At 39.6% G+C, this 144,179-nt stretch overlaps 4 protein-coding genes and 1 pseudogene across 8 annotated transcripts in view; 2 read left to right on the forward strand and 3 right to left on the reverse strand.

Annotated features, from left to right (window-relative positions):
• The first annotated feature begins 10,406 nt into the window (after positions 1-10,406).
• SNRPF (small nuclear ribonucleoprotein polypeptide F) lies at positions 10,407-16,296 on the forward strand. The gene is made up of 4 exons (XM_072655630.1): positions 10,407-10,626; positions 12,100-12,225; positions 14,637-14,701; positions 15,363-16,296. Exons 1-4 carry the CDS (start codon positions 10,624-10,626, stop codon positions 15,427-15,429), a joined length of 261 nt encoding a protein of 86 aa, XP_072511731.1. The 5' UTR covers positions 10,407-10,623; the 3' UTR covers positions 15,430-16,296.
• On the reverse strand, positions 14,389-70,345 carry CCDC38 (coiled-coil domain containing 38). 5 transcript variants are annotated; one of them, XM_072655625.1, is made up of 18 exons: positions 70,257-70,345; positions 69,234-69,333; positions 63,613-63,693; positions 61,139-61,239; positions 59,215-59,371; positions 54,871-54,938; positions 51,260-51,423; positions 51,066-51,146; positions 48,113-48,270; positions 44,432-44,509; positions 37,452-37,601; positions 34,275-34,329; positions 32,475-32,538; positions 28,839-28,990; positions 27,291-27,426; positions 23,330-23,535; positions 16,938-17,031; positions 14,389-16,433 (listed from the first exon to the last, which is right to left on the reverse strand). In XM_072655625.1, the coding sequence occupies exons 3-18, from the start codon at positions 63,677-63,679 to the stop codon at positions 16,320-16,322; spliced, it is 1,845 nt and encodes a 614-aa protein (XP_072511726.1). In that variant the 5' UTR covers positions 63,680-63,693; positions 69,234-69,333; positions 70,257-70,345; the 3' UTR covers positions 14,389-16,319. The 5 variants fall into 5 exon arrangements, with proteins under 5 accessions (XP_072511726.1, XP_072511725.1, XP_072511729.1 ...); XM_072655624.1 differs by having other exon boundaries at positions 70,242-70,337; XM_072655628.1 differs by lacking the exon at positions 44,432-44,509 and having other exon boundaries at positions 70,242-70,337.
• LOC140497884 (U6 spliceosomal RNA) lies at positions 16,673-16,768 on the reverse strand (annotated as a pseudogene).
• Positions 70,346-72,604: 2,259 nt separating the features above from the next.
• Positions 72,605-97,202, forward strand: AMDHD1 (amidohydrolase domain containing 1). Its single transcript, XM_072655636.1, has 9 exons — positions 72,605-72,854; positions 77,516-77,622; positions 81,205-81,269; positions 82,346-82,623; positions 84,080-84,305; positions 87,898-88,022; positions 92,381-92,474; positions 94,564-94,724; positions 96,244-97,202. The coding sequence occupies exons 1-9, from the start codon at positions 72,640-72,642 to the stop codon at positions 96,365-96,367; spliced, it is 1,395 nt and encodes a 464-aa protein (XP_072511737.1). The 5' UTR covers positions 72,605-72,639; the 3' UTR covers positions 96,368-97,202.
• A 16,417-nt stretch (positions 97,203-113,619) lies between these two features.
• The window catches only part of HAL (histidine ammonia-lyase), a 39,223-nt gene continuing 8,663 nt past the window's right edge, over positions 113,620-144,179 (reverse strand). The window contains exons 9-20 of the mRNA XM_072655631.1: positions 144,030-144,169; positions 141,695-141,742; positions 140,645-140,792; positions 136,514-136,609; positions 136,341-136,399; positions 133,061-133,141; positions 126,490-126,555; positions 126,244-126,409; positions 120,533-120,667; positions 117,564-117,672; positions 117,275-117,344; positions 113,620-114,406 (exon numbers count right to left, since the gene is read on the reverse strand). Coding sequence (XP_072511732.1) covers positions 114,245-114,406; positions 117,275-117,344; positions 117,564-117,672; positions 120,533-120,667; positions 126,244-126,409; positions 126,490-126,555; positions 133,061-133,141; positions 136,341-136,399; positions 136,514-136,609; positions 140,645-140,792; positions 141,695-141,742; positions 144,030-144,169 — 1,280 coding nt within the window. The 3' untranslated portion in view covers positions 113,620-114,244. The remainder of the gene's footprint in view (positions 114,407-117,274; positions 117,345-117,563; positions 117,673-120,532; positions 120,668-126,243; positions 126,410-126,489; positions 126,556-133,060; positions 133,142-136,340; positions 136,400-136,513; positions 136,610-140,644; positions 140,793-141,694; positions 141,743-144,029; positions 144,170-144,179) is intronic.

Raw genomic sequence — 144,179 nt, forward strand, 5'->3', positions numbered from 1 at the left:
CTTACAAAGAGCTACATGCAGAAAAGTATATTTTCAACCTGCTCTAGCAAAAGATTACAGCTTTTGGTGGTCACAAGTACATAACTCCCTATTTCTCATAGATTCAATGTATCAACATTTGCATTTTTTGGCTTTCAGATCGTTTTCTAGGAATGTTATCCTTGCAAAAATAGAGGATTACCATTGCTTTGAAACGCCAATGTTTTACCGTATTCCAGAGGTGACCCTGACCTCTCAAAGGTTATCCAAGTATCTGACAAGTTCTGCCAAGCTAGAAAGGCTTCAATTACAGGCCCAGTGATTGGCACCCAAAAACCTCACTCAGTTGGTAGAGGGACCTTGCCAGAAAGCTGCATGTCAAGTGATGATTCTTTTTTTCTACCAAAGCATTTGATAAAAACCAACTATTATCTTTATCTGTACACAGTGATGAAAAATAGATCTTTTCACAAACAACTTTGAAATTCTGATCAAGACAATGACTAACCATGATTCCAGAGCAACCATGAGGAAGCAAACCTCCTGACAAAGAAGTAAAGCATTCAAGACGCAGAAAACGATATTCATTGTTCAGCCAATCAGTGTGAGGATTTGTTTTGCTTAACTATGTATATGTTACAGGAGTTTTTTCTTTTTTTGCTTTTTTTCAAGGATCACAGAAGAGGGAGAAAAGAAAATCAGTGTTAATTAAAAAATGAAACCATAGTTTTTAAAAATAGATTGGGGGGTAGTGAAATATTACAATATGTTATGCCATATCCTTATTAACTTACGTCACATTATACATCCTTACCATTAGCAGCACCTTCCCTAAAATTCCTTAAAACTTTAAAAGAAACCTTTTACTACATGACTTTCCTTACCCTTCATATAGAGGACATACCTGCTTTTTCAGTTTTTCTTCCTTTCCTGTCTCAGTACACATATAATCAATGATGTGGAATGGAAATGTTTGTTGAATTCAGTCTTTTTAGCTGGTCTTGGTCCCCCTTCAGTCCACTTGAAAAGAAAAAAAAACTTTCAATAAACTGAGTAACCGATCCAATCCACACAGCTGACTGTCCATTGTGCAGGTAAAAGAATGAAGCCCAGGTAGACTTTTAGCTCGGGCTGTTTGGCTGTTGCTTGGGGTAGTATTTACTATTAAGAACATCTTGTAAACACAGATGCTAAAAATGCGGAGTTTAACTTGTACTCAGAGCAGTGGAAAAGGCATTTGAATTACAGGCTGGGAATAGCTTTTGCTATCACAATTGGCTTTCCAAAACTTTGCAAGCACTTGGGTTGTGCTAGTTCAAAATACATTTGTACTCATCTAGTGGAACTCTCTTTGAGAATTCCAAAGTATTTTTCAAATTCAAACTCTCACCATTTTTGAGAAAGGGATTGTAATTCAGCATTATTATCCATTTCATAGGACAGAGATTTCAGTGTGACAAATGAACTCAAATCAACTCAATAAATACATGTTAAGCATCTTCTATGTGCGAAGGATTGTGTTAGATGCTGGAAATATAAGGGAGAAATTTTACTTACATATGTATATACACAATTATCAATAACGTAACATTAATTAAATACAAGAGATATTTTTAAGAGAGTGTGAAGGAAGCACAGAGAGGTAATAATGGTATAATATTTGACAGAGTTCAAGGCAATGCTAGATCATGGGATTTCAGAGATGCAAAGGACCTTAGATGGCCTATGGTCCAACCATACTTGAATAGAAATCCCCTAAGGAATGATTATTTGGCCCTCACTTAAAGAGTTCCAGTGAATGAAAATTCACTATTTCCCGAGGCAGTCAATTCCATTTTGAAAGCTATAATTTTCAGAGTTTTTTTCCTTGTCTTGAGCTGAAACCTGCCTCGTTGCAGTTTCCATCCGTTGCATCTGGTTCTGGACGAAGGCCAAGCAAAAGTCTAATCTTTTTTCCGTATGATAACTTTTCAGTATTTTTTTTGCTTTTGATCATCATCCACCTTCTGTCCCCTAAGCATAGGAGTCACCGAAGGCTCTGCACTGGGTCTTCTCCTCTCTCTCTACACTTTATCCCTAGGTAATCTTCTTAGCTCTCAAGAGTTCAATTATCAAGCCTATGCTGGTGATTCCCATAGCTATACATTCTGTTCTAATTTCTAGTCTTAGCTTAAGTCCCATATCACCAAATTCCTACTAGACCCCTTCACTGCAATGTCCCTTCGGCATCTCAACTCTAGCATGTCCAAGATGGAACTGAAAACACTGCTCTCCACAAATCTAGGATTTTTATGAACCTTCTATTTCTATGAAGGGTACCACCATCCTGTTATTCCCCTAAATTTATATGTTCAGGACCATCCTTGATGTTTCCCTCTCCTTTACCTTTTATATCCAGTGGCAATGGAGGAAATGACAGTTTTTCATAGGAGATAAAGAGCCAGCTTCAGAGCCAGGAACACTTGGGATCAATTCTGATATGTACAGGTTATGTGCCCCTGGGTAACCAACCAACCTCTTAGTTCTCTAGGCAACTAAGACTATAAGTGGCCAACCTAGGTTGGCAAAGGAATTTCCTTATGCAAAGACCCCATATACCAATGAAATCTAGGTCCCTATCTAATTAACGAGTTATCAAGTCTTGTCAATTCTCTCTACAACACATTTCCTCTTTACTCACATGATCACTACTCTAGTTCAAGCCATCACCAATTCTCTATGGGGCTATTTTAACAGCCTTATTGCTTCCCTGATTTTAGTTTCCCCCCTCTCTAATCTATCCAACCACACAGCTGACATAATAATCTTCTTAAGCTACTCATCAGGCCATGAATGAATGAATGAATTATTGAATTTCTTACTATGTGCACTGTGCTAAACACTCAGGAATCAAAAAAGAGAGACAATCTTTGTCCTTAAGGAGCTTACATCCAATGTGTATAGGAGGAAGATAACACATGTGGTGATCAGGGCAGGGTATTTTGGTTGGTGAGATCACAGAGATGATGAGTAGGGCAGTGCAGCAGTCAAGTGACACATTCTTTCTAGAAGCAATGGAAAGTTGATTTGATGACCATTCCCAGTGGAAAACTGGAAGGAGCAGGGGTGGTAAAGACACTCAGCGAGGAACATAGCTAGTGTAAAGCCTGGTTGGGGGTGGGAGGTGTGTCTGAGGCCTACTAGATGTCATTAGGACAACTCAGCCCCAGGACAGGAGTTTCGAAGCTGAGAGGCTTAGCTTCTCCAGGGCAGGAACTCTGGAGGTCCTCTTCAGAGGGTGTAGCACTAGCAGGGCAGCAGGGCAGGAAGACAGTTGGGGTGATGCATGGTTAGAGGTCTGAAACTAGCTAGATGTAGTGGCTTCTCACCAGTCAGGACAGGATGGCCCCTGCCAGAAAATATCTGCTCTCCTTGCCAAACAGATACAGCAGCCAAGGGCAATGAATAGTCGATTAGAATAGAAATTCATGTGCAACATTCCTGAAGAATATTATGGAAGACTGTGAGTAGTATTGCCTCGTGAAATCTCCAGAAGTGTGGAAAGAAACATGAGCTTTCAGAAGGTTTAGTGTAACACCTAAATAAGTCAGATTATCATCCCCAAAGCCTTTAAAGATGAAATTAAAAGAATTTGTTAAGATTTCTACTAAAAAAAAAAAAAAGAAACAAAACCCCTTTTCTCCATGGATCACCACAGGATTATACCATTTGTCCATAAAACATCCCATGAGGAAGTAGAAAAAGCACTAAAGAAAATATGAGGGTGAAGCTGGGCCAGTTCAAGTATATGCAGAGGATGCACATGCTAGTGGTCACAGAATTTTACCAGTAAAATCTGAGGGATCACTTCACATTATTTGAAGAAAGCAAACTAAAACATGGGGAAAAACTGAGGAGATCATTCTTTTAAAAAGGAGGGGAGAATTGAGAGAACAATAAATACTGATGTCCCTACTTTTTCACCTCTCTGAGGCAACATAGCTTGGCAAACAAGAATTTTCAACATGCACTCAGGAAATCTAATTTGAAACAGCAAGTCAATTAACCTTTCTTGCTCATTCTTCTGTAAAATGGGAACAATATGTAAGAAAAATTACTAAACAGTTCATATTCTTTGAGACTTTTCTAAAGAGATTATATTTCAAGATATACTGTTAGCAAGAAAAGACCCACATATACAAAAAAATTTATTTCTTAAGATAAATTTTATTGATGCCTTTTAACATTGTGATTTTCAGATACACCCACCTCTCTCCAGTGATCTCTCCTGATCTCTCCTTTATAATAAAAAGTTAAAATCAAGTAATACAGGAACCATATCTGAGGACAGAGAGTATGCAACATTCTTTGTCCATAATCCCCACTGTAGGGAGAGAGGTGATTTTTCATCTCTTCTAGGACAAAAATTAGTCACTACAACTACTCAATCTGACATCATTGACTGTTTTTTCATGCCCCAATCAATGCAGATCTACTTTGTTTCTTTCAAAACAAGTCAAGTGTCATTTGAATACATGTGTAGGGCTTTTCCTAATCCCTCCAGACGCTAGCACTCCCCACTCCAAAAAAATTTAACTTCTGTTTTGTTATATATGTGTTTATATTCAGGCTGTCTCTATCGAGAGAATGAAAACTTCTCAACGGAAGGGACTTTCATTTTTGTCGTATCCTCAGTACCAACAACAATCCCGGCATGTAAGACGTACTTAATAAATGCTTCACGGGTACTGTGGAAGAGATCCTACTAGGGAGGAATCCTGTCCCTGATGAGTCTTCTCTTCCCAGGCTAAAACTTCATCTTCATTCAACTGAAATGTCATTGCTTCTAGCTCCCTATGTTGGTTGTCTTCCTTTGGACAAGTTCCAGCTTGTCAATGTCTTATATAAAACGTGGCACAATGCTCCAGAAGTGTTTTGACGAAGGGAGAGTATATAAAGAAATGTCACTTCTGTCCCTTCTGGGCAGGTTTCGTCTCAAACATTGCCTGACCAATCCTAAATGACAGATACCAGGTTAAATACATATCAAGGCACTGGAGATACCTTTAGTCAGAAAACCTGGGTTTGAATCCCAGCTCTCCACTTACTACCTTCATAGACTCTCCTGTCACTTCACTGATCTCAAGTTCCCTCTCTGTAAAGTAATGAATTCCAGGTTCCCCCCAAGTTCTGGGGCTCTTGAATGGATCAGGCTGAGCAAGTCTCAGGACCATGTTCCTAGCTCCTTCAAGACTTGGCCCAGGCTGGACTTGAGAAAAACCTGGAAAGACTTATATGAATGAATGTTGAGAGGAGCAGAACCAGAACATTGTACACAGTTACAGCCACATTGTTGGATAACTTTGATCTCAGCAATGCAAGGTTCTGAGACAACTCCAAAAGGCTCATGATGGAAAATACTATCCAAATCCAGAGAATCAGGAATCTGAATGCAGACAGAAGCATACTATTTGCTCTCTTTTTTGTGATTCATTCCATTGGTTATAATTCTTTACAATATGACTGTGAAAATGTTTCATATGAATGTACGTGTAGAACCTATATCAGATTGCACACTGTCATGGGGAGAGGAAATGGGAGAGGAGGGAGAAAAAATTTAAAACTCAAAAGTTGTGGAATTGAATGTTTAAAAATAAAAATAAAAAAAGATTTATGTCAATATAAAAAAATCAGCCAGCCTTTCCTAATTCCCCTAGGTGTTAGTATTCTCTCTCCCTAATCAAACTGTTGTACATTCAACAGTCAGCTTCTGAGTTTTATTTTGTCTTTGTATGCTCAAGGTCTAGCAATCCCTAACAAAGAGGAGGCACTTGATAATTGTTGACCTGAATTAACTGAATATGGAGTAGTGAAGATTCTTGGATTTGTAGTCATAATATCTAAGTGCAAATCTTGGCTTTCCCATTTATTACCTGTATGAACCTGGGCAAGACAATTCCTTTCCCTGGGCCTGTTTCCTCAACTGTAAAATCAATTGATAAGAATTCTAGTGTTAACTGTGTCAAGCACTGGGGGTACAAACTAAGGTGGAAAAAAAAATCTCTGTATATTTTGAATGGTGGGGGAGGAACAACATCCATATAAAACATGTATATATATATATATATATATATATAAGTTATAGAGTAAATGAAGGGTAATCTTAGATGGGTAAGGGGGAGATGGTAAAATCCCCTAGGGATTTTAAGAGATGGAATTAGAGACAGAAAGCATTCAAGGCATGAAGGATAGTTAGTGGATCACACTGAAAACCTTGTTTTGCTTTGCCCCATTCCTACCTTTCCAGTCTTCTTACACCTTACTCCTTTCTACAAATTAGATCCCCATGACACTCCACCTGTCTCAAGCAATTCCACTGTTTGCTCCCACCTGCTCCCCCCCTCCCCATGCCTGGAATTCATCCTACCTTCTTCTCCAACTCTTGGCTTCCCCAACTTCCTTCAATTCCCTGCTAAAATCCCACCTATTTTCAAGAAACCTTTCCCTATCCTCCTTAATACTAGTGTCTTCTCTCTGTTGATGATATCCAACGTATTCCACATCCATCTTTGTACAGTTGTTTTTATGTTGTCTGCCCTACTAGGCTGTCAGATCCTTGATAAGAGGAACTGCTTTTTGCCTAGCCCAAGCACCTGCCACATAGCATGTGCTTAAGGAATGCCTGCTCTGCTGACTCCATCTATCAAGTATCATTGTACAGCATACGGACTGAAGTAAAAGAGTTAGGGGCGGTCAGACTACTAAGAGCCTAAAACGCCACAGATTATACAGAATATTCCAAATGTCTGTTTTGCAGTTTTAAGCTATCAAAGCTTAAGTTTTAATTTCAAGGAGATCCGCTCCTGGATGTAATAGGGAGCTTAAGGAAGGGTTAAGTGGTGAGGTAGGATGACAAGCTAGGCCTCACCCAGCCTCAGACGCTTACTACGCAAGTCACTTAACCTGTTTGCCTCAATTTTCTCCTCTGTAAAACGGGGAAAATAATGTTTTGGAGGGTTGTTGTGAGAATTCACTAATTTGGGTTTACAATTCAATAAATTATATTTCAACATAATCAAGCCAAATAATATTCCCAACATACTATCCGACATAGATATACTGCAATTACGTATTTGGAAACATGACAGCGAAGGGCAGGCTGGTCTAGATTCTCCTCCAAGCTATGCTTCTCCAATCACCGACGAAGGGGCAGCAGGATGGGAGCCTCGATTTACATTCGGCCGTGTCCTCCGGGCCCCAACCTCCCATGTATATACGTGTATATACACACATATACACATGTATACACACATATACACGCATATATACACATATACATACATGTATACACATGTATACACACATACATATATACACATATACACACGTGCATACACATATACATACATATATACACATGTACATACATGTATACACATTGTATACACATATACATACATATATACACATATACACACATGTATACACATATACATACATATACACATGTACATACATGTATACACATTGTATACACATATACATACACATATACACATGTACACACATATACATACATATATACACATGTACATACATGTATACACATTGTATACACACATACATACATATATACACATGTACACATACGCATACACATACATATATACACATGTACATACATATATACACATGTACATACATGTATACACATTGTATACACATATACATACATATATACACATGTACACATACACATACATATACACACATGTACATACATGTATACACAGAGTATACACATATACATACATATATACACATGTACACACATGTATACACATATACATACATATATACACATGTACATACATGTATACACAGTGTATACACATATACATACATATATACACATGTACATACATGTATACGCATTGTATACACATATACATACATATATACGCATGTACACACATGTATACACATATACATACACATATACACATGTACACACATATACATACATATATACACATGTACATACATGTACACACAGTGTATACATATATACATACATATATACGCATGTACACACATATACATACATATATACACATGTACATACATGTACACACAGTGTGCACACATATACATGCATATACACGCATGTACACGCATGTATACACATATACATACATATATACACATGTACATACATGTACACACAGTGTATACACATATACATACATATATACGCATGTACATACATGTACACACAGTGTGCACACATATACATGCATATACACGCATGTACACGCATGTATGCACATATACATACATATATACACATGTACATACATGTACACACAGTGTATACACATATACATACATATATACGCATGTACATACATGTACACACAGTGTATACACATATACATACATATATACGCATGTACATACATGTACACACAGTGTATACACATATACACATATATACGCATGTACACACATGTATACACATATACATACATATATACACATGTACATACATGTACACACAGTGTACACACATATATACGCATGTACACACATGTATACACATATACATATATACACATGTACATACATGTACACACAGTGTATACACATACACATACATATATACGCATGTACACACATGTATACACATATACATACATTATATACACATGTACATACATGTACACACAGTGTGTACACATATACATACATATATATGCATGTACACACATGTATACACATATACATACATGTATACGCATGTACATACATGTACACACAGTGTACACACATATATACGCATGTACGCACATGTATACACATATACATACATATATACACATGTACATACATGTACACACAGTGTATACACATATACATACATATATACGCATGTACACACATGTATACACATATACATACATACACATGTACATACATGTACACACAGTGTGCACACATATACATGCATATACACGCATGTACACGCATGTATACACATATACATACATATATACACATGTACATACATGTACACACAGTGTATACACATATACATACATATATACGCATGTACATACATGTACACACAGTGTATACACATATACATACATATATACGCATGTACACACATATACATACATATATACACATGTACATACATGTACACACAGTGTACACATATATACGCATGTATACACATATACATACATATATACACATGTGCACACATGTATACACATATACATACATATATACACATGTACATACATGTACACACAGTGTATACACATATACACGCATGTACACACATGTATACACATATACATACATATACACACATGTACATACATGTACACACAGTGTACACACATATATACGCATGTACACACATGTATACACATATACATACATATATACACATGTACATACATGTACACACAGTGTACACACATATATACGCATGTACACACATGTATACACATATACATACATTATATACACATGTACATACATGTACACACAGTGTGTACACATATACATACATATATACGCATGTACACACATGTATACACATATACATACATGTATACGCATGTACATACATGTACACACAGTGTACACACATATATACGCATGTACGCACATGTATACACATATACATACATATATACACATGTACATACATGTACACACAGTGTATACACATATACATACATATATACGCATGTACACACATGTATACACATATACATACATACACATGTACATACATGTACACACAGTGTATACACATATACATACATATACACGCATGTACACACATGTATACACATATACATACATGTATACACATGTACATACTTGTATACACATTGTATACACATATACATACATATATACACATATACACACATGTATACACATGTGTAGATATACGTATATATATATATTTGAGATTAGGAAATGAGGCTCCGGGACCCGAGGCGACTTGCCCCGGCCGAGCAGGGCCTTCCCGGCCACGCGTCCCGTGCTCCCGAGGGGCACCCTACAACCTCGCGGAGACGGAAGGAGCGAAGCCAGGCCCCCGGGGGAGGCGAACGAGGCCCCGGGGTCGCGATACCTACAGCCGCCACCCCCCTCCTCCGGGGAGGCCGCTTCTGGCGCACTGTCCCGTCAGCAGAGGCAGCGTCCGGTCAGGATTAGGGAACAAGAACACGCTCAAGGGCAAAGAAATAACTGAGGCACTTTGGGGAAAAAGGTTTTTTAAAATCTCCGACTGTTGGACGCGTGCGGCGCAGGCGCGGGAGGAGTCCGCATGCGCACTGAGCAACCCCGGCACGAGCCTCTCCTGCTCGGCTCCGCCCCGCCCCGCCTCCAAGCCCCACCCACCTGCTTCCGTCCAATCCGAGAGGCCCGGGAGGAGGAGAGCGGGGGAGGAGAGCTATGACAAGGAAGCCGGGGTGAGGGGTGAAAGTTCACCTTCCCGGCTGGCGGCCATTTCCCTGCCTTCCGTACGCTTGCCGGCTAGAGGGAGGCGGAGGTAGGGGCGGCGGTGGCTCGCTTCACGTGGGCGCAGGAGAACCGGCGGCGGCGGACGGCCCGTGGCGCTCTTCGGTGGTGACGATGGTAAGGGGGCGGCGGCAGCGGCGGCGGCAGCGGCGGGAGCCGTGGCGGCCTGGTAGCGGCGTGAAGAGCGTCCGCACGGGTTCTCGCTTCCCGCCTTGCCCATTCATTTGCTGTGGGGGGCGGGAGCGGCCTGGCTCGTCCCTTTCTTCCCTGTCCCCCCCCACCTCCGGTCTCGCGAGAGGAGCGGCTCGCGAGCCTGCTATTTTTCCCTCCTACATTCCCCCTCGACCCCAGTTGGTTTCGCCCGAGTCCTGCGCTTTAAAGCCTCCTGGAAGGGGCCATTTAAAGGGGGGCGGGGGGAAAGGAGGCGGGGCCAGAAGGGAACTTTCCGTGGACTCCTAGAACTTAAGCCAGGGGGAGAGAGCTTGGAGCCGCGGGGCTGCGGCCGTCTGGGCCCACCTCCTCACTTTACAGCCCGGGAAACTGAGGCCTTGGGCAAACTTCCCTGGTCGGATGGGCCAACCCCTTTACAGCCGGGGAAACTGAGGCCCCAGAAACACAGCCCTAGGCACAGGTTGGGATCCAGAAGGGGCCTCAGAGGCCGTCTGTGATACAGGTTCACTGCTGTTATATTTAATAATAATAATCGAAGATCAGGGAATCACTCTGGTCAGCTCCTGGCTCCAATTTGTGCCCCCTTTAAACTCCGAGTTATCCTCTTATAGCTCCTGAGCCTCAGTTTCCCTCACCTGCCAAAAAAAGGCACCTTTTTCCTCTTTTTTCTGTAGTTTGGCCATCTTATTATATTTTATTATAATTATCGTATTTTATATACATAATTATTTTATATACGTATAATGATTATTATATTTTATTATTTCCCTTCCCCCAAAAAAAGTAAACGTATCTGAGTTTTCCTTCACCAGTGGCTTCCAGCAGTGCCTTGTGGTGGGGAGGTGACTGTTGGTTATCATAGTGTAGGAGAAATAGCTTTGGCCTTAGAGATGCAGGGTTCAAGTCCCTGCTCCGTCCCAGTGTTAGCTGGGGGCACTTGGGCCAGCGTTTAAGTGCCAGCTCCAGACCAGGTGCCGGTGCCAAGCACTGGGGATACAAAGAGGCCAAAGACAGTGCTTCCCCTCAAACGTGCCACCTGGGCTTTGATTTCCTCCTTTTAGAAGGAGGAGGGGTGGACTTTACTCTTTCTAAAGCTTCTAACTCCCATTCTGGGGGCTTGGTAGAGAAGGAGGAATCTGGAACTGTTGAATAAACGAATGTGAATTTATCTATTTCATCCCATCTCTGTGAATCAAAAATGAAAGAGGTTAACCATAGCAGGACTCAATAGTTTGGGTACTAGGAAAGGCTGAATGTAATATAGGGTGATTTAGGAAAGTACGAGGAGTGGGCTCTGGGCTTCTCTGTCAAGTAAGAATATTGGACTAAATGAACCCTCATGTTCCTTCCCTTACTTGAGATCCTGTGAAAGCTCCATCTTGACTAATGTCTTGCCTTTATCACCTCATCTCTGTACAGAGTTTACCCCTCAACCCCAAACCATTCCTGAATGGACTGACAGGGAAGCCAGTGATGGTGAAGCTTAAGTGGGGAATGGAGTATAAAGGTTACCTGGTGTCTGTGGATGGCTACATGAACATGCAGGTAAGCTAAACTCGAGTGGGGTGGGCCTCACTTTACTTGCTTTCTGAGACTTGGAGCCTTGTCCAGGATTTCAGTGAAAAGTCATGTCCTTTTAATAATTGATACCTTAATTCCTCTCCTAAGCTTCAGGCTTCGGAGTCTTAATTTACTTGAAGTAAAGAGGGCAACTAGGTGGTGCAGTGGAGTGAAGCCAGGAGCCAGGAAGACCCAAGTTCAAATTCAGTCTCAGACACTTACTAGTTGTGTGACCCTGGGAAAGTCATTTAACCCTATTTGCCTCAAGTTTCCTCATCTGCAAAATGAAGTGGAGGAGGAAATGGCAAACCACTCCAGTATCTTTGCTAAGAAAACCCCAAATGGGGTCATGGAAGAGTCAGACACAACTGAAAGGAATGAACAACCACAATTGAGAGGAGCCAGCTTGTGGTATAACATTTGCCAGGTATGTTGGTAGTAAAGTCACTCTATATGCCCTCTCACTGCCCTTTGGATTGATTACTTAATACTTAGGATTTTCGGTGATCTAAATGGTCCTTGATTCACAATCATTTAGCATTTGTTTTTAAATAGACAAGCAACTAATAATGTTAAAAGACTTTACTTCTTAAGAGGAAAATAAAAGATTATTGTCAGGAAAACTGGAATTCAGAATTTGAATGTATTGTAGAGAATTTAACCGTGCTTTGTGTGCTTTGCAGTTTAAATAAATGTGTTGATGTAATACTGAAGAATGTAACTGGAGATGGACTTATAACCATTTCTTCAGAGTATTATTTTAGTAAAACAATTGAAATTAGCTTTTTAAGAAAGTATGTTTTTCTTAAATGAGATAGAATAAATCTATCTTTGATTAAATTTTCTTTGAGGAAAAATTTATTTTCTGCATTTAAAAATATTTTTTCTGAGAAAAGCCCCATCCATAGGCTTCATCATAAGCTCCCTACCCCCTCCTCGATATCTACATTACATAGTTATCACTTGGTCTCCATCCTTCAGAAGATGAGCCTCTTTGAATTAGGTGAGGCTTGTGCTCCAGCTGCTGTCACAAAGGTCACTTCCACCTCGGTAGGACCTGCCAGCATGTGCATTCTACTCATAACTTTGTAGAGCCATGTCATGAGACATCAGAGTAGGATTTTACTGGTGGGTTTAGAAATAATAAAAAAGCAAATGTTAGGCTGTTTTTCTTGCCTCTGTCATGAACCAGTACAGGCTGTATGAAAGATACCTCTGAAAAGCATTGAAGGTGGTGACTGCCAACATTCAGTATTTCCACTCCATTATTCTGCCATGAAGAATGTGACTGAAACCAGGTACTCCCATACCTGGGATGCTGGGAGCAAAGTTTTCTCCAGCAGGGTAATCTTTGCTCAAGCTAGATAATGCCAGAAAAAAAGAATGTTGCCTTTGTCAAGTAACTGTTGCATCCATTGGACGGGACAGATTGTTCTGGTTTATCCCATTTATAAAATACTGATAATTTAGAAAACTGACTTTATGGTATTATGTGATGAAAATAACAATAACCACCTCTAAAGTAGGTTATGAAAAGTAGACTTATGCAGTGTGGCTCTTGAAGTTTGGATATAGTCCAAAGGCCTCATTTGAGCACCTAGAGGACCACATGTGGCCTCTAGGCTGAAGGTTTCCCACCCCTGGGGAGGGTCTGTAAACAGGAGGCCCATAAAAGCCTGGCCTTTATCCTCAAGGAGCTTGCATTCTCTTTTCCCTTCTCTGAGCTTTTTTCCATTTGACATTTTTCTTTTTCCATTTGTTCTTTGTTCCATTCTTGAGCCAAAGAACAATAATAGGAATCATGGCCAGTGAGCAGGAGAGTAATGGGAGTGATGCATGTGAATTCAAGAAAAGGAAAGCTAAGCACTGTTTGAAATTACATTAGACCTCTTAAGAGCCAGGGTCGTCAACTTCCAAAGCACTTGTCTTCAAGTCCTCTTAGTATCTCCATAAAAATCTCACTCTTAACTGCTTTGTCTCTGTGGAATTATAAACTATTATCTTTACAGCAAATGATTTCCAAAAGACTTTTGGATCACAACCTTTTGTAAGCTGATTGTTTTCTGTGCTGAATTGGCAAGTCTAACAGGAAGGGAAATTATGTAAAATCCCTCTAGGGAAATTAAAAAGAAGTCATATTAAAACAAATATTTTGAAGCAAACTTTTATTATGTAACAGTTTTACATATCAGTCAGTTGCTTGGCTGAGCAGATGTAATAATAATAACTCAGGATGGTTTTTAATATTAAACTGTTGTTAATCATTTGCAGATAAATAGATTTGTGTTATTACTATAGAATGGCCTCAGTATGTTAGTTAACCCTCCAGATTTAGTTGGTTTATACAATTTCCCCCTTATTCAGTTTTACTGATTTATTTTCTTTTTATTTAAAAGCTTGCAAATACAGAAGAATACATAGATGGGGCATTGTCTGGACACCTTGGTGAAGTTTTAATAAGGTAATTCTCTCAGAGCAACAGTGTGTTTAGATTACCACAAACATAAATATCTATTGATACAAACTAATTGATGCTTCGGTTTCCAAATTTCCCCTTTTTTTGCTTTTAACATCACTATTTAACAGTGTTCTACAAATAGAAAATTCTGACAATTGTTAGATTAATGGTAAAAAAAAAAGGATTTAAATATTTTAAAACAGATATTCATTTTCAAGATTTTCCTATTGTTGAAATTAAACAATTTGGGCCTTAGCTGTATACCTGTTTCAACGTTCATAAATTACAGGAGCTTTGGCTAGCATATAGAAGTTGAGAAAATTAAGTTGCACCAGATAATTTGTTTTCAATAGGATTTGGCTTCTATTTTCTCCAACTTCTACTCTGCTACTTTTCTTTTGAATATTTAGCAAGTGTGTCTGCTTCCTGAACAACATAGTAGGCTTGCTTTACTAATTATACAATGAAAATGAGTGCCACATTTCCTATAACTAATAGCCTCAACTTGAAAATAGTTTAGCAATAGTAAAAAAAGAATTCCATACTTAACATTCTGAATTGTATATCTAAAAATACAGTACAAAATTAATTTATAGCTACCACAGTAAATGCTGTGACTTTTTCCTACTTGGAACAACACAATTAATTCTAGTTCTCTTTACAGGTGCAATAATGTCCTTTACATCCGAGGTGTTGAAGAAGAGGAAGAAGACGGGGAAATGAGAGAATAGCATCTTTTCAGGGGGGTGGGGAGGGAGGGATTTCTTTTGTATATTTCTAGAAATAAAGATTTGTTTGTTTTTCAGTTTATGTTGGTCTTTAGGTCCATAAATTGTTCTCCATGAACTTTTGTAAGTTGAAGGTAATTTTCACTTGTTCAAATTCAGAACAGAAATTCAAAACTTAGGAAATAGGTAGTTTGTGGAGTTAATAGCAAAAGACAAACTGCCTTTTCTTCAAAATGTATCTATATATTTTCCATGTTCTGAGGGGAAAAAAAGATTGACATTCCCATATGGGGGAATTTTCCTAAAGGTAAAGTAGTCTTTGTGATTTCAGGAAGGAAGGTTGTAATTAAGCAGCTGCTATTTCTTTTGGTTTCATATTTAAAAGTACCCATTTCTCAATATTTTTGCTTCTAAAATTGCTTAATTGTGAATTCAACTTAACTTAAAATATATGCATATATTTTAATAGCTCATGACCAGGGTATATTCAGAAAACAGGATGCTGCTTTTTAGACTTCTGTTCTCAAGGACTTTAATTTACTTAGCTGAGAGAATTAAATGTATCCTGAGGCTTGTTGTTCAAAACCAAGCACTTTTGTCCACTTTACGTTTGTGGTTATAATCAGGATAAAAGACCTCAGTAAGCAAACCTTTTAGACATACTTTTTCTGGTGATTTTTTTTTAATCCTTCTAATGAAAATATTATAAAAATAATTAAAAGGTTCTGGAAAGATTTGGTTCACTGGAATTTGGAGATGTAAATCTGAATGACATTCATTCATTAAAACAAAAATTCTGTTACTCTAAAAAAACAAAACTTAAAACCTGACAAAAAATAAATAATTTTCAGGCTTTTACCTGAAAATGAAGATATGTGTCTGACTGATTTTGTTCAACTAAAAAAATACTGTTCCTCCAGTAATTTTGACTTTGAGTCATCTACAAAGAGTGTTTCTTGTTTGATGTCCGATAGAGGTTGTGAACGATATACAAGTTTCCTTCCCATCTGTAGCAAAGAAAAAAATGTTAATGTCTCAGTCCTTCATTCTCTTCTGTTTAATAATATAAAATGACTTTGGTAACATCTGCCATTCCAAAAACAGACAAAATATTAATTACCGAAATTATAAAATGTATTTATTTGACCATAACCTATATGGTTATAAGCATTTTTTCAACATTAATTTTTTTCTAATTATGAAATGAATTATGAATTGTTTCAAATTATGAAATGAAGCACTTCCCAAAAATATGAAATGCTTCTAGAATTTTCAGGTCGTCCTTGCAAAGGGACCATGCTAATCTTCTCTGTATGAGCATATGTGCTGCCAAAGTGAGCACAGTTATGTAAGTATTGTATCTATTTTGCAGATATCTCTAAACTTCAGTTACCCTCTATTTGCCGAACGTCGCAACGCTAGTAAATAGCAAAGCTAAGACAAATCCTCAAAACGCTTGACATTTTCCTTCTTATCAGTAGGAAAAAAATTAGTCTCGACAAAACACAGACCTTTTTCTTTGGTTTTGACACAGCTCTTTCTAGGGCAATTCTTATTTTTTCTTCCTGGGATCTCTGTTTTTCTCTCATTTTCTCTTCACGCATTCTGTTATAAGAGGGAAAAAAGTTCTTATAACTAAATTGCTGTAAGCACACTCAGGGGACTGCCAAGAATAAGTTCTGTTTTTATTACATAGGGAGATGTTGCTTTTCGTCGTTTGGAAAAGCATCAGATTTACCTTTGAGCCAGGCTATAAAAGTATTCCCAGAGAATGGGAGCAGAAACTAGAAACCCATGTATTTCTAGGGGTGTGGCTAAGCAAGTTGTGGCATGTGTCTAATGAGATCTTGTACAATAAGAAATGGCAAAGATAATCCACACACCTCCACTCCCCCTGCCAAAAAAAAAAACCAGGGAGGACCTGAATATTGAAGAAATAACTAGAACATAAAATACTGGCTATAACTAGTTACTAAAGGCAATAATTTTCCCGAATCAATCAACAACCATTTTATTTTACCGAAGTGTTGAGAATACAAAGGACAGCCACATCCTTCCCCCAGGGAGCCTGTATGCAAGATTATGACCTGTCTGGTATAACATTCACATATATAACGTGTGTGTGTGCATATTTCTTGGCAGCTAGATAAGAGGTGTTTCAAAGGAAAAATTTCAGGAGTTCAGTCTTTTTCAGTTGCATCTGATTCTTCATGACCTCTTTTTAGGGTTTTCCTGGCAAAGGTTTGCCATTTCCTTCTCCAGATCATCTTACAGATGAGGAAACTGAGCCAAACAGGCTTAAGTGCCTTACCCAGGGTGACACAGTAAGTATCCAAGGCTGGATTTGAATTCGGGTCTTCCTGACTCCAGGTTTGACACTCTACCATGCCACCTAGTTGTCCCCTTCGAAAGGAGTTAGCATAGATGACAGCACATTTTTGTCATCTTGTTAATAGATGTTTTTTTAAACCAGCTGGGAAAACCAAGTGCCACTTTGTGGTTACTTTTATCATGTTTGCCTTGCTTTATCAGGTTTGTTGGGATTGATGCTAAGACTCCTGTGACACCACCTCTCAGTGATAGGTTTAAGTTATCTGCTGTCTAATGGGGTGTGAGTTGGGAGTACAGGCAGAGGTTGAGCCATCACTGTGAGGAATAAGATAGTAAAGAACCCGTGTGGATGATAGATGGATGTGGTCAAACAGGAGATAAAAAGATTAAACATCAACATGATGGCTGTCGGTAAAGTTAAATGGACAGGAATGGGTGAATTTAATTCAGGAGGTCATTACATATACTACTATGGAACAGAATGCCTTAGAAGAAATGGAGCAGCCCTCATAGTCAATAAAATGGTGAGACAAGCAATACTGGGGTATAACCTCAAAAATGACCAAATGACATCTGTTCAAACCCAAGGCAAACTGGTCAACATCACAGTTGTGCAACACCAGGTCTATGAACCAAGAATGTTGCCAAAGAGACCAAAGATGATTAGTTTTATGAAGACTTACAACATCTAGAAATAATACCCCAAAAAACCCAAATGTCACAAAGGGAGTTGGAATGCTGAAGTAGGAAATCAAAAGATGATTGGAAAAAGCGTTTGGCCTTGGAATACAAAATGAAGCAGGGCAGAGACTAATGGACTTTTGTCAAGATAACTCATTGATATAGGAAACACTTTTTCTTATATTTTGTTTTTCAGTTACATGTAAACAATTTTTGACATTTTGTTTTTAATTTTTTAAGGTCCAAATTCTCTCTCTTCCTGTCCTCTTCTCCCTTCTCCTTGAGATGACAAGCAATTTGGTATGGGTTATACATTTGTAGTTATGCAAAACATTTTCATTTAGTCATGTTGTAAAAGAAAACATAAACCAAAAAAAAAAAAAAAAACATGAAAAAAAGAATGTAAAAAGTAGTATGCTTTGATCTGCATTCATTTCCAGTTCTTTCTCTGGAGGTGGATAGCATTTTTCATCATAAGTCCTTCAGAGTTATCTTGGATCTTTGTGTTGCTGGAAATAGCTAAATCATTCACCATTGATCATTGTTATAATATTGTTACTATGTACAATTTCTCCTAGTTCTGCTTACTTCACTTTTCATCAGTTACGTAAGTTCAAGTTTTTCTGAAAGCAACCTACTCATCATTTCTTACAGCAAAACTGTATTCTGTCATAATCATGCCACAACAGGTTTAGCCATTCCCCAAGAGAGGGAATACCCTCAATTTCCAATTCTTTGCCATCATAAAAAGAGTTGCTATAAATATTTTTGTACAGAGGTTTGATTTTTCCTAAATCTCTTCAGGATACAGACCTAGTCATGAAATTGCTGGGTCAAAGGGTATGCACAGTTTTATAGCCCTCAGGGCATAATTCCAAATTGCTCTCCAGAATGATTGGATCAGTTCACAACTCCACCAACAATACATTAGTATCCCAATTTTTTCCACATTCCCTCCAACATTTGTCATTTTTCTTTTCTGCCATGTTAGCCAATCTGGCAGGTGGGACCTCAGAGCTGTTTTAATTTTTATTTCTCTAAGCAATAGTGATTTAGAACATTTTTCATCTGATTATACATAGTTTTGATTTCTTCATCAGAAAACTACCTGGTCATGTCTTTTAACCATTTATCCACTGAGGAATGACTTGTATTCTTATAAATTTGATTCAGTTGTCAATAAATTTGAGAAATGAGGCCTTTATCAGAGAACATTGCTATAAAAAAAAATTTCCCCCCGTTTTCTGCTTTCCTTCTACTCTTGGCTGCATTGGTTTTGTTTGTAACCTTTTTAATTTCATGTAATCAAAATTATCCATTTTACATCCTGTTAGTGCTCTCTGTTTCTTGTTTGGTCACAAATTCTTCCCTTATCCATAGATCTGACAGGTAAATTATTCTGTGCTCCCCTAATGTACTCATGATATCATCCTTTCTGTTTAAATCATGTACCCATTTTGACCTTATCTTGGCATATAGTGTGAGATGTTCATCTATACCTAGTTTCAGCCAATTGCTTTCTAGTTTTCTCAGCAGTTTTTGTCAAACAGTGAATTCCGTTCCCAAAAGCTGGAATCTTTGCAACAAATATTCTTTTTCAACAACCCAAAAGGCAACTCTACACATGAACATCACCAGATGGCCAGTATCAAAATCAGATTGATTATATACTTTGCAGCTAAAGGGGGAAAAGATCTATACGAATAGTTGAAACAAGACTTAGGAGCTGACTGTGACTCAGATCATAAGCTTCTTATTGCAAAATTTAGACTTAAATTGTAAAAAACAGGGAGAGCCACCAGACCATATAAGTATGACTCATGATTCAAATAATATCCCTCATGAATATGAAGCAGAGATGACAAATAGATTTAAGAGCTAGAGCACTTGAAGAACTATGGACAGAGGTTTGTATAGGAGTCAACAACAACAAAAATTCCAAAGAAAAAAGATCAAGAAAGCAAAATAGCTGTCTGATGAGGCTTTACAAATAGCTGAGGAAAGGACAACTGAAAGGTAAAGGAGAAAGGGAAAGACATACCCAATGGAATGTGGATTTCCAGAAGATAGCATGGAGAGATAAAAAGGTTTTCTTAAATGAGCCACGCAAAGAAATAGAAGAAAACAATAGAATGGGAAAGCCAAGATCTCTTCAAGAAAATTAGAGATATCAAGGGAATATTTCATGAAAAAAATGAGTATGATAAAAGACAAAAATGGTGGGAACTTAACAGGAATAGAAGATATTTAGAGGTGGCAAGAATACACAGAAGAACTATACAACAAAAACCTTAACATCACTGATAGCCACAATGGTCTGTCTGATCAAGAGCCAGACATTTTGGAGAATAAACTTAGGGCCTTAGGAGGCATTGCTAACAACAATAAGGCTAATAGAGACGATGAAAATCCAGCTGAGCTATTTAAAATCTTAAAAGATGGTGCTGTTTAAGTGTTGCACTCAGTATGCCAGAAAAATTGGAAAACTCAGCAGTGGCCACTAGATTGGAAAAGATCAGTTTACATTCCAATCCTAAAGAAGGGCAATGCCAAGGAATGTTCAAATTACTCAACAATTGTGCTAAAAAGATTTTGCTTAAGATTCTGCAAGTTAGACTTTGGCAAAACGTGAACCAAGAATTACCAGAATAGGTTTGTTTTCAAAAAGGCAGAGGAACTAGAGACCAAATTGGCAACATTTGCTGGATTATGGAGAAAATAAGGGAATTCCAGAAAAACATCTACTTCTGCTTCATTGACTACACTGAAACTTTTGACTGTGTGGATCATAACAAAACATGGCAAATACTCAAAGTGATGGGAGTGCCAGATCATCTTACTTCTCTCCCGAGGAACCTATGCCAAGAAGCAACAGTTAGAACCAAACACAGAACAACTGATTGTTTTAAGATTGGGAAAGGAATACAACAAGACTGTTAACTTATTTATTGTTGCCTAAGTTTATTTTATTTACATGCAGAATACATCATGTGAAATGCCAGGCTGGATGATTCAAAACCCAGAATTAAGGTTGTCCATAGAGATAGCAACAACCTCAGATATGTAGATGATACCACTCTGATCTCAGAAAGTAAAGAAGAATTAGGAAGCCTCTTGATCATGATGAAAGAGGAGAGTATAAGAGCTGATCTGAAGCTTAATATCAAAAAAACTAAAATTTTGGCAACTGGTCCCATAACTTCCTGGCAAATAGAGGGAGAAGAAATGGAAGAAGTGCCAGATTTTCATATTCTTGGGCTCAAAGATCACTGCAGATGGCAACTGCACCATGAAATTAAAAGATGCTTGCTCCTTGGAAGGAAGACTGTGACAAATCTGGACACAATACTAAAAAAGCAGAGATATCACCTTGACAACAAAGGTCTATGTAGTCAAAGCTAGGGTTTTTTCAGTAGCAATGTATGACTGTGAGCGTTGGACTATAAGAAAAACTGAGCACCACAGAATTAACACTTACACATTGTGGTACTGGAGAAGACTTTTGAGAGTGCATTGGACAGCAAGGAGATTTTATATCAGGCAATACTTAAATTAATTCAGGCTATTCATTGAAAGGTCAAATACTGAAACTGAAACAAATATTTTGGCTATGTAATGAGATGATACTCATTGGAAAAGGTCCTGATGTTGGGAAAGATTGAAGGCAAAAAGAAAAGGGGACATCAGAGGATGCAATGAACATGAACTTGGATAGATTTCAGGAAGTAGTGGAGGATACAAGGTCTGGTTGTGCTACGATCTGTGGGTCACAGAGTCAGACTCGACAACAACCATGACATTCTGGAAGTCAGATGCAACAACCAGGTGAAATTGTTTCTGCTGCCCCTAAAGTCAGTTTCAACACTACACCATGCTAGTTAAATATGGTGGTCAGGGAAGGCTGTTAATTACATAGGAAGTAAAGACTTTTGTTACCCACCTATCCAGATCAGAATTTGGAGGAAAAAAAATGTTGAGTGCAAAGAACCATACTCAAATACTGATCCTTTCCAATGGTTAGAGCTGGACAAGACATGACTTTCTTACATCTCCTTAAAAACCCAATACCATGCAAGAGGTGCTTGACATAGTATGCATTTTTCACTCCCACCTTAGATTTTTATAGTTCATAGGATCATCGATTTAGACTCATAAGGGTCATCTAGAAGTCATCTAGGTCAACCTCTTCATTTTACAGATGAGAAAACTGAGGCCCAGAGAGATCAAGTGTCTTCCCCATGGTCAAACAGCTAGTAAATATCAGAGAGCAGGGTGGACCCAGGTTTTTCTGCCTTCGAGGCCAGCATCCTATCCACCCTTCCAGTTATGATTTTGGAAATTCTGCCCAAAGAATATTTTACCAATAAGTCCTTAGATGTGTCAGTATTTGAGGATCTATTGTTTCATCACTGTATTCCCTTCATTGATACAATCTGCAATCCCTTAATGATTTAAGAGTTGATTTTGGGAGTTGCTGTGGCCCTCACTTAGTGGCAACTTGTGAAGAGTATCTCTAAGCTTATCTAGGTCAGTCTTTGGGCAGTAGTCTATGGTTTGTATTGAAGTCAAACTCTAAAACTTTCCAGCTCAGCAGACCAGTGCCTGGCAAATAGTAAATGCTTAGTAAATAACAATTAATTAATTAGAATCTACCAGAGCTTTCACTGTCCAAAACAAAGAGTCACCTCTAAGTAATAGTAAGACAAGAACAAATCTTTGGTGGAAGAGTAAATTCATTAGCAATGGATGGACATATATATTCTCTCTCATTTGGAATTCCAACCTGGTGACTCTATGCATCTCTGTGTCTAAATCCTTCCCCCCAAAAAAATGCATACTTGAAAACAATAATAAAGCTACTTGTTTTGAACGCAAAACACATAGACTGTACTTTTGTCTTCTTTCCCTCTGTTTCGCCTTTTCAATGGCTTCTATGTTTTCTTTAGGAACAGACTCAATCAGGTCACTTAGCTCCACCAGCCGAGACTCTACTTTGACCAACTTTTGGACTGGGTTGAGGTTGGCCACATCCACTTCTCCGATGCAGACCTTGTACACTTGGTTGACTTTTCTACTTAGGGAATCTATCAGTCTTTCCTAAGTTTGAAAAGAAAGGGGTGACAGAAAGCATAAAGATCAATGAAACGTCATGTTATTAATTAGTAAATACATATCAAATTGCTTGAGCATTTGACAAATGGCAGAAACCTTCCAAGTTGTATTCCCCATTAGAATATAAACGCATTGAGGGTAGGGAATCTGTCAGTCTTTCCTAAGTTTGAAAAGAAAGGGGTGACAGAAAGCATAAAGATCAATGAAACGTCATGTTATTAATTAGTAAATACATATCAAATTGCTTGAGCATTTGACAAATGGCAGAAACCTTCCAAGTTGTATTCCCCATTAGAATATAAACGCATTGAGGGTAGGCTGTGTCATTTTGTCTTTGTATCCTTAAGGTCTTAGCATAGTACCTGGCACATAGCAGGTATAATCAACACTTGTGGAATTCAGTTGAATCTGATCCAATGAAATTTCAGCACAAACAAAATCTGAATTACCTCCTTAACTCTTGTAGAAATGGAGTTTAATCAGTTTCATAATTAAAGATGTGTGATTTCTATGGTAACAAGTTGGGTTATTCTCAATCATGGCTTGAAAAGTAAAAAAGAGATGACAACAATTGAAGGATATTTTCCACAAAAATATTGAACCAAGATGCTCTGATTCCAGAGTTTGAACTTTACTTGATAAAGTTGTTGGGGTAAAATGGAAAATTTTACTCAGATTTTGGAAAATCTCTGATTCCAAAACAAGTTCTCTTTCCAATACATCATAAGAGCCTCCAAGTGAAAAAATCTGGAACCATAAAGATTTTTTTTAAAAATAGGGCTTTGAAAGGAAGTTTGGAGAGTAGGAAATTTTAGGTTTATAACCAGAACTATAAGGATTTTTAAAAAGAAATTTTCAGCTCCATCCTACCCTATATGGTTGGAAATCCTGGCTCTCTTCTCTTTCTTCTCTCTTTATCCTCTCCCTTGGTGACCTCCTTCTATGGGTTCATTTCAATTATCTCTATGCAAGTGACTCCCAAACCCATCTAACTAACTTCGATTTCTCCTTTGAACTCCACTTTCGCACCTCCAACTACTTGCTGGACAAGTACTTGCCCAACAACACTCAAATCAAACATGGCCAAAATTAAACTAATCATCCTCTCTAAAAAGGACTTTTTGTCCTACCTCTGTATTTCTATTGATGGCACTAAGATCCTCCTAGTTATTCAGGTTTGAAGCCTTGAAATCATCTTTGACTTTTCCCTCTCTCTATCTAATCAGTTGCCAATCCTGTCTCTCCAATCAAACTGTGCCTATCTGTAGCTTCTGCCTGCACTGTCGTAATAGGTTTCCAATTCACATCCCTGCCTCCAATCCTTCCTTTCACAGATGTGGAATTTTCTTAATGGGTTAGATCTAACTAGGCCATTTCTCTGCTGGTGTCCTATTGCTAAATATGTAAAGTTCGGTCTTTAGTCCAGCTTTTAATTTAATTGTGGTCTTCCACAAATTAGCACCTTCCTAGCCTTATTTCAGTTTATTTCCCTTTATACACTCTCTACTCTGATCCAACTGAACCTTGACATGTTATCTCCCATCTCTATGTTTTTGCACAGACCATCCTCCATGGCGGAATACATACTCTTTTCATCTTCACTTCTCAAAATCACTATTGCCTTCCTTCAAAGCTCAGCTCAGGAAGCACCATTTTTATAATGCCTCCTCTGACCTCCCTAGCAGAATGTAAGCTCCTTGGCATCAGGGAATATGTCATTTTTGCTTTAATCTTTGTATTGTCAGTAGGGAGGACAGTACCCTACACATAGTAGGCACTTAATATGTGTTTGTTAAAATTAATGAAGGCAATGAGAATTTCTTCCAATTCTACTCTGATCCTCCTTGAACCAGACTAACTAATGGGTCAAAGAAAGACTCAATTATTGTCTAATTCTATTTAAAATGCAACACACTCCTGGAATTATGTCTAGTTAGCCTTATCTGTGGCTGTCATCTACCTTCCCTAACCTAGTCCACACTTCCAACAGGTGAATGATAGTCTTGTGGTATCCTTCTTGGATGGTGGGGTCAATCATTTTCCTTCCACGCTATGTAAAACCTCATAAATATTCTCATAAAAAGATTCTCATCAACTCTCATAAAAATTCAGCTATTTTACAAATATTTTCCTCCAACCGCCCCCATAAGATTGTAAGTGAGCAGGGCCTGTATCAGTCAGTTAGAATTTATTAAAAAGTCTTCTATGTGTCAGGCACTGTGCTAAGTACTATGTCCTCTTTAACTTTGTAGACCCAGCATCTAACAGAGATCCTGCAAAGGATCAGAGGATTTTAGAATTGCAAGGAACCTTAGAATTCATCTAGCAGATGAGGAAATAGTCCCAGAAAAGTGATATGATTTGTCCAAGGTCACATAAGGAGTGAATGGGTGAGTCAGAGTAAGAGCCCCAGATCCTCTGCTTCCAAATCCAGCTTGGCCACTGTGCTACAGGTACCTCCTTTTTATGTGTATGTTTTAAATATTTACTGATTTGAACTGGATGAAAAACAAATCTATCTGTTCAAAGGCAGGCTTGTTGAGTTGTGATTAGCTCTAGGAGGGATGAAAATTACTTTCCTTTTGATGAATTTAGCAGGGAAAGTAACATTGCCTATAATTAGAGGTCTGAAAACCAAAGCTATCAGATACCACCTGATTAAATGCAGAGCTTCTGACCTTTTTCAGGCAGTCTGGTGAAGTCTATGGAAACCTTCTCACAATAATGTTTTTAAATACATAAAGTAAAATATATAGGAATACAAAGGAAACTCAATTATATTAAAATATAATTATAAAAAATTTTTTAAAAAAGAATAAGTTCATGGGCCTCATCTTAAGAAGTCCTGGATTAAAGAGAAATTCAATTTCTTAGAAAAAAATTCAATGGAAGATAGTCTTCTAATTACTGTTAGATATTTGAAGAACACCAATCCATAGGCTTGCATATTTCACACCCATGTAAGAGGACTCTCAAACATGTTACCACCATATATATATATATATAATTATAATCAACTTCTTGTGACTGTCTAGATTATCTATGGAAAACTTAAAAATCAAGATAATTTTCTTTCTCTTTTGTCAAAGGTAGAACTGGGGGTTCATTAAACCCCACATCATCATAGGATCATAAACCTATGCTTTAATTCCCATAGAGAAAATATAGAAGCCATTTCAAAGGCCATTTGGTCCAACCCCCTCATTTTACAGCTGAGGAAACTGAGACCCAGGAGAAGTGAAATAAATTGCCCATGATAACACAGGTAGTAAGTGGCAAGAGCTAGGATTTGAAACCAAATCTTTTGATTCCAAGCTATTGTACCAAGCTCTCTCTAGATTGTGTATACAGTTATCCCTTTCATATCTCCGGTTTTGATATATCACAGGTCAGCATAAGAAATGAAATGGGAATTTGGGGGTAGTTCTGTGAAAGCTTGCAGATGACACTTGAAGGCCAGCAGACAACACAAAGTCTATGATCAAATACTTAACTCGAATTTTACAACAAAGATTTGTAAACACCCCATAAAAGAAAAAGGAAAAATTCAGACTTCTCTGGTATGAAGGGAGGGTCAAACAATTCTACCAGGATTTTCCAAAATGTTGGGGTTGGTGTGGGGAGGCAGTGCCACACCCTAGCACTCTTCCCTCCACCATCCACCCTTGCCCCAGCGATATGGAAGGGATGGCTGTATACAGGAATTAGAAGATAGGCTATCCATTAGCTTAAGCCATTACCTGAACTTCTGAATTAAACTCGCCAAAATTAAATAGCCGTGACCTTAATTCCAATTCTGCTGCTTTTTCTTCCTCTCGAGCACAGTTATTCTTAAGCATTTCTTTTTGATTCAGTAGAGTCTCTATGTTACTATTCCTGTTATAAAAGAAGAAAAAAACATGGTATAGTCAGTGAATACAGAGTGTAAATAGAATGAATTCCCAGAGCTGGGAGTCAAGATGAAAAACTCTTACATTCTACTTAAGAAAATCAAAGGAAATAGCTAGATAGAATTAGCAAGATTAACTAGATATAAAAATTGCTTTACCCTAACATATAGTTTATGAATGGATTATCGAGTTGAGTAAGGTCTCCCAAACTCAGTTTATGAGAGGAGAGCTTTCTGTATTTCTGAAGCTGTAGTCCATAAAAACACATCTTGTTGAATGCCATCTACATTGCTATACATTCAATTTACATGGTGAGGTCCCAATCTTTAATAGGAAAAAATGTTAAAAATGTCTCCACTTGGACTTTACCTTCCTGCTTAGGACTTTCAGTCACCTCATTTTTTTCCCCACACAAATCAGAAGAGGTTGTTAGCAATTGGTGGGTTTGTTTTAAATATTAGCATGTTCAGTTTCTCCCATTTATTATAATTCTTCTATGCAACATGATTAATGTGAAAATGTATGAATAGGAATGTATGTGTAGAGCCCATATCAGATTGCATGTCGTCTCAGGGAAGGAGGGAAAGAAAATTTAAAACTTATGGAAGTGAATGTTGAAAACTAAAAATAAATAAATTAATAGATTGGAGGAAAAAAAGGAGTGCTAGCATGCTGTCACCACACTCCTGGAAGAAGACATACCTTGCAAGAGGTTATATACAGTGTCTTTTACCCTGTATTAGGAAAACCCTGACTACTTTCTTCCTGCTAGGACCTTCACCAACCACTAGATATTTTTTTCCTTTGTCTTTCCCCTAAAAATATATTTTTATTGATATCTTTAGTTTTTATATCACCTAGATTTCCCCCCTGTATCCATCCCTCTCTGCCAGCTACAGATACATCTTTTATAAGAAAGAATTTTATTTTTTAAAAAAAGAAAAACATTCAGCAATATCTATTAACATGTTGAAAAAAGTGACATTATATACAATGTTCCACATCGGTGGACAGTCCTCCATCCCCAATCTCTGCAAATAACCATTATAATTATTATATGCAGCTTAGGCAAAATGCATAGAGATGTGGTGACTGGAAGCTGGTTTCATAGCCAAAAGGATGAAGTCTTCTGTCCCTGGCTAGTTCCCCTCTTAAGCTGGAGACAAGGTGCCAACAACCTGCTTTGGTAGAGAAAGCTTTCTCTTCTGGTAGTTCCCTATTGGAATGAAAACATAGATCCAGCTTCTATCCCTATTAGATTTTTACAAACCACACACACACACACACATACACATACACACACCAAAAAACAAAACAAAACAAAAAATCTAACCCCGGATAGATAAAAGAAATTTAGGACCAAACTTAGAAAACCCTTCCCTGTTTTGGATGGCTTACACTTTATCTTGTACAGCTTTTTCTCTTTTTGATACATCTTCCAGAGCTTCATCAACATCTTGGGAATATTGTACCAAAGTAAGATTCTGCTCTTCTAGTTCGGTGAGGACATGAAGTAACTCTTCCGGTTCTTTGAAGTAAAGCTCTGGTTCCTAATCAATTTTTAAAAGATATGGTGTTAAATTTCCTAGAGGAAGGTAACCTCGGGTAAAATTTGGCACTGATGGAAAAGTCAAGGTTTTAATGGTAAATTTGATTTTATGATTGCCATTTAATCAGGAACTAGAACACGTATAGAAAGGCATGTAAGCCACATAAGACTTGCCTCAAAACATGTTCCTCAGCCAAAGTGAAACTATAATCATATTTGAAACATGATTATTGGAACTTGCCATTTTTGGATGCTGTGGGAATATTAAGTGACTGTTCTTCTGAGTCTAACTCCAGGTATGGGTAGACTCTAATCCATGATGCCAGTAAGCTGATGAGATGCTGGTATGAACTGCATAAGGTGATCTCAAGGGAAGGGTGGGAGAGCGGCTGTTCAGCATGGGCTGAGGTGGGGTTCTCCTGACTCAATTTCCCCACTGACACCTGGCAGACTTTAAGCCGGACTGAATGCAAGTGGACAATCTAATCCTGCCTGGAACTGACATGAAGTTGGGGAGATATTGTATCCCTGCAATGTCCCTACTCTTGGTGGCAATTTCCTATAGTCAAAAGATTTGTAAGCTTAATACCAGATCTATTCAATCATACATTATTGGTAGGGGAGCATCCAAGGTTGTCTAAAATTAAGCTATTAGGCATAGGACTTTAGACCAACAACAATAAGTTAGGGTCCTTTAATTCTTAGTAATACTGTGGAGACAATTAGGTCAAGAGCTTGTGAAGTTAAGCAACATAAATATTATTTGTGTCTCAGCTGGTTAATGTTTAAAAAAAAATTCTTTTGTGGTCCATATTGTAAATGCTTTAAAAAGAAGTATCACCTGACCAAAAGTCAGAATTGCTTTATGTGTTATAAACTGTGTTAAAAATAAATTAAAAAAAAGACATGGTATTGTGCTCTTCTTTAAAGACTGACCCCATAAAACACACACAACTTCAGGTTGATTTTTTTAAAAAGGTTTAAAACGATGTCACAGGGTGAACCTCATAATGGATGATAAAGAACATGGAGGAAGAAACCAGGGTGAAGGAGTGATCCTAGACAGGTACAGGGGAGATGTATTGGGCAGGGATGGGGAGTCATGTTAAAAAGAGGTTGGATTCTGAAAGGGTAGTCAACTATTGTGTGGTCAGGCAAGAAACTTTCCCAAAAGTGAGGGAGTGGCATAGGGTGAGGAAAGGCAGAGAGAACAACAGGGAGAAGGAAAAAAGAAGGCAAATGTGGACAGCATCAGTTAATCCATAAGCACTGATTTTGTTGTTAGTTATTTTTCAGTTGTATCTGACTCTTTGTGACTCCTTTTGGAGTTTTCTTGGCAAAGATACTGGAGTGGTTTGACATTTCCTTTTCTAACTCATTTTCTAAGTCATTTCTAACTCATGAGGAATCTGAGACAAACAGGGTCACACAGCTACTAAGTGTCTGAGGCCAGAATTGACTCCAGGCCCAGCAATCTCTCCACTGTGTCACCTACCTGCCCCTAAGCACTGATTAAGAACACACTACTATGTGCCAGATACTGTGCTAGACCCTGAGAATACAGAAATAAAAATGAAACAATCTCTAACCTCAATTAATAATAAAAAATAGATAGCATTTAAGCTCTTCACATATCTTATCTCATTTAATCCTCACAGCAGTTCTGAAGGGTACATGCTCATTATTATCTCCATTTAAAAAATGATGAAAATTGAACCCGAGAGTTGTACAGCTTTTAAGTATCTAAGACAGGATTAGAATTCATGTCTCCCTTACTCTAGGTCCAAAGTTCTGTCTGCTGCATCACCTAGTTGCTCCAGTTTATGTTTTTTGGGATTATATATACATATAAAATATACATGTAATACATAGAAGGGAAAAAGGAGAGGGGAGAAATAGAAGTGGAGTAAAAAAAGGGCAAAAAGTGAATACAGAAAGGGATGGAGGAGAAACGGGTGAAGGAGGAATCTAAGTTTCTCGAGGGCAGGGACTGTTTGGGGTTTTGTCCTTGTATTTCAAGTGTAACCACAGTCCCAAAGCCCATTGGTCTGGGACTCTCTCCTTATTGGTGGAGAACAATGCCCTACACTTATGTCTGGGAGTGGGATGGAGTTGGTAAGAATGAGAGAGAGAGAGAGACAGACAGACAGACAGACAGAGACAGAGAGAGGAGATCTTCAGTCTCTTCAGGTGCTTCTGGCCTTCCAGAGAGAAAATAGATGATGCCACCCCAACTTTAGGTTGCTGAAGACTCTTGGCAAGAAGTTGGCATGGGAGGGGTTGGCAGTCTACATCATATTCTTGACCTCATCTTATTATACTATCAGGGAATTTCCCTTTAGGTGAAATCTAGGATTCTCTCTCCTGGTTGAGCTGAATCACTCAGCTCCCAATGGGAGAGCTCCTTCTGTCTGTATTGTCTGGCATATATTCTACTATGCATAATTTCTCCAATTTCTGTTTTGATATAATTTGAATAAACAAGTTTCTTTGATAATTGCCATGTGTGTTCATTATATAATTGGTATTTGGTGGGAAAAGAGCCAACTCTTGAATATAAAGTTAGGGGTCTTCCTTCCCCTGATAATGAAAAACAGTCATCAGAAGTTAGATTGAACCTGAAAATCACATCCCCTAGACTAATTATATTTAAAGAAGATATAATTCTAGCTCAGTACTCTCTCTCTCTCTCTGTCTCTCTGTCTCTCTCTCTTTCTGTTTCTCTCTCTCTGAGGTGAATTGAGTGGCCACCTACTGCTTTTCCTCCTGGCAGAAATTAAAGTCTCCCTTGGAGAAGGATGGGGAGAGAAGAGGTTAAAGATGTCTATTTTATGACCCTTTAAGGCACACAACATGTGAGGACAGCCTTTAAAATACCAGTATGCACACTGCCTTGCACATAGTGGCTACTCAGTAGATATCTGTTAATCAAATAATGGGGCCGAATAAAAGAGAAAGTAACAAAGAAAAGGGAAAAAAGGAATCCTGGGTTTGAATTCTAGTGGTACCACTTCATATGTGTATGACCTTGAGAAAGTCAATTTATTTTTTCTGGGCCTCAGTTTACCCATCTATAAAATGAAGGGATTAGACTAGCTGACATCTATGGTTCTTTCAAGCCCCAAATCTTTTAATCCACTGAGTTTAAGACATAAAGAAAAGAGAGAGAGATAAGAGGACTGGTGAAAAGTAGGGAAATAGGAGAGTAAAGGAGAAGAGGAGGCTGGGAAGTAGGTTTCCTAGGCCCTCATATTTTATGGAAAGATTGTTCTTCTGTAATCTGTGGTCCTCCTAAAAAATGCATTTCATCTAGGTGTGTCCTGACAATGTTGTAATTATAGGTAAATAGAGTGTCTATGTAACCTTAAGGAAAGTTTGAAAAGTGTTTAAAATTCCCAAAAGGCAAGATTTTAAAAGAAAATACGTGCCCATGATTTTTCCACTGAACAAGTATTGAAATAAATCAAGAAATATCATTTGGTTACCAAATCACAGTCTGCTTCATCAATGCCAAAATCCAAGCTGTCTTCTGAACTAACACTTGCAGCCCTGTTCAGAAAAAGAAAAGTTCAGTTCCTGCCTCTTTTCATTTCATTATTTCCATTTATCTTGTGTTATTCTTTTTACCCAACAGGTTTTTTTTTGGTGGGAAAAAACCCCATGGAATAGAATTTGATTTAGGAATCAGATTCTAAGAAGCAACATCGTTTCAGTAGCTTGCGCAGTCTTTTACGAACACAATGACTCAAAACTTACTGGCATCCTTAGATGCATATTTATCTTTCTCTGGGTTCATTATTTTTGTTTACCAAACCTGAACAATGTGGAACAGAGGTTAGGGCTCTGGGCTTTGGAGTCAGTGGACCTGGGGTCAAAATGAACAGTACTGATGCTTACTACCTGTGTGACTTTGAGGAAGTCTCTTGAACTCTCTGGTCCTCAGTTTCCTCATCTATAAAATGAAGAACTTGGACTAGAGGGCTTCTGAGGTCCCCTCCAACTCTAGATCCATGAACCTGAAATTTGTCACGGGAACATTCACAGCCCCCACCTGCTTTGATTAAGTCCTTGGGTGATTAAAGGAGGATGGAAACATTGGAACCCTCAGCAAGAAGGTGTTGCTCATCTGGACATGCAGAACCCAGAGTTGAAGCAGGCAGGAGGACAAGGAATACATTCTCCAAGATGAGAAGACCTTCATATAGTTAAAAAGAAACATTGTATTGAATGACAACAGATGGTTACATTGTTCCTCAATGGGGAGCAATGCCCAGGACTCTCCACTAGGAAGCAGTAGAGAGTAGCAGAGAGCAGTACCTGGAGCCATCCATGGGGAACAGATAGCTTCAAACTGGGTAAACCTTAAAGTGGCTTGATGCCATCTCTACATTACCACCCCTCTCTCCCCCGTTGCCCCCATTTTCCCTTTCCCCTAGAGGCAGCTAGGTGGTACAGATGAATCCTGGACCTGGAGTCAGGAAGACCTGAATTCAAATCCAGCTTCAGACCCTATACAACTCACTTCACCTCTGTCTCAGTTTCCTCATCTGAAAAATGGGGATGATAGCACCTATCTCCCAAGGTTGTGGTGAATATGAGATGAAATAATACTTGGAAAGTGCTTAGCACAGTACTTGGGATATGGCAGGTACTTAATAAATGCTTGTTATCTTTCTATCTCAGCATGAAAAATGAAAAAAACAAAAAATTCTGATGAGCCATACCAGACTGAATCTGATATCATGGGATCATAGGATCACAGATCAAGAGCTGGAAATGTACTTATTAGAGGTCATCTGCACCAGTCCTATTATTTTACAGATAAGGGACCTGACGTGACTTGCCCAAAGTCACACAGGTAGTAAGTAGGACAGTTGGTATTTAAGCCTAGGATTCCTCACTCTCCATGCAGGACACATTCTGCTGCATGATCTTGTCTCTTTCTGTAGTAGCACTATTCCAAAGCTTCTTCCCTCCCCATCTTGGCCCTTCAGACTCGGCATATGACTTTGCCTCCCAATGACAGAGCCCAGGGCAATGTAGCCCGAATTCCTTGAATTTCACCCTGTTCCACACCAGAGCTGTCTTCACCCATTCCTTCCTTCCAATATTGCCTCATCATGGCAGGGAGATGACCATGAGCTCCCTAAGGCTTTGCTAGGGGTCTACAAGCCCTGGTAGATTTGCCAAGCTGGATTTTTATACGTGCCCACATGCCTCATAGTCTTTTGATATGGGTAACAGCTTTGACTATTTCAAGAGAGGTAATTAATTTCATACTTTACTTTGGTGATGTGGGTTTCTTTTTTTCAAATGGGCTTTTTTTGTGCTTTCTTCCTTCTTCACGGAGGTTGGTTCATGAGGTTTTTTTAAAGGAAAAAAAATAATGCAATTAAATTTTTTTTTATATTCACTAGACCCCTGATATGCATTCTCTGTGTGGATATATTCATGGTATTTTGTTACTGCACAGAACATAAGTTAAAGATTAATTTCCTCATAAGCTAAAAGCTAACTTCCTCATAGGATCAGAGGCTGGTTTAATGCTAGAAGGATCCTTGGAGGTCATGGGGGCTGGCTCTCATTTTACATATGAGGAAACTGAGACCCAGGAGGTCTTAACCTAGAGTACCATAGGTCTTGATGAGAGCTAGTATGCAAGGATTTGATTCTACCTCTCCCTGTCATCTCTCCTCTCCAACTAATTGCCATCTTGTCAGTTTTGCCTTCTTGACCCCTTCTTTCTCTCCCTGTTTTCACCCCCATCTCAAGCACTTACCCCCAGTTCAGACTTTCATTATTGCTCACCTGGACTACCGCAAGAGTTCTTAACTGTTCTCTTTGCTTCTATATTCTCTTTTCCTAATATATAGGTCTGACTGTGGCATCCCTCCCCTCTGCTACCCCTATCCAACTGAAAAACCTTCCATGTCTCCCTATCACCTACCAAACCAACCCCAAACTCATAGTATTCATGCTCCTGCTACATCCTTTCCCAATCTTCTTTCACACTGTTCCTCTCCATTTCAGAAAGGTACACCTTTCACACCATCATAGCTTTACATATGGAAGGGACCTTAGAGGTCAGAAGATCAGAGACCTAGAACTGGGACAGTCCTACTCTTTTCAGACCCAGAGATGAACAAAGACTTGTCCAAGGTCATACAGGTACTAAATTTGACATCCAGCATTCTATCCACCATTCCACTTTCTATTATACCAGTTTTCCTATGAACTTATAGTTTAAGTAAATTATAGTTTTGTGTAACTATTTTACCACCTCCACCTGAATTGTATGCTCCTCAATTAAGGGCAGAAAGTGTGTGCCAGTCCTGATGCCAACACAAACATATTTTTATTAAATGCCTACTATGTACAAGCTGCTGGAAGTACCAGTACAAAAAATGAGACACTTCCTATCCTCAAGGAATTTACATTCTTCTATAAGACTGCTAGGTGGCACAGTGACCTGGAGTCAGGAAGACAAGTTCAAATCCAGCCTTAGACACTTATTAGCTGTGTGACCCTGGGCAAGTCAATTCACCCTGTTTGCCTCAGTTTCCTTATCTGTCAAATGAGTTGGAGAAGGAAATGGCAAACCACTTCAGTATCTTTGCCAAGAAAACCCCAAACGGGGATCACAAAGAGCTGGACATAACTTAAAATTAAACAATAAAATTAGACCAAATATTTTTTATGGGGAGTGGGGTTACATATGTTTTACTGAAACAGACTCATCTCTAGTAGATTGGCCACAGTCTACTGAAACGGTGAACCTTTGGTCTCAGGGTCCCAGGCAAAATTATGAAATAGTTTGAGTTTTGAACAGCGTCCCACATCTCTTTTCCATTACACCCCTCCTCTATTCCTAAGATGCCTTGTGACCTCATACATGCCCCTAGTTACCCTTTGAGCACCAAATTTTTTATATTTTCTGCCCTGCTATCTCCAACAGAGTTTATTTGCTATTAGATCGAAGGTTTAAAGATTCCAAGTGAAAAATATAAGGTAGGGACTGGAGCTGTGACTAGTACAGGGAGTTCTCTGGATTAGGAAGTTTTCTTTACCAAAGTGCTAACTTTGTAATTTATAATCCTAGAGAATTATCTGGAGAATGGAGAAGCTCAATGAATTTCCCAGGGTGGTGCAACCAACATGGATCAAAGGCAGGACTTGACCTGGTTCTATACTATGTTGCTTCTCTTAAACTATAGATGATGAAAATTTTAAATGACTAAGTTCCATTAAACCTTGATTGTATGACATGGAGGACACAGAAGCATGTTATTGTCATAAAATTAGCATCTAATTATCTTGCATCTTTAAAAAAAAATACTGATTCCTGAGTATGATTTATCCACACCACACAGAGAAAATATACAGTTTCTATAATGGGTGCGCCTTGTCAATGAGCTGGTTGTATGTTTATAACTGATCTTTAGGACTCAAGACCTGTTGATCCAAGGTCAGGGATGCAGAAAGGAAGATCTTGTGGATCTACACTCCTCCCCTTCACCCTCCTCCCAAGCAATTATTGGGGGGGAAATCAAGGTGAAAGAGAAAGGAAGTCCATAAAGAATGTTTGGAAAGAGGGGGAGAAAGTGGAACAAGGGGCTGAATGAATGTATCTGAAATTTAGGTTTCTTTTTTCTAGTCTTGTGGATAGTAACCAGTTCATAAATGCTTCCTGAATTGTAGTAGAAATAATACGAACTAACATTTATTAGGCACCTAATACATGCCAGGCACTGTGTTAGCACTTTACAAACACTGTCTCTTTTGAGGTATGCTATTATTATCCTCATTTTACACATGAGGAAACCAAGGCAGACAGACGTTAAATGATTTGTCCAGGGTTGCACCACTAGTAAATATCTGAAGCTAGCTAGATTTGAAGTCAAGTCTTCCTGCCTCCAGGCCTGGCACTCTATTCGCTGGGTCACCTAGTTTCAGAATGAATACATGATAACAGATGTAGCAGGCCATTTAACTTTTCACCCACCAACTGCCAATCTGAGTCAAGGCCCAACTATTTATCAAAGCTCTCTCTCTCTCTCTCTCTCTTTTTCCTCCCCTCTCAACAAAAACAACAACAAAAGATCAGGTGTTGGGACCTTGCTTACCAAGGGACATCTTTACCTACAATTAAATTCAGGTCAGAAACTGGGAAGTGAGAAACTGTACGTATTGTTGGTCTTAGAAGACCTGGCAGACACCCTTGCCCCCTTTTCTTCTCCCTTCACCATCCTATGGTACTGTTGGAGACCTTTGGGCACTGAGTGGCCCCCATGATTCAAGATTCGAAAGTTTCCTTCCCCCCTCTTTATTCCCTCACCCCCTTTCACGTATAAGCAGTGCATTTCATCTGGCTAGTGTAGATATGATCCATATGCTGACAATATTATTGATCTTGATCCTCTGATGAAAGTACAGGTCCCTTTCCCAGGCTTTGAGATGACCACCTTCTATGTTTCTCTTTTTTCGGGAGGAAAAAAGCCCTTCAGGTCCTCCAGACTCATGTTGAAAATTTTTTACATAGCCAGGGTCTTCCGTATTTGACATCTTCTTGATCATGTCGAAATTTTCCCTGGATGATCGACCCTTTGATGACACTAAAAGAAGGAGGGTGGGAAGAGAGAGAGAGAGAGAGATAGCGAAAGAGAGAGACAGAGACAGAGAGAGAGACAGAGACAGAGATAGAGACAGAGACAGAGACAGAGAGAGCAGTGTTATAACTTTTAGTTACAGATTGTAGGATGTAGATAGCAAGCCTTCTCTTATCTCTACTTGCTCCTTACTGGTCCCCCTTGATGTGGGTATTCCCTATGGGTGTTTCCTTAGGATTTTCCCTTCTCTTTTTAACTGCCTCTGCTATGGCAGGCTCATACACTCCCATGCCTTCAACCACCTCTGTACTTTTAACTCCCAAATCTATACCTCCAAGACTGACCTCTCTTCTTAGCTCTACACTTGCAACTCCAACTGCCCATACATAGGACCATCTCCACTTGGATGTCCCATTAGCAGCTCAGAATCCACTTACAATCCACCTTACCATCCCTCCCTAGTTATCTTGTATTTAATCACCTTGTATTGTTTGATTAATCTAGTCAGTCTGTCTGTCTGTCTATATCTATCTATCTATCTATCTATCTATCTATCTATCTATCTATCTACTATCTATCTATCTATCTATCTACTATCTATCTATCTATCTATCTATCTATCTATCTATCTATCTATCTATCTATCTATCTATCTATCTATCTACCTACCTACCTATCTATCTATCTATCTATCTATCTATCTATCTATCTATCTATCTATCTATCTATCTATCTGTTTTCTTTACATATGTTCTGTCTACCAAGGCAATGAAGCAGCTAGGTGCCACCATAGTGCATAGAGTGCAAGGCCTAGAGTCCAGAAAACCTATCTTCCTGAGTTCAAATCCAGCCTCAGACATTTACTAGCTGTGTGACCATGGGTAAGTCATTTCACCCTGTTTGCCTCAGTTTCCTTATCTGTGAAATGAGCTGGAGAAGGAATTGACAAACCACTCCAGTATCTTTGCCAAGAAAACCCTAAATGGGGTCATAAAGAGTCAGACATGACTTAAAATGATTAAACAACAGTAACATGAAACTTAGCAAAGGACTGAACAAACTACAACAACATGACTTGCTAGTCAAGTCAAACTCCTTTTCCTGGTTTTCAAAGAACTTGACATTCAGGAGCTGAGGCCCCTTTCCAAGTTTCATGTAATGCTACCCACCCACCACATATACAGTAGCAAAACCAGGCTATTCACCACTCCTGTTGTCTTTCCTCCGTATGTCTCCCATTCAGTGGCCTCCCATTCAGCAAATGCTCCCTTTCTTTATAAAGCTCTCCCTAGTCACTCAGGTTCCTAATTCATACAACTCTTTGTTTTAGGCCTCATGAACATACTTACCCTGTAGGAGGCTTTCAGAGGTGGGGAATCTATGACCTTAAGGCCACATATGGCCTTCTAGGTCCTTGGGTGTGGCCTTCTGACTGAGTCCAAGTTTTACAGAACAAATCCTTTCATTAAGGGGATTTGTTCTATGAAGTTTGGATTCAGTCAGAGGGCCCCACTTGAGGACCTAGAAGGCCATGTGTGGCCACAAGGCTGCAGTAACTATTTCTTTTTTACCCAGGATCCCTGAGGGTCTTCCCCTCCCACTTTGTTTTTTTTTTTGTTATTTTTTCTTTTCTTAAAGAGGCCTATTCATTGAATGGGTGTATCTCATTTAAAGTGAGAGTCTGATAATACCTTAGCCTAAAATGGCCAAGTTCCCACAATGGCCATCTCCAGTCGATTTGATGAATATTAGGCCACTGGACCCAAATGGCTCTGAGAAGAAAGTGAAGGTGGTGACCTTGCACAGCCCTCCTTCATTCATATCAAAGTCAAGTGCAAGTCATGTCATCATTTTGATGTCATAGTCCTCTTCGAGAACAAAGGACAAACACAACACAATCCCCACCCCTAGGCCCTGGCCCAATCTCTCCAGGTGCTAGTGCCCTCCTCAATCAATCAACAAGCATTTATTAAGATCCTACTATGTGTTTTATTAAAAACCAATAAAAAAGACAAACTCTTGGCTAATTTGAATAAAAAAAGAAAGAAGAAAACTGAATTACCAGGATAAAAAAATGAAAGGGTGAATGCACCTCCAATGAAAATGAAAAAAAGCAATGATCAGGAGCAATTTGGCCCAATTACATGTCTGTGAAACTGACAATCTAAGGAAAATGGATGAATATTTACAAAAATATAAATTGCCCAGATTAGCAGAAAAGGAAATAGAATAATTAAATAACTCAATCTTAGAAAAGGAAACTGAACAAAACAGAAATGAGCTACCTGAAAAAAACAATCCTTGGGACCAGATGATTTGCAAGTGAATTCTACCAAACATATAATAGCAATCAATCCCAATAACTATATAAGCTATTTTTAAAAAGAGGTAAAGAAGGAGTCCTACCAAATTCCTTCTATGTCACAAATACGTTCTTAACACCTAAACCAGAGAAAACAAAAACAGAGAAAGAAAACTATAGACAATTTCCCTAATGACAATCAATGCAAAAATTTTAAATAAAATACTAGCAAGGAGATTACAGCAATAAATCACCAAGATCATATACTGTGACTAGAAGGGATTGTACTAGGAATGTAGGACTGGTTCAATATTAGGAAAACTATCAATGTAATTGACAATTATCAATAACAAAAACAACAAAAATCATATTATTATATCAATAGATGTAGAAAATTTTTTTGACAAAATATAATACTCATTCCTATTTGGAAAAAATAATTAGAAAGAATAGAAATAAATGGAGTCTTTCTTAAAATGAAAAAATAATATTTATCTAAAACTGGGAGCAAGCATTATCTATTACAGGGATATGCTAGAAACCTTCAATAAAAACAGGAGTGAAGTAAGAATGTCCATTATCACCACAATTATTCAATAATGTGTTCAAAATGCTAACTGTAGCAATAAGACAAAAGAAGTTGAAAGAATAAAGACAGGCAATGAAGAAACAAAACTTTGCAGATGACATGATGGTATACTTAGAAAACCCTAAAGAATCAATTAAGAAACTAGTTTAAACAATGAACAACTTTAATAAAGTTGCAGGATATAAAGTAAACCCACATAAATCATCAGCATTTCTATATACAGTATTATCAACTAAATCCAACGAGAAGAGATAGAGATGAAAAAATATTAATTGCTCATAGGTAGGCTAAGCAAATATAACAAAAATGGAAATTCTTATGAAATTTATTTATCTATTTAGTGCCACACCAATAAAATGACTAAAGAATTATTTTATAGATCTGGGGGGGGGGGCGGGATTCATTTGGAAAACCAAAAAGTCAAGAATATCAAGAATCTCTATGGAAAAGCATGTGAAGGATGCTGATTTAGCAGTACTAGATTTCAAACTACATTACAAAGTGATAATCATCAAAACAATCTGCTACTGGCTAAGAAAGAGAGTGATGGATTAGTGGAATACATTAGGTATAAAATGACCATCATAATCTAGAGTTTGATAAACCCAAAGATCTAAGCTTTTGGGGCAAAATCTCACCATTTGACTTACACTGCTGGGAAAGCTGCAAAGCTGTTTGACAGAAACTAGGAATGTACCAGTATCTCAACTGTATACATCAAGTCAAAATGGGTAAATAATTTAGACATAAAGGGGTGATACCATAACTAAATTGGGAGAGCATGGAAAAATTTACCTGTCAGAGCTATGGGAAAGGATAAGACCAGATAAGAGATAGAGAGGATCTCAGAGAGCAAAATGGATCATTTTGATTATATGAAATTAAAAAGATTTTGCACAAACAAAACCAATGCAGCCAAGATTAGATGGAAACCAGGAAATTGAAGGGAAAATTTACAAGTTTCTCTGACAAAGGCCTTATTTCTCAAATATGTAAGGAATTAAGTCAAATTTATAAAAAATAAGAGCTATTTTCCAGTTTTTAAATGGCCAAAAGATGTGAACAGGTAGTTTTCAGAAGAAGACATCAAAGCTATCATTAATCACATGAAAAATAAGAAATGCAAATTAAAACAACTCTGAGGCACCATCTCAAACCTATTATAGTGGCTAACATGACAGAAAAGGAAAATGATAAGGGCTGGAGGGGATAGAAAAAAAAAGGATGCTAATACACTGTTCGTATAGTTGTGAACTTATCCAGCCATTATGAAGAACAAGTTGGAACTATGCCAAGAGGGTCATAAAACTGTATATTCCCTTTTATCCAGGAACACAGCTACCAGGTCTGTATCCCAAAGAGATCAAAGAAAAGGGGAAAAGACCAATATGTACAAAAATAAGTATAGCAGCTCTTTTTGGCAAAGAATTGGAAAATTGAAGAGATGCCCATCAATTAAGGAATGACTGAACAAGTTGTGGTATATGATTATGATGGAATAGTATTGTACTGTAAGAAATGATGAGGGAGATACTTTCAGAAAAAACTGGGAAAGCCTTACATGAATTGATGCAAAGTGAAATGAGCAGGACCAGGAAAACACTGTACACAGTAATAGCAATACAACAATATTGTTACAATCATCAACTGTGGAAGATGTAGATGTGCTAATCAAGGCAACGATCCAAGGGACCTATATTATCCATCTCCAGATAGTGAACTGATGAACTTTGAATGAAGACTGAAGCACATTTTTTCACTTTCTTAATATTTCTTGTGTTTTTTTTATTATTGTTGTTTTTGGAATATGGCTAATACAGGAATATGATTTGTATGACTTTTAAAAAATCCTGCTACATGCCAAGAATGGTGCTAGATTCTGGTATTACAAAAACAAAGTAATCCCTGCCCTCAAGAGGCTTACATTTTAGTGGAGAGAATCAGTAGTGCACATAGATAAATATATGCAAACCCATTTCCTAACCACCTGATAGATGTAAGCTACAGGGCAGCACTTCCACATTGATTTGCCTGTCTCTGGCTCATCTACTTCTGTCAAAATCTGAGAAGAGCTCTCTGAGAGACTAAGAGAAAGATAGGCTTTTCCTTCCCATACTAAAGAATAGGAAGTAAAAGATCAAACATATACATGTCTTTTGTTACCAAAAAAGTTCTTCATTTTTACACCCTAAAGATATGTCCAGCTCTGAGATGGACACATTGGCTTCCATACGAAGATACATGGTCAGCCATTTCTGAGTGTTCAGATTTCTTAGACATATTTATCCCAATAACCATGTTAATCCTCTGCTAACATTCCAATATCCAGTCACATTCTTTAGGCTAACCATCCCTATTTCAATCAACTGTTCCTTAGTAGAGCATAATCTTGAGACTCAACCCTATCCTTGTGGCACTCCTCTGGCTCCTCTCTAGGTTATCTATGTCCTTGTTCAAATATGACACCCAGAAATGAACATAATATGCCAAATGGATCTGACCAAGGCAGAGTACAGTGGGACTAACATCTCCCTAGTTCAGGGCACTATACCTCTCTTCAAACAGACTGAGATGACACTAGTTTATTGGCTACCATATTGTGTAAAGTTTACAATTTAACTAAAAACTTCGTATCCTTTTCAGTAGATGTGATGTCTAACTATATGTACCCCATCTCATATTGGTAAAGATTGGTTTTTTAAAAAATTCAAGTGAAATACTTTATTTGTAACTCTATTATATAATATTTTATTAGATCTGGTACAATATTCTAATCTGTCAAAATGCCTTTAGGTTAGAACTTTGTCTTCTAGCATGTTAACTATTTTTCCCAGCTTTTTTGCCCCTGAAAATCTGAGATGCATGCCATCTATGCTTTTATTTAAATCACTCAAAAAAATGTGCCATTTGGGGCAAAGCACAAAAGCACTTATTGAACCATTAATGACTACAACTTTTTTTATCCATTCATTTAATCAGTTTCAAATTCATCCATCTATACTATCACCTACTCCATATCCTGCCATCTTTCCTTCAATAAAAGCACCAAATGCTGGGATACCATCTTGGTAGACCCTACAAGGGTTATTCTGGAGCCAGTCCATATTGTTTTGCTTTGATTATTAAATTTTCAGTGTAAACATTTACAACTGAGAAATTGGCAAACACTACAAATCTGGGCTTAATTTATTGTTTTCTTGATTGTCTAGACTAAGGAAAGTGATGGAGAAAATGTTAATAATGCAATTTAAACATAAAGGTGCAGACTAACAATTTTCTCTCTCTGTAACAAATTTTGTAATCAGAGAGAAGTATATTTCGGTTACTCCCAGAAATTTACAAAAAGACCAGAATCAAATTTAGCAGTGTTGATACATTTTTAGAGAATTGGTTAGTTATTTACTAGCATACCAGTGATCAGCTCTATAGTATTCCCCTAATCCATCAGTCTAATAACACTGTCAAAACAGGAAATAAGGTTAACCTTGCATGACCTGCTCTTGATGTTGATTTTCTATGATGACTGCTTCCTTTTCTAAAGGTTCACTAACCATCCTTTTAAGAACATGTTCTAGAATTATGCCAGAGATTGAAGTGAAACTCATTGACCTATAGTTCAAAAGACTCCACTCTCATTTTGAAAATCAGAAACTTTCCTCTTACCAGTACTCTACTACATAATAATGGATAAATCTTAAATGGAAATAGCAGATTGAAGAATATAAAGGGAGGGCACTTTAGGAGTTGGAGAAGGAAAGAAAGGTAGCATCCAAAGCAAATATCCATGTTTTCCTTTCTTCTAATCTCTGACCAATCATGCCAAGACAAATTAATGTAGATGATGGGTTAAACCACTCAGTCAGAAACTTGTAGGCAGCCAGTATATTATAGGTTACCATCTACTGACATGGCGGTCTTCAAGGTCATTTAGATTTGAAGAGTTACCGTCTTCTGTAGAGGATAATACTGAACTTTTTCTTGAACTGTCTTTGTCTAACTTTGACTTCTTCCCGGACACCAGTTCTGGCATTGAAAACAAACAAACAAAAAAACCTTAAATTTTTCAGCTTTCAACAATGGCTAAGCTACTGGTATGATATAATGAAGTAATTCAAATGATAGATATGACATAAAAACACGGCAAAAGATTTGATAACATAGTGAGAAAAATCTGAGGGAGGCAAGCAATCGAACCAATTTCTCCAGATATTCACAATTGTCTCAAAGATTATAGGCAACTAAGTTCTGTGGGAAAAGGGCTAGTTTTGGAATTAGGAGAACTTGAATTCAAATCCAGCTTTAGATATTTACTACCTGTGTGACCCTGGGCAAGTCACTTAATTTCACTCATCTTAGTTTTCTTATACAATGAGGGGGGTTGTACCTGATGACTTCTGAGGTCCCTTCCAACTCTAAATTTATGATGCCAAGTGGGAAAAAATACCATCATAAGTAAAATGGAAATCTGAGGCAGGCAGTGTATTCATATATAATGCCTTGCTCATAATCCATACTTAACAAATAAACTTTGAATCAGTTGAACATATGAGCAGTTTGCTAGCGCTCATGGGTCTTGTGGGCTTCCTAGGAATTAATGAGACGATCAGTCTTAATATGATGTGACAATCTTGAGGCTCTTTAGCACCCTGGTTGCCCTCCTGATACTTTCTAGATTATAATAGTTCATAACAATAGAAATAATAATAATAATGATAATACCAAAAATTTGTGCACTATGCTTTGAGATTTGCCAAACACTACATACATTATTACATTTGACCTTCACAACAACCCTATGAAGTAGGTGCTATTATTATTAATTCCATTTTATAGATGAGAAAACTAAGGCTCAAGAGAGGTTAAGTGAATTGTCCAGGGTGACACAGCTAATAAGTATCTAAGTATGTGGGGTTTCAAACTCATTTCTTCCTGACTACAAGTCTACCCTCTATTATTTACTATGGGACCTTACTGTCCATTTTTAAAATATTAAGAAAGAATTTTGAAAGCATCATAGTCTACCAGGTATGGTGGTATACCTATAAGCCCACCCCACCTAGGAAGTCAAGGCTGCCAGGTCCCTTGAGTTCAGGAATTCTGTGTAACAGTACCTCTCTGCCAATCAGGGGTCCATAGTAAATCTGGAAGTGGAAGACCACCAGATTGGTGACCCATTTGGGAGTAGAAAAGCACCAGATAGGTGAGCCAGTTCAGACTGAAAATGAAAGTTCAAAGCATTCACACTGATAACTAGTGAAATTGGGTCTGTGAGTAGCCCCTGCACTACCAGCCTGGGGGGAGATGGGAATTCCCAATCTTTCAAAAAATAAAAATAAAAAAAGCATCCTACTCTGAAACTTGAGAACTAATCTGAAACGGAAACTCTTGTTTGTCTTTTTCCAACAACTGTGAAACAATGTCCTGCTCCCCTCTCTCAGATCAGCCCAAGAAGGACTGCTTCCCTCAGGTAATTGTTGTTTAAGAGCAGTAGAAGGGATTTGAATTATTATGACTCACCTAAAAGTGATACCCTCTTTCCCCATTTTTTTTTTTGGAAGGGATTAGGATTTTGATCAGAGGGAAGAAGTCTCTGAATACTCTGGGTCACCTGTCTGTCATGGACCCCCCTGACTGTCTGATGAAGGCTGTGGGCCCCTTCTTGGAAAAATGTTTTTAAATGGAGAAAATAAAATACATAGGATGACAAAGGAAGTCAATTATACTGAAATGCAGTTATCTAAATACTTTTAAGAACACATTTAAAGATTTCAAGTTAAACCCTATTAGAGGGATTAATGAGTTTTAGGAAAAGGAATCTCCAAGGATTAAAATAACTATTGTTTGATGAAGCAAAATGTTGACTTTTATTTTACCCTGAGCTGTTTTGTGTTTTGTCATATTGTGAAACTCCCTTGTTCAAGACTCTTACATCTGTAACTTCAAATGTATCTTATGTTAGCTAACCAAGGAAGGAGGGGACTCTACCATTTTTGTTTTAAGCAGAACAATGTTTGAATTTATAATAATGATAAACTAATAAAATACTAACCAGAAGATTTGTGCCTGCTATACAGTAGACCATTAATATTTTTCTTCAACAATATGTATATGTACATTTACATGAATATTCTCACATGTATTCATCATTTGATCAACAAGAATTGATTGGCTACCATGTACCAGACACTGTACTGGGCACTAGAGATAGCAAGATAGAAATGAAACTTCCTGCCTTCAAGGAGATTAACAGGCATGACAACATGTACATACAGAAGTATATATGAAATCAACACAGGGTAATTTGTTGGGACTAAGAAAACTAATTTGGCTGGCATGGAGAGTGGGTGAAGGGGAGTATAGAAAAGCTGGAAAGATAGTTGAAAGCCAGGTGACTAAGGGTTTTGAATGACAGAGGAGTTTGCATTTTACTCCAGAGATGATAGGTAGCCACTAGTGTTTACTGAGCAGGGGAGTGGCCTGGGAAAATTTTGTTGGCAGCTACAGCAGTGTAGAGGATGGAATGGAGAGAAAAGAGAATTTGAGGCAGGGTGACCAATAGGAATGCCTTAAAATAGTCCAGGCAAGAGGTGATGAGAGATCCAGCTAAGCTTGTGGAAAGAAGGAGAAGGACATGAGAGATGCTGTGGAGACTGAATCCCCAAGACTTTGGTATGTTGGGGAAAGGAGTGTGAGGAATCAGGGATAACTCTAAGGATGGGGGATTTGAAATATGGTAATAGTGCCCTTGGCAGAGATAGGGGAGTTGAGACGATATGTGGCTTTGAGGGGAAAATTGAGTTGTTTTGGATATGCTGTGTTTGAGAAGCTGACAGACAGGGGGTGTTTAAGAAGAGGTTCAAATGTATGTATGTATGTATGTATGTAACATATATATGTATTTAATCTGTATATAAGTTTAATCTGTATTGCTAACATTTTCTTCATCATTTTCTTAATTCCAGACAATCACAACACAATAACTCAAGCCCTAATTTTTAAGTTTTGCTATTTTTTGAGGAGTAAATGCTCACATCAAACATTTAACAATTGACTCTCAGTGGTTTTAAGGTGGTCCCAACACACATCTGACTAGAGAACATCCAAATGGAAATATCCAATAGACAGTAATGTGGGGGCAGCTAAAGGGTGCCATAGTGCACAGAGTGCTGGTGCTGGAGTCAGGAAGACTCATCTTCCTGAGTTCAAATCTGGCCTCAGACACTTACTAGTTATGTGACCCTGGGCAAGTCACTTAACCCTGCCTGCTTCGGTTTCCTCATCTGTCAAATGAGCTGAAGGAGGAAATGGCAAACCACTTCAATATCTTTGCCAAGAAAACCCCAAATGGTATCAGGAAAAGTCGAACACAACAGCAAATGGACTGGTGCTCCTGAAAGAGACTAGAGCTACATATAAAGATCTTGGGGTCATTTGCATAGAGATAATAATTAAATCCATGGGAACTGATGAGGTTTAAAGAGAGAACATTTTTCCAAATGTGTGCATATACATAAGGCAGTTAAAATAATTAATATTATATGCAATACTGAAGTAGTTCTAATATTTATAGAATATCAGAATTTTCAATATATTTATTGGCTATATTGAAGAATCAATATAACTCACTTGACACCAGTTTGGGAAGGCTAAGGACTGAAGAAGTATCTTTAGATTTCATTTTCTTTAATGCTTGTTGAACTTGCCAAGTCTTGGGAGATAATTTCAGTAAAAAACATCCATATCTTATGTACTCCTTAAGAAGGAATTCAGTTTTCATAATTTCACTAATTAAAAGAAACATAGTAAAGATTACATTAAGCATGAGATAGTATATTAACACAGTAAGTTAAAGAGAATCTTGCTTCACAAAGTTACATTTTCTTAGCCATATGTTGACATAGACAGATTATATGAGCCTACTCACTTAACCAAACTCATTAATTCATTTAAATACAACCCAGGTATTACTTGCCTGCTGTGTGTAAGGTGAGAAGCTATTGGCTCAGAGGAGAAAGAGCTGGCCTTCAAGTCAGGAAGACCTGAGTTCAAGTCTTAACCCTGAAGTACTCTTTATGTAATCTAGGGCAAATGGCTTAATTTCTCACTGCCCCAGGCAACTCTGAGAATATAAACTGAAGAGAAGAGGCCAACTTGCATTGGTAAAGGAGGTACCTACAGAGGTATCCCTGTATTGATCAAATCAAAAGATCTTTTAAAAAACAAAATAAAACAAACATTTGTGTAAGGGGCCATGTTAGGCGTTGGGTTTTATGTAGAAACAAACAAAAACAATCGCTACACCAAGTAGTTTAGGGCAGGTTGGTGGCTGCAGTGGATAGAACGCTAGTCCTGGAATAAGGAAGACCTGGTCTCAAAGCTGGCTTCAGACATCTACCTGCCAGTTGTGTGACCCTGGACAAGTCACTTAATCTGTTTGCCTCGGTTTCCTTTTTTGTAAGAAGGGGATAATAATAGCACCTGCTACCCTTTATGAAAGTCTGAAGCTTTTTCCTCTGGCCATGGTACAGGTAGGAGGAGAAAGTTTATTTACCACTCTTTCCTTTTAATGTTTGTGTTTATAAAGGATGATAAACACCAGCCTTCATTTGTTGCTGCGTACTTGTTAGAAATACAGTTGGAGGAAGCAACTGGGAGGAGAAATATTCCAAGGGATAAGAAAGAAATAGATCTAACACTGAGGTATTTTGCCAAAAGTGCTACCCCTGACTGGGGGCTCAGAGTTAGCCAAAATGTAAAGAGAATTACAGATCCTTGGATGTTATTTTCAGAGTGAAGGAGTGTTTAGACCTGAAAAATACAACTGGGTGGTGAGTTAGTAGTAGGGTGAAGAGAAAAATAAAAATGATTGAACAATCTGATCACATCATCCCTTTAACAGTGCTACAAATGGCCACACATCTAAGCACAGCTATTTTGCTGCTTTAATTTTTTCTTAAAATATATTTTTATTTCATTAAACTTTCCTAATTACATTATTTAAAAAATTAACATTCATTTTTAATATTTTATTTTGCCCTAACTTCATGTAAAAACAATTTTTAACATTCATTTTAAAAAATTTTGAGTTCCTAATTTTCTCCTTCCCTTTTTTCTCACCCCTCTCCCAAAGACAGTAAGTAATCTGATACAAGAAATGCATGTGCAATTTTTAGAAAAAAGTTTTGCAATTCTGTCCCTCTCCCACCCCTTGACAAAGCAAGCGATATATTGATTATGCATGTAAAGTCATAAGCATAGCTTTTTAAGAGCTTTTTTAAGGAGTTTGAAGATGCTTATAAAATGTTAATATTTCTGTTTCTTTTTACATCATGTCCATTCTTAGATTCCTTCGATTCCTTAAAAGTAAAGCGAAGATATCACTTCCTTCATCCTTTCCTGATGCCCACCCCCACTTACCCCAGTTATTAGTGTTTTCTCCTTTCCAAAATTACTTTGGACAACTTTGTACATACTTTGTATTTACTTATATGTGTACATATGGCATCGCCCAGGAGAATATGAGTTCTTTGGGGGCAAAAGACTGTTTCGCCACATGAAAAAAGAAAAAACTTGCTTTTAGCAACAATATTGCATTATAAAAGCATTTTCCATCTCAATTTGCTTTTTAAACATGTTATTGACATGTAGATTAACACTAGTCCTAAAACCCTGGGTGATGAACCCTTCCACTTATCATAATCCAGGTGCTTAGGGTATATTTCCTGGTGACAAAATGAGTCAGAGGAGGAAAGGAAGGAAAGTCTCACTGTTCTACCAAGCCTATTTGTTCTTGATTTCTTGCCATACATTCTTTAACATGGCAGACCCAGAAGATCTTGGGGGCTGAGAGAGAAGCCTTGATTTTTCAGATTCACACAGTTATTTGGAGTTTGTTTGGAATGTGGCAAACTAATATGATTTGAAAGGAAAGGGGATACAGGTTGTTGATGAGGAATTAGCTGGAGTTAAAAGGGAATTTCTACTCAAGTCATAAAGAGGCTTGGGACAAACACTTGATCTTGCTAGCAAGAGGAAATGGAATTTAAAAAAATGTTTATATCTGAAACATGCTACATTCAATTTGGGGGATAAAGAAAAATTCTTCCTCTTCAAGAAAACACTGCTTTTTGCAAAAATAAAAAAAAAAGATTTGGTGTAATATTGTAGGGAAAAACATCTCAATTGTGATAGAGGTGGGAGTAAACTGTGACACTAATGGTTAAGCCCAACTATTCTTCCCCCAATTTTGTCATAGTAGAAGCCTAGATACATTTTCAGACATTCCCAGAAGTTAAATCACTTTTAGATGATTGACTATGATATGAAAGTCACAGAAAGCAGCCTAGATTCAAGGATAAACATCCTACCATGTGCAGATGTAGTTCAAAGCACTGGATGTTAGGAGAGATGAAACATTTGGAAAAGACAAGGTCTCTCCCTCACATTGGGTCCTCTTATGTACAGGAGAGTGAGCGAGGCACTGGGGATATAAAAGTAGAATGGAAAACTGTCCCTGTCCTCATGGATCTTATATCTGACTGGAACTAGAAGAGGATCAGAGGCTCCAGGACACCCTCACCTTTTCACAACCTGGATTTCCAAGTTGGCCTTCTTTAGCTCTGATGCCATTTGGAGTTTGCCAATGGTTTCTTGTGCTGCTCTAAAAGGCAATTAAAAAGTAGTTTTGCTTTGGTGTTCAAACAAACAATATACCAAATCATGCTTTGCAAAACAACTTTGTAAAAAATAGGTAATGATAGAAAGGATGCTAACATTTTCAAAGCATCTACCGATTTCTGGTCATTTTCTCGGAGAAATTCTTCAAAAGCAAGGGCATCTTCTTGAAGTTTTTTTTCTGCACTAAGGAATTGCTGCTCTTTTCTCTCCATACATTTCTGGAGCTTCATTATTGTTTGCCTTTTGGTTGCTAATGTGTACTAGGAAGACAAAATACAAGAAATATTGATGACGCTTTTCAAGGTAAATGTCAAACAAATTTATTTTATCCTTCCAATGCTAGCCACTAAAATAAAAAACAGAGAAATAAGCAAACAAATGAAAAAGAGTTTCCAGAAACTCAGAACAAAGGGAAGTGTGATCTTTGGGCAAATCCCTTAATTTCTTTGAGTCTTAATATCTTTATCTGTAAAGGGCAAGAAGAAGATTTGATGTTCTCTTAGGTAGCATCCAGTTGTAATAATAATAATGGTGATAATTATTATTATAAAACACAATTATATAGCACTTTAAGGTTTACTTTCTTCAAGACAAACATGTGACTTTAGGATTCTGTGAAATAAATGAATTTCAACCATTTCAATTTTGCTCTGTTTTCACATCTGAATCTATTGCAGCTTTCCAAATGTACAGAAAAATAGGATGCTTAAACAGAAGCTAATTAAACTTTTTTTCTTAAAGCCATTTACAGAGCAAAGGGTCATTACACCAGCCAGGGAAGTGAGACAATTTCCTTTTCTCTCACAAGATGTGTTGCCAAACAATAAAGTGCCATGTTGTTATTTAGTCATTTTAGTGTGTCTCACTCTTTTGTGACCCCATTTGGGGTTTTCTTGGCAGAGATACTGAAGTGGTTCTCCATTTCCTTCTCCAGATCATTTCTTCAGATAAGGAAACTGAAGCAAATACAGTTAAGTGACTTGCCCAGGGTCACACAGCTAATAAGTCTCTGAGGCCAGATTTGAACTCAGGCAGATGAGTTCAAACACCACATTATATATTGTCAGTTCTGTGTTTTCTAAAGTTCATACTCTTGCATATTTTGATAGTTCAGTTATTACCAGGGTCTCTGGCACTAACATTTTCTTTTTCTGGTATTAAAAGAAAACTACCTTACTTGTGGCTATGAAAGCTACCAGCTCCAGAGGAACATACACTAAAATAGAAAACAAAGAAATAGGCAAACAAATGAAAAAGAGCTTCCAGAAACTCAGAACAATGGGAAGTGTGATCTCTAATTTGCTTTAGTTCTGTGATAATACTAATAATACATCTTTAAAGTCTGCAATGTATGCAAATATGTAAAGTCTTTACATATATTCCTCACAACACCTCTATCGGATAGATGTTATTATCATTCCCATTTCACAGATGAAGAGACTGAGCCTGGAAGTAGTTTAGTGATTTGCCTGGAGTTGAACAGCTGATAAGTATCCAAGGTAGCATTTGAACATAGGCTTTCTTGTATACCAGAAGCATTTTGGGTTGTCAGTGGCCTCAGAAAATCTAAGATATTTCACTCCACTTTACCTTTAGTAGAGATGTCTTCCAACACATCAACACTTATACAGTGTCATTGCCAAAGGTGAAGGAAATTGATAATACAAGGGGGCAGACGTAGACAAGTATACAGGTAGGCAGGATAAAGACCATTCACCAACACAAGGAATACCTTTTACTAAATTTAAGGTCCTGTTTACATTTCCCTTATGAAGGTTTATTTTATGTAAAATCTTATATGTTGATTGTAGTAGGCATGAAAGTGTTGACTGAATCTGGGTCCCTGTTGTGAAACGTGTTATATGAAATTTAAACATATTTGTGAAAATCAAGCATATTTTCATTTTCTCCTGAACACTAATGGCTCTCATCAAGACAGAACATCTTACTTAAACCCAACAAATGGTTATAAATAAGATCATATTATAAATAAAATCATAAGAAATGTATACAGGATATACTTGCTGATCTTACTAATTATTCCACCCTATTGCCGTATTAGCCACTATTTGTTCTCTTATGTCTATAATTATATAATGCAAGAGGGATCACACAAAATATATTTAATACATATACACATATGCAAAATATATACACATAGGTAGATATGAAATAAGCATGCTTTTTCTTTGTATGGTTTTGCTCCAAATACAAGTTCTAGGTCCAGGATAAAAACTTCAGCTATTACTAGTAATGATCTAAAGTGTAATAGTTGTAGGATGTACAATTATAGGGTGACTAGGTGGTACAGTGGGTAGAGCACGAGGCTTGGAATCAGGAAGATCCGAGTTCAAATCCAGCCTCAGACACTTACTAGCTGTGTGACCCTGGGCAAGTCACTTAACCCTGTTTGCTTCAGTTTCTTCATCTATAAAATGAGCTGGAGAAGGAAAGGGCAAGCCACTCCAGTATCTTTGCCAAGAAAGCTCCAAATGGGGTCATGAAGAGTGAGACATGACTGAAACAACTGAACAACAATAAAAATACAATTACAGACCATGTAGTGGTTTCTCTGGACTATCAGATAGGAGTCCCCTGTGAGAAAATTAATATGGAATGAGAACTCAAAACCAATTATACTCTAGATGGCTTTCCATTCTAGGGGCAACCTAATATTACAAAGCTATACACTACGGTACCTCTCAGGCCTGCTGGGTCCCCCAAATAGTTGTAAATATTTTCCAGTATGGAGACTCTTTTAAAATTATTTTCAGTGTTCTACAACACTACCATATAACTTAGATTTTTTTCCCTCCCTCCTCTTGCTTTCCCCCTCCCTCCCCTCTCCCTCCCCCAGACAATATACAATTTTATATAAGTTCTACACATACATTCCTATTAAATACATTTTCACCATAGTCATGTTGCATAGAAGAATTAAAATGAATGAGAGAAATCATATAACAAACCAAAACGTAATACAAAAGAAGATGATCTGCTAAATCTGCGATTGAATTCCATAGTTCTTTCTCTGGATGTGGAAGGCATCTTCTTCATAATTCTACATGCTACACAATAGTACTTGTATGGCTAGCATATATTGATTAAAAAATACATTATGATTAAAAGCTATAAATTCAGTGAACTTTTAAGTGAGTTTGTATTAGATAACAGCACCATTTACATGCATTCAAGTCTATATAAGTTAGATTTGCTTATCTATTTTCTACTGTCATTTAACAAAATGACTGGTGCTTTTTTGCAGCTAAGCTTTCACAGATTCCTTGCAATAACTGTATGGATCAGTATAGTCCAGGATAGACTGGGAGTTATGGTCAGTAGCTCATAGATTGGGAAGGGTCATATTAAAATATGAATTATAAAATTAAAATAAATATAATATAAAATACGAACTAATAGAAGTTAGTTATGGAATACATTGCCTGACACATAGCAAACATGTAAAGGTTAGTTGTTATTGTTATTACTTATTTTGAGCAAAATAGCAAACCAGTCCAGTATCTTTGCCCAGAAAACGTATGGTCCACAAGGTCATAAAGAGATGGACACAACTGAATGACTGACCAACAATTTTGAGCAAGTTAATTACAAATTCATTAAATGTAAAATGTTTTGAAGATACCCATTGGCAATGCTGTAAATCGTTCTACCCTAAGCTTATAGGAAAAATACATTTCATTTATTACCTCCAGCATAAACCTTTCTCTTTGATCACTAATGAATTCTTGTATGGTCTTTTTCGCATCTGCACTTCCTGTTAAGAGAATTGAAATATATTTAGCTTGAAGTCAGTATCAGTTCAAGTTAACCAGCACTAATTTTAGATTAAGTGGCAGCATGACTGTTATTAATATATACTCAGTACACCTAGTATGTCCTACCTGTGTATATCCAAGTGTTAGCTAAATGTATTGCCTTCTTTAAAGGCATTTACTCCGCTCTTGGACTCTTGAAAACTTGGTAATAATGAACAGGATTTTAGCAAAGTTACAAACGAATAAGATTGATTTTTAAAGTTGGACTGTTTTGTTAAGAAATATTAATCATATTAATTATAGATTTAGAGCTGGGAGGAACTTGAGAAGCCACCTAGTCCAACGCCTCCATTTCAGATAACCCAAGATCTCCAAAATGGTAAGTATCCTAAGTATTAGTGTCTGGAATCAAAACCCAGTTCCTCTGACTGTAGAGCTAAGGCTCTTTTCATTGTGGCATGCCGAAGCTGCTGGTCCTCTTCAAGAATGAAGGACAGACAACAGCTGATGTCTGACTTTATAATTCACTGATTAGAAGCAACCACAAAAACTTCATTTCTTGGCCATGAATATGGTGAATAGATTGCCAGACTTGGAGTTGAGAAGACCTGAGTTCAAATCCTGCCTCAGATACTTATTAACTACTTGGACAAGGTACTCTGTGCCTCAGTTTCCCCATATGTAAAATGAGGATAACAGTAGAACCTCCACTTCCAGGTGGTTGTGAGGATCAATTAAGACATATAGAATATTTTACACACCTTAAGCACTATATAAATGCTAGCTGTGACTAAACACCTGTGAGGTAGATACTATCATGTTCCCCATTTTATAGCAGAATAAATTGGTATTCAAAAAAGTGAAGTGATTTTGTCCCAAGTTGCAAAGCTACTAAATGTCTAAGGCAGGATCTGAATCCAGGTCTGTCAACACCCAGTACATGATCCATGATGCCATATACAGCTTCTCTGGCAAAGGATTAGATTTCTTCTGCTTGACCCCACAGGATAAAACTAGGAACAACAGTGGAAGTTGTAGGCAGGAAGATTTAGGTTCTTTTTGTATAAGGAAAAACTTCCTAATAAGGAAAGCAATCAAAAGAGGAAGCCATGTTTGGCAGCTGTCAGGGAGAGCCCAGCACTGGTAGGTTTCAAGCAGATACTGGAGGGATTCAAACGACCATCCCCACTCCCCAATCTCAACTAATCCACAACTTTAGTAGATGGTCTTGGAGAGCAGCTATGTGTAAGAAGACCCTGTGATCCATCTGCAGTATTCTTTCTCTGTCTTTCTGCCTCTGTCTTCTCTGTCCATCTCTATTTCTGTCTCTCTAGGATCCAGACCAACCTGCTCTTCTGTTCTCTTTCTTGCACAACTTCTGCCTCCGCTCGTCCCCTGACTTTGGAATGTCCTTCCTCCTCCCTTAGCGTCCCTGAAGACTCAGCTCACCAACTAATACATGAAGCCTGTCCATGCCTCCCCCTCCAGCTGCTGGCAGCTCCCCTTTGAAATTACTTTGTGTTTATTTTGTACACCCCCCCCACACACACACATACACCCACACCCACACACACACATACACGCACACATAATATACACAGATACATATAAATAGAGATTAAATGTCGTGCTACTGCATTAAATACATTTTATATTTGCAGCAGTATGTACGTGCTGCTACAAGGAGCATGGTCTATGGACTGGCCTGGGGCTTGGTCCAAGTCTCACTTCTTACACTTTCAAGTTCTGTATCCATGATCTTGGTATCCTATGATCTGTTAAATGAGGACACTAATGTCATCTACTTAATGGGATTATTATGGAGCTCAACTGAGATTATTTATTGATATGACATACATGTCCCTATGGCTGTCATTTAAATAGTGCTTTAAAGTTCATAAAGCACTGCATATGTATATGTGTGTATGGGGAAGGGGGTGGGGGAGATGAAGGGAGAGAGACTCATCTTCCTGATTACAAATCCAGCCTCAGATACTTACTAGCTGTGTGGCCTTGGGTAAGTCACTTCACCCTGTTTGCCTCAGTTTCCTCATCTGTCAAATGAGCTAGAGAAGGAAATGGCAAACTACTCCAAGATTTCTGCCAAGAAAACCCCAAATGAGGTCACAAAGAGTCGGATGCAACTGAAAACAACTAAACAATAACAATGTTGTAGTTCTAGCTATTTTGTTGAACATTTTTCAATCACATTTTTAATCCGGCTGTTGGAGCATTATGGTGTGCCATGAGTTTGCCTTCTCTGACTTAAGGTCCCAAGAGGATAAGGGACTTGCCTAAGGTCATGCAGCCAGTATGTGTCAGGGGCAGGACTGGAACCCAGGACTTCCTCACTCTAAGATTAGTTCTCTAACCACTTTGACAGGTGTTCACTCATATCATATAAATAACATAATACTACTATTATTCATACACACAACAGACCAGATCAGCACCCTTCAACTGACATAGTACATGCGTCTCTGAATAACATTAATCTCTTTGTAACTGACCATATCTGCTATCTAATTTTATTTCTAACTTTCTTCTCCTTTTATTTATTCTTATTTTTTTGAGGCAATAGGGGTTAAGTGACTGGCCCAGGGTCACACATTTAGTAAGAGTCTGAGGTCACATTTGAACTCAGGTCCTTCTGACTTGAGGGCTGGAGCTCTATCCACTGTGTTAGAGCATCTTCTACTGTGATGGTCTAAACCTGGACTTGGCCCTATGCTGGATCTTGGAACTTGGTTTTTTTAACCCAGACCAGCTTCCTTTCTTGCTTCAGCTCTCAGAAAGTCAGGGTACAGGATGGGGTTTAGCTGTATTGCCTTCTGAGGGGCTATCACTGGAAGTAGTCCTTCTATATAAGGGCCACCATCTCCATCTCTGCCCATCTGTATATTCTTTCTTACCAAAATACTTTTAGTTCTTTTATGTTTTGGCAGAATCTAACACTCTTATGTCAGCATTAGCTATCAAAGGGTCTTTCATAAAGGACTAGAAAGAACCTTAGAAGTCACTGAGTGCAATCTCCTTTTACAGACAAGGAAACTGAGGTTTGGAGGTGAGGAATTGATCTGTCCAAGGTGAGACAAGAAGGTTAGGGCAAAGCTGAGATTTGAACCAGCCGCAGGGGAAGTCTGGTGGAATGGGCAGAGAGCTGATCTTGGGTTCAGGAATACACAAGTTCAAATATGTCACAAATTCTTGCCAATTGTGGTAAAGTCACCTCTCAGGTCAGATTCCTCCCCTCTAAGAGAAGGCATTTGAACTCAATGACCTCTAAGGTCTTTCTTAGCTCTCAGTCTAGGAACCCCGATCCAGAGGGGGCTTCACACTCCTCTTCACTGACTTCAAGCTGCTGCCTCTCATGGACCAACATTTTTTCTCTGCAAAGTAGGAAATGTCTATTGTATTTTGATTGCTTCTTATGCCACCAAAGTTCCATTTCCTTATCCATAAAATTGGGCAGTGGACTCAGTTACCTCTAAGGTCCCCTTGTAGTGGCTCTTTAAGTAAATCAGGTTGAGTTTTTGTACCCATCATCATGTAAATAGTAAACAGGGAAGATGAAATGTAATTTAAACTTTTCTAGGTGGCTCACAGTTGTCACTATGAGAATTTATTAGACTGGGCTGCAGATAACAAGTAATCATATGACTCTCTATTACAATTCAATGAATCTGGTCCAAAAAAATTATTAAGCACCTTCTCTGTTCCAAGCCTTGGGCAGCTGAGTGGCATAGACAATACCTTGGCAGGAAGACTCATCTTCCTGAGTTCAAATCTGGCCTCAGGCACTTATTTTATGACTGGGCAAGTCATTTAACTCTGTTTGCCTCAGTTCCCTCATCTGTAAAATCAGCTGGAGATAGAAATGGTAAGCCATTCCAGTATCTTTGCCAATAAAACCCCAAATGAGGTCATGATGAAGAGTTGGACACAACTGAAAAACTGACTAAAAATTCACACCTCACAAATAATCAGTAGGTTTGATTTATTGTTCGGCTGGTCATCCAGACCAGAGGTCAGCAAACCATTGCCAGCAGCCAAAGGCAGTTGTTTGTTGATCCCTGGTCTAGACTTAAGAAAGCGATGGGGGAAATGTTAATAATATAACTTAAACTTAAAAGTGTGTCATGTATTCATTAATCCCCCTCCCTCCCAAACTTATTCGCATAATAAACAAACATTTAGCAGCCTACAGGTGGCCATAACTAAATTACTGCTTTAATTAAAGACATATCACATAAAGAATGGGTGATTTGTACTCACTTTCTACAAAGCTGAGGATGATGGCAGAATCCAGACCAAGTTCACAAGATGCTGATTCAGCAGAAATATTTATTTCTCCCAGATGTGATCGATTCTTCATTCTGGATGAAAAAGTAGTTTTTTCATGCACTTTCCTACTACGGTTCAGAATTTTTTCCTGCACATATAGAAGGTTAAATTAGATTTTCTAGCACGGCACATTATTGTTTGGTCCAACAGTGATGGGACATACATCTCTGGAATGAATTGTTTGCTGTTAGCTCATGAAACACACAAAGCAAATTTTTTTGGCAAATGAAACAAATCCTACAGAATGGTGCCAGGGAAAGAATTGGACTTGGAGTCAGAGAATCTGGCTATGACACTTACAAAGCTGTGTAGTCTTGGGCAAGTCACTGGCTTCAGTTTCCTTTTCTGTATTGTGGAGGGTTTGGGAGTAAATTAATTCTAAAGTGCCTTCCAGCTCTAAGATTCTATTATCTTCCTTTGATATCTTCATAATTGGCATTATGGCCTTTGTTTCCAATTAAGAGCTGAGTAAAACTGTAGATGAAAACCTTAAATTTTATAAAGACTGGATGTAAGATGAGACAGAGAGGGAAGGAGATGACAGAGAGAAGAAGGAAGAGAATGAGAGGAGAGAGGTGAAGATAGAAAGAAAGGGGAGGAGAGAGAAGGGAGGGAAGGATACCCGAGCTGCTATTATGATTGTATTCTCCAAAGTCTTATGCTGCCCAGGAAGCTGTATTAGGACGCTTTGGGTGAAAGAATAAAAGGAAATGTACCTCCAAGTTACAGGATTTAGAGTAGAAGGGAACTTTAGTGTCCAGCCTCCTCATACCCTGAGACTCATGCTCCATACCCCAGTAAAATCATAGATCTGATGCCAAAAAAGGGCAACTTTTTATATCCAAGTATTTAAAAAAATACACAAATTATCATAAAATTTCAATGGATTGAGTGGAAAAGCATTTATCAAGTGCCTACTGCATGCCAGAGAAGCTAGGTGGCTCTGGGCTCTGTTCCTGGATTCAGGAGGACCTGAATTCAGATCCAGTCTCAGACCCTTACAAGCTTTGTGACCCTGGGCAAGTCACTTATCCTTGTTTGCCTCAGTTTCCTCATCTGCCAAATGAGCTGGAGAAGGAACTGGCAAAGCACTCTAGTATTTTTGCCAAGAAAACTCCCAAATGGAGTCACGAAGAATTAGATATGACTGAAACAATTCAACATTGACAGCAAATTAAGGACTAGGGGTACAAGGATAAAAAATAAAAACCATCTCTGAAGGAGCATACATTCTATTTGGGGAAAATTACTTTATATTAATTCATCTGTTACATCCTGTAGTAGAATTTTAGAATGAGGGGACCTGTAGAATGCTGTTGCTTTTTGGGAGATCCCTAGGTAAGGTTAGGGAACACCTTCTTGAAGTAATAGAAAATGTCCTGTGAGCATCTAGCACAGTAGATGTGTGGCTGGCACACAGTAGGTGAGGAATGAATGTTTGCTATCATCTTGGCTTGCTCCAGAGGGGGCCTGGCCGATATACCACATGCCTTCTTCTGGGTCTCTTAGGGACCTGAGGGTTCCACTGCACTATCACAGCTCCTCAGCCCACCCTCACCTGATCATACAGAACAAAATTCAGATGATACCCTAATACATACAAAATAGAGAAACTTTAATATTGGATAACACTCCCCTATTAGAACTGGAGGACAGGGACTCTTTGCTTTTTGAATTTATTTCCAACACTTACCCCAGTGTTTGGCCCATGTAAGCCCTTAATAAATGCTTTTTTTCAATTCCTTCATTCATAATACAATGCATAAGAAATAATAAACACGTAAACACCTTAACACCTTGACATGAGATAATCTTTGGGTGTTGATTTGATTAACCGTGGCCGGATAACACTTACCCTTTCCTTTTCTTCTAGTTCTTTTTGTTTGAAAAGAAACATATCTTCGAAATAGTATGTATATGGCATGGTTTTTTCACACCCGGCTCTACGTGCATTTTCTGTTACACAAAAGAAAAGTTTTTTGGGGGTCATTTTTATAAAAATATGAAGCATCATTTACTAGTTTTTCAATCTGGAAGTCATAAGCAGGACAATGCTACTCAGAATGGAAAGTCTATGAAGTTTCTCTTCCATGCCTGATCCCCTCCCTGCTGTCCCTGGCTCCTTAGTGGAACAGAATGGAATAAGTATTTATTAAGAACCTACTATGTGCCAGATACTGTGCTAAGTACTTTGCAGATATTATCTCATTTGCTTCTCACAACAACCCTGGGAGATAGGTGCTATTATTGTATTTTATAGTTGAAGAAACTGAGGCAGATAGAAGTTAAGTGACTTGCCCAGGGTCACATGGCTAGTGAGTGTCTGAGACTGGATTTGATTTCATTTCTTCCTGACTCCAAACCCAGGACTCTATCCACTGTACCATTAGCTGCTTTTGCAGCTGCCTGTGGTCTGGTTATGTTCTTCTCCTGCTCAGCATGGATGTTTTAGCACTTTCCCAACTTCTCTTCCTCCAACCCAAACTTAAGTCCATCCACTAACCAGAGGGCAGTATGGCCTAGCAGAAAGAGCAGAAGGCCAGAGGTCAGAAGACCGGTGGGACAGTCTTCATACATTTCCACCAGAGGTCGCTGCTTTCCTGATAAAATATGGAGGAAAAAAATTGTTTTAAATGGTTCTTCAGTTTTAACCCAAGAAAAAAAGGTTACAATTATGATAGAATGATAAGATAGTAGCTTTGGAGATGGAGAATCATCATCCCAATTCCTTTTTCAGATGAGGAAACTGAGGCCAGGAGAAACAATGTGTCTTGTGGATGGCTAGATGTCATTTTCTTCCCCACTTAAACATTTAGAGGAGACAAATATCCTTAAAATATAAGAGTTTTGGCTACTGAGTCACTACTAAGGCGGAAACAGTTTCAGGGCATTAATGATCATAGGGTTAGAAATTCTGGGCTGGAAGGGACTTCAAAGTCCAGTCCCAACATTTTACCGATAAGAAAACTGACGCTGATCAGGATGATTAGACTTGCATCAAGGTCACACGCCTAGGTGTTCCTGATTTCAAGTTCAGTGCCCTTTCTACCATACCATGCTGTCCCTTGAAAACACAAAATGGTTGATTTTCCCAGCATTTCTCTAAGGTAACAATTGCTGAAAAACCACTGATGCTCTATCCACTGTAACACTGAGTTGCCCTATTCCTAGCATTTTAAACATCACATTATTAATCTATAGCGCCTTCACCCCTATAAGAGGCAACTCAATGGCCCTCCCCTTTTCCTAAGCACTCTCATTACCACACACCTGATGGTCTCTTCTACTACACTAGAAGCAGCACTCTCTGTAAAATAAGTATCTCTACTGGGGATAATTCTAGCCCTTAGGTTGCTCTCTCTCCATTGTAGAGGGAGCACAGTAAATTCTCAGACTTCAGTTTACCTCCCCATTGAGGAGGGTAGAGAAAGAATTCTCAACCCCTTGATTATGACAGTGATCAGATAAGGACAGGACCTCTGATTTCCTTGAGAAAGGGAACTCTCAGATGGGGAAATCCCTCTACCCATGCAGGTTGGCACCTTGTCTGCAATTTAAAGTCTTAAGAGAATTGCCTAGAATACCAAAAGCTTTGGCAGCTCACCCAGAGTCTTAAAACAAGATGCATCCAAAACAAGTTTCTTCTTTAGGCAGAGACAGTTAGGTGCCTGAATGGATACAGAGTCAAGAAGACAAGTTCAAATCTGGCCTCAAACTCTTACTAGCTGTGTGACCCTGGGCAAGTCACTTCACCAATCCCTACCTCAGTTTCCTCAACTGTAAAAAATAATAGCAACAATCATGAGCAGCAAATGAGATGATATTTATAAAGCTCTTAGTACAGTGCCTGGCACATAGTAGGTGTTTAATAAGTGTTTATTTCTTACCTTCTTTACTCCAAGGCAAACCCTAGGCTAAGCTAACTCTCAGTTTTCTCATTATCATGAATCACTAAATTCCCTGAGTTCGAGAAGAGAAAGAATATGAAATTCATTTTGCCTCCTGATTTTCAGATTGGCTTGCTTATTTTTAATGGAGGTCAGATATCTTCTACATAACTATCTAAATTCTAAATTTGTGTTGGTAAAAACCAGGTCTTATATTAGGGCAGAGCTAAGAACATAGAATGAACTTAGTTTTTCTAAACCCGATCACCTAATGCAATGTGTGACACAGCATAAGTACTTAATGTCTTTTCATTAACCAAATAATTCATTAACTCATTCATTTGCGGCTTTTCCTCCCTGGCACCTAGCACTATGCCTAGCATGGAGTAGACAGTCCTTCCAGAAAAGCTTTCTTGGGATGAACGTAGAATGAATAAAATACCTCCTGGTTTGTCTTCTCTGTCTCTAGTAGAGGTGGTCGATCTTATGGGTAGTAAGTGTGTTGACATGATGACTTCTCCCCCTGTCAAGAAAATAATGATAATTAATAATAATTAATAATAATAATAGCTATAGTAACATTTGTATTGCTGGGGCATTGCACTAAATGCTTTACAACGACGATCTCATTGAATATCTCATTTATATAGTAACTTTTATGTGTGTTGGGGCATTGTGAGAAGAGCTTTCCAATAATTATCTCATTGGATCCTCACAACAATCATTTGAGATAGGTGCTGTTATTATTTGACAGATGAGGAAACTGAGGCAAAGAGAGGTTTAGTGACTTGCCCAGGGTCACCCAGAGAACAGAAGACACTGACATTAATCACTGAAACATAAAGAAGCTCAAGAGATAGTCTGATATCATAGAGAGTCAATCTCAGAATATTCAAGTTCAAATGTCACTCTGACACCTCCTGGCTGGGTGATCGTGGGCAATTTATTGAATTTCTCTGGACTTTAGCCACCTCAGAGTCTGTAAGCTGTCAAGAGGGTGCCAACTTGCACTGGTAGAATTATTGCATTGGGGAGTTTCCTATGTTGGTGAAATAACAGGATTGGCCTCTATCCCTAAAGAAACCCCATTTCAAGCATTAGCCTGTTGTGGTTTTGAAGGACCCACAAGAAGCCGGAGTGATCAAAGAGGTCCAACAGGAGATGTGCAGATAGGCAACATTCTGGAACCTTCCATTCTAACTGTCTCAATTCCCAGGATGCCTGATCTGGGGTGGTAACTCCCTCTGTCAGTGCAGAATGCAACCCTCTCTACTTCTTAATGTTCAATGAATTGTGGAGCCAAAGAAACACATCAGTTCATAGCTAACTCTTGAGTGACCTGTAGTATAATGCACACATCTACACACACATATTTACATATACATACACATATGTATATGTATGTATATGTATACATACCTATTATTGCATACATGTATGCATATGTATATATACATATGTGCATGTGTATATGTGATATATATATACATCTGTGTGTGTAATATAAGTATAAAAATCTCCCAGTGAGGAAACTTCCTTTAACAGAGGAATATCTCTGCTAGATTATAAGCTCCTCAAGGATAGGGACTGTTTTTTGCCTTTCTTTGTAGCACCAGCACTTAGCATAAAGTCTGGCACATAGTAGGCATTTAATAAATGCTTATCGATTGACTCAGTCAATACAGATTGGCATCTCTCCTTGTGCTTGGAATCTTTACAGAACTATCTGGGAGCATTGAGAGGTTAAGGATCCCACAGCCAGAATTTGTCAAAGATAAAACTTGAACCCAGGTCTTTGACTCAGGAGCCAGCTCTCCATATACTACTAGGCACTGCTTCTTAAGCAAATGTATGGAGTCTACAGACCCAGAACCTCTGTTAGAGGTAGGTAAGAAGTTTAGTTGCAACCCATAGCCTGATTTGAAATCAATTCATTTCAAGTTAGGGCACCCTAAGGAGCTTGTGTTTAGTCCTATATGCAAAGGAAAGCCAGTAAAAATTGGTGGACATAATCAGAACTGTACATTAGGAAGACCATTTGGGCACTTGTGTAATAGACTATATAAATGAGAAAATGGAGACAGAACAGCAAATTAGGAAACCAGCTCTGAACTAAGATGATGGCTGCGTGAATACAGTGCAATCTGATCCATCCAGCATTTCATCCAGCATTAGACAATCAAATACAAAGAAGACCTACCCTCAGGGACCTTACCTTCTACTGGGGATACAATACATTCATAGATAAGTAAATGCAATAATTCAGGAGCACGTTGAGAGCACTAAACAAAATGAGTCAGGAAAGACTTCCTGTAGGAGGCAGTGCCTGAGCCAAGTCATTTTTTTAAAATTTATTTATTTAACTTTTAACATTCATTTTCACAAAATTTTGGGTTCCAAATTTTCTCCCCTCCCCCCACCCCAAAACACCAAGCATTCTAATTGCCCCTACCACCAATCTGCCCTCTCTTTTAACATCCCTCCCTTCTCTTGTTCCCATCTTCTCTTTTGACCTGTAGGGCCAGATAACTTTCTATACCCCATTACTTGTATTTCTTATTTCCTAGTAGTAAGAACAATACTTGACAGTTGTTCCTAAAACTTTGACTTCCAACTTCTCTTCACCTCTTCCTCCCCACCCATTGCCTTTGGGAAGCAAGCAATTCAATATAAGCCATATCTGTGTAGTTTTGCAAATGACTTCCATAATAGTCGTGTTGTGTAAGACTAACTATATTTCCCTCCATCCTATCCTGCCCCCCATTGCTTCTGTTCTCTCTTTGGATCCTGTCCCTCCCCAAGAGTGTTGACTTCAAATTGCTCTCTTCTCCCATTGCCCTCCCTTCCATCATCCCCCTCCCCCACCCTGCTTAGCCCCTTCTCCCCCACTTTCCTGTATTGTAAGATAGGTTTTCATACGAAAATGAGTGTGCATTTTATTCCTTCCTTTAGTTGAATTGATGAGAGTAAGTTTCATGTTTTTCTCTCACCTCCCCTCTTTTTCCCTCCACTGAAAAGTCTTTTGCTTACCTCTTTTATGAGAGATAATTTGCCCCATTCCATTTCTCCCTTTCTCCTCCCAATATATTTCTCTCTCACTGCTTAATTTCATTTTTTTAAAGATGTGATCCCCTATTCAATTCACTCTGTGCTCTGTGTGTGTGTGTGTGTGTGTGTGTGTGTGCGTGTGTGTAATCCCATCAACTACCCAGATACTGAAAAGTTTCAAGGGTTACAAATATTGTTTTTCCATGTAGGAATGTAAACAGTTCAACTTTAGTAAGTCCCTTATGACTTCTCTTTGCTGTTTACCTTTTCATGCTTCTCTTCATTCTTGTGTTTGAAAGTCAAATTTCCTTTTCAGCTCTGGTCTTTTCATCAAGAATGCTTGAAAGTCCTTGATTTCATTGAAAGACCAATTTTTCCCCTGAAGCATTATACTCAGTTTTTCTGGGTAGATGATTCTTGGTTTTAGTCCTAATTCCTTTGACTTCTGGAATATCCTATTCCACGCCCTTCAGTCCTTTAATGTAGAAGCTGCTAGCTCTTGTGTTATCCTGATTGTATTTCCACAATACTTGAATTGTTTCTTTCTAGCTGCTTGCAATATTTTCTCCTTGACCTGGGGACTCCGAAATTTGGCCACAATGTTCCTAGGAGTTTCTCTTTTTGGATCTCATTCAGGAGGGGATCTGTGGATTCTTTCAATATTTATTTTATCCTCTGGTTCTAGAATATCAGGGCAGTTTTCCTTGATAATTTCATGAAAGATGATGTCTAGGTTCTTTTTTTTTTTTTTTGATCATGGCTTTCAGGTAATCCCATAATTTTTAAATTGTCTCTCCTAGATCTATTTTCCAGGTCAGTTGTTTTTCCAATGAGATATTTCACATTATCTTCCATTTTTTCCTTCTTTTGGTTTTGTTTTGTGATTTCTTGGTTTCTCATAAAGTCATTAGCCTCCATCTGTTCCATTCTAATTTTGAAAGAACTATTTTCTTCAGTGAGCTTTGGGACCTCCTTTTCCATTTGGCTAATTCTGCTTTTGAAAGCATTCTTCTCCTCATTGGCTTTTTGACCCTCTTTTGCCAACTGAGTTAGCCTATTTTTCAAAGTGTTATTTTCTTCAGCATTTTTTTTGGGTCTCCTTTAGCAAGGTGTTGACCTGCTTTTCATGCTTTTCTTGCATCTTTCTCATTTCTCTTCCCAGCTTTTCCTCCATCTCTCTAACTTGATTTTCAAAATCCTTTTTGAGCTCTTCCATGGCCTGAGCCCATTGAATATTTATTTTGGATGTTTGGGATACAGAAGCCTTGACTTTTATGTCTTTCCCTGATGGTAAGTCTTGTTCTTCCTCATCAGAAAGGATGGGAGGAGATATCTGTTCACCAAGAAAGTAACCTTCCATGGTCTTATTTTTTTTCCCTTTTTTGGGCATTTTCCCAACCAGTTACTTGACTTTCAGGTCCTTTGTCAAGAGTAGGGTATACTCTGGGAATCTGTGAGATCTCAGTTCCTCCAAGGTAGCACAATCAAGCGTGTACTGATCTGGATGCAGAAAGGGATTTTTATGCCCAGAATCTTAGCAGATACCTCTCCACAGCCACTTGGCCTCTAATTCCCAAGTCAGCACTGGGGGCTGATTTTCAGATAAGCTGGATGGGCAGGGTCGCCATTCAGTGTGAGACAAAGACCAGCTTGCCCAAGGCCTCCACCCAGGGTGGAGGCAAGACTCAGCTCTTCAATGCCCCCAGGGGTTTTTACGCTCCAACAATGGAGGTTCTGTATGGGCCGCTGTGCAGGCTCTGTGGCCACTGCCTGCTGCTGGAGAGATGGGAAAACCCTTCTCCCTTCTTGGACTGCTAATTAAACCCCATCACTGACCTTTGGTGCCTGTGGGCCGAGGGATCTGAGGCCCTGCTACTGTGACTGGAGATTCCACTCCCGAGGTATCCTCCTCCCAGAGTCTCCTCACACCACATGGCCAAGGCTGGTCTGGGCTCTGCACTCGGCTCTGTCTCTGGCACAACTGACATTTCCATGGACCTTTCAGGGCACCGTGGGCTGGAAATCTCCTCCACTCTGTTGTTCTCAACTTCTGCTACTCCAGAATTTGTTGAGAGTCCCTCTCTACAGGTATTTTATAGGCTGTGGGGAGGACCCTGCATAAGTGTGTCTTTCTAGTCTGCCATCTTGGCTCCGCCCCCTGAGCCAAGTCTTGAAGGGAGCTGAATATGCCAAGAGGTGAAGGAGAGGAGGGAGTACATTCTACGTAAAGGACAGAGGTGGATGGAATGCTGTGCCTAGGGAACATTAAGTTGATCCATTTGTTTGGAACACTGCTCAGTGCGTAAGAGGAAATAAAATAAAAAATAACTCTGGAAAGACAGGCTGAAGCTAGATTAGGAAGGGCTTTAAAGACCGAGCAAATAACTGTTTTTCTCTATTACAAGGGAAGACTCCTTCCCTGAGTGTTGGGATAGAACTGGAAAGCATCTTGGAGGCCTTTATTTTAGAGAGGAGGAAACAGGAATGTTAAGTGATTTGCCCAAGGTCCGAGGTGGAATTTGAACCAAGGACCTCTTGAATTAAAATGAATCGCCATCAGACATATTTTGGACATGATGCAGCTACAGGTGGACAAGAATGGTTGGTGACCATTTGTCAGGCCAGTGAAACTCTAGGATTTGCCTTTCCTTGACTTAGGTTTTAAAGATGAAGCTTCTCAAAATTGTATAACTTTCTCCTCCTGTAGTGATCTTGTTTTTCTCTCTCATTGGGTCTTAACCATTTCCTACTTCTATTCTCTCTTTTTTGAAAAACCCTCTTGTCTTAAGCATCTGTACAATTTCTGCCTATTTCCTGACACCTCTGAAAGACTAAAATTGCAGTCTTTTTAACTCAGTTGGAATCCAAAGCAGAGACTTGTTTTCCCACTAATTCTCCAATATTCTCTAAGACTTGACAATGGAATTTGTGAGACAAATGATCCCCTGAACTAACTGTTCACTGGGGAAGAAGATGAAGACAGGAAGAAAAAAGGTTGCAGTTAGCAGGGACTACCTGGGCAGGGCCAATTCGATGTACCACACTGGAGAAGGGTAAATCCAGGAAGTGCTTTTGGTGAGTGGAATACAAATCAGGTGCCGTTTACACACTGCCTCTGTAATAAGAATTTTAAAAAAGGGAAACAGATCACTGTCAGGTGGGAATTTCAACCATTCCTAGTTAATAATACCATTTGGTTGACCCAGGCTCTTTGGAGCTTAGATTTAGGGTGGGAAGGAACCTTGGAGGTTAGACTGTCCAAATCATTCATTTTACTTAGACAAGTAAACTGAGGCCTAGAGGGGTCCAGTGACAACTACAGCTAGTTTGTAGCAGAACTAGGATTTGAACATAGAAACAAGACATCCCCTCCTTCCCAGTTTAAGAATTCTAGTAACTTTTTTTGAGCCTTTGATAACAGAGTGAGGAGGCTTTTCAGTGTCCTGTATCATTTCATCAAATAGCGATCAAAGTGATGAGAAATATATTGTCTAGGATAAGTACTACACTCTGTAAATTGTTGAGCGTTCTATTAATAGCAGATATTATAAAGCATTACTAAATTGGGTCTTTTAAGGCATTTATGAGGTAGTCTCAGTCTGCATGGACTTTTGTCATTTTAGTGAGTTAGTCTCAAATAAAAAAGACCAAAAACTCCAAGGTCAAGAGAAGGAGGGGAGGAGAGGGGTGTCCCCAAGATCTCTGGGCATTGGACAAGCTTAGATTTCACCACGGGAGGGAAAGGTTGGCTTCAGAAGGGATGGAGCAAGGCCAGGCAGGGTGATCATTTCCTGAACAGACTTTTCTCCAGCTTCCACCTCCAGCTGGGTCTACTCTGAAGGGGATCAACGCAGGGGGATGGGTGTCTGCGATCCGTAACAGCAGAAGCGTGGCTGGACAAGGAAAGCTGGGGGCCAACGGTTTCCCACTGCACAAAGGCATGGGGAGCAGTCGAGGGGCACGTTCCTGGAGGAGTCCCTGACACCCGGACCAGTTTCAGCCCAAAGCACCCGAGAGGCTCACTTTTCTCCTCCGCACCTGCACCTGCACCTGCCCTGGGAGTCCTGGGTGACTGCTGAACACCGGGCCGCTCAACAGCTGGATACGTTGTGCGGCCCCTCCCTTCCTCGCGAGCTCGCGAGGCCCCCCGACACGCGCCGATCCCTTACCTCCCCGACGGATCTCAGCATTTAGCGCCCTAAGCATCGTCAGGGATCAGCTAGGTGATGCAGCGGATAGAGCAGCCGACATGAAATCAGCAAGATCTGAGTTCAAATTCGACCCCAAACGCTTAATGTCTGTGTTACCTTGGGCAAGTCACTTAACCCCTACTTGCTTTTCATCTGTAAAATGGGACACAGCGTAGAAGAAAATGGCAAACCACTCTAGGATCTCTGCCAAGAAAACCCCATGGACTTTACTGCGAGTAGGATAGTACTGAAAAAGGGCACTAAGTGACAAGTAGGATTTAAACCCAAGTCCTGTAAGTTCAAAACTTTGTCGCGTTTTAGCAAGCTGCCCAAATCTTCCAGCCGCTTCATTCCACCCGCCCCGCCCCGCCCCACTCCACTCCCCTCACCCTCCACGCCATCCCCACTCTGTAGAAAGAGAATCTGAGACACTGCGTGACCCGCCCTTTGCAGAGTCAGGATTGGAATCCACCACTGGTTCGAATCCCACTTCCCATAGGCATTACCCGTGTGCCTTTGGACATATCATTTAACCCTTCCAGGGCCTCGACCCTCTCACCTTTCAAAGAAGGGGATGGGATTAAAAGGCTTCCGAGGTCCCCTTAGCACCCTCGAGGCAGCAAAGGGTCTCAGTGGCTAGAGTGCTGGGCTTGAAATCGGGAAAACCAGAGTTCAAAGACTTTATGTAACCCCAGCAGGTTCCATAATGGCTGCCTGCCTCAGTTTCTCATTTGTAAACTGAGGATAAGCATCTACTTCCCCAGGGCTGTTGTAAGGATAAAATGAGATAATGTTTGTGAAGTGCTTTATAAAACCTAAGCTTAAACTATATGATACATACATATAGGATATAGTTTAAATATATAGTTGTAAACTATATAAATACTAGCTATTGTTGTTATTGTTGTCCTATGAAAGTGCCCTCCACATGTAAGAGGAGTCGGCCTCTAAGGTCTCTTCCCATTCTCCATCTCAGATTCTATGACTTCAAGTCCAGGGGACCTCTGCTGAAGCACAATGTCTTTTCTCATCAGTTCCTACACCATCCTTTACTAGGATCTGGTCCTTTCCTCTAGGTGAGACTCCCTCAGGGATTAAACACCTACTTTCTGCACATCTAGGTGGTTAGATGTGCAGTGGATAGAGCAGACCTAAGTTCAAATTCAACCTCAGACACTTACTAGCTGTGTGACCCTGAGCAAGTCACTTAACCCGTTTGCCTCAGTTTCCTTATCTGTAAAATGGGGATAATGATAGCGCCTACCTCCCAGGGTTGTGAGGATCAAAAGAGGTAACTGTAAAGTGCCTGGCACATAATAAATGTTATATACATATTAGCTATTATTAATATTTCTGGAATCTTTTTTTCCAGTCTCTTCCTCCCCTGTTACCAGAACCCTCAGTTTCTCCTAGTTACTCTGGGTCCCCCCTGCCCACTCTCTGTCCCTTCTGTCTAGACTTGCCTAGACCCTCCCAGATCCTCACACTGTTTCCCTTATTTCTCTTTCCTCCCTTCCTCTGTCTATAATGGTATCTGTTCACCAACTCTTTTTAAAACTTCTTACTGGTTTTTCCCCTGGGTTTTCAATTAAATAAATGCCCCCCAGGAAAACTCCATGCTCTGCTCAGCAGAGGATAGGAATTCTGGGTGACAGAAAGCAAAAACTGGAGTCAGTAAGAGTTCAACCCAGGTTCTGACCCTTAGGAGGGGTAAGACCCTGGGCAAGTCATTTTATTTTTTTGAGCTTCAGGCAATTTTAATACTAAAAGTCAGAATGTCGTTTTATTCAAATATTAGGCAGCTGCTAAGTGAATAGAGTGCTGGATCTCGCGTCTGGAAGACCTAAGTTCAAATCCAACCTTCAACACTACCTGGTCACTTAAGGACTGTTGGCCTTAGTCCGTTGGAGAAGAAAATGGCAAACCACGCCAGTATATTTGCCAAGAAAACCCCATGGAAGAATTGGATACAACTGAACAACAAAAACTCCGTTGCGTGAGACTTTTGGGTGCCTTAAACGAGTATTTATCTTATTCAGTATTTTAGTTTCCCCCAGTTATATGCAAAATCAATTTTTAACATTCATTTTTAAAACATTGCAAATTGGCTTTTAAAAGGTAAATTGAAAGCTCTTTCCGATGCAACACAGTGAAAACTGACCCCTTGGACTCTGGAACGGACACTCCCCCCTCACTGTCCCCAGAGCTGTTGGTCCAGGCAACCTTGGCTCATGCTCCTCCACTGCCCTTCCTCCTCGCTGTCCCCAGCTCCCACTTCCCCGGGCCCGAGCCTTTGCAGCCACGGGAAAATGAGCGAGAGCCAGAGACTCCTGTTGGAGAACGCGCAGCAAGTGGTGTTAGTCTGCGCCCAGGGCGAGCCCTATCTGGTGGGGGAAGCGATGCGGAGCCTGGCCATCCTGGAGAACGCCAGCCTGGTGGTGGGCAGGTAGGTCGGCCTTTCCGGGCAGCCCCGCCGTAAGAATGGCAGGAGATGGGCTAGGGGGGAAACCCTGGAGAGGCGGCTGGACTTGGGAGGCAGAGGACCTGGGTTCAAATTCTACCCGTGTAATATTGGATAAGTTATTTAATCTTTAGGACTCTGATCTTATAGAATGAGGCGCTTGGACCAGGAAACTATTAAGATTCCCAAATGCTTTTTGACTGACGGACTGAGTGACTTCTTGTCCTGTCACTGATGCCCTTTGGGCTCCAAATCATATGAGGGATGACGCATGCCGTAGGAACTGGGAACTGGGAGCGCATAACCTCCCCGTGGGTATTTGCCAGTTTTTACTTTTTCTTTCTCTAGCTGTTCAAAGGACCTGGGGAGGGAAGGGGGAACTCCTGATCTTATTCCCCTAGAGGATGCCAAAGCAATTAGCCCTTTACACTTCACCAATGTGATCTCATTTGATGCTTACAACCCTGGAGGGTAGATATCACTATTAACCTCATTTTACAGATGGGGTGGATGTTATTGTTATTATTATTAATTACAGGATGAGGTAGATGCTATTACTATGATCCTCATTTTACAGATGAGGAAACTGAGGCAGACAGCTTAAGTGACAGTTAGCCAGCCAGGAAGTGTCTGAGGCAGGATTTGAACTCTGGTTTTGATCCAGCACTCTAGGCGTTAGTTAAGGCAGTTTCATAGCACTAGAGCTGGAAGGGACCTTAGAGATCATCTAATCTAACTCTCTTATTTTACAGATGAGGAAACTGAGGCACAGAAGTTCAGTGACCCAAGGTCATACATAATCTCCCCAGCTGGAATTCAACTTTAACTCCAGGACCAGTTATTTCCATGACTACTCTTCCAAATAGGAACAGTCTAGTTAAAATGAATGCCTTCTGTTGAATTCTTTGAACCAATAGTTGATTAGGAAGTCAGGATGGTACAGTGGAGAGCGTCCTGACTGTGAAGTCAAAGAATCTGGGTTCAAATTCTACCAACAGTGCTCTGTGGGTATAGCTAAAATGGCCTGCCACAAATACTTGATGGCCATGTAAGTGACATAACCTCCCCAGGCGTCAGTTTACTCATTCTGGGAAAATGAGAAGGTAGGACTGGGTTGCTGATGTCACTTCCAGCTGTAGACCTGTGATTTAATAGAAATTGTTTCCTGATCTAGATGAGCCAGTGGGTATTATTAAAATAACTAATACAGCTAATGCTTTATCAAAACATGGATGGGAAATGATTATTGGGACTCCCCAAGGTAGTATACTAATTCTCATCTCTACTTAAAGATTTACAGAATGCTCACTGAAGAAGTGAGCCTTAAGAAGTAGGCATGGTAAATATCATTACTCTCATTTAACAGATGAAGAGGAACAGAGTGATTTGCTTGGAATTACATAACTAGTACATGTCTGAGGCAAGGCTCTTACAAGAGGTAGCTAGGTGGTATGGTGGATAAAACCCTGGGCTTAGAGTCAGGATGGACCTGAGTTCAAATCCAGACTCACTTATTATCTCTGTGACCCTGGGCAAATCGTTTAACTTTTCAGCCTCAGTTTCCTCAACTGTAAAACCACAACTCCCATTCGTATGGCCTTTTAATGGTTTTCAAAGCATTTTCTTCACCACAGGCCTGGGTGGTAAGCGATGCCAGTATTATCCTCATTTTACGGACTAAGGTAAAGAGACTCAGAGGAGTCAAGTGACTTCCTCATGGTCACATAGTTTATTTAAGTATAATATTATTAGCCTATGTTACATTTACTAATAGCTTAAGATATATTAAACTCAATAATAACATTAAAAGTCAGTTCTCAAAGAGTTTAAGTTACTAAGGAGTTCTCATATTTGTGTCAATGTTTCTGCATATGAAATCCCAGATCTGGACCACCCCTCCCCTTCTACATGCCTCAAATAATACTTGCATTAGCTGTATGGTTAAATAGCCATTTGAAAGTTAAAGCCTCACCTCTCTGATCCTCAGTTTCCTCCTCTGTAAAATGGACCTAGTAATAACTAGAAGCAATAACTGCTTCTGGATTGAGGTAATAAAGCTTACAGCTTCACGAAGACTTTTGAGGCACTCTGAGTTAGTAGTAACGAGCCTCTGAGGAGTGACAGACAGGGAAAAGGGAAGCTGTCCCATCAGAAGAGAAAGTATATTATTCCGCTAAGATGGGTAAGAGACCAAGGCACATTTCTGGTCTTTCCTGCAGCAAACTTCAAGAATGAAGAGTTTTGGGGGAGCTCTATTTCTCATGAAGTGTATTTGTCTCTGGAACTGAGAAGCAGGTTCCAAATTTGGCGGTTAAAGACTGGGAAGCTGGGTAGTGCTGGGGTGAGAGTGCCAGACTTGTAATTCTGGAAACCTGAGGTCAAATATAACCTCAGGCATTAGGAGATACCAGGGAAATCACTTCTTCTCAGCCTGCCTCTGTTTCCTCATATATAAAATGGAGATTATAATAGTACCTATCTCCCAGGGTTGTTGCGGGGATAAAAATGAGATCACATTTGTAAAGTGCTACAAAAATACCATCCTTTAAAAAAAACACATGCAAAATGAGTGGATTGGACCAGATGTCTCCTAAGGGCTCCAGATCTACAGTTCCATGAGCCTATGACTGGAAGATGAGACAATAACTGGAATAAAAGAAATTTAATAGTAGCTGACATTTCTGTAGCACTTTATAAACATGACAGTTGGCATTTATAGGATACTTCAGGGTTTGCAAAATACTTTCATAGTAATCATAACTGGCATTACATTGAAGCAGCCTGTTTTCACTTTTTGGGTTTTTTTTCATAGTTTTCCCTTTTGTTCTGTTTCTTCTCTCACAACATGACTAATGTGGAAATCTGTTCTACATGATTGCACATGTATAACATATTTCAGATTGCTTATCTTCTTGGGGAAGGGGGAGGGGAAAGAAGGAAGGAGAAAAATTTGGACTCAAAATCTTAATTAATGTTGAAAATTGTCTTTACGTGTAATTGGAAAAAATAAAATACTATTGAATAAAAAGTTAAAAAAAAGAAAATAGTAACTGGCATTTATACAGAACTTTCAAGTTTTCAAAGTCCTTTACATACACAGACTTATTAGATTGCCTCCATAATTCTGGGAGGTAGGTGCTATTATTATTCCCATTTTACAGATGAGGAAACTGAGGCATCTTGTCCCATAGTCCCACAGCTAGTAGGTGTTGGGGACAGGATTTAAATCCAGGTGTGTCTCCTGACTCCACGTTCAATGCCTTCTGTAGTATACTTTGCTGCCTCTATTATTATACATCTAAGCATAGATTATGATTGATGTGAAGACCCACATTCAGAAAAGCTGAGGTCTAAAGCAGAGCTCTTAACCCATTTTTGTGTCACAGAGTCCTTTGGCAATCTGATGAAGCCTAGTGACCCCATCTCAGATGATGGTTTTATATGCATAAACAAAACAGATAGGATTACAAGGGAAATCAATTATACTGAAATACAAATACAAATACAAATTTGATAACAATACAGTTATCAAAATAGTTTTTGAATTTCCAGATTTCAGGTTAAGACCTCTGGACTTAGGAGTCAGCATGTAGTGGTAAGAGGCAATTTCCATACTGGGAAGTCCCGACACTGAAGAAATCACAGGAATGGATGAAAAAAAAATCTAATGAATTTTTACCTTATGAATGTCAAGTGCAGAAGCTGGGTTATTCTAACATTACTTACTATTATTTCTTTGTCAATAAACTTAAACTCAAGAAGAGAATTGAGATCATAGTCTGAATACTTAAAGTTTAAAAACAAAGTCAAAATATTTTTCTTTCAGTTCTTGGGAATTTTGAGGCAAAAGTGTGAGGTTTTTTTCTTAAATTATTTGGGTAACTGACTAAAGTCTCCATTTCACTTTCTTTTTTTAAAATAGTATTTTATTTTTTTCCAATTACATATAAAGACAATTTTTAACATTCACTTTTAAATAAAATTTTGAGTTCCAAACTTTCTCTCTCCTATCCTTCCCTCCTCCCTAAAACAGTAAGCAATTTGACATAAGCTATATATGTACAATCATGTAAAACATATTTCCATATTAGTCATGTTGTGAAAGAAGACACTGAACAAAGGGGAAAAAAACTACAAAAAGATAAAGAAAGTGAAAATTCTATGCTTCAGTCTGCTTTCAGACTCTGTCAATATTTCTCTGGATGTGGATAGCATTTTCCATCATGACTTCAGAACTGTCTTGGATCACCGAACTGCTGAGAAGAGCTAAGTCAGTCATAGCTGACCATGGCACAATGTCACTGTTACTGTGCATAATGTTCTCCTGGTCCTCCACTTCACTTTCAATGTGTATGCAAGTGCAGAGCAAATTATGACAGGTCCTAGCAAGTGGAAAACCCTAGGTCTATTTGGTGGATGGCCATGGGTTATCTTCAGTCTAGTTTTTGGAAGTGAGAAAACCCTCATCACCAGAAGGTGATTCATCAAGTGCTGGATGCTTTTCTTTATGGCAATTCCCAGAATTATCCATCAAGGTCCAAATGAGTTGCTAGTCACATTGGTGATGGGAGTATCCTCTCTGATGGAGCCACAGATCTTTTGACATATGGAAGGAATTACTTATCCCATATCATTTTTTTTTGCAGAGATGGTTGCATAAAGGCCATAGGTCCGGCTGATGCCATCAGAAGAGAATTTTCTAAAATATCATTTGAGGAAAGGATTGACTGCTCTGGAAAATGCATTCTACCAGGTACTTCTCTTCTGGTTTAGTCATTAAAAATGGCTTTTAGCACAACTTTGGTAGTAGTGAGAGTGGGTAAATGGTGATAGTCTGCTCCTGTGTATCTAGAGTTAGGAGTCATCTCACAGATCAGCTGGTCCTACCCTGCCCCTCTCCCATTTTACAGATGGAAATACTGAGACTCAGAGTTCACTCTAGGTCACACAGGCAGAATGTAGCACTGCAGGGATTTGAATTTAGATTCTTGCCAGTTGTTGTTTTTTCCTAACATGAATCTTAAAAAATATTTCACCTGTGTGGGGAGTGAACAGCAATAGATTTGGGATCAGAAGTCCTGGGTTCAAATCTTGACTATTTCTAGTGCTGTGGACTCGGGCAAGTCACTTCAACATTCTGGGCCTCAGTTTTCTCATCTATAAAATGAACCTCTGAGATTCCTTCCAGTTTAGGAGTCTCAAACGTGACCTCAAGCCAGGCTCTGGCTGTCAGCTTTGCAAATTTTATGAGCTTAAAATCCTGGTGCAGAACGGTGCCCAGTGACCAAAAGAGGTTACCTATATTTAAGGAATATTTTTGTCAAGAGACAGCAGCATAGCTGAACCTCTTTCCTCCATTCCAGAGATATACTAGGCAGCTAGGTGTCCCAGCAGATAGAGCTGCTGGACTTGGGGTCAGAAAGACAGGAGTTCAAATCTAGTCTCAGACACTTTCTAGCTGTGTGATCCTAGGCAAATCATTTCATCTCCTTCTGCCCTCAGTTGCCTCATCTGTAAAATGGAGATAATACCTACCTCCCAGGGTTGTTTGTGAGGATCAAATGAGATAATTGTAAAGCACTTAGTATAGTGAGTAGTACTTAGTAAGTACTGTATAAATGTTTGCTTTAAAAAAAAAGTTGTGCACTCTTTCTCCATTCCAGAGATACACTAGGCAGAGAGGTAGCCCAGTGGATAGAGCCAGGAAGACCTGCATTCAGATCTGGCTTGATACTAGCTTTGTGACCTGGAGTGATTCTGTCTGCTTCAGACTCTCAAACTTTTAAACTCTCTACACCTTAGCCTCCTCGTCTATAAAAGAGGGATATTGATAGAAATAGCACCTCCCTTCCAGTATGGGGAGTGGTGGTAAGGATCAAAAGAGATAATATTTGTAAAGTTCTTTGCAAATTCTGCAAGGCTAGTGACTGGGATACTTGCATCCTGAAGTCAGGACCCCTTTGTGCTGGACAGCTCTGGAGACAACCAACGCATTCTAGGCTCCAAGTTGGAGTGAACCCTTCAGTTTGCATCGGTCATTATGGTATTATTGCAATGTGTTTTCAAACAAAGTAACAATGTTCTTGCTTGCAATATCTATTATGTACAATAAGTGAAGGAACAACATTTGGGAGACTGGAAACGAGAAATCTAGGTCCTGGTACAGGCTCTCTATCACACAGTATCTGTGTGATCCTGGGTAAGTCCCTTAACTTACTCATGTACAAAATGATGGTATTGGATTGGATTAAGGATTCTTAATCTAAGGTCCACGAATATGTGTGTCTGTGTATGTGTGTAAATGTGTATACACCCATACGTATACATTTGATCATCATATTTCAACATAATTGTTTTCTTTGTAATCCCATATATTTTATTTTATGTCTTTAAAAATATGATTCTGAGAAATGTTCAGTGGCTTCACCAGGCTTCCAAAAGAATCTGGTAAAACCAAAGAAAGGCTAGGTCATTTTAAGATCTCTTCGATCTCTAAAATTCTATGATTCTGATTCTTTCCTCTTCCTCACTTCTAATCAACTGCCAAGTCCTGCTGATTCTACCTTCACAATATTTTTTATTCATCTGTGAAAAAATCATTTCCTAATTTCTGTTGTGTACCAATTCCAGTCCAATCAATAAACACTTACTAAATATCCATTATGTGCTGGGCACTCTACTTAGGATTGGGAATACAAATAAGAAAAAGAAAGACAGAAGCTGCCAACAGGATGTTTACAATCTAATCCTGGGTAGCGAGGTGGCACAGTCGAATCCAGCCCCAGACACTTACTAGCTATGTGACACTGGGCAAGTCACTTACCCCTGTTTGCCTTAGTTTCTTCATTTGTCAAATGAACTGGAATAGGAACTGGCAGACAACTATATTATCTTTGCCAAGAAAACCTTAAATGGGGTCACAAAGAGTCAGATACAACTGACATGACTGAACAACAGTAATCTGATCTACCATTTTTCCATTCAATCAAGTGTGGTGACCTCAAGGTCACCCTTGACCTTTCCCTCTGCCATATTTCCCTTATCCAATCAGTTGCCAGGTCTGGTTTCTTCTACTCTGAAAATATCTCTCAACTCTGTTCCTTCTCTCTCCCCATATGGCCATCACCCTAGTTGAGGCCCTCATAACTGTTTGCCTGGATTACTGAAACACTAATTGGTCCCCAGCTCTAATTTTCCAGTCTCTCCTCTCATTGATCCATTCTCCACACAGCTTCTAAAACCATCTTTTTAAAAGAAAGATCTGACCGTATCACTCTCTGTCTCAATATCTTTCAGTAATTCCCTGTTGCCCCTAAGATGACGTATAGATGCTGCCATTTGGTCTTCCATAATCTGGCTGCAGCCTACTTTTGTAGGCTTATTATACACTCCTTTCACACAATCTATATTCCATCCAAACTACTCTTTCTTGCTCTTCCTAAATTTGGCTTTCAGTCCCTTGATATGTGCATTTGACCAAGCTGTCCTCCCTGTATGGGACTCTCTCCTCTGTCATTATGTCTCTTGGGACCCCTACCTTCCTTCAAGGATCCACCATCTCCTATGGGAATCCCCAGTCACAGTATTCTCTCCTCCTTAAATGACTGTTTACATTTATCTATCATATGCCCCAATAGAATGTAAGCTTCTTGAGCAGAGATATCAAACATGAGGCGACAAACCAGCCTGAACCAGATAAAAATGTAACTGGGAAATATTGAACAAAATAAATAAAATACAATAGAACATAGACAATGTTAATATGTGGTTTTCTAAGTCACTATGCTGCAGGGAAAGGGTCTTTGGGTATGGTTTAATGGCCCCTGTTTCTATTTGAGTTTGGAGCCACTGTTCATGCAGGCAAGAACTGTTTTCTTTTTGCATCCTCAGTGCCTTCCATGACAGATAGCAAATACTTAATACTGATTGATTTTTACAGATGAAGGAATTGAGGTTTCCTCTATAGAGGAGTATAGTAACTTGGCCAAGTTCTCACATTCAGGAAAGGTGAGAAGCATGTTTACTCACAGGTTTTCTTGATTCTAATTTGAGTGTTCTCACCCACGCTCCCTCACATTTAGTAATAGTAACTTGCCACATAGGAGATTAAAAAATATAGTATAATAAAGCATTCCAGCTAAATTAAGAAGTGTTATTTGTATATTTTACCAAGAACAAATCATTATGGAATATGGTATATATCCAAGTAGTTTGAATCACACAAGTAAATGAATTTTTAAAAAATCATGCATTGAAAAAACTTGCATGAAAAAATTATGCATTCTAAATGTACACATCCTATCAGGGGTTAACTTATGTTGCTGGTTTCATTTAGGTTTGGTGGATGCCCATGCTCATCCAGTGTGGGCTGGGGACCGAGTCCATGAATTTGCAATGAAGGTAATGTCTGTAGATGGTGACATTAAAACAAAGAAGGAAGGCAGGTGGTTCTTTCTCTAGAATGTTTCTCTCCTATATTTGCCTCAATTTTTTTTATATGATCTGTACTCCACACAGCTCCCAAAATGCATCCTGATGGCAGCTTCTGTCTTATTTGTATCCCCAGTCCTAAGTACAGTGCCTGGCAAATAGTAGATATTTAATAAGTGCATATGGTATTGCTTTGCTTTCTTGGACCATTAAAAAAATCACAGAATGGCACCCCATTTGCCTCAGTTTCCTCATCTGTAAAATGAGCTGGAGAAGGAAATGGCAAACCACTCCATTATCTCTGCCAAGAAAATCCCCAAATGGGGTCATAAAGTGTCAGACACAACTGAAAAATAATTAAAGAACTACAAAACACTTACAGGTTGATTAGTTGATTTATCAACTGACATTGTAGTTCAGCCTAAGAAGACCTAATTTTTTAATAATGTCTTAGACACTTATTAGCTGTGTAACTCAAGGCAAATCACTTCATCTCTTATCCTCAGTTTTTTTATCTATAAAATGGGCATAATAATTGTGCCTAAGGGTTATTGTGAGGATCCGATGTCATTATATATGTCTATATATTCATCATCCATATCTATATCTATATCTATATCTCATTATCTAGAAGTAAAGTGATTTGTAAATCCCAAAGCACTACAGGTCTTAGTATCCCTGTTATCACCATTGTTATTATTTTTTTTTTAAATTAAATTTACTTATTTAACTTTTAACATTCATTTTCACAAAATTTTGGGTTACAAATTTTCTCCCCTTTTATCCCCTCCCCCCCCCCAAATACCAAGCATTCTAATTGCCCCTATGACCAATCTGCTCTCTCTTCTATTATCCCTCTCTGCCCTTGTCTCCGTCTTCTCTTTTGTTCTGTAGGGCCAGATAGCTTTCTATACCCCTTTACCTGTATTTCTTATTTCCTAGTGGCAAGAACATTACTCGACAGTTGATCCTAACACTTTGAGTTCCAACTTCTTTACCTCCCTCCCTCTCCATTGTTATTATTCTTAAGAGAAATCTGTATTCAGTTGGCAGGTGCTACATATATGGAAATACACCAGGCTGGAGGAGGAATAAACTTCACTGTGGAGCATACCCAAAAGGCTTCGGAAGAAGAGCTCTTCAGCACCTTCAGATATCGACTGCTTTGTATGAGGAGGGCAGGGACCACCTTGGTCGAATGCAAGAGTGGGTATGGTTTGAACCTGGAGACAGAGCTGAAGATGCTGAGAGTCATTGAACGGGCTCAGAAGGAATTGGATATCAGCATCTCCTCCACTTACTGTGGAGCTCATGCGGTGCCCAAGTAATTGAAATGTCTTTCCTGGAGTTAATGGTGCCCACTCTGAGAGTCTAATCCTCTGATATTCCTCTATGGCTTTAAAGAAAAAAGGAATGATGGGAGGTGGATAAAGGGGTAAGAGCTAGAGAATCACTGCTTTGATTAAGGAGGTTACCTATGGGATCATTCACATCCTCCCAAAGAGGGGGTTTGGCAGATAACTCTGAAAGATGCTTCTTTTTCCCACTCTGATGAATCATTGAACGATTATGGAAGGGACATTAAAGGCCATCTAATCCAACCTCCTCATTTTACAGATTAGGAAACTGAGGATCAGGAAGGATCATTACTTTAAGACTGGAAGGCACCTCAGAGACCACCAAGTCTAGTTGGTTGTTCAGTCATTTTTCAGTCGTGTCAGACTCTGTGATAATGGAGTAATTTGCAATTTTTTCTCCAGCTCATTTTATAAATGAGGAAACTGAGGCAAACAGGGTAAAGTGACTTTCCAGGGTCACACAGCTAGTGTCTGAGATTGGATTTGAACTGAGGTCTTCCTGAAACCAGACCTAGCTCTCTCTCCACTGCACCACCCAGCTGCTCACCTTCATTTTACAGATGAATAAATTGATGCTGAGAGAGATTAAGGTCACTTTCTCAAGGTCACCGAATAGCATTTAGCAGAGATGGAATTTGAACTAAGGTCCTTTGACTCCCAGTCCAACAAATTTACCACTTCACCATGCTGCTTCTCAAATAAAAGGGTTCTTTCTCCTTTCCCAAAGAGAGAGGGTAGTGCCATATGGCTTCTGGAATCCAATCAACTCAACCAAGTTCAGTCCAATCCAATAAATATTAAATGCCTACCATGTGCCAGGCACTGTGCTAAGTACTGAGGATACAATTAATTTAAAAAAAGACAATCTCTGTCCTCAAGGAGTTTATAATCTAAGGGGGTGAGGAGACAATATGCAAAAGTGTGGCGAGGAGACAATATGCAAAAAAGAGTAGGAAACTGGGGGATTGTTAGGGTCAAATATGGCACTTGGGTGACAGACTGACAGCTGTCTTTGGGGGTAGATGGCTAAGTCGCTAGCAGCAGAACACTCAAGAAGATGTATCTCAGCCAGTGAACCTGCTGGGGTCATTCATGCCATTCAAAAAGTGCCTATTTAGTGCCTTGTAGGTGATGCTGGCTTTGGAATCAGAGGCTCTGAGTTCTAATCCTACCATTGTAGAGGTCAATGCCTGTGTAATCTGTGTAAACTTCTTAGAGCCTTGGTATCCTCATTTGTAAAGTGAGGGAGTTGGACAGGGTGATCTCTTACAGCCCCTTCCAGGTCCGGATCTACGCTATGCACATCCACATGGATGTTCTCTAAATATTCCGATCCTCATTCTCCCTATGGGACCCCACCTGCCAAATACTAGCAGCTTTCCAAACTCATTTGACATCCCTTCCCATATTTTTTTCCATCAGGGGGAAAACCCCGACTGAAGCTGCTGATGACATTGTCTACAACCACCTCCCTAAGCTGAAGGAACTTGGGCAACGTGGTGAAATCCATGTCGACAATATAGATGTGTTCTGTGAGAAGGGAGTCTTTGACCTCCATTCTACGAGAAGGATTCTTCAGGGAGGAAAAGCTATAGGGCTGCAAATTAACTTCCATGGGGACGAGCTCCACCCAATGAAGGCTGCTGAGGTATACCTTTTTTGGATGTGTTTGTGATGATTTTCTGATTTAACCCATGTGTTCAATTCAAACAAATGTTTATTGAGGACCTATTATGTGCAAGGGATAGGATAATAATTATCATAATACCAACAGATTTTAAAGTACTTTTAAAGTCAGCAAAGCACTTTATAGATAAAATAAATAATGTAGCAGGTCCTTACAGCAACCCTTCAAGGTAGGTGCTGTTTTTATCCCCATTTTACAGTTGAGGAAACTGAGACAAAGAGGGTTAAGTGGCTTGCCCAGGGTCACATCACAAGCAAGTGTTGGAGGCCAGATTTGAACTCAGGTCTTCCTGATTGGAGATCCATTGTTCTATCCACTGCCTCAGCCAGCTCTCATTTACATGAAATATGGAACAGGTGAAGAGAAGTGAAACATGCAATAACGCTAGAAAGGTAGGTTGGAGCCAGAATTGGGCTTTGAGTGCCTTTGTGGCAGACACCATACAAAGCTTGTTTGACTAGCTGGATCGTGACATTGCCTGAGTCAAACAGCCTCAGCTTGGGCTTCCTGTGCCCAGCGTTATTCCCTCCCTGCTAGGGCAGCTCACTGGATCACTACATGGAAGTCCATGAAATGCTTTTGGAAGGGGGAGTAGACACAACAAGGTGAACAAGGGGATAACAGATTTAGAGCTAGAAGGGACCTTAAAGATCCAATCTCATTTTATAGAGGAGAAAACTGAGGCTCAGAAAAATAACTTGTTCAAAGTCACACAGCTAGAAAGAGGTAAGATTTGAACTCTGAATCCAAAATCAGTGCCTTTTTCCATTGAGCCATGCTATTTCATGTGACAGGCTTCCCAATCCTTTGGACATTTGCTGCTTTCTTGTTCTAGCCCAAAAAGAAACTGAGGAAAAGTGGGTCAGGCTATCAGCTATTGGTAAGAGATGATGAAGTTTCATGTTCTTTTTTTTCACAAAGCTCTTTGATTTGCATCTTCTGAGTCAATAAATGACATGCAAAATTGATGTGCCAAGGTGAAGGTTTTATCTCTTGAACCTGGGAACAAGTGACCTTTATTCATCACTTGGTTGTTGTTGGTGGTGGTTTTGGCTTGTCAAATATTGACTTATCTTATCTTCCACTGGTCATGTCAATGGAAAGGGAGAAATCTCTGCGATGTCATTCATTAGCATCACAGAAGTTTTGACTATTCAATATAAATTTTTTGCAAGGATTATCTAGAATGGCTCTGAGACTTTTCCTTTTTGGACACCATATTAATAGAATCAGGGAATCCTGAAAAGACAGAATACCTTGATTTCAGCGAAGCATTTGATGAAGTCTCTCCTGCTCTCCTTGGAGACAAGATGGAGAGAGGTGGACTAGATGACAGTGCAATTAATTTAATTTAGAATCCATTGGATAACTGAACCCAAAGGCTAGTTATGAATGGAGAGATGTCAACATGGAGGGATGACTTTGGTGGGATGTCACAGGGATTTTCTCTTGGGCCTGTTATGTTCAGTATTTTTATCCGTGACTTGGAAGAAACTATGAAAGCCTTGTTTATCAAATTTGCTGATGGCACAATACAGGTGGGAGTATTTAACGAGCTGGATGAAAACAGTAAGAATCCAAAAAGATTATAGTAAGTAATAATGATGGGTCAAACCTAATAAGATAAATTTTTCATAGGTATAAGTATAAAGTTCTATCACTAGGTTCAAAAAATCAACCACACAAATATGAAGTTGTGGAGGTTTGGGTAAACTATAGTTTATGTAGGAAGATGTGAAATTTTAGAGGATGACAAGCTCAATGTGGGTTGACAATGTGACATGGCAGTCAGAACAGCTAATGGAATCTTTTTCTGATTTTCAGTTGTTTTCAGTCCTGTCTGACTCTTTGTGACCTCATTTGGGGTTTTCTTGGCAAAGATACTGGAGTGTTTTGCTATCTCCTTCTCTAGCTCATTTTGCACATGAAGAAACTGAGGCAAACACAGTTAAGTGACTTATCCAAGGTCTCACAGCTAGTAAGTGTCTGAACTCAGGAAGATGAATCTTCTTGACTCTGGGTCTGGCACTCTATGCACGATGGCACCACCTGGCTTAGACCACGTCTGGAATGTTCTGTTCATTTATTAACACAGTGTTTTAAAATGAACATTAACAAACTGGAGCATGGCCAGAGGAGAGCAATCATAACACTAAGAACATTTGGAAAACATTCCATATGCAGACCATGATGGCTAGGTAGTGCAACAAATACAGTGAACTCAGGAAGATTTGATCTACCTCAGCTCTACCTACTAGCTATGGGACTACACACACACATACACACACACATACATATGTGTACATCTATGTCTATGGTTGAAACACATAAATGTGTATATATGTACATGTGATTGTATATATGTTGTGTGATATGTATGAGATTGTATATATGTTTATATATTTGTGTGTGTATACACACACACGTATATTCTTGTCTCTTTATCTCAAACTGAATCAGGTACTCTAAAAATGTGTATAGGGTTCTAAATTTTTCAGATTAGATCTTATGTGTTTTTAATTTATCTATTTTCATGAAGTTCTTTCAGAGGACTTCCTATAAACTCTCTCTTACTTTATTTTTTTTAATATTATGATAGTGATTTTTTATTACCAATCTCACTTTTCTGAGTCCAAGTGTTTACTTCATTCCCAAAAGCAGAACTGCAAGTAAGGTGGGAAAATCAGGACTTTGTCCTAGGGACAGTGTCTAGTATTAGAAAGTGTCTATGACACCTGTCTTTCAGAAGTATAGAAGCAAAAGAGCTTAGAACGCACAGAATCCTAGAAACTCAGAGTTGGGAGGGACCTCATGTGCTATCTAGTCCAACCCATACCTGAAAAGAATTCCCTCTGTAATATCAATCAATAATTATTCAGTAAACAAGCATTTATTAAACACCCACTATGTGCCCCCACAAGGAATACAAAGGGCACAAGTCATACAAAGACAACAACAGGACCAGTCCCTACCTGACTTCAAGAAGGTTACACTTGAGAAGTCAAAAACTCTTGACTTAGACAGCCAGAAAGAACCATTACCTCCCAAGGCATGTCACTGTATTTTGGATTACTCTAATTCTTAGCAAAACTTTTCTGAACTGAAGTCTAAATGCAAGAGTAATTAGTTAAAAGAGGACACTACCAAAAGTTGAGCTGGGGAAGCTTTGCCCTGTTTGCTAGACAGATCCTCTGTACATTTCCTCCATGTGGCAGTGGCTTGACCTACATACGATATCTAGTTTTGTTTTTGTTTTTCAGGTGCAATCTGTGGTATTTGTCCCAGGACCAATACTCCCCACTAATAATTCTATACAAAAGTATTCATTTTTTTCAGACTGGTCTTTGAAGCAACAAATTAGCTAATGATCATTTTGAAATAAATTTCTTATTAAAAATGACTCATTCAACCTTTAAAAAAACCGTGATGGCAAAAAAGACAGTAACAGTTAATTTTTGGATGAGAGAAGGGATGGAACATATTTTTTTAGCATCTCATTACTAATCCACCGTTAATGTCTGTCAATCTTTCTTTCTCTGCACATTTTGTATAGCTTGGAGCTGAACTGGGAGCCCGGGCAATTAGCCACCTGGAAGAAGTTAGTGATGCAGGTATTGCTGCCATGGCAACTGGAAAATGTTCGGCTGTCCTTCTACCCACCACCGCCTACATGCTGAGGTAATGTCATTTAACACATTGCTAAGAATGAAGGCACATTCGTAAACCAAGGATGACTCTACCTTCCTTAGGTGTAGTTCTTAACCGTATCTGAAGACCCTTTAAGAAGCCAACTCAATTCAGGTCAGTTACTGAAGGTCCCTGCCATGGGCCCACTGTGGGGCTAGTCATCCCAGCAGGCTGGTATGGGATGCTAAAATGGAATGGGATGCTAAAAGCCCTGGGTTGGACTCGACCAGGGATTCAGTCCACGATGATCTGCAAAGAAAACTCAAGTGCAAAGTCCTAAGGAAGAAATTGAAATTTTTCTCCAAGTACAATTCATAAGTTTTTCAGTAGGCGGTCATGTCCTATTTCTATTCCTAGGCCAGCTCTAAATCTTCAGGTATAACAGTGAAGGGAAGGAAGATGGGTGAGGACCGCCAAGACAGGTATAAACCAAGAATGAAACAATGAGTCCAGTTAAAGGTCCAAGCAACACAGAACTTTGACAGGGCTTTAGAATCAAAGCTCTAGAGATGGAAGGGATCTCAGAGGGCATCCCATACTCTCATTCTAAAGTTGAAGAAACTGAGACCCACAGACATTAAATGAGTTATATAAGGTCACACAGGTAGTAAGCAGCACAGGCAGAATTTGAAACCAGGTGCACCAATGAATTCTGAAAACCTGACAATCAGCCCATCAACAAACATTTATTAAACATATAAAGCATCTAATATGTGGCTCTGTGAATAAAAATAGAGCAGCCTAAAAAGTCAGGAAGACTCATCTCTCTGAGTTCAAATCTACCTTTAGACACTTACTAGTTGTGTGACCCTGGGCAAGTCACTTAATCCTGTTTGCCTCAGTTTCCTCATCTGTAAAATAAGATGGAGAAGGAAATGACAAACCACTCCAATATCTTTGCCAAGAAAACTCCAAATGGGGTCACAAAGAATCTGGCACAACTGAAACTACTGAAAAACAACAGATTGGTACAGATATGTGAAAAAAAATCTTTACTTACACACACACACACACACATACATGTAGGTACATAGATAGATCTATATGAAAAATAGTTCACAAACCCCAAGCAAAGACTGACCAAAGCTAGTGTCAGATGATGCCAACAGTCCCAACTCTGGAAAAGCACTGGTAGACAATTTACCTTGGAAAGCATATAATATTATCTTTGAGAAGTCTCTTTTCCTTTCACATCTACTTATTTAACCTACTTCTTCAATCAAGCCATTTAAAACTATTGGTTTATTAGGCAGTATGACATTGTGGATATGGAGTCAACTGACCTTGGTGTCCAGAAGCCCTGGGTTTGAGTTCTGTTCCTGACACCTACTAATCTCTCAGTGCTCTAGGCCAATCTCTAATTCTAGCTTCAGAGCAGGCGCTAGTGCCCATTTGTAGTGGAAATTCCTTATCTGAACTCCCTATGCTGATGGAATAACACCCAGCTTGTATTTATATGGCATTTTAAGATTCACAAAGGACTTTACAAATATCATCTTTGAGTCTCACAGCAACCCTGGGAGGTAAGTGCTAGATGAAGAAACTGAGGCAGGAAGAAGTTAAGTGACTTGCTCAGGGTCACATGGCTAGGAAGTATCTGAAGCTAAGGCCCGGGTCTTTCTCAGCTGCTCCATCTATCAGCACAATGCTTGTAAAAGGAACTGTGTAGAATTTACTCATATCCATTATAGCTTTGGGTTCGGAAGGCGATTTCTCTACTTTCCTCTTAGATACTTTGTCTGCTGGTAGGACATAATTTCATCAGGCAGTGTTTTGTGGTCTGAATCACCACTTTACAAAGATAGCATAAGCAGAAAAAGAGCAGCATGTTTTTCTGTTAAATTACATAGGTATGTATATATGTAAGTACATATGTACACACACATATACACATGTACACACATATTTGCAAAAATAGGGTAATGACTAGACCTGTGATTTTAACAGATTAGGGAGCTCTGGGAAGGAACTCTTTCAATGTAATTTATAGGATTTTCTAGAATATAGGATGGAGAAGTTGTGACTTACTTTTCAGGGGTCACACAGAGTATATATTGGAGCAGGATGTGAACCTAGGTCTTCCTGGCTCAAAACCAGCTTTCTTTCCATTATATCAATATGCCTCCATTTACAAAAATATTTAGTCTCTTTTAGAATAATGACAACCAATTCCTTTAACTTTTCAGTGCTCCAGGGCAAATTTCTAAGTCCATAAATTGCAAAATAGATATCGCTCTGCATTGGTAAAAGAAATTTCTTCATGGAAAGTTTCCTATAGCAATGAAATTGAATATTCAGTCTCCTCATAATGATTAAATGAGTTAAATATAATTTTATTTGTGTTATTAGTCACTATATTTAAAGAGACAATATACAATTTAGAGCAATATTGAAAGGTATACATATATTTAATTAAGCACCTTTCTCACTGATTGCAACTAGTATTAATCACTACATAATCTAAACTTGGTTCTTCCCCATGATTGAGTAAAATACTTCCTTCAGGTCATCACTAATCTTATAACCTAGACCAAACGCTCTTAACTTGGGATTCATGAAATTTTTTAAAAAATATTTTTGATAACTGTATTTTCATACAATTGATTTCCTTTGTAATCCTACGTGTTTTATTTTATAAATTTGAAAACATCATCCTGAGAAGGGGTCCATAGGCTTCACTAGACTGCCAAAGGAGGCCTTGACCCAAAACAGGTTAAGAACCCCTGACCTAGAGTAAAAATCTTGCAAGGCTACATAGAACTTCCAGTCAACTTGTCATTGAAAGCCCTCCTAGATGACTTTTCCCATCTGCCAGTAGTTTCCTTTTATCATTGCCTTTTTTGTGTGGTGAAGCGAATTAAAGGAGGACTAGCTTTACCTCTAAACCTAGTTCAACCCAGCCCTCTCACTCCCACCCCAGCCCTTTTCTTTCTACACTCACAGCAAAAGTAAAACAAAACTAGAAAAAAGAAAAATCACTGTCATGTATACAATGTGTGCCTTTGTTAGTTGCCTGAATCCTGTAACTGTCTTTTTCTGTCTAGAATGTCCTTTGTTTAACTCATGACCAGATTGCCTTCCATCAGATATTTGCTTGAAACTTTTATATATGTGTATATAATATATATTATACATATATCCACTAATTATATTATCTGGCAGGGACTTAGCTTTCTGAAATTTTGTAGTCTGACATTATACACTTATTTGTTGAATGACTACTATGTGCAAACGTTCCATTAGGTCCTCAGAGAAACACAGTAGGCTGTTTCAGAAATTTCATCCCAATGGCAGCAATGATGCCACTATATAGATCATCTAAAATGCAAATATTCAGTGAGGGAGAATGGGTAGATTTTTCATTTCCTTCATAAATATCCCCAAATGGTTCATTGTGGTGACAGCTTGAGGACATGAATCCTGTCCTCTACAGGATGTAAGTTAATGAGTCAACAGACATATATTAAGTCTTTGCCATGTGCCAGACATTGTGCCAAGCATTGGGAAAGCACAGAAAAGCAAAAGACAGTTTCCTGCCCTGGAGGAGTTCACAGTCTAATGAGGAGGGCATGGAGACAATAAGCATGAAAGTATGTACTATGTGGAGCAAGAGGTGCCGTAGTCAGATCTGGAGTCAGGAAGACTCATCTTCCTGAGTTCAAATCTCAGGCACTCACTAACTGTGGGACCCTGGGCAAGTCATTTAAACCTGTTTGCCTCAGTTCCTCATTGTTTAAATGAGCTGGAGAAGGAAATGGCAAACCATTCCAGGATCTCTGCCAAGAAAACCCAAATGGAGTCATGAAGAGCTGGACATGACTGAAAAAAGGCTGAATGTGCCAGGCACTGTACTTTACAATGATCTCATTTGATCTGATTGTTTAATGTTTTAATTAATGTTTTAATGCACAATGTGCAAACAGCTATGTACAAACAAGATACAGACAGGATAAATTGGGTATAATCAACAGAGGGAAGGCATAAGAATGAGCTGAGATTGGGAAAGGCTTCCTGTAGAAAGTGGGATTTTAACCGGGACTTGAAGGAAATCAGGAAGGTCAAGAGGTAGAGATGTAAAGGGAGAGGAGCAAGCAGTAAAAATACACCAAAGGATTTGGGAATATGAAACATTCAGTATATGTGGGGGGAGAGGGGTGGAATCCCTATGTAATCTGTCAACAGCAAGTAGTGTGGACAGACAATAAATGTTGTTGGGTTAAGAGGAAGGGGAAAAAAACCACTTCCTTCTGAGAGTGACCAGGAAAACATCACGGAACATGTAGAATTTAAGCAAGGCTTTAAAGGATAAAAATCCAAAAACTAAAGACTGACTTTCTTTTTCCTCCTAGATTGAAGCAACCGCAAGCAAGGAAGATGTTAGATGAAGGGGTAATAGTTGCTCTTGGCAGTGATTTCAATCCTAATGCATATTGTTTTTCCATGGTAAATTATGTTTGTGTGTGTGCATGTGTGTGTGTGTGTTTTGCTCAGTATTTAGAGAATCAAAACCTCTTGAGTATTTCTTTGCATAATTCTTTCTCCATAGAGACAGTGTAGCCTACTAGATAGAGAGCTGGCCATAAATACCTGGATTTAAGTCCCACTTCTAACACATACTGAGACTGTGACTCTGGGCAAGTCACTTAATTTTTCAGTGACCCCAGACAACTGTCTAAGGCTAAAAGACACACAACAGGTATTGATATCCATTGGTAGAGGAAGTTGTTCCCTGGGAGCTTTACACCAGTGAAATCACAGGTCTGTCTAAATTATTTCTCTAAATATTTAAAAGAACCAAATTATTTTGTGAAAGTTAATGGAAAATGTCTAGAGACTGGGCAAGAAAATGCCCAATTTGGATAATAATGTAATCATTATGATGCTATTTGGACCTTCTTGGGCAAAGAAAGTGTAGGAACTTCCTGACAGAGCTGTCAAAAGGAAAAAAAAAGGAACAGGCTGAAACAAAGAACCATGGAATCTCAAGGCTAGAGCTCCTAGGTCAACTAGAGTCTAATTCACTGCTAAACACACATTCTTTCTGATATTCCTGGAAAGGGATCATACAGCCTCTACCTGAAGATCTCCAAGAATATGGAATCCACCACTCCTAGGCTGGTTACACTTTGGGATGACCCTGTGAGGAGGTTGTTTCTTGGAATCTTCCTCTCTGCAGCTTGGAGGCAATGTGCTACTAGTAGAAAAGACCACTGAGACTGGAGTCAGAGGACAGGTTCTGCTACTTTCCTGTGACCTTATGGTCATCTCCCCATGAAACTGGTTGTTCCATGGAGTTAAGCAGAACTAGTCTCATTTCCCTTTCAAATGATACAACTTTTCAAATATCTGATGGTCCCCTTCATTCAGGCTAAATATCCCTTAGTTCCTTCAGCCAAAGTCCCCATCCTCATGACTCTTCTTTGGATGCTTTATTGATGTCCTTCTGAAAACGTGGTACCCAGAACTGAAGACAGTATGACCGAAGTAGTTATTGCCCACCAGGTGGTGCCATAGTACATAGAGCACTGAGCCTCAAGTCAGTAAGACATGAGTTCAAATTCAACCCCAGGAACTTACTGGCTCTGTGAACTTACTAGCTCAGAGTCTCAGTTTTCTTATCAACAAAATGGGGCTAATAATATCATCTACATCACAAGGTTGTTGTCAAAATCAGATGTTAATCATAAAGTGCTTAGCACAGTACCCTGAACATAGTAAATACTCTATAAATGTTATTATTTCCTTCTCTATCATCATTCACCTTTCTCTAGCATCTCCTGTATTCTGGGCACATTCCTAGTGCCATATATCCTGGCAATGTATCTTCAGCTGTCAGGTCTCATTGCTTATTGAATCATCCATCTAGAGTCCATAGGAACATATGTCTAGGGACCTCAGAGACCATCTAGTCCAACACTCCCATTATATAGATAAGAAAAATGAGATTCAAAGAGGTTAAATTTTATGATTTGTCTTATTCTCTGGTTTATTAAAAGCCCACATGGGGTCTGGAAGAGTCCCAGTTTGCCTCCCTATTGCAAAAAGTCAGACATAATAAGATAAATACATTTGTAAAAATAGCATAGTTATTTGATTTTAAATATGCACATTGGGAATGGTCCAGAAAAAGTGGATGTAAATAAAGTTTCTGTAAAGTGAATCATAACTTCAATGTACTAAGTAGACCTCTCTACCTCAGCTCATTTGAGCCTCACAAATAACCCTGTGAGGAAGGTGCTTTAGCTATTTTATATTTTAAAATCCTATTTTATAGCTGGATATATGGAGGCTTAGAGAGTGTGTCTTGCCCTGGTTCAAACATATAGTAAGTATCGAAAGTGGGATTTGAACTTAGGACTTTACGACTTCATATGAAACTCTATCCATTATATGACACTGCCAAAAGCACACTTTCATATTTAACACATCATAGCCATTTTATTTAACGAGACTAATAGTGATTTAAGGAGAGACTTTGGGTATCTGCTGCCAATTCTTTGGTGTCTTCTTTGAGCTGATATTTCTGTCTTAGTCAACAGTCATGCATTTGGCGTGCGTAAACATGAGAATGTCGATGTCTGAGGCTTTAGCTGCTGCCACCATTAATGCCGCTTATGCCCTGGGACGATCTCACACCCATGGATCGCTGGAGGTTGGCAAGCAGGGAGATCTCATTATCATCAACTCTCCCAGGTGGGGATTCTTCTTCTCTTACTTCTCTATGACCAACGTGTGTTTTAAATCCTGTTGTTAGATATTAGCTACATCAGGATCTACCTGGCCCAGAATCTATCAGTAGCAGCCTTTCTTTCTTCCTTCTTCTTCTTCTCCTTTCCCCTTCCACTTCCTTCTACCTTCAGGCCCTAAACAAGTCATACTTTGGGATTGGCCCAAGTCAGAATAGGAAGTATAAAAACTGCTGGCTTGAGGCTGCCTCAGCTCTGGCTTGTAATTGTGTCCCCCGCATTTTGCTCAGACTAGCACCTAAGTTCTTAATGAATGTGCTCTCTCTATCTCTGTCTCTCTGTTTCCCTCTCTCCCTCCTCCTCCTCCTTCCTTTCTCTTTCTCCTCCTTCTCTCTCTTCTTCTTCCTCTCTCTCTCTTTCTTTCCTTCCTTCCCTCCTACATATACCTATCATCTCCCTATCTATCAATTTATGTCTATCTGTGCCTCTATCAGTCTATCTCTTTACCTATCTCCCCTCTATATCATCTATTTGCTACTACTGCATCTGCTATCTATCATCCCTCTATCATCCATCAATCTATATGTCTATCTATTCCTCTATCTTCTTTCTATCTACCCATCTTCCCTCTTTCATCTGTTTCTATCTACTATCAATCAATCATCTGTCTATGTCTAGTTGGTTGATCTATCATCTATCAACATATCTATCTTTCTTTCTGTCATCTATCTATTCTTCCATTATCTTTTTTACATACTTGTCTCTTCTCTCTGCTATCTGCTTCTGTCTGTCATCTATCTATCCATCCATCCATCCATCTACTCTATCTCTATCTATGACTCATTAGTAACATCCATCCATCCATCCATCCATCCATCCATCCATCCATCCATCCATCCATCTATCCATCTATCCATCTATCTATCTACTTATCTATCTATCTATCTATCTATCTATCTATCTATCTATCTCTATGTATCTATCTCAAGGTATACACTTGTTAGTGGTGTAACTCTCAAGTTGGAGTTGCCTGTGGCCCAAGGGGTATTTCCTGGTTATTTTTATCAAATGAGAAAAGTATTGAGGATGAGCCAAACTATGGACCATGAGTTTGTTATGGAAAAACTAATTTATTTAAGCCTGGAAACCTTTGTCTTACTAGGTGATGGATTTTTCTTGTTGTTGTTTCTGACAACAAGTTCCCAAAAATAGCATATGGAGAGGGGTCATGGATATAAATCCTCAAATGACCTTCGAGGACCTTGCTTCCAACTTTCTTATTTTACAGATGAGGAAACTGAGGGACAGAGAGGTTAAGGGATTTGCCTGGGATCACAAGCAATATCCAGTGTGGGATTTGAGCTCAGATCTTCCTGCCTCTGTCTGACGCCCTACTTAGCTGGACACTGACAGGGTGGAGGTATCTGATTACTGATAAAATCCAAGATCTTTTAATTTATTGGACTGAGGCTTATCAAAAAGACATTGTGTTTTGCTGACATTGAAATGCTTTCATTTCTTCTTAGATGGGAACATTTGATTTACCAGTTTGGAGGCTACCAAGAATTAATTGAATATGTTGTAACTAAAGGAAAAGTTGTCTATAAAAAGGACAGCACCAGCCCAAAAGGACATGAAGAAAAAAGATAAGAAAAGGAAAACTGCATATACTAATGGAATTCAGTTCTAGCCAATGTTATTAAGATTTGTAGTTTTTTCAAAGCAGATAAATCACATTTAAATAAATCTATTTTGATTTCCTAAGTAATTGAATAAATTTGTAATGGGACTCTGAAATGAGTACTGGTTTTAGAGTCAGGGAACCTAAGATTCCAATCTTGGCTCTGGTGATTATTACATGTGTGACCTTGGTTAAAGCAATTCACCTTCATGAGCCTCAGTTTCCTTATTTATAAAATGGGAGACTCTAAAGTGCCATCTGACTTTTAATGATTCCTGGTGATGCCATTTGGTGATTCCCATTTGATTATGATTTCCATTTCTGATTCCACACACACACACACACACACACATACATAGACATATGTACACATATGTGAATGTTCATGTCTATATCTATAACTTTCCCTTTGGGGAACTTTTCTTTTCTGTTTGTTTAATGTAATTTTGCATATTGTAATGACAAATAGCAGTGAAATACCCAACCTCAATTCCAGAGGACCAATGATAAAGCAGTTCCTTAGCTTCTGACCCAGGGGTGATAGATTCAAGATATAGAAGGAGAAAGACATTTTTGGACCTGACCAATATGAAAATTTGCTTTGCTAGACTGTGTGTATTTGTTAAAAGATTGTTTTAAAATTGGAAGTGGGGTTGGGATCAGGGAGAAAATGAATGCTTGTTAACTGAAAAACAAGATAGAATGGAAGAAAATAATATAATGTTGTATGATGATATCAAGACTTTCATGCTACGGATGCCTTTTTAAAAAAACAATCCCAATAAACTGATTTGTGTGAAATGATTTTTAAGTTGCAGTCAATGAGATTTCATATGAATAATATGACTATGGATAACATTTTATCTAAATCCCTCTGTGTCATAGACAATTTCCTAAGACTACCTGTTACAAACAGCCTCCCGATGTGCATCTATAGCACGAGCATGCATGCTGGGAATTCCCTACCTTGATGAAATCATTACTCTGGAACAAAAGTTTTAAGAATAAAAATTTTAAAAATCTTCATTATGGGAAAAGCTGCATTGATCTGTTGGGTTACAATGAATGACTGAAGTCACTGGAAGCAATAGCCAGCCTATATTCACAAAGCCTCCGAGTCTACATGGCAGAGTAGAAATACCACTGGCTCTGGGATCACAGAACATGCACTTCAATCCATTTTTGATGCTTATTACATGTGTAACTTTTGTCAAGTCACTTCACTGGGACTCAATTTCTTCATCCATAAAATGAGGACGTTCGATTAGGTGGCCCCGGAAGTCTTTTTTAGTCCTAGATCCATGATCCTACAGATATTTTCAAAGAAACACAGTTTAGTCATCAATTACATGAAGTAATAGAAACTGGATGAACAAAGTATTGAGATCCTTAGGGGCCTTGATTTAATGAAAAGATTTTTTTTGGAATTAGTATATTATTTTGCATCTAAATGAATGTTTCAGAAACTATGTTGCACCTCTATCTACAATGCATTCATCATAAGGATATATACTATAGTTCTCTTATCCTTCTCAGTTGTAAACTCTGTGATGTCAGGAACCATGTCTTAGCAAAAATTTGTAGGAGGCAGTAAGATGGCATAGTGAGTAGGGCACTGGACCTGGAGTCGAAATGACCTGAGTTCAAATCTGACCTCAAGTACTTACTAGCTGAGTGACCCTGAGCAAGTCACTTAATACCATTTGCCTCAGTTTCCTCATCTGTCAAATGAGCTGAAGAAGGAAATGACAAACTACTCCAGCGTCTGACAAGAAGATTCCAAATGGGGTCACAAAAAGGCTGACACAGCTGAAACAACTGAACAGCAACAGAGTATGCAAGATGAGTGATTTGGAGGAATTTGACAAAATGTGTAGGAAAGGATGCAGGAAATAAATAGGACCAAAAGAACATTATAGAAATTGAGTATAATAATGTGAGTGAAAATTTTACAAAATGAAACCTGAACCCTGAGTAACAAAATTTCTATGAATGGTTCTAGAGAAATAGCTCATAAAATATACCTCCTTTATCATGGAAGACAAGATAAATTTCCCAAGATTGTCTCCTATACTCCTTATCAGAGACAGAACAGATACGTACTTGGCTAAGAATTAAATTTCTATATTCAGTGACAATGGCCAAAGCTACTCAGTTGGCTCCTGGGTCATGGTGGGGCTCATTAAATGGTACATGGATTGCTATTGCTAACAGTAACAATGACTGGTGATATCTGGGCTGTTCCTAAACAACAGACACAGTCTCAGTCACTGGATCCATACTCAAACCCTTCCTGATTTTTCAGGTACTACTATAACTGGTATTCATTTGACATAGCCTTTGAGAACTCAGGCACACCTCCGTGCCATCATAAGACAATCCACATTAAATGAAAGAACAAGGGAAGGGGGTAAATAATTAAGAGCTAACTTAGGTGTTGACCATTACCTTCTGTTTATTATCCAGTTGTTATCAGTCATGCTGAACTCTTCATGACACCAGCTGAGGTTTTCTTGGCAATGATACTGGTATAGTTTGCCATTTCCTTCTCCAGCTCATTTGACAGATGAGGAAACTGAGACAAACAAGGTTAAGTAATTTGCCCAGGATCACACAGCTAGTAAGTGTCTGAGGAGAGATTGGAACACTGGAAGATCAGTCTTTCTGACTCAAGGCTTGTGGCTCTATCCACTATGGGGCTGCCTAGCAGCCCTACCTTCTATTACTGACCCTCTTTTAAAAGGCATCACAGCTTTTGACCTAGAAGGTCATCTAAGACAATCCCTCATTTTCCGGGGAGGAAACTGAGTTCCATAGAGACTTAGTAGGTAAGTCATCTTGGAAGGGAAATCGTTAGATCAATTAATCAATAAGCATTTATTAAGCACCTGCTATGTGCCAGGCACCAGGAATATAGACAAAGAATGAAATATTTCCTGCCCTTGGAGAACTCACATTCCACCAGAAAGGACACACACATCCAATAATTCTGCTTATATCTAAGTATATATGGAAAAATATAATTTAATGATATTAAGTTATCAACAGCTTTACATTAATGAATTTTATTGGTGCTTTTTTCCAACATGAGAGCCTGGTATCTGATGGAGTAGGGACTGAAAGAGCATGGATGAGGAAGCAAGGAGACCCTAACAGAAAATTCTATTTCACAATTTTTACCTCAAGTCAGCTCTGCAAACATGATTATTCTGAAGGACAATGAAAGGCAGGTCAATTTCCCTGATTGTTTTTTCCCAAGCTGAAGGAATGATTGGAATTGTCTGATATGGGTGGAAGACTTGTACCTCTAGGATAAAGCCACACCCTCACTGTCAGCTGACATCCAGATCCTGCCAGCTTCCATAGGAAAGCATACCACTGGGCAATGCTTCCACACTGACCCTGAGCAGTCACTGTTTCTTTTGGATGATACCTGATTCTACCTTCATAACATCTCTTCTCCATTCCCTTTTCTCTCCCCTGGCATTGCTCACACCCCATATCATCTCACACCTGGATCATTGTGGCTGCCTGCTGCGGGTGGGGTGGTGTCACCCTGCCTCGGGTCTCTCCTCATCACAGTCCATCCTTCACTCAGTTACTAGATTGATTTTCCTAAAGCATAGGACTGATCATGTCACTCCAGTGGCTTCCTATTGCTTCAGGCATCGAACATAAACTGATTGGTTTGGTTTTTAAAGCCTTTTATGACCTGACACCTTCCCACCTTTCCAGTCTTCTTATTTCTTCCTCATGCTTTAAGATCCAGGGAGATGTTTGCTGCTCCTGGTACATGATGCCCCTTCTCCAGACCCTGGACATTCTCATTGATTGTTCCCCTTGCTTGGGATTCTCTCTCTCCTCATGTCTGCCTCCTGGAACTCTGGTTTCCTTCTAGTTTCAAATAAAATCTCAGCTTGTCCGATAAGCCTTTCCCAATAACCCTTAGTGCTCCTTCTCTCTGAGATGATCTCCAATCTAATCTAATCTTCTCTTTCTCTTTCTCATCTGTCTTTCCATCTACCTACCTATCATCTGTCTTTCTGTCTGTCCATCTTTTTTTTTTTTTAATTTTTTTTTTCCACAGGGTCACATATCTATTTATTTTTTTTTATTTTTTATTTTTTTAATGTTTAACAATCACTGCCATACAATTGCGATTTTATCCCTCCCCACCCACCCCCCACTACCTCCCTCCCTCCCCACGACTGCATACAATTCTGTATAGATTCTACATATACTTTCCTATTGAGTATATTTTCACTATAGTCATGCTATGTAGTCAGACTAAGATAAATGAAAGAATCCGTATAACAAATCAGAACATGATACACAAACAGATACACATACACAAACATGATCTGCTACATTATGTGAGTGACTTCCATATTTCTCTCTCTGAGTGTGGAAGGCATTTTGCCTTGAGGTCCACCATTGGGATTTTTTTTTTTCAGAAGTTCTTGTGTTATTACAAAAATCTAAGTCTACCAGAAAAAACTCTCACACACTGTGGTTGTTGCTGTGCATAAAGTTCTCCTGGTTCTGCTCCTTTCACTCAGCATCAGGTCATATAAGTCCTTCCAGGCCTCTCTGAAGTCTTCTTGTTCATCATTTCTTATGGCACAATAGTACTCCATTACATTCATATACCATAATTTATTCAGCCATTCCCCAATTGATGGACATCCCCTTGACTTCCAGTTTTTGGCAACTACATAGAGTGCTGCTATAAATATTTTTGTACATGTGGGACCCTTTCCCATTTTTATGATCTCTTGGGGATATAGTCCTAGTAGCGATATTGCTGGGTCAAAGGGTATGCACATTTTTGTAGCCCTTTGGGCATAGTTCCAAATTGCTCTCCAGAATGGTTGGATGCGCTCACAGCTCCACCAACAATGAATTAGTGTTCCAACTCTCCCACATCCTCTCCAGCATTTATCATTTTCTTGTTCTGTCATGTTTGCCAATCTTATAGGTGTGATGTGGTACCTCAGAGTTGTTTTGATTTGCATCTCTCTAACCAATAGTGATTTAGAGCATTTTTTCATATGATTATAGATAGCTTTAATTTCTTCCTCTGAAAATTGCCTGTTCATATCCTTTGACCATTTATCAATTGGGGAATGACTTGTATGATTATACATTTGGGTCAGTTCTCTATATATTCTAGAAATGAGGCCTTTATCCCCGAGCTTAGCTGTAAAAATTTTTTCCCAATTTACTACATCCCTCTGGATTTTGGTTGCATTGGGTTTGGTTGTGCAAAAACTTCTCAGTTTAATGTACTCAAAGTTATCCATTTTGCATTTCATAATGCATTCTATCTCTCCTTTAGTAAAGAATTCTTCCCTTCTCCATAGATCTGATAAATACACTATTCCTTGCTTCTCCAGTTTATTCATGGTATCAATCTTTATACCTAAATCATGTACCCATTTGGACTTTATTCTTGTGTACGGTGTCAGGTATGGATCTATGCCTAATTTCCGCCACACTGTTATCCAGTTTTCCCAGCAATTTTTGTCAAACAATGAGTTCTTATCCCAGAAGCTGGGGTCCTTGGGTTTATCAAACAGAAGGTTGCTATATTCCTTGCCTACTGCATCTTGAGTGCCAAGTCTATTCCACTTGTCTACCTCTCTGTTTCTTAGCCAATACCAAGTGGTTTTGATAATTGCTGCTTTATAGTACAGTTTGAGGTCTGGTAGCGCTAGGCCACCTTCCCAAGCATTTCTTTTCATTAGTCCCTTTGATATTCTGGACCTTTTGTTTTTCTAAATGAATTTTGATATTATTTTATCCAGCTCTAGAAAGTAATTGTCTGATAGTTTAATTGGTATGGCACTAAATAAGTATATTAATTTGGGTAGAATTGTCATTTTTATTATATTAGCACGGCCTACCCATGAGCAACTAATGTTTTTCCACTTACTTAAATCTGACTTTATTTGTGCAAAGAGTGTCTTGTAATTGTGTTCATATAGTCCCTGGGTTTGTTTTGGCAGGTAGACTCCTAAGTATTTTATACTGTCTACCCTAACTTTAAATGGGATTTCTCTTTCTATCTCTTGCTGTTGGACTTTGTTGCTAATATATAGGAATGCAGAAGATTTGTGTGGGTTTATTTTGTACCCTGCAACTTTGCCAAAGTTGTTTATTAATTCAAGTAATTTTTTACTTGAATCTCTGGGATTCTCTAGGTAAATCATCATATCATCTGCAAAGAGTGATAACTTAGTTTCTTCTTTGGCTATGCTAATTCCTTGAATATCTTTATCTTGTCTAATTGCTACAGCTAACATTTCTAGTACCATATTGAATAATAGTGGTGATAATGGACAACCTTGTTTCACCCCTGATCTTATTGGGAATGCATCTAGCTTATCCCCATTGCATATAATGCTTGCTGAAGGTTTTAGATAGATACTGCTTATTATTTTATGGAAAGTTCCCTTTATTCCTACGTTCTCCAGTGTTTTTAGTAGGAATGGGTGTTGTATTTTGTCAAAAGCTTTTTCTGCATCTATTGAGATAATCATGTGGTTTTTGTTAGCTTTGTTGTTGATGTGATCGATAATGCTAATAGTTTTCCTAATATTGAACCAGCCCTGTAGTCCTGGTATGAATCCTACCTGATCATAATGTATTAATCTCGTGATAAGATGCTGTATTCGTTTTGCTAAAATCTTATTTAAAATTTTTGCATCTATATTCATTAGGGAAATTGGTCTATAATTTTCTTTCTCTGTTTTGTCTCTTCCTGGTTTGGGTATCAAAACCATATTTGTATCATAGAAAGAATTTGGGAGGACTCCTTCTTCCCCAATTTTCAAGAATAGTGTATGTAGTATTGGAATTAACTGTTCTTTAAATGTTTGATGGAATTCACTTGTGAATCCATCTGGCCCTGGAGATTTTTTCCTAGGGAGTTCATTGATGGCTTGTTCAATTTCTTTTTCTGAGATGGGGTTGTTTAAGTATTCAACTTCCTCTTCTGTTAATCTGGGCAATTTGTATTTTTTAAAATATTCATCCATCTCGTTTAGATTGTCGAATTTGTGGGCATAAAGTTGGGCAAAGTAGTTTCTAATTATTGTTTTAATTTCCTCCTCATTGGAGGTGAGTTCACCCCTTTCATTTTTAATGTTAGTAATTTGGTTTTCTTCTTTCTTTTTTTTGATCAGATTAACCAAAGGTTTATCAATTTTATTAGTTTTTTCATAAAACCAACTATTGGTTTTATTTATTAATTCAATAGTTTTCTTTATTTCAATTTTATTAATCTCTCCTTTGGTTTTCAGTATTTCTAATTTGGTATTTACTTGGGGATTTTCAATTTGTTCTTTTTCTAGCTTTTTCAACTGCAAGCCTAAGTCATTGATCTCCTCTTTCTCTATTTTATTTATGTAAGCATTCAGAGATATAAAACTTCCCCTAATAACTGCTTTTGCAGTGTCCCATAAGTTTTGGTATGTTGTCTCACTATTGTCATTCTCTTGAATGAAGTTGTTGATTGTTTCTATGATTTCTTCTTTAACCCAATCCTTCTTTAGAATTAGATTGTTTAGTTTCCAATTGATTTTTGGTTTCTCTTTCCATGGCCTTTTATTACATGTAATTTTTAATGCATTATGATCTGAAAAGGATGCATTGATTATCTCTACCTTTCTGCACTGGATTGTGAGATTTTTATGTCCTAGTACATGGTCAATTTTTGTAAATGTTCCATGTACCGCTGAGAAAAAGGTATATTCCTTTCTATTCCCATTTAATTTTCTCCAAAGATCTATCATATCTACCTTATCCAGAGTTTTATTTACCTCCTTAACCTCTTTCTTGTTTATTTTGAGGTTGGATTTATCGAGTTCAGAGAGGGGGAGGTTGAGGTCCCCCACTAGTATAGTTTTGCTATCAATTTCTTCCTTCAACTCCCCCAACCTCTCCTCTAAGAATCTGGGTGCTATACCACTTGGAGCATACATGTTTAGTAATGATATTGCTTCATTGTCTATGGTGCCTTTTAGTAGGATATAGTTTTCATCCTTATCCCTTTTGATTAGATCTATTTCTGCTTTTGCTTTGTCTGAGATTAGGATTGCTACTCCTGCCTTTCTTACATGAGCTGAGGCACAATATATTCTGCTCCATCCTTTGACCTTTATCCTATGTGTATCCCCCCGTTTCAAATGTGTTTCTTGTAAGCAGCATATTGTTGGATTATGGCTTTTAATCCATTCTGCTATCCGTCTCCGTTTTATGGGAGAGTTCATCCCATTCACATTCACAGTTATGATTACAATCTGTGTATTTCCCTCCAACCTCTTTCCCACCATTTGTGCTTTTAACTCTCCCATCTCCCTTCCCCTCCTCAATAGTATTCACTTTTCTCCCCCTCCTCCTGCAGCCTTCCCCTCCTTCTTTTAGCCCCCCTCCCTTTTAGTCCCCTTTACTCTTATTGCTTCTTTCCTCCCTTTTAGCCACCCTCCCCTTTCTTCCCCCTTCCCCTCCTACTACCTATAGAGCTAGTTAGGATTGTCTACTTAAGATTATTGTTCCCTCCTTTGAACAAATCAGATGAGAGTACCTCTCAAACAATGCTCATCTCCCTCCCCTCCGTCCCTCTACTATAGTTTTGTACTTCTTCCTGAGATATAATTTGCCATTTTCTGCTTCCCCCTTTCCACACCTCCTATTACATTCCCTTCTCATACTTAAATCATATTTTTGACATGACATCATTTACTTTATGCCCGTTCCCTCTACATATATCCCTTTTATCATAATAGCTGCACAGTTCTCAAGATTAACAGGTATCATCTTCCCTTATAGGGAGGTAAACAGATTGCCCTAATTGAGTTGCAAGTTTTTGTTTTTGTTTTTTCCCCTCTGTTTACCTTTTTATGATTCTCTGGAGACCTGCATTTGAAGATCAAATTGTCTATTGAGTTCTGGTGTTTTGGTCAGGAAGCTCTGGAAATCCCTTATTTCGTTGAATGACTTTCTCCTTGCCTGAAATGTTATGCTGAACTTTGCTGGGTAGTTGATCCTTGGTTGAAGTCCCAACTCCTTTGCCTTACGGAATATTGGGTTCCAATTCTTTCGATCTTTTAACGTAGAAGCTGCAAGGTCCTGTGTGATCCTGACTGTGTGACCTTGATATTTGAATTGTTTCTTTCTGGCTGCTTGTAGTATTTTCTCCTTCACTTGATAGCTCTGGAATTTGGCAACTATATTTCTTGGGGTTTTGAGTTTGGGATCCCTTTCGGGTGGGGAACGGTGGATTCTTTCGATGACTATTTTGCCCTCTGAGTCTAGTACTTCTGGGCAGTTTTCCTTGATGATTTCCTGGAAGATATTGTCCAGACTCTTTTCTTCATCATGGGTTTCTGGCAGGCCAATAATTCTTAGATTTTCTCTCCTGGATCTATTTTCCAGGTCAGTTGTTTTTCCAATTAAATATTTTACATTTTCTTCTATCTTTTCATTCTTTAGATTTTGTTTGACTGATTCTTGTTGCCTCATTGAGTCATTAGTTTCTACTTGCCCAATTCTAATCTTGATCGTATTGTTTTCTTCAGTTAGCTTTCGCATCTCCTTTTCCATCTGACCAATTTTTCCCTTTAAGGAGCTATTTTCTCCATTTAATTTTTGTACTTCTTTTTCCATTCGACCAATTTTCCCAGTTAGGTTTTGGGTTTCCTTTTCCATCTGATCAATTTTCCCTATTAGGTTTTGAGTTTCCTTTTCCATTTGATTAACTCTTCCTTTTAGGGAATTATTCTCTCCAGTTAATTTTTGAACTTCCTTTTCCATTTCTTCAATTTTCTTTTTCAGAGTGATGTTCTCATCAGTGAATTCTTTTTTTATAGTTTTAAAATCATTGGCCAGTTTTTCTTTTATATCCTTCTTCAGACGTTCCAGGTAATCTAGTTGTGCTTGCGAGAAATTCATAGTCCCATCTGAGGTTTCAGATGGAAGTACAGTCTCAGCTCTGACCTCTTTGGTGTTTGTGTTTTGGTCCTTATCCCCATAGAAAGATTCTATGGTTTTTTCACTTTTCGTCTGCTTTTTCCGATTCATGATGTTGGCTGAGTGTTGTAGCTTTTGGTTCTTTCAGTCAGAAGATACAGATCTTTTAAGTTGAGTTGATGTTTGTCTAGGCTAAAAGCAGGCTTTTTTTGTTGTTGTTGTTGTTGTTGTTGTTTCCCAGATCAACCCTGGGGTTAGCTTGATAGGTGTGTGGGAGGGGTGGTCTGGTCTCAGGATATCTCCTCAGCTGGCCTGAGGCAAAGGCAAGGTCCGGGGATGGTGATCCCAGCTTCCCTATTGTCTTCCCTTTTCCCCTGGAGGGCTGGGGCACGCCTAGAGGCTAATGCGTGTTCCCGCCCCTCCTGGGGCTCGTCTCCCAGGCTGAGGCTTGCCTGGGTCTCAGTGCGAATTTTCTCTGCCCTGGGTCGTCTGTCCCTCCAGATAGCCTCCGCCACCGTAGGAAGAATCCCCCTTTGCCACTCTTCCAGCCTCTGGTGTTATGAGACCACCCGCCCCCTTCTGCTGTTCCCACTGATCCAGGATTAATCTGGGGAAGAATTTTATGGTTCCCTCACGGTCATCAGGGGGGAGGGGAGAGCACTTACTGATCACTCCGGCATCCCAGCTCCTGGATGTTCAGGTAGTGACCCACTGAAGTCCCGTCTTTAGGCTGAAGATTTCAAGGGCTGTTGCGCTGATATCGTTGGCTCGGCCTGGCTTATCTCCTGCTCCGCTGGTCTCGCCCGCCACTCTCAGGCCCCTCGGGTCCCCTCCGCCCTGCCGCACCAACCGCGCTGCGCTGTGCGCCGGGCTCTTACCCCCGCGGAACAGATCCCTCCTGTGGACCCTCCAGTCCAGCCTGGGCTCCGAATCCGTCAAAGTCCGTCTCCCACTGGATTCTACACCTCCAAAGTCTGGTCAGACTCTCCCCCCAGAGATATCCAGAGGAGTTTATCCAGGAGCTTAGGTGAGTCATTGCTTTCACTCCGCCATCTTGGCTCCGCCCTCCTCTGTCCATCTTTCTAACTGAAACGACTGAAAACAAAAAATGGGAAACGAGGCTGAAAATGTGGGTTGGGGCCAGATCATGAAGGACTCTGAATATGAGACTGAGTTTCAGTTATATTTAGTGGTTTACAGAAGTCACAGAAAGATTTTGAGCTGTGGAGTAGCATTCAGAACTGTGTCTTGGGAAGATTGTTGTTTTGTTGTGTCTGACTCTTCATGACCCCATTTTGGGTTTTCTTGGCAATGATATTGGAGTGGTTCACCATTTTCTCATTTTACAGATGAGGAAATTGAGGCAAACAGGTTTAAGTGACTTGCCCAAGGTCATACAGCTAGTGTCTGAGGCCAGATTTGCATTTATGAAGATGAGTCCTCCTGATTAGAAGCCTAGTGCTCTATCCACTGTGCCACCAACCTCCCCTTGGGAAGACTGCCACTGATGGTAAAATGCAAGGTTGAATAGAAGGCCTGGGGCCTGAGAGACCATTAGAAAGTTATGGAAATAATCTAATTTAGAAGTAATGAGATCCTTCAGCAGAGTAGTTGCAGTGAAAAATGGGGGGAAGGGGACATATGGGAGAGCTACTTTGTCAGGCTAGGGAGATGGGGACTGAGAGATTAAGATGGCAAAGTCATTGGCTTTAGAATTGTTCATGATGACTTGGGCCCTCTGAGTTAGAATACTACCATCAACTTTGACATCACAAGATGGGAACATTTTGAACAATGAAAGATTTCATTCCTCTACTAGGTTTTGTGGTGAGAGATACCATTTGCAACTGGATAAAGTTCAGATCTGCTCTTTGTTTATCTTGGCAAATAGAAAGATGAAAAAAATCATATTTAGAGAGAACTGTGTCTCCTCTGTGCAAACAATACTTCTCCCAGCACATTTTTTGTTGACTAAATTGCTTTAATCTCTTTGGACAGTGTTTCCCCAGGTCTGTCTTTACTTTCTCTGTAAACATTTTCTGACCTAAAGGGTGAAAATTTGCCTCAATTATGCAATATCCCATCAGTCCTACATCTGGCTGCTAACAACTATGGTGCAATCTGGGGGTTGTTTTGTCTTAGAATCAAAGGATCAATAAGTTTAAAGTTGGAAAGGACTCTGTAGGTTATCTGGTGAAACTCCTTCATCCTACAGATGAAAAAAACATGGCCCCAGAGGTTAAGTGATTGCCCAATGTTATTCAGGTAGTGTCAGAGGTGGTGGTAGGCATCTGATTTCAATACCAGGGCTCCTGAGTTGACCACTTATAGCAGTATTATTTTGTATGGTTGAAAATCATTCCATTTAGCCATCAGTGGAGAGGGGAAATTAATCCATTTGGATTAGACAACTTCTAGAAATTTTGTGACTCTAAGAATCTGATTCCATAACCTTCACCCTTGTCCTTTTGAACAGGCAGAGCTACCCTTATCATTTTTCAGGGAGTCTTTGATCTTTTTCTTGACTTAGATCCTGCCTCCCCCAAAGATGAAACAAATCTTGAGTCGTCTACAGGGATCTCCAACCTTTTCTTACAAGGAAAAACTTACCTTTGATTTCTCTGAATCTTCAAGGTTACTCTGGAGATGGGGATGGAGTGGAGGGAGAGGGTGGATGGGAGTAGGAGCAGTGTGGACTGGAAATTAATGACCAAAAAGTGTCATATTGAAAGTGCAAGTAATTGCCAGTGAGTAGTTCAGCTACACTCACTTCCCTATTAAGAATCTTAGGGAGCCATGGGGAGAATGATGGCAGCAGACAGTTCAGAAACCAAGCTGTTAATCTTTCATGACTGGTAGAACTCAATCAACTCATTTGGGACTCTGCTTCCATCATAAAGATCTTACTAATGTCTAATTGAAATCTTTTTTCTTTCAATTAAAAAACCATTTCTCTTGTTCTGATAGTTGGTGGTGGTTGTGATGGGGAGGGAAGGATGTTTTAATAATATATCATAATATAATATAATAATATTATAACTATATATATATATTTACATTTGGATATAGAAATAGCTGAGTCCCTGTCAATGACTCATAAATTGCTTTGTGATTTTTAAGATATATTTGCTTATACTCAACTTTGTGAATGCCAGTCTGGCCTCAGACACTTTCTACCTGTGTGATCCTGAGCAAGTCACTTCATCCTGTTTGCCTCAGTTTCCTCATCTTTAAAATGAGCTGAAAAAGGAAATGGCAAATCCCAAATGGGGTCATGGAGAGTCAGACACAACTGAAAAAAGGCAACAACAAAACAGATACAGAATTTATATGTGTTCTGTGTATATACATATACGTTAAGTGTGCTTGTAGAGGTGGGTGTCGGAAAGGTTGTGGTTTGTGAGTTATTATGAAGTATATAAATACATAATATGTATATAATAGTGTATGTGGTAAAATATATGTAATATGCATATATGTATATATATATGTCACGACTCATAAGCCACAACCTTTGATGCCCACCTCTAGAAGTAAACTTATGTATGTGTAAATACACACACATGTGTGTGTTCATCCATCATTGCCAAAGAAGACCGTGCCATCAGAGAAATGATGACATGACTTGCACTTGACTTTGTTTTGAGTGAGGGAAGGCTGTGCAGGTCACCAGCCTCACTTCTCCTCCAGAGCCATCTGAATCCAGTGACCATCCATTCATCAGGAAGACTGGAGATGACCCAGGATAAGGGTAATTGGGGTTAAGTGACTTGCCCAAGGTCACACAGCTAGTGAGTGTCAAGTGTCGGAGGTGAGATTTGAACTCAGGTCCTCCTGACTCCTGCACTGGTGCTCTCTCCACTGCACCACCTGGCTGCCCCAACACGCACACATATACTGTGTATGTATATATTGACATTTATATCTTAAAGATCACAGAGCAATTTATGTCATTGACAGATCCTCAGCTATATCTATATCTAGATGTAAATATATGTGTATACGTGTACATATATATAATACATATACATACACACATTTATATAGCATATATTGGTGGCTCAATGGTGCCAGGTCTGGAGTCAGGAAGACTCATCTTCATGAGTTCAAATCTGGTTTCAGACACTTAAACCTGTGTGACCTTGGGCAAGTCACTTAACCCTGTTTGTCTCAGTTTCCTCACCTGGAAAATGAGCTGGAAAAGGAAATGGCAAACTACTCTAGTATTTTTGCCGAGAAAATCTCAAATGGGGCCATGAAGAGTTGGACATGACTAAAATGACTGAGTAACGATATAATGTGAGCGTGTACACACACCTATACAGTCTGTTCTGCTGTATCTGACCTTGACATATGCCTTTCTAAAAATCACCTCACAATGCAAACTAGAATGATAAAAATCACAGAGAAAATGGGATTAGGGCATAAGACTCAAAGGCTTCATCAATCACGCACTATATGTCACACACACACACACACACACACACACACACACACACACACACACACACAAACAGAAACCTACTGAAAATAGTAGCACCATTTTACACGTGTTAAATGGTTAAGAAATACATATATACCACACTAAATAGTGTCTCTGCAGTGCTCACCCTGAGTTGGGGCCATGGTGGAAGAGGTTTGAGGGGAGGGGAGCAGGGAGGGGTGATGGGGCCCTGCCCTTGTTCTCTCCCCTCCCCCACCTCCTCCACCCCCAGCTCTGACCGCACTAGAAGACACAATGAATATGACTCTTTACCTTGGCTAAAGGCTGAAGTTTGCTTAAAGAAACAGGTGTCAGAATTAGAGTTGTATCATGGGAGGGATTGGGAAGTGCATGGAATTGATGGAAGCTGGTGGAATGTTCTCGATATTTCTCTACGGGTACACAAAGTTCCTCACTGAGCCCTCCCTAGACCAATAAAATGACTAGTCTCCTCAAATCTATATACCCACACATATATATGCATGTTTATTTACAAGTATGTGTGTATATTTATTTACCCACATACTTGTGTATTTTTATCCACTTGTGTATATTTTTTATTTACACACACACACACATATATACACACATGTGTATACACAGACACATTTTTATAGGCTGTCTCCCCCATTAGAATGTAAACTAGTAGACTATCTTTCTTTTTCCTTGCATTTATATTTCCAGTGCTTAACATAGTGCCATAATAAGCCCTTAAATGCTTATTGACACATACACATATGATGTATTTATGTGTCTATACACACATGCACATATGTACACACATATGTGTGTGTACATATGCATGTAAAGGGCAGTTAAGTGGCTCAGTAGGTAGAATACTGGATTTGGAGTCAGGAAGACATGAATTCAAATCTAGCTTCAGACACTGCCTAGCTGTGTGACCTTGGGCAAGTCACTTAACCTCTGCCTCAGTTTCTGCATCTGTAAAATGGGGATAATAATAGCACCTACCTCCCAGGGTGGCTGTGAGGATCAAATGAGATAACATTTGTAAAGTATATAGAAATATATAGAATTATAGAAATGCTAAACACTTTACAAATCTCACTTGATCCCATGCCTGTTTTGTTCCAGACCTATGTTTGCAGGAATAAAAGTAAGTAGATTGGTTCCCTGCCCCCCCCCCCACTCTAGGTAGGTAGAGGGGGAACTTGGAATGAGAAAACTTCCTTTACCATGCAGAACAGTAACTGTCCCTACAACTTTAGTTTTAGAGAGTTGCCAGGGCCACTTGGAAGTTAAGAGATTTTCTCCATGACACAAAGCCAGACTCCCAACTCCTGGGTAGTGCAGTGAACAGGGCATGGAATTAGGAAGACCTGAGTTCCAATCCAGCCTCAGACACTTACTAGTTCTCTCACAATGGGCAAATCATTGAACCTCTGACTACCTCTATTTCTTCAGCTGTAAAACGGAGACAATATTAGCACTTATTTGTCAGGGTTGTTTCGAGGATCAATGAGATATTTGTCAAGTATACTTTAAACCACAGAATAGCTATCTCTTTCCTAGGTTCTCCTCCTACCTGTCTGACTATTCCTTCTCAGTCCACTTTGCTGAATCTTCACCTAAATCATACCCATTAATTTTGCTTAGGCTCTGAGGCCCTCTCTGCTCCCTCTCTAGCATTTTCCTTGATGATCTCATCAGTTCCAATGGATTCAATCATCAGTCCCTCATTCTAAGAATGGTCTCCTTAACCATGTTATCTCTGAACATGCATGTTTCTCCTCCTTCCATGTTTCTCCTTCTTCAAGGGCCATCTCCCTCCTCCATGGTCTTTCTTGTTCTAACCAAGTCAGACAAGATTTTTTATTCCTTGAATATCCCTGGGCAATGTCTGATCTCTCCCAGTCATGTAATCTGTTCCTAACTTGTATGAAAGCTATTTATGTGTATGTCTCATCCCCATCTTCCTCTCCACCTCCATATTGTAGGCTTCCTGAAGGCAGGCACAACATTGTCCAGTGGAGACTGGCTCAAGAGTCAGAGCATTCAAATACCACCTCTGACTCCACTTGTGTGACCTAGGGCAACTCCCTCAGTATCCTCACTTGTAAGTCAAGTCAACAAGTATGTCATCAAGCATTACTGGGTATCAGGCAGTGTCCTGGGCAGTGGGGATACAAGCAGAAGCAAAGAAAGACAGTCCCTGCCCACTAGGGACATAAATGGGAACTAAGAAGGGGCGGTGGTTTAAAAGGGAGGGGATTAGTATGATGGCCTCCTCATGGGTTTCTTCCATCTGTAAATCTTTGATCTATGTCATTTTTCATTTCTGTCTCCCATGGTGCCTTGAATACAGTGGCTGCTTACACACACACACACACACACACACACACACACACACACACACACACACACACACACACACAAATGAGAGTTCCAACCAGGTGGATAAGCTACTTGCTGTTGGTCAAAAAATATATTCCTGTCTTTTTGGGGAAAAGATAATGTGATTTATTCTGTATGTTTCTTGTATTTATTTATTGGCACATATATTGTATCCCTTCAGCAGAATGTAGAATGAGAGCATGGACTGTTTCTGTATCCTCAATGCCTAATAATGTCTAGAATATTGCTGGCACTTGATAAATGTTAACTGATTGATAAAGCTTAGTTATTTCAGACTTAAACTCACTGCATATTTACTAAGAATAGAAGAGGGATACACTCTGTAACCTTTGCTCTTACTTAAGTTTCAAGTAGTAAACTCTCTCCCAAAGTCAAGAATTAACTACTGAGTATTTTTCATAAGACCAGAATGTATTTGTGAAATTTGCATCAAATTGATGAGACACAAAGTTAAGGAAAAATTAACCAAATATCCTAGTAGCTTGAGCATTGTAGACAGACAATCCAAATTTTTCCAATCCCTTCCACATCTCGTCCCTTCTCAAGGGTGATTTTTTTTACCTTAGTTTTCATCCTGATCCTCAAGACCATATGTCAACTTGTAGAGAGGTTATAATTTTTAGGCAGCTAGGGGTAACTAAAATGATGGACTTGGAGTCAAGAAGATCTGAATTCAAATTCTGCCTCAGACACTAGCTGTATGACCTTGGCTAAGTCCCTTAACTTCTCCAGGTCTCAGTTTCCTCTTCTGTAAAATGGACTTAAGACACTTCCAGCTTTAAATCTAAGATCCTAAGAGATCTACATCAGTATAAGGAGTATCTAGAAGGGACAAAATCACATATCCTTGAAAGACAGTGTCTATCTACAGCGATCAATCAAATTAGAAATTTCCCTGACACCCATGTGTCTCTGAACCACATAGCCAGTCTGACAGTGAATAGATCAGATAGTTATGAGAGAGAATAGTGCTGGTCTGCAATCTGCTTGATCCATGGTGAGAACCAGCGACTCCTTACAGATCTTCAGATTCAAGGTGATCACGCTTATTATTTGTTATCTTGCGCAGTGAACCCAGTGAAAATGCAGTGGGAGAGACGGGCCTGGATTCTGGGAAGAGTTCTTGATACTGTTCTATTCTGTACTTTTCAATGTAAGGCACAGCAACTTCCCAAACCTGGGAGGGACAAGAAAGACAAAGACAAAAATCACAGTGTTGAAAGGCACTTCATTTTATAATCCCTGTTGAAAGCCAACTACTTCCAGAGTTAGAAACTACAAGTGACTGGAAATTTAGTAACTAGTGGCTTATGGTTATTTCAAGTTTCTGTGTCCCCTATTTCACTTATAATATTCACTTATATTAATATCTCTTAAAACACAAGTCCAAAAGAACTTTAGTTAAAGAAAAATTTGAACAGATTTAAATGTGTTTAAGATGTCATTCATTCATCCAAGCATTTATTAAGTATCTGCCATGCATAAGATACTGGGGGGAAATGATATAGTTAAAAAAAAATAGTCCCTGGCTTCAAAGAACTTACATTCTACTACGAGATGTCAAGAATTATACAGATAAGCAAACACAAGGGAGAGAATACAAGTAATAAAAGGGGTACAGAAAAGATTTCTTGAGGGGTAGTACCTAATTTGAGTCTTGAAGGGAGCTAGAGATCCTAAGAGGTGTGGGTGAGGAGGAATGACACGTTTGGGAAACAGCCAGCAGGCCAGTTTGGCTAGAGTGTAGGGGAGTAACATGTAAAAAGACAGGACAAGTAGACTGAAGCCAGACTATGAAATGTCTAGCTGATGAGGCAGTTGGTGGATCATAATGCACAGTGCTCTGGGTCTGGAGTTAGGAAGACCTGAGGTCAAATCTGGCCTCGGACACTTCCTAGCTGTGTGATGCTAGGTAAGCCATTTAAACCTCTGCTTCCCTTAGTTTATTCCACTGTAAAACAGGGACAATAGTAATATCTACCTTGCAAGGTTGTTATGAGGATAAAAATGAGATAATATTTATAAAGCACTTAGCATAGTGCTTGGCATATAGAAGGAAATGTTTATTCCCTTCCCTTTCCCTGTCTGAAAACCTGAGTTTGAATCCTACTTCAGACAATCACAAACTATGTGATCCTAGGCAAGCCACCTAACCACTTTGAGCCTCAGTTTCCTCATAAGTAAAATGAGCAAGTTGGACTTGATAGTGTATATGATTCCTTTCAACTCTAAATCTATATATAATTCTATGAATTCAATTCAAGAAACAGTTATTAAATATGAAGCAGAGTTCTAGGTGGCCAACTAGGTGGTGCAGTGGAGATAACATGGTGACTCTGCAGTCAGGAAGACCTGAGTTCAAATGTGACCTCAGACACCTTCTAGCTGTGTGACCCTGGACAAGTCACTTTACCCTGTTTGTCTCAGTTTCCTCATTTATAAAATGAGCTGGAAATGAGAAGGAAATGAAAAACCAGTCCAATATCTTTGCCAAGAAAACCCCAAATGGGGTCACGAAGAGTCAGACACAACTAAAATAACTCGGTAACAAACACACATTTATCTCATTTGTGTCTCACAACAATCCTGTGAGGCAAGTACTATTTTATCCCCATTTTACAGATGAGGGAAATGAAGATGAGCAAAGTTAAGTCTTGCCTAGAGTCCCACAGCTAGTAAGTATCTAAGAAAGTGTCTGGACCCAGGTCTTCCTGACTCCAAGTCCAACACCTTGTCTGCTTGGCCCCTCTATTGTCCTTCGTTGGCTTTTCTGAACCACTACATATGGTTCATATGGATAAAGAACAAATCCAAAATACTCATCCTTGCTTATCCCTTTTTCTTACGTCCTTTGAATAAAGGGCCATTCTTGGAGTCAGTGCTGCATCCAAGTTCTCTCCTCCAGTATAAAATAGACCTACCACAGACAAATTATGTAACCTTTTGAGAGGCTAGGTCAACTCCCTAATAAATTGGTGGCATCAAACGCAAACGGAAATGGATCCTTCTGGGCTGCATATAGACTTAGAAAACTACACATTAACATCATATATGTTGTATTGTATTTTTAAAAAAAAATTGGGGAAACATTTCCCAGTCCCTATTTTAGTCCAGTTCAGGCATTACTAGTCTAGACTAAAAATCCCTAAAAGCACTTTGAACAACTCTAGGCAACTCTCAGATTTTCTTATTGCTTTACTTTAAAGAAACACAGGTTGAGTGAGGAAATGCTGGACCTTGTCTCCATCTCATCTTCTCCCCATGGAGACTTGCTCTTTGCCATGACTGAGAACATAAAGAGTCGATGAGCCATTTTCTTCACAGTAGTCTTGGGAGATTGTTAGTCTAAGTATTGCTACCAACCCTAGCTTCCTCCATTTTGTAGATGAGATAGCTACGCTTAAGGGACTTATTCAAAGTCATACAGCTAAGTAACTGAGTTGGAGCTCATGCCCAGGTCTCCTGACTTCAAGTCCAGGGCTACTCCCACTACACAATGGTGCTTCTCATGATCAATCCATATTTAATGCACTATAGCAGTAACTTGCCAAATGGTTCCTTAGTGGTCAAGGAATATTCATGCAGTCTCCAAATATACCTTAATCATTTTGACTGAGGGATGCTTGGGATGCTTGGGAAGAACTGGTGATGCCATCAACAGCGGCACCATTTTACTTCCCCCAATGACTGTGACCAATGTGGTATAGTAGAATTGTGCTGGATTTTTGAAGCCAGAGGTCCTGGGATCAAGGCACACTTACTATGTGCGTGACCTTGGGTGGTCACTTTCCAAATCCGGACCTCAGTCTCCTCATCTGTGAAATGAGGGAGAGGGAAAAGGACATCCAAGGACCTTTCAAGTTCTAAATTGTAAGTTCTAGATTATTTCTTGTTCTAGTCCTGGTTCTAGTTCTTAGTTCTCTGGACCTCAATTTCATTCCTCATCTGCGAAGCAAAGGAGTTGGCCTAGGTGAGTTTGAAGGTCGTTTCCAGCTCTAAATCTATACTCTATGAGCATCTGATAAGGCCAAACTGGAGACCTTGCCTTTTGATCCACAAGCAGTCGATGAGCTGCTTCGATGTCTGGAGCCATGAAGCGATCTTTTATCCAAGGTCTAGAGAGAAGAAAAACCAAGGTGTGTTACTCATGATGATGATAATAACAATAATCATAGAATCTTGATAGTGTTCAAAGGTTTGCAAAGCACTGTACATATGTTATCTCACTTGCGGCTCACAGCAGGCTTGGGAGGAAGGTCAAACATTAGCCAAACATTAACTGCTGCTGTGGTTGCTGGTTTTTAACCTCTAGGAAAATATTTGTTTGATTTTACCTTACAACAGAGCGCACAAGGTCATAAACCTTCTCCAATGGAGTGGTGGTTCTCAGGGGGCGTAGGAACTCGATGCCCTGACAGGCGGCGAGGAGCTCAATGGCCAACACTAGAAAACAGAATTGTGGAAAGTAGGATGGTTTTTCCAAAGCTTAATTCAAGGATATGTTAAGTTACATTTTCACAAAGCCTGACGTGGAAGTTCATCATTAGTCAAGGCAAGTCAAGTGGTATTGAGTAAACTTATGTGCTTAAAAACTGTTTGCCTCAGTTTCCCCATCTGTCAAATGAGATGTAAGAGGAAATGGCAAACCACTCTAGCATCTTTGCTAAGAAAACCCCAAATGGGGTCACGAAGATTCAGACAGGACTGAATAACAATAACATCCTTAAACCCTGATTGCCTCAGTTTCCTCATCTATAAAATGAACTGGAGAAGGAAATGGCAAACCGCTCCAGTATCTCTGCCAAGAAAACCCCAAATGGGGTCACAAAGAGTCAGGCATGACTGAAACAACTGAACAACATGTGCCAGGCACCATACTAAGTCCTGGGGGTTCCAAGAAAAGGAAAACCAGGCTCAGTCATTAAAAACCTTACATACCAGTGGAAGAGACAATGTGCCAACAACTATATATCCCCAAGATATGTGCCAAATAAAGAGGGGATAATCCCAGAGGGAAGGCACTACCTTTGTGGGGAGGGAGCTCGTGAAAGGCTTCTAGTAGAATGTGGACCTTCAGTTAAAAGTTCCAGGAAGCCGGGGAAGCTGGCATTTCACATTTCACACATTTCATTAGCCCAGCCTCTAGCTGTGTGACCTTGTACAAGCCACACCCTACTGGAGTCCACCTGGAAAACGAAGTCCCCTTTATCTCTAATGAGCGCTGTCTCCCTTTCCTTTCCATTAGATTGTGAGGGGTGGGGCTGTCTTTTTATTAATTGTATCTCTGGTGCTCAGTATACAAGTAACAAACTTAATAAATGTTGGTTAGACTGGATGTATTGGACTGGATTCTCTACAGAGGATATTAAGAATCAGAGCTGAGTTAAACCCTTCTAATTTTACAGATGATGAAACCGAGACCCAGAGACTTGGGATCATAGAGTCATAAATTTGGAGTTAGAGAAGGGACTCCAGAAACCATCTAGTTGAATCCTCTCATTTTACAGATGAGCAAAGTGAGGCCCAGAGAGGGAAAGGGATTTGTTCACAGACACCCAGCTAGTAAAAAAGCAGAGGGAAGATGACTGGCAATCTGTCTCTGAACAAAGTAGATCATGCTTGCTTATTATTTTAACTTCCATATTCCCACCAGTTTATTGGCCTCATCTAAACAGTCTGAAAGGCAGTGAACAGAGAGTTAGTTGGTCCCGAAGACCTGGGTTCCAGTCCTGCCTCTGACCCATGCTGGCTGTGTAACCCTGGACGTTCTTAGTATCTCTTTGAGACTATAGGTTGCAGAGAAAGAGCCAACCTGACCTGGTAGAGGGAGTTTCTTCTCCTGGGAGTTCTTGGTACCAATGAAATCACTGGTTCAGTACATATATTCCTGACTACACGGTCAGATAAAGTAAAGAGAATTGGGATAGTAACCTACAAAGATCAAGAAGACCCCCCTGAGAGCCCACAGCTTTGTCCCTCTGCATTTATCCAATTTATCCAATTTACCTGGAGTCACCAATCCAAATCTAACAAGTAATCACTTGATCCTCTCTTTCATTACTGGCTTAGATGAAAGGAGCACTGAGTTAGGAGACAGAACCTCTGTCTCTAACTAGGTCTATGACTTTCGACAAGACACACGTAGCCGCTGAGTCACCCTCTCTTTGTTCGTGAAGTGAGAGTGTGGCATTGGCTGATCTCCAGGGACTTTACAACTTTACAATAATCTTGGGTTCTGACCCTCTCACTTGCCCTATTCCCTTCTATTTGACAGGGAAAAGGGGGGAGGTGAAGTTGAAGATCATTCTGATCTACATAGCAGGATTATTGGGGGTATCAGCTTGAGTTTAAATGCACTGTGAATATGAGGGCAGACAGATGGCATCACTTCTGAAATCAATTTGGGAAGGGCTGGGAAACTGGGGAATGATACTCAAATTAGGAACATATCCCAAATATTTCAAGAAAGCCAATTAAAATAACAAAAAAACTGTGCTAGGTAAGGGATCATCGAATCACAGACTTAGAACTGGAAGGAACTTAGAGGTCGCTGAGTCCAGCCCTCTCATTTTGTGTAGCAATTAAAGGTTTACAGAGGAGTTTACAAATATTATCTCATTTAATCCTTAGAGCAACTTTGGAAAGTAGGCATTATTACTGTTATTAATATCCCCATTTTGCAGATGAGGAAGCTGAGGCAAACAGGGTTAAGTGACTTGCCTATGTCACGTAGCTAGTAAGTGTCTGAGGCTGGATTTGAATTCGGGTCTTCCTGAATTCAGGCCAAGTGTTCTCTCCACTATGTAGCCTGGCTGTTCTATATAAATTTATGCAATACGATACACATGTATAACACAATATCTAGAATATATAATAATAATATTTTAGAATATAATAGTTTACATGTGTATATATGTGTGAATAGATACAAATACGTAAATGTCTGCGGTAAGATTGGTCTTTCTGAGTCCAAGTCCAACCTGCTATCTTTTAAACCACACTGTGTGTCTTGTTTATAATAATAACAATAATAGTATTTACATAGTTCTTTAAGGTTGGCCAAGGGCTTTAAATAAAAGTTATCTCATTAGATCTTCCCTACAATCCTGTAGGGTAGATACTGATACTGTCCCATTTTCTAGATGAAGGAACTGTGGTTTAGAAAGGGAAGTAATTTGTTTAAGGTCGAAGCAGAAAGGGGAATTTGAACTCAGATCCTCAGACTCAACCCAAGGCTCTTTTTCACTTGGTATAACAGTCTGTTGAATGGGTCCTACAAAATCAGCAGCGTCACTCACATTACCTTGTTCCACATGTTCAATAACTCTGAGGGCTTTTCTCGCAGCCCACCCTCCCATGGACACGTGATCTTCTGTAGCAGCGCTGGTTGAAAGTGAATCCACAGAGGAGGGATGGCACAGAGCTTTATTCTCTGAAACTGCAGAAGTCCAAAGTGAACAAATTAGACACTACTCACCCAGAGTGCCAGGTCTGTAGTCAGGAAGACCTGAGTTCAAATGTGACCTCATACATGTGCTAGCTGTGTGACCTTGGGCAAGTCACTTGACTCTGCCTCTGTTTCCTCATCTGTCAAATGAGCTGGAGAAGGAAATGACAAACCACTCCGGTATCTTTGCCAAGAAAACTTCCAATGGGCTCATGGAGAGTCAGATGTGACTGAAAAGATTGGCCCTGACCAAGGCAGCAAAGAGCTGAGATGAAAGGAAGTTTTAAAGTCTGCCCTTCTAGCATCACACAGACACTTCCAGGCTATCTAGGTCATAATTCTGCCTTCAGACAAATGTTCCCCTAAAATCTGAGTTTCTGCCACAAAAGTAGCAATTGCTCAAAGGACTTTTAGAAAAAAGGGGGGGGTAATCTTATATTTTCTGCATAATGTGAGAAAATCCAGATGACAAATCTCAAGAGGGAAAAGTGACACGTTATAATAGTGACACATTTAGTAAACTGTAGGCTCCTTGGGGGTAGAGACTGCTTTACTTTGTATTCTTAGTGCTCAGAACATATCCTGCCACATAGTAGGTGATCAATAAATGCTTGTTGATTGACAAACTGGAGTGGTAAAGAAAAACAGAAGTTCAGAGAAGGAAAAGAACTTGGGCGTCATTTCTTCTAGTTTCTTCTACATCCTCAACAATAGTTGGTTTTCCTATCTCTTCTTGAATACTGCTAAGGATGGGGAGTTCACTATTTCATGAAGCAGCCTGCCTATTCTATCTTCAGGCAGCTCAATGATCAAATAGCCCGTCTTACAACAAGCTGACATCTACCTCCCCGGGAGATTTCATTGATACCGTTGATTGGTTCTGGTTTTCCCTTCTGGTGCCAAACAAATTAAATCTTTGCAGAATTGTCTTGCTTTTAAGAGTTAGGAAGGGGCAGTCAGATCTGCATGAGATAATATGTGCCCAGGATGGAGAAAAGAAAGGAAAGTGGCATTGAGAGCATGGTCTATTACAGGCTAGGGATGTTTAGCCTGGAGATAAGGAGACAGAAAGAAGACATTCAGGAGCTGTCCAGCAGAAAAAGAAATAGACCTCTGTGTTCCTCTGAAAGAAGAATTGTCTGATCCTTGTAAGCTTCTTGAGGGTAGGAATGGTTTCACTTTTAACTTCATTTCCTCTGCCTGGCAAAGAGTAGGTGAATGAATGAAACAGCTTTTAGTAAGTGCTTACTGTGTGTAAAGGCACCATGTTTTATCCATGTTATTGAATGGTTGATTGGTTACTGAACCAAGAACCAAAGGGTGGAAATTACCAGAAAGATTTCAACATATAGGAGGATCTTCCAGCAATTGTTTAGTTTTGTTCAACTTTTTGTGACCTCATGAATCCTACTGTCCCTGGGATTTGCTTGGCAAAGATACTGGAGTGATTTGCTATTTCCTTCTCCACTGGATTAAGGCAAACAGAGGTTAAGTGGCTTGCCCAGGGTCACACTCAGGTCTTCCTGACTCCAGCCCCAGAGCTCTATCCACTGAGTCATCTAGTTCAACAATTAGAACTGTTAACAATGGTAATGAGGTAATGAGCTCTGGCCTTGGAAGTATTTGAGAGGTTGGAATATCAGCTGTCAGGGATGTTGCAGAGTGGACCACAGGATCATGGATCTACAGGTAGAAGGGACCTTAAGAGTCCTAGTTTGACATCTTCACTTTACAGTTGGGGAAACTGAGGCCCAGAGAGTTTAAGTGACTTGACAATGTCACACAGGTAATAACTGACTGAGATAGCATTAGTAGTGATTGACAAATAGTATGGAGGAGAGTCAGGGATTGTCTGCTCAGAGAGATGGTATGTTTAGTACATCATGAGGCTGATGCACAGAAGGTGGGATTTGCAGTCATTAAGAACTGAGTTTTCCTACCTGTGTGATCCTGAGCAAATCACTTTAACCTCTGCCTGCCTCAGTTTCCTCATCTGTAAAATGGTCTGGAGAAGGAAATGGCAAACTACTCTAGTGTCTCTGCCAAGAAAACCCCAAACGGGGTCATGAAGAGTCAGTCAGACCTGACCGAAAACAACTAGGGTCACACAGCTAGTAAGTGTCTGAGGCAAGATTTGACCCTAGGTCTTCCAAACCAGGGCTCTATCCGCTGAACCATCCTCTTTGTCTCAGTTTCCTCATCTGTAAAATGAACTGGGGAACGAAATATATCTGGCCTTGCAACCAAAGCACAGGAGGAATTCCTCAGTAACAGAATGTAAGAAGCATGGGATAGGCCCTGAGGGATGGAAGAGCAGGGAATTTCCAGGATTGCCCCAGGGGATGTGGCAGTGGCTAGAGTTAAGGCTTGTGGCTTTTTCACCTCTGACATTTTTTTAGGAGAAATTCTCATTAACATCCCACCATGGGAACAATTAAGAACTCTAATATTTGTTGTTTTTGCTTGGTTTTTTTTTTTTCAGTATTGTTTGACTCTTTCTGACACTATTTGGAGTTTTCTTGGCAAAGATCCTGGAGTGGTTTGCCATTTGACAGATGAAGAAATTGAGACAAACAGGGTTAAGTGATTTCCCCAGATCACACCTTGATCATGATCCCATCTGAGGTTTTCTTGGCAGATACTAGAGTGGTTTGCCATTTCCTTCTCCAGCTCATTTTACAGATATGGAAACTGAGACAAACAGGGTAAATAAAGTGACTTGCTCAGGGTCACACAGCTAGTAAATGTCTGAAGTCAGATTTGAACTCATGAAGATGAGTCTTCTTGACTCCAGGCCCTGCTCCATCCACTATGGCACCACCTAGATGCTAGCTAAATCTATCTAACTCCTATTTCAAGAATTTCCAGATCAAGACACCAAGACCTAAAGAGACCTAAACAGGAGGACCTATTTAAGGTCACATGCTTTGTAAGTAGTGGCATATCTCTGGTCCTTGGTATTCACATGAGGGCCTCTGAGATCCTATCAAACTCTAAATTTATAATCCTATGATCCTATAAAGATCCTGTGAGAGTGAATATTTTGAGGGAAGGATGAGTTGAATTCTTGACATATTGTGGTAAACATGCTAACAGGATATCCAATTGACCCACAGCTGAACATTTGTTAAGCATTGATTATGAGCCAAAGCCTGTGCTCGGTGCTGGGGGTACCAAGACAGAGAGAAAACAGTTTCTGTCCTTGAGGACTTTACATTCTATCTAATTGGAATTCAAATCTGACCTCAGACATTTACTTGCTGTGTGACCTTGGGCAAGTCACTTAACCCTGTTTGCTTTAGTCTCCTCATCTGTAAAATGAGATGGAGGAGATGGCAAATCACTGTAGTATCTTTGCCAAGAACACTCCAAATGGCATCATGGAGAGTTGGATACAACTGAAGTGACTGAACAGTAACATTGGATGGAGAAGTCCAGGAGGCAGTTGGAAAAAAGGGAAATTAGGTTTCTAGAAAGAGGCTGGAGTGGAAATATAAAGTAGAGAGGTATTTACGTAAGTGAATGTTAGAGATGTGGACGTGAAGGTCAGGAAGGGAGAGAGCAGAGAGAGAGGAAAAGGTCAAGGATAGAATTTTGGAAAGGAGAGTAGAGAGCTACATAGGTAGCTGTCCTGTGTTTAGGATTAGTCAGGCAAGAAGTGTGGAAGGTCAGAGGACTGGGCAATGAAAAGTGGAAGAGAGGCCATTATTGAAGTGTGACTGAGTAAGGAGGGAGGGAAGACAAGAGCAAGGCTGAGAGGATTAGGAAGGAGGAAATGAGAGACTGAAGGGTGGGAAAAGGGGAAAGAAAAACATGGTTCACATTTCTATGATAATAACAGTTAACATGTATGTTATTGTTACATTCATTAATCATATTAATAGAGAAATAATATTACTATATTAGTTAATAAAATCAGGTTGATGGTCTATTAACACCGTTATGGTAATTATTATAAATTAGAATCTGATTAGATTAGATGAATAATATTAATATATTATATGTATTATAGCAGCTAACATGTTATTGTATTGATTATATTATATATGTTATGGTAATAGATCACATACAAATACATATATTTGTGTGTGAGCTATATGTATATGTATACACATATGTATGTAGATATATACATACATAGACATGTATATCTTCCTCTTTCTTGTGCTCTATTTATATATATCTCTGCATAGTATATAAAATATATTCTATCTCTATATAACATACAGAGATAGAATAAAATATATCTATATAAAATATCTTTACATAATATATAAATATATTATAACATAATTTATATAAATATATAACATTACAACATAAATATAATAAAACATAATTTTATAAATAAAATAGTATGGCATAAATGATATATAAACATAGTAAAATTTATATATAAGATTTGGAGAGAGAGAGAGAGAGCATTAAAGTTTACAAATCATTTTAAATATATGATCTCAAAGCCCCTGGGACTTTACCAAGCATTTTCCTTAGGACCACACCAGGAGGTGTTACCAATACTTGCATGCTGCCTTGACCTTTTCTTTGTAGTTATCACCTTATACCTCCTAACAGAGCTGTTTGTGTACATATCTTCCCCCTCCACTATACCCACCCCCAAGATTAGATCACAGATTTGGAGCTGGAAGGGAATTTAAGAGGTTGTGGAGTCCAACTCCCTCCATTTACAGAAGGGAAAACTGAGACCCAGACTGGTGAACTGCCTTGCCCAGGGTTACAGAGCTAGTGAATGTCTGAGGGAAGTTTGAACCCAGGTTTTCCTGACTCCAAACCCAATTAACACTGCTCGCAGTTTATAAGCACCTTCAGAGGGATCGGTGCTGTATGTGTCTCTGTGACTAGCACAGCACCCTGAACACCATAGGTGCTTAATAAGTGCCTGCTGAATGACTGAATTTTCTAATAACTGAAGTTAGCCATAGATGGCATGGACTGCCTCATGAGATAGGGAGTTCCCTGTCACTGGAAGTGTTCAAGCAGAACTTAGAGGGCAGCTAGTCAGGGTTGTTGTAAATCTTAAAGGCCTATAAAATGTTAGCTATTATTATGCAAGTAGGTACCATAGTGGATGGAGTGCTGCACCTGACCTCAGGAAGACCTGCGTTCAAATTCAAATACTTATTTGGTGACCCTGGGCAAGTCATTTAACTTCTGCTTCAGTTTCCTCAACTGTAAAACAGGGAATCATAATAGCACATACCTCACAGGGTTGTTGTGAGGATCAAATGAGATATTTGTAAAGTGCTTAGCACAGAGACTGGAAACACAGCAGGAGCTTAATTAACTTGACCTCAGTTGACCTTAATTAATGCTTATTCCCTTCTCTTGCCTTCCCTTCCCTTCCCTTCCCCTTCCTTTCCTTTTCTCTTCCCTTTCACTAACTGATCCTCATAAGACATGACTTCACTATCCTGACCCTCCTTCCACCTCCAGACACACATGGCCTCATCAAGGTCTCTCTTTCCTGAAGGCAATCTGGTCAGGGCAGAGCCCTGGGGTAACAACTCCTTTCCCATGTACTAGCCCCAGAGAAATAGGGTTCTTACCCAGAGCTGCTGCTGTGCAGTGAGCAATCATGAACCCAGAATTCAGGCCTCCTTCAGCCACCAGGAATGCAGGCAATTCACTGAGTGACGGGTTGCACAGTCTTTCGATTCTCCTCTCGCTGATGGAGGCAAGTTCATGGACAGCTATGGCCAAGTAGTCCAGAGCCTAAGAAAATATCTCTGTTAAGCTATTTTGTCTACTCTTGATGACATTTCCTGGGGAAGAAAAGAATGCTTAAGACTTACTTTTGCTGGGTATTCACCGTGGAAATTCCCCCCAGAAATGGTCTCTCCTCTGTCAGCAAAAACCATCTTTTTCAGGCAGGTCAAGGCTTAGACTGGATAGTAGAGTATAGCCTTTGAGAAGTGGGCTTCCAGGCTCTTTTGGAGGGGAAGAGGGAGGAATACTCTTGGCTGGGCATGTATGAGTGCAAGTAGGCTGGTACAATTCTCTTTCCATAAGCCGCCAAGCCATCATTAGGTAGCACATTGGGCCTGGAATCTGGAAGACCTACGTTCAGATATGGCCTTAGTCTCATGCTAGCTGTGTGACCCTGAACAAGTCACTTTATGGCTTTTTGCCTCAGTTGTCTTATCTATAAAATGGAGATAATGACAAACGCTACCTCCCAGGGTTGCTCTGAAGTGTTAGTGTTTTATATGTATATGTATGTGTGTGTATGTATATGTGCATGTGCATGTATGTGTATATGTGTTATATGTGTGTGTATGGATACACACATATACAGTTATATATTTATAGTTTTATATACGATTACATACATGTAAATACTAGATATTATTATTACTAGAGCAAAGAAAGACATCGGTATTAATTTTGGACTGGTCCTAAGGTCTAATAAATGTGGAGAGCTCTCCATGAAGACCTTGTATCAATCCAAGTCAACCACGATTCCACAAATCCTAGTCTTATGGAGCACCAAGAAAAGAACTGATGGGCAGGAGGCCACAAACAGTGGATGTTGAAGGCAAAGACTGAACTCAGCCAAGTCTCTTAGACTCCAAAGTCGACTCTCTCCATCACACCATAGTAGCCTCTCTGTTGTTAATAATAAAAGCTGCCACTCACAAGCTGCTTCATGGCTTACAGAGCATGGTATAATGGAAAGGAACACTGAGGTTGTTATCAGAGGATTGGGCTCAAATCCTGTCTCTCATTTACTAGCTGTGGGACCTTGGGCAAATCCCATCTCCTTGGGCTGTAAAGGGAGTTACCACACTGAGAGCTCCCTACCCTGATGAAACCACAGGTTCAGACAACTAGTCAAAAAACACTTATTAAATGCCTTCTTTGTGCCAGGAAATGTGCTATGTACTAGAAAAAAAAAACCTGAATGATTCATGGAATTTTTTACTTTTCTCTTTAGGGGAAAAGGGAAGAAAACAAGTCTTTATATGACATCTACTATGTACCAGGCTCTGTGCTAAGCCCTTTATAAATATTTTCTCATTTGCCAAAAAGAAAAGAAACCAAAATCATCATTATTATCGCTCTCAGTCACAAGTTGACACTATTTGCAAAATCCTCCATGTCTAATTTCATAACAAATGTAGGAAAGGTCATTCCATTTCATGTTATTTCTCCAGGAGTCAGTGGGGAGAGAAACATCCAATTAAATACCAATCAAAAATATTAGAATCATTGCTAGAGCTGCCGTGCTCTCAAGGCTGCCCCAGTCGGCTAGGCAGATGTAAGAAGTAAGATCTCACATGTCTACTTTCCTTCAGTTCTAAGAAAAAATTCCCCTCTGCCAAACCAAGGATGGCTGCTTTCATGATATAATTGCCAGACCACCCACTTTCCCCTTAAGCCTTAAAATACCAAGTCAAAGAGTGTTAGATGGTTTTTTAATTACTGTTCTCTCATGCAAAGCATCTATTGTGCAAAAAAAAATGTTCACTGAATATTTAACGACCACTAAAGAGCCAGATTGAATAATTAGCTGTTCCTGGGACTCAGCATTAAGTCCTTGGCATCGTTAAATGCTTTGATGTGAGGAAAGGGGTATGGTTTTATCAATGGAAATGACATGAATTATGAGGCATCGCCTTTGGCTCTACCACCATACCCTAAGGGACACACTTCCTTAGCATCTGACTTACGGCTGAAAGCTCTCCCCTCTATGTGTGGTCTGCCCCATCAGAATGAGGATTGTTCTTTTTTTCTAAATTTGTAACCCTAATACTAAGCATAATGCTTTGTACATAGTAAAGACTTCATAGATGCTTGTTTCATTCATTCATTCATTCATGCAGACATGCACACAGTGGTCCACGCTACTCCCCCTGCTCAGAATTTACATCTTTTTCATCTTGACTTTTTCGGATTGCTAATCTTCTAGGGTTTGGTTGAGGAGTCATCTTCTCCTTGAAGATTTCTCTCGTTCCCTGATCTCCCATCATGAGAACTCATGTCCTCTTCAAATTATTCCACATTTACTTGTCTGTGGATGCACTATTTATAGATGTAAGCTATAGATAAGTCAGCTTTCTAGATTCTCCAGAGTAAGCTCCCTAGGGGGAAGGAATAATAAGCTAAAAAAAAATAGGGATCTTTTGGGTCAGTATAAGAGCTTGCCCTGCCATGAACTGAGGAAGGGGAGAAGGCTAAGAGCAGGTGAGAATCAGAGATGGCTTCATGGAGAAGGCAGCCCCTGGCTTCCAAGAGTTTCAGAGGCAAAGGTGGAGAGGAAGCCTTGCACATATTTTGTATGTACTCATGTTTACATGTTATTTTCCCCTGGAAGGATGTAAATTCTTTGAGGGCAGGGTCTGTTTTGTCTTTGCAGCCAAAAAAACCAGCATGGCTTTGGGCACTAGATTCTTTAATGGGATCACTTTTACCTAAAACTAGAAGGAAGCTCAGAGGTTACCTCATTTGATCCTTTAATTAGCTAATTATTTATTAAGTTTTATTATTATTTATTGTATATTATTATGTATAACATATTATAAATAACTAGGTTGTTATTTATTTGTTAATATTTACTAAGTTCCTACCATGTAAAGGCACAGAAGATAGAGCCCTGGGGCAGCTAGGTGGTGCAGTGGATAGAGCACCAGTTCAGGAATCAGGTGGACCTGAGTTCAAATCTCATCTCAGACACTTGACACTCACTAGCTGTGTGACCTTGGGCAAGTCACTTAACTCCAGTTGCCTCCTCCTGGGTCATCTCCAGTCATCCTAATAAATACCTGGTCACTGGATTCAGATGGCTCTGGAGGAGAAGTGAGGCTGGTGACCTGCATCCTCACTCAAAACAAAGTCAAGTGCAAGTCATGTCATTATTTCTCTGATGGCATAGTCTTCTTCGGCAATGAAGGACGAACACACAGATAGAGCCCTGGACATGAAGTCAGGAAGACCTGGGTTCAAATCTGGCCTCAGGTACTAACTGTGTGACCCTGGGCAAGTCATTTCCCCTCTCTGCCTCAGTTTCCTCAGCTATCAAATGAGAGTAACAATAGCATCTACCTATCCAAGATTGTTGTGAGGATCAGATGAGGTAATAATTGTACAGGGCCTAGCACAGCTCCTGGTACACAGTAAGTGCTACATAAATGTTTCACCCTTCTTCCCTCCCCGACCATATGCAGGACACTCAGGGCACAGAAGCAAAAGGTCACTCATCCTCATTCCCAAGAAGACTACATTCCGAAGGGGAGACAGTTTGCACCCCATACAGAGGCAAAGCGGATACAAGGCAAAGCTCAGGGGACCTCAGAGGTGGTTTCCTCTAGAAGGGGATATTTGAGCTGAGTCTTGAAAGGAATCAGGGATTCCAAAAGGGGCTGAAGAGGGAGAGCATTTTGGGAAGGAAGGACTACATGCAAAGGAGTGGAGAGTTATATGTGAGGAACACTGAGAAGGCCATTTTGGCAGGATGGGAGAACACTTGATAGGGAACCATTGGTAATGAGTTTGGAAAGGTAGATGGGACTAGAGTATAAATACCTTAAAGGCAGGGTCTGCTTCATTTTTCTTGGTCTCCCCAGGGCCTCACCCAATGCCTGGCACATAGCCGTTACTTCAATGGTTGTTGACTGACTGATAGATGTAGAGCTGGAAGTAAGTTATTTGGGTACAGGAAGCAAGTTGGTTTAGCTCAATGACATATGGATATCTACACTGGGAATAATTTGTGCCAGTCATCCTTGGTATAAGTTGGCAATTCCAGCTGTGAAACCAAACAGGACATTAAACCTTAATTTCCCTCCTCCTTCTGGGGAGGCCCTGGAAGCCCCAGCGAAGGAAGAGTATGAGAGAGCCTTTCAGAAAAACTCAGACAGGTGCTGTCTGACCTGTGCCAACCTGGGCTGGGGGATAAATAGAGGACTTTAGCCCCTGGGGTGGCCTATCCTGCGCTTTTTCATGAATACTAAATTGAAAGCAAGAGTACAAGACAGTGAGAAACAAGAGAGACAGAAGGAGAGGGAGGGAAGGAAGAAGAGAGGGAGACAGAGAGACAGAGACAGAGAGACAGAGACAGAGAACATGGGGAGAGAGACAAAAAGAAGAAGGGAGGGAGTTGAGAGAGAAAGAGAGAGAGGAGGAGACAGAGAGAGACAGAGAAAGAGAGGGAGGAAGGAAAGAAGGGGAGACAGAGAGGCAGAGAGAGAGATACAGAGATAGGGACAAAGAAACAGAGACAGAGATAAGGGAGGAGAAGGAGAGGGAGAGAGAGAAAGAGAAAAAAGGAGCTCCAGGGAGGAAGGGGGAAAGTAGAGAAAGGAAGGAACAAAGAAAGGAAGAAAGAAAGAAAGGAAGAAAGAAAGAAAGAAAGGAAGAAAGAAAGAAAAGAAGAAAGAAAGAAAGAAAGAAAGAAAGAAAGAAAGAAAGAAAGAAAGAAAGAAAGGAAGGAAGGAGGGAAGAAAGGAAGGAGGGAGGGAGGGAAGGAAGGAAGGAAGGAAAGGAGAAGACAAAGATATAGAAAGACAGGGAAAGAGAGGGAGGGAGGAGAGAGGGATAGACAGAGAGAAATAAGGGGGGACAGGGAGAAAGAGACAAATAGAGAGAGGGGGAGAGAGAGAGAGAGAGAGAGAGAGAGAGAGAGAGAGAGAGAGAATGTAGAGATTAGGCTCCTCAGGGAACTGACACTCTCACAAAGCCTGCACTGTTTCCAAAAAAAGATTTATGCCAGTCTGACTCTTGACTGACAGTGTTAACTCCTGAGAGTCTCAGCCACAACAGGATATTTTGCCGAATTTCTCCTGCAGTCCCTTTGTGTGTCCAAGATGAAAAATGGTCCCCAGAGAAGAAATTCTACACCACTGAGGCAAGCAGAGTGCCCTTTTTGTGTAAGAATGGAAACTTCCTTGCCATTTTCCATAAAAGCTGAAAACCACCTATGCTCTGAATCAACTGAAATCTGTTTCAGAGATCAAGCCTCAGGATAAAAAATTAAGTGATTTAAAAAAAAAAAATTCTAGCCAGAGAAATCATGTTCAAAACTGGTACTAAAGGCCTTTTGTTATATACATCAGAGCATCCCTAAGGGGGAAAAAAGTATTAAATGAATTTGTTCCATGACCAGGCAGCTGCAGACAGACTCTAGCCACTGGGTTCTAACTCTTGTTCCAGCCTTCATCCTTGTGACCTGCAGATCTTACGTATCGGTGAGTACTGGGGCCATCCATCAAGACACTCGGGACACAAGTAGGGAAGTGCTAAAGATAGGGGGCCCTTTATTATTAGCTCTCTAACAGCTGGCCCTGCCATGGTGCTGCTTGACCCCACAGCGCTGAGCTAGGAGCAGATTTTGGCTTATGGCAAAGAATAATAAGAAGTACAACCTTCCCAAGGGATTCTGGCTTGCCTTGGAAAATAGTAGGCAGCTAGGTGGCGCTACAGTGGATGGAGCACTGGCCCTGGAGTCAGGAGGATCTGAGTCCAAAATCTGATCTCAGACACTTACTAACTGCGATCCTGGGCAAGTCACTTAATCCTGAGGATTAGGTCTCCTGTCTTAGGAAGACTTCCAGAGAAGGATGAATGACCCCTTGTCAGGGTATGTTCTTGGAAGGGAGTGGGGAGCTATATTAGATGATCTCTAAGGTAGGGATAGACAGCTGACCTCAGAGGCCCGAAGACCTAGGTTAAATCCTGCCTGACACAAGCTGACTGTGTGACAGTGCCCTCATACTATTCTCTAAGATGAAATTTCAGTGAAGGTGCCCCCCACTCCCACATGAGTAGAAGGAGCTTCCTCACCTGGAAGTTTCCTTTACTAATGAAATCCCTATATTCTCTACAGAGAGGCGCCATGTTATAGGCACGATGGATAATAGACTCAGATCCAGGAAGACCTGAATTCAAGTCCCACTTCTGACGGCAACGACTACTTACTACTACTACTACTACTACTACTACTACTACTACTACTACTGGTATTACTACTACTATTATTGCTACTACTACTACTATTACTATTACTACTACTACTACTATTACTACTACTAGTACTACTACTACTAAAATAGTTGCCATTTTATATAGCATCAACTACATGTTAAGCCCTTTACAAATATTATCTCATCTCATCCTCACTACAACCCTATGAAGTAGGTGCTGTTATATTATCTCCAGTTAAGGAAACTGAGGCAGATACAGATTAAGGAGCTTGCCTAGGGTCACACAGTTAGCCCATGCTAGAAACAAGCCTTGAAGCTAGATCCTCATGACTCCAAGGCTGCCCCTCCATCCAATGCCCCTTTTATTTTAAGATAGACAACTCAAATATTCATTTCCCCCAGAGCCAAGATTCCCTTGAGCTGACAACGAGCCATCAAAGGATACAGGGTTGTCTGTTGCGCTGTTAATTTCTGTCGTGATGATGTCCTTCACAAAGGCTATTGTGTCATTCACCACACCATGGACCTAGAAGAACCAAAACATGGAATTAGAACCCACTAACTCAAACAGAATTTTTTCCTCTCTTTGAAACCAAGAATTCCTGAGGATATTTCAGAGCTCCTCCCCCCTAAAATTCAATCACTAAGCACCTATTATGCCTATATCTCATTGTTTACCTTATCAATGAGGGTGGGGAGGGAGGGGGAGAATGTGAAACTAAATTTTTTAAATGAATGTTGAAAATTGTTTTTACATGTTATTGATGAAAAAAAAATACTAAATAAAAGAATAAAATTAAAAAAATAAAGCACCTATTATGGGTTCTGGGCTAGACACTGGAAATACAAAGCGGGGAAATGATTCAATTCCCAGACTCAAGAGGCTTATGGCTGAAGGGGGCTATGGCATGTATACCAATAAGGTTGAAATGAGGGAGATGGTAGAGCTAGGAAAAGTGCTGTAGGAAAATCTGAGTCTTTGCAACAAAGCCTAGCCAGTAGAAATCATGACATAACTGCAATTTGAAAAGAATTCAATTTACTTTGTAAATTCACGAGGACCTTGCCATAGTACTACAGCACAAACCATTGTTTAAGGTGGGGTCATCTTTGATTCCACATCTAATATTAAAATATCTCATTATAGCTGTGATCTTGCTTTCATGAAAGTCCTCAGGATTCTACTCATATGACCATGTCATTCCCATGCTCAAAAACGGATAGTGGCTCCCTATTACCTCTAAATAAACTCCTCAGGATGACATTGGAAATCCTTCATGTCTAAATTTTCAGACTTATTACATGTTCTTCCTCTCTGTGCACTCCATGGTGGAGCCAAACTGACCACTGGGTGTTCCCTAAACTTGATTATCTATCTCCTTCCTCCACACTTTTGCCCACACTTTCCCCTGTGCCTGAAATACACTCTATCTCCAGTTTTAGAAATCTTGGTTTTCTTCCAGACTGAACTGGTGAGCCCACTCCAGGGGGAAACCTCTACCAACCCTCCCCCTTCGCACTCCCTCCCTCCTCAAGTAATCCCACAGACAGTTATCTATTTACATGCTCAATCTTCTCTAGTTGTATCTCTTCTCATAAGTGCTTAATAAATGTTCACTGATTGACTCTCCCAATGGAATGTAAGCTCCTTGAGGTCAGGAATTCTCTCTCTCTCTCTCTCTCTCTCTCTCTCTCTCTCTCTCTCTCTCTCTCCCTTCCCTCCTTCTTTTCTAATCTTATCTTCCTTCTTCCCTCCCTTTCTTTTCTTCCTTTTTCTTTCTTTCCTTCTTTCTCCCTTTATTTTTCTTCCTGTCTTCTTTTTTTCATACTTCATTTCTTCTTTCCCTTCCTTCCTTTCTTTTTCCTTTGTTTTCTTCCTCTTTTTTTTCCATTTTTTCTTCTTTCTTTTCCCCTCCTTCTCTTCTTTACTTTCTCCCTTTCCTTCCTTTCTCCCTCTTTCTTCCTTCCTTCCTCTCATGTTCTCTCTCTCTGTCTCTCTGTGTGTGTGTGTTTCTTTCTGTCTCTTTGTCTGTCTGTCTCTCCCTCTCCCTCTCCCTTCCCCTGTCTCTTTCTGCACATGTCAAACCCAAGTCCTCTGAACTCTAAGGCTATCTTCATATTCACTGTGCCACACTGCCTCTCCTCCTAGGCATTAAGCCAAGAAACATTCCTTACCAACATACATTTGCAAGAGAACTGATTTCTATAAAAATCCAATACCTCTAGTTAACAGTGCAGGAGAGGTGACTTCTCAACCTACGAAGGAGGTTTTTAGCTAAACTGAATTTTGTTGGATTGCATAGGATTGCTTTCACCAAAGATGCCATCCCTGACTATTTCCCCTTTAATCTATTTTGTGCTTTTATTTTGAAGAATCATAATATTACTCACATGGTATTAGTATGGAAATGATGCATTTGAATTTCTAAATGGAAAAGACCAGTCATTCTATCCCAGACATGAAAAGATTCCTTTCTCTAACTGGGAGGGATCAGATACTTTCTCAATTGGAGAGGCAAGGCAGTCTTTTAATTAGCCTTAGTGGGGTGTGAAAAATGAGGGCACAAAGCCAGCCAATGGCCTGACTTGCAGAGGTGTTGAACAAGGAAAAGGAAACATATCTTCACTGTATAAAATGAGAAATCGAAGAAAAATTATTTAGGTAAAAATAAAACAAAAACTAATGTTACTAAAATCAGAGGAAGGAATAATTTCCTTTTTAAGGGTGGGTAAAGGAATTCAAAATCATGTAAGAGCCAACTGAGAGAATTTGGGATTTTTTGCCCAGGGCTAGGGTTGGGGGACGGGTTGGGTTAAGGCCAAATATCCGGAGTGGTCATTTGCAGAGGATATTGAACTTGTGCTATGCCCCAGATGACAAAACTAAAACCAAGAGTGACTGATGCCAAGAAAACAATGCTAGATTTGACATTATAAGATCTGGGTTCCAGTCCTGCCTCTGACACCATTCCTGTGTGATCTTGGCAAGTCACTCCCCATCTCTGGGCCTCAGTATCTTCATCTATAAAATGAGGGAGTTGGATTAGATCAACTCTGAGATTCCTTCCAAGTCTAAATCTATGTTCCTAGGACTTGCAGACATCAAAAATCCCCTCCAGAGCTAAATATATGATTCTTTGACCTCTAAGAGTAGGTTTTGATGGCTCAGAGTGAGTGTAAATAGCAAATGTTTTCTGTTCTGGCCAGAAACTGTGAGATTGTCCCCCTCTCAGACTGATTCTTTTGGCAAGGCAAACTAGGCCATCTTTTGTCTCAGTTCACACCTAGCCTTAAATCACTGAATAGGTGTTGCCTTAGACAAACTGGGACCTGGGAAAGACCTTAGCTTAAAAAGGCCAAGGCCATCACCAGGAGTCTTGGCCCATGTCTTACCACTGGACTCCGAAGACTCTAGAGGAGAGAGTGAGGCTCCCAATTCACTTGCAAGTCAAGACATCACTCTCCTCTTAGAGAATGAGGGATGGCCAACAGCAACAGTGACCTCTAAGGTCTTGGTTAGCTACAGATCTATGACCCTATGAAATGACAAGGAATTAGGTTTCAGCTGAACCTAAGTAAAATCTTCCTAATAATTAGAATTAGCCACACAGAACAAGCCACAAGAAAGTAAAGGTAAGGAGAGACCCATTACATGAAATTTTTTTTCTTGCTTTTTCTTCAAATCAGTCTCTTTTTCAAGTTTCCAGAAAATATGTTAGGTTCACCTGTGGACAGCAGCGCAACGTGTAGGCATCCTGTACTCGATCACAAAATCTGTGGCTTTCTGCGAGAGAGAAGAGAATGTGAGCGGGAGGAAAGCATATCCTCATATGCCTGACGTTCCTCCCTGACTCTGACATCTAACCAGACACGTAGTTCCTCCCAGAGAATTTCCTACCTGCTATTTCTGAGGGGTGGTGGTCAGAATCCAAGAGGGATCGAAACCGGAAAGCGACTTCAATTTGCCCACGGTGAGGACGCAGGGCATGAATGTCTGGAATTAAGAAGATAAAACACCCTGAGACCTTCGTCTTCCTTCAGAGTGAGGCTGAACTGGGTCAGACTCATTGTTCTGCCACGATATAAAGAGCTCAGGATGTGTAAATGGAAATCCTGGGGTCAGTCCAAGACCTGATGCTCAGTAGCCTACTGTCTGTGGGCAAAGTATCTGATCTCTCTAAGCCTCAACTGCAAAATGGGGAAATATAATAATATTTATAATTTATAATAACTTTTTTAATTTATATTTCATATAATATATTTATATCACATATTTATATATTACATAATTTATGCTTTACAAATGTATCATTTACACTATAAATAATATATAATTTATAATACTTACCACAAAGAAAGTACTATCATATCTACAAAATGCTGTGTAAATGTGAGATGCAGTTATTAATAATATTAGTATTAATTAAAATTAGGTTCTTTGATATCTGCCAAGAGATGTTTTATGGGAAGGTGTGAGTGTTTTTCCTGAGGTTCCAGAGGCTTCCTTACCTCGGGGGTCCCTATATCAATGAAAGCACAGGTCTCTGACTGTCCTCCATATCTGGAATCCTTTTCTTCCTCATCTCTGTCTTCTGGCTTCCTTCAGGGCCCAGATAAAAATCTCATTTTTCTTAACCTCTCTTAATTCTAATGCCTTCCCTGTGTTCATTATTTCCTATTTATCCTGTATATAACATTTTTGTACGTATCTGTTATCATCCTCAGATTTTAAGCTCCTTGAAGGCAGGGACTGTCTTTTGTCTCTTTTTGTAGTCCTATTATTTAGCACAGTGCCTGGCACTTAATAAGTGTTTATTGATTGATTAAATAACTATCCCTGGTTGTGTACAAACAGGTCTCTGACAAAAACACAAGAGGATTTAAGAGTACTCATCACCAGTAGCCCTCACCTTAGCCTCCCTCTTAACTGTTTCCAAGCTACAAAAGTGACAGTCCACGCACATTTGGCTCACCCTGAATTACAGAGTGATTCTGAGCTGCTCAAGGTAGGCAGGGCCATCATTGGTCCATACTTGGCACTGCCATCATCCAGGATCAAAACCTAGGGGTCATCCTCAGGTCACTCCTCCTCACTCCACATATCCGATTGATGGCTGAGTCTTTTCAATTCGACCTCTACATTTCTCACATTCACTACTCCCAGGACCATCTCTCATATCCACATCCTTCTCTCTACTCACAAGGTTAGATCAGACCTCATCCTTTCTTTTTTAATTAAATAATTTTATTTGTTTTCAGTGTTCTTCAATCACTTCCATATACCTTAGATTTTTTTCCCCTTCCCTCCCTCCCCACTCCCTCCCTGAGACAGCGTGCAATTTTATATAGGTTCCACACATACGTTCCTATTAAATACATTTTCACCTTAGTCATATTGAATAGAAGAATTAAAGTGAATGGGAGAAATCATAAAACAAAACAAATTAGTCTGCTTCATTCTGCGATCAAATTTCATAGTTCTTTCTCGGGATGTGGAAGGCATTTTGCCTCAAGAGTTCATTGGGAATTTTTAAGTCTTTGCATTGCAATGAAGTTCTAAGTCTACCAGAAAAATTCCTTGCACACTGAGGTTGTTGCTGTACACAAAGTTCTCCTGGTTCTGCTCCTTTCACTTAGCATCAGTACATATAAGTCTTTTAAGGCCTCTCTGAAGTCTTCCTGCTCATCATTTCTTATAGCACAATAGGATTCCATTACATTCATATACCACAATTTATTCAACCATTCTCCAATTGATGGGTATCCCCTTGATTTCCAGTTTTTGGTCAACACAAAGAGAGCTGCTATAAATATTTTTGTGCATGTGGGACCCTTTCCCATTTTTATGATCTCTTGGGGATACAGTCCTAGAAGCGATATTGCTGGGTCAAAGGGTATGCACATTTTTGTAGCCCTTTGGGCATAGTTCCAAATTGCTCTCCATAATGGTTGGATCAGCTCACAGCTCCACCAACAATGAATTAGTGTTCCAACTGTCCCACATCTTCTCCAATATCCATCATCTTTCTGTTCTGTCATATTAGCCAATCTGGTAGGTGTGATGTGGTATCTCAGAGTTGTTTTGATTTGCAACTCTCTGATCAATAGTGATTTAGAGCATTTTCTTATATGATTATAGATACCTTTAATTTCTTCCTCTAAAAACTCCCTGTTCATATCCTTTGACCATTTATCAATTGGGGAATGACTTGTATTTTTGTACATTTGACTCAGTTCTCTATATATTCTAGAAATGAGGCCTCAGCCCTTCTTGCCTAGCTGATAGCAGCAGTCTCTAACTGGTCTTCCTGCCTCTGGCCTCTCCCTTCTATAGTCCATCCTTCACATGGGTACCATATTGATGTTCCTAAGGCATAGGTCTGCCCGTGCCATTCCCTGATCAAGAAATGTCAGTAGCTCCCTACTGCCTATGGATAAAATACAAAGTCCCCTGTCTGTCTCCAGCCCATTGTCCCAGGCTCACACCTCCAGACCTCAGCAGAGGGTGTCCCCATGCTTTACCTCATGACCCTGCCTCTTGGAATCCTGGAAGTTCAACTCAAGTGCCACCTCTGGGAAGAGGTTTTGGACAGGCTGTCTCCTTGGTCTGGAACATACATTTCTTACCTACTTAGTTTTCTTCATAACTAGGCTCAAGATCCTTCTCTTAAATGAAGACTTCCTGATCTTCTCAGCTGCTGGTGTATCCCTTTACACACACACACACACACACACACACACACACATGTGCATGTACACACATGCACACACACATGCGCATGCATGCACACACGCATGCACACATGTGCACACACCACCTCATGTTTACTTTGAAAACACTTTATATATCCATAATAATGTGTATCTTGTTCCTCTTCAGACTATAAACTCATTGAGGGCAAAGACTTTTTCCACGGTTGCCTTTGTATCCCCAACATCCAGCACAGTGCTGGGACACACAGGAGGTGTTTACTAAATGCTTGTTGATTAATCAATTGATGGATGTTGTATTCCCCTAGGAGAATATAAGTTCATTCAGGGCAGGCACGATTTTGGTTTTTGCCTTTGTACCCTCTGCCACTTAGCAGGACACCTTGTACACAGCACACACTTCATAAAAGCTTGTTGAAATGAATGCTGGGAAGGACAAAAGGAGATGAAGCTTTTTACTGATGGATCAAGAGCCCAAGGTAAGCAAATTCCTGTCTCCTCTGAATACACTGATCACAGGCAAGTCAGCTAAGGAGAAATGCTGGGGGAGGTGGAATTCCTCAAGGGGATCATTGGACATTCCATCTGTACTCTTCTGCTTTCCATATGGTCAATGGGACCTGATCTAACCAGACCACAAATGTTTACCTCCTCATGAGACTAACAAATATCCTTGTTTTTGTGCTGACTGTATAAAGCAATGATTTCTTTCATCTTCCTTCCATCCTTGCTTCTTTTCTTCCTTCCTTCTTTCCTTCCTTTTTGCAAGGCAACCAGGGTTAAGTCACTTGTCCAGGGTCACACATAAGTGTCAAGTGTCTGAGGCCGAATTTGAACTCAGGTCTTCCTGACTCCGGGGCTGGTTCTTCATCTTTCTTAAATTCATCAAGCAGAAGGGTCATAAGCTTATAGCTCTCAGGATAGAAGGGATCTAAGAATCAGTCATTTTACAGAAGAGGAAACTGAGGTCTATGGAGGCTAGGAGGCTTGTCTAAGGGCAGGCATAGGATCATAGATGTAGAGATTTTAAAAAGGGACCTGGGAGGCAAGCTAAAGCAATCTCTTCATTTTACAGAGGAGGAAACTGAGCCCTAAGGAGGTTAAGTGACTTAACCACTGTCACATGGGTAGTAAGAATGCAGAGTCAGATCCCTGGGTCTAGTTTGGGAATTTGGTGACAAAAAAAAATCCTTATTTACCCAAAACATCTCCTTCATGATTTGAGAGATATTGATCCCAACTCTCCATCATTAATCCCTGAATTGTCCAGTTCCCACTGGCTGGCCCAGCCACCAGGGAAGGCAGCCCTGACACCAACCTGTATCAAAGGCTTTGGTGGTGCCTTTCAGCACTTCCAAGGTCAAAGCAGCCACGATGTCAGCTTGTCTCGCGATGGCACTCGCTCTTTCAACTGCTTCACAACCCAGGGATGTGATCATTTGGGTCCCATTGATGAGAGCCAGGCCCTTGGGAGAGAGACACATGGACCCAATTGTTCTAAGCAGGGTGATATATAGTTGAAAGCACCCCAAATTTGGAGTTGGAGGGTCCTGGATTCAAGTCTCGACTCTTCTATTTTCTGCCTATACACTTTGGGCAAGTTAAATAACTTCCCTGGGTCTTACTTTTCTCATCTAAAAAAATTAAGGGATTGGTTCAGATGACTTTCAAGATCATTTCTAATTCTGAGTCAATGGTCCATTTATTTCTGCTATTTTTCTACTAGATTCTTTACCTAGAACTGTCAACTATTGTTAGGATTTTTTTTTGGTTGATTAGTCACATCCATCTCTTTGTGACCCCGTTTAGGGTTTTCTTGGGAAAGATTCTGGAGTGGTTTGCCATTTCCTTCTTCAGCTTATTTTACATATGAGGAAACTGAGGCAAACAGGATTAAGCCACTTGTCCACAGTCACAGAGCTAATAAATGTCTGAGGTCAAATTTGAACTCAGGTCCTCCTGACTCCAGAGCTGATGCTCTACCCACTGTGCCACCTAGCTGCCTGCCCTGCTGTTAGAATACCTTCAACGAAATTCCAATTCTAATTCTTCCCTGTTGGATGACTTAGTTACATTATTTAATGTCTTTGGTATAAGTTTACTTCTCTGTAAAGTGAGGGGATTGGATTAGATTTTCTCTGAGGTCCTTCCCAGCTCTAGATCAATGACTCCTAACACAAGATAGAGGACTATGCTAATAGCTAGCTTAACTAGTATGGATAAAGTGTCAAGGTTTGCAAAGAGCTTTATAGATATTATGTCATTTTATCCTCACAACCATCCTGGGAACTATCATTATTCTCATCTTACAAACAAAATGTGACAGGGGTGATGGTTTTCTCCAAGTACAGCCTTTAAAATACGTTACCTCTTTTGGCTTCAAAGTGACTGGTTTCAGTCCATGGGCTTCCAGGACCTGCAGAGCAATCGACAAGACAGGAAGGAATTTCAGAAATAAATAAAAACCTGATTCCATATCCCTGTTTGTTTTGGTAAAGGCATCTCCAGTTCCAGCCTTACCCCTTCTCCAACCCATCCTACCTTTGATTTTGTCGTTGTATAGTTTTCAATTGTGTCTGACTCTTTGTGACCCCACTTGGGGTTTTCCTGGCAAGGATAATGAGTGGTTTGCCATTTCCTTTTCCAGCTCATATTGCAAATGAGGAAACTGAGGAAAACAGGTTGAAGTGACTTGCTCAGGGTTCTACAGCTAGTGTCTGATGCCAGATTTGAACTCATGAAGAGGAATCTTCCTGTTTCCAAGCCCAGTGCTCTATACTCAGCACCACCTATGAACACTTATTGACTAACCAACTCTTATACCACACAGCCCCATACACTGAAGCCATATATAACACTTTTTCTGCTTGAGACAAGCATCACAAAAACACACCCACACATCAGCTATTAAATATAACTCAAGTTGAAGAAAGCAGAGACAAAGACTATGGAATACAATGGGGCTGATTAGCTGAGGGGGAGATGCTGACCTTGGGTGTGAAAAAGACCACAAGATATTTAGTAACTTCCTGTTTTGTCTAATTATTGCTTCACTATTAAGTCTGGAGTTCAGTTGTTTCTGTGATGTTGAAGAGCACCCTCTAATTTTCAGTACCTTGGACCAAAGGTCTGATCACCTTGCCCTAGTTATGGTTCTATCAAGCACAGTGTCTAGCATATATCATGTGTCCAAAGAATATTTGCTGATTGTTGAACATAGGATTGTGGGTGTCATGTCATACCCAGGCAAAGAAGAGGCCCTGAATCCTTTCCCTTAAGTAGGGAACATGAGTAGGAGTGGCACAAGGCTACAAAATAAGGTGCTGTGGGAAGGAATGAAATGAGTTTATTCAGAGCCAAAATTAAAAGACTCATCCAGAAAACATGACAGCTATCTTCAAATATCTGAAAACTGTTATATGGAAAAAGAATTAGGGCTTTTTTTTTTTTTTTTTTTGCTTAGCCCCAGAAGCCAGAACTAGGAACAAAGGAAAGGGGCAGAGAGGTTGATTTCAATCCAAAGTAAGAAAAATATTTCCTAACAATCAGCTGTTCTGAGGCAGTTGCTTTTTACTCTGTCTAAAGGGCTGCCTTATGAATGACTGGGTTTCCTGTCACTACAGACCTTTAAACGAAAGATAGATAACCACTTGCTGGTGATTTTATAGAGGGATTTTCCATCAGGTGTGGGTTGGGCTAGATGGTCTTGGAGACTCTTCCTGTTTTAAAATTCTGAGCTTTGAGAATGGCTCAAGGAACAATTGTGGAGACTGCCCAGGTCCTGAGTACTTCTTTTTCCTAAATTAAATATAATCAGCAATTATTAAGCACCTACCCTGTTCAGTGAAGACAGATCCTCTTTGGGGTCCCTTGCTCTAAAATCCTAGGCTTTCATAATTGCTCAGAGACCAATTATCTACCCTGTACACTGATCATACCCTTTCTCTCCTTTCTAAGCTAATTTTCAGCTAATAGTTATTAAGCGCCTGTTCTGTTCAGTGACTATGAGTAGTCTTGGGTTTTGAGATTTCACACACACACACACACACACACACACACACACACACACATTCACGAGTTAAGGACAAAGGGATTGATGCCACATTGCATTTGGTATGGGGTAGCTAGGTGGCGCCATTGTGCACAGAGCTCTAGGCCTGGAATCAGAAAGACTTATTTTCATGAGTTCAAATCTGGCCTCAGACATTTACTAGCTGTGTGACCCTGGGCAAATCACTTCACTCTGTTTGCCTCAGTTTCCTCATTTACAAAATAAGCTGGTGAAGGAAATGGTAAACCATTCCAGTACCTTTACCAAGAAAACCCCAAATGGGATCGGACGTGACTGAACAACCTTAAATATGAAGGTCATAAGATCATAGATTTAAAACTGGAAGGAATCTTAGAAGACATCTAGCTCAACCTCACTCTTGAAACTGAGGCCCAGAGTGATTTCCTTAATATCTGAGGTCGGATTAGAACCCAGGACCTCCTTAATCTGTCTCTGCCTGAGCCTAGGCTGCCTCCCTCACACAGCATTAAAGCTCTAGAGGAAGTGGTATCATGGGAGTAGTCACTGAAACAATTTAAATTTCCCAACAGGATTGCAACAGGATCCAATCCTGTGCCTTAGAAGGGCGTCCTGATGCAGCTTCACAGATAAGCATTGGTAATCCATGTGACACGTCCCCGAGCTTCCTTACATATTTGGCATCAGCCCAGCCACTCTTTGGAGACCACATTTTCCCTTCTCCTATAAGTCCCAGGGCAAGGTGGGAAAGTGGAGCCAGGTCCCCACTGGCTCCAACTGTTCCTTTCTCTGGAACATAGGGCAGGCAGGATGCTAAGAGAGA

This window comes from Notamacropus eugenii, chromosome 3 (assembly GCF_028372415.1).
Source record: "Notamacropus eugenii isolate mMacEug1 chromosome 3, mMacEug1.pri_v2, whole genome shotgun sequence".
NCBI classification, from domain to species: domain Eukaryota; kingdom Metazoa; phylum Chordata; class Mammalia; order Diprotodontia; family Macropodidae; genus Notamacropus; species Notamacropus eugenii.

Bases quoted from the DNA above. Each gene is read 5' to 3' on its own strand.
- SNRPF (XM_072655630.1), top strand. The intron at 12,226-14,636 runs GTAAGCTAAACT...TTTATTTAAAAG, and splicing joins ATGGCTACATGAACATGCAG to CTTGCAAATACAGAAGAATA. The intron at 14,702-15,362 runs GTAATTCTCTCA...TTCTCTTTACAG, and splicing joins CTTGGTGAAGTTTTAATAAG to GTGCAATAATGTCCTTTACA.
- AMDHD1 (XM_072655636.1), top strand. From the start codon at position 72,640: ATGCTCCTCCACTGCCCTTCCTCCTCGCTGTCCCCAGCTCCCACTTCC. The intron at 84,306-87,897 runs GTATACCTTTTT...CATTTTGTATAG, and splicing joins ACCCAATGAAGGCTGCTGAG to CTTGGAGCTGAACTGGGAGC. The intron at 94,725-96,243 runs GTGGGGATTCTT...ATTTCTTCTTAG, and splicing joins ATTATCATCAACTCTCCCAG to ATGGGAACATTTGATTTACC.
- CCDC38 (XM_072655625.1), bottom strand. From the start codon at position 63,679: ATGTCAACACACTTACTACCCATAAGATCGACCACCTCTACTAGAGAC. The intron at 51,147-51,259 runs GTTAGCATCCTT...ATTGCCTTTTAG, and splicing joins TCGGTAGATGCTTTGAAAAT to AGCAGCACAAGAAACCATTG. The intron at 27,427-28,838 runs GTAAGCCATCCA...CTTTTATAACAG, and splicing joins AAAGCTGTACAAGATAAAGT to GAATAGTAACATAGAGACTC.